The sequence below is a fragment of the Felis catus genome, chromosome B2, assembly GCF_018350175.1.
Source record: "Felis catus isolate Fca126 chromosome B2, F.catus_Fca126_mat1.0, whole genome shotgun sequence".
NCBI lineage: Eukaryota > Metazoa > Chordata > Mammalia > Carnivora > Felidae > Felis > Felis catus.
The window spans coordinates 41,961,270-42,099,594 of record NC_058372.1 but is presented as its reverse complement, the minus strand read 5'-3'; the positions used below and the strand labels follow the sequence as shown (position 1 = coordinate 42,099,594).

Sequence of the window (138,325 nt, the reverse complement as noted above, 5' to 3'; positions counted from 1 at the left end):
AGACCAAACAGGCTGCCCTGCAGGATGGCACCGAATGCTGGGGGCACAAGGTGGGCATCAGCAGGGGAGGGGAGAGCAAGGTGGGACTTGCTTCCGCTGGAGGTGGCTGGGGCCCCGTAGGAACACAGGTCCCAGTGAGTCTTAACACCAAATGACCCTCTGTGCCCCTACTCCCAGCCCTGGTCCATGTCAGCTCTGGCCTCTTGAATCATTGACCACCCACGGCATCCATTTCCTCCAGCGGGAGGAATGGGCTCCTTCCTGGCTGACTGTGCTTCTGAAAGAAGGGCGGGGGGGGGGATCCAGGAAGATCTCTGCCTTAGGCCTGCTCCCAGCCCTGCTTACAGTTAATAAGCATGATCTTGATCATGGTGATGACGAAGAAGGACACGGCATCCAGATGCACCTTTACCAGGACAGCAGTGATCAAGAACACCAACAGGATGGCTATCAGGCTGCCCAGGATCCGAACAGACTGGGGGATCCTAGGCCGAGGCAGCAGAGGGACAAGAGGTGAGGCCGCGGGCTCAGCACGGGGAGAACAAGAGGCAGCAGGGGGTGGAGGGGGCTGGTCAGGCCAGGGGCCTGGACACTCACCTCTGATGCAGGAAAGAGTTAAGGCAGGTGAAAAACAGCAAGGGCAACATGGCACATAAGGTCATGACATTGTTGAAGAGGGCGCTGAGATAATTCCGCTCTGGGGAGGGTACAGTGGGGGTGGCTGAGGGCTGGAAGTCCTTGCTGTTTTCAGCAGTGACCAAGGACATATTCTGGGTCTCGTCCAGGCGGTTTGTGAAATACTGTGTGGGTTGCAGAGAGAAGCGGTGAGACTTCTCTCCCGGGGCCCCCAAGAACAGATCCATGCCCTACATGCCCAGTGGACATGTCCCCCTGGAGCCCAGGCCCCCCAGTCTCACCCTAGTGGCCGTCATGAAAAAATTCCACGGGAGCAGCGTCCCCAGACCCAGCATGAAGAAGATAAGCCAGACGGCTTTGTACCTGAGGACAGGAGAGGAAAGAGGGGCCTAGTGACCCACTACTCCACCCTCCTTCGCAGATCAAACTTAAGAGCTCCTCCCTCCCCAACGTTCGGTCTCTCCAACTGTCCCAGGGCACAGGCATCTGTGCCCATGTGCACAAGTCCACCTATGGGTTTATGTAGAAGGGGAAGTGTCCAAGGGTAGGGAAAAGGGCACAGATATGTCCACAGGGAGAGTAGGGTCAGGGACACAGGACTGAAAGGCATGGCCAACAGGACCTTGGTTCTCAGCCCCGAAGACTCGGGGGACCCTGCAGGCTTGGGAAACAGTGTGACCCACACATCCGGAGGTGGTTTTGGAAATCTTGCTGAAAGGCTGGGGGTAGGCGGGTGAGGGAGAAAGCAAACAGCAAGTGTCTCCCACCCCTACTGGGCAGGCTGGAAGTGATTATGCTGTCTGGGTAGGGACTGTGTGGTTCCCCAAAGAGGATTCTGAGGTCAAGAAACTCCCAGACCATTCTGGACCTAGTGGGACAGGAGGGCGGGGTGACTTGGGGTGGCTGGGAAGTGAGGGAGCTGTTTTTTCCCTGGCCCAGACAAAACCAGCTTTGTAGGTCACACCACATAGGGTAGGCCAGGAGGTATCAGGCCACTGGACGTCATCTGGGCCCCAAATAGTAAATAAGTGCCGCCCTAGCTTCGGCCAGGGCATTGCCCCAAGCCCTACACTTCAGGGCCCGTCTGGGATGGCCAGCCTTCCCCAGGGAGCCCCGAACCCTCCTACTGTGGTTTCCAGATGTGTCTGTCATATCTTCCCCACAGCTAACGCCCGCTTTCTTCACAGAGATGGCAGAGACAAAGTCCAAGGCAGGGAAGAAACAGGTCCAGTTAGAGTACAGGGCCCGGCCTCACACAGGAAAGGCCTGGGCGAGTGCCCCAAGTGGGGAGGTCTGAGCCACTGCAAATGCAGCCTCCCTCCGCCCCCACTCCCTTTTATCCTCCGGACCTTGAAGAACACAGCTAAAAGGCTCGACTCAGAGGTCCCGAATGAAGGGAGAAGCTCCCAGACGTGGTTGTGCAGAATACATGGTCAGAGCGGGGCTAGGGGAGGCTGCCAATACATGGAGATGGGAGAGGGGTTCACAGAACTGCTACCAATGGTGAGACTCTGATAGGACAGGCAGCCTGGAAATGGAGGAGACAGGGACGGAACCAACCTGGGGCCTGTACTTACTATGTCTCCTTAAATCCCCTCCCATTCAAATGAACCCTACCTCAATTTTACAGGTGGGAACAGTCCCAGAGAGATTAAGCTAAGTACCTGAGGTCCCACAGCCAGAAGTGGCCTACTTCTGTGGCCTCTGGCACACGAGGGAGACCGGATTGGCAGCGGAGAGGGGATGAGGTTGGGGGGCCTGGGCTGAAGGGAGTTTTGGACCACAGGCATGGCTTCATCGACTCTCTTGGGTCCTAGACTCCTTGGAGGGCTTAAACCGGGCTACAGCCTCTCCTCCCCGCCCCCCCCCCCCCCCCCCGCAAATACGTATGCATGATCACCGTTGTGGGTCTAACTGAAAGGAGCGTATAGGCTCCAGAGGCGGGGAAATGAGAGGAAGGTCAGTTCAAGGACCAGGGTGGGCCAGGGTCATCTGAGGCAGGGCCAGGCCTGAGGGAGAGGGCAGTTCTGCCAGATGTGCTCCGGAACTAGGGGTGCCGCCAATGATTTCCCCAGAGTGATGGGAGGAGGAGCTGGAAGCTGCTGGCCGGCTGGAGAGCAACAGTGGAAACACTGAGAGGCCAGGGAGGGGCTGCCGCCCACCCATCCTGGCCCTCCCCACAGGCCCCCCGGCTAAGACATGCATGGTCCCCACCCCTCGCGCAGGCCTGACTCATAGCTACTTTGCTGGAAGACCAGGCAGCAGTGGAAACCCCAAATTCCAAAGGACACCACACCCAGCCCCCTGGAGACCCATTTCCACTCCCCTGGATCCCCTGGCCCAGGTCCCCCAGTACCTGTCCTGAGGCTCGTGACCGGTTGTCATGGTGACGGCGTTCTCAGTTTTGTCCGGCCGATAGCTCCCTCCTCCTGGCGTCTGCTGGGGGCAGAAGCAGTGTGAGGCCACGTCTTGGCCCTGCTTCCCCATAGGCCTCTTTAGACTCTTGTGGGGTAGGCGGCAGGCAGGGTTCACAGAGCAGACAAGCCGGAGAGTCCACAAGGACCCCCTCCTGGCCCTGCCCCTGAGGACTGCTCAATCTGACCCCTCTGACCAGCCCCGTCGGGCCCCCTGCCTGCTCAGGCTCTACCTGGCTCCCGGCCTGGCCACCGCTATTTTTATCCAGCAGCTGAAGCAGTTTGTAAGCTGGGAAACGGGAGAGTGGCGGGCAGGAGAGGAGGAGGAGGAAGTATGAGGGAGAGGGAGGGAAAGGCTGGCAAAGAAGGCAAGGAAGAGGATGAGAGCAGTCAGGGACAACGACAACAGACAACACACGATCATGGAAGGAGCGACAGGAGGAGGGAAGCAGGAGTCAAAGCAGAGAGGGCGAGGGGAGGGAAGGGGAGGAGGGAGGGCACAAAACAAACAGATACGCAGCAGCAGCAGCAGCAGCAGCAGCAAGAGCCACAGGGAAGAGGACAGAAGCCAGGCCAGAGATGCCTCCCCCGCACCAGGCCCCTCTCTGCAGGTCTGACCTTCACACCCTCTGGGGGAGCCCCTGCGCTCACAGCAGGAGTGGGCTCTGGAGGGCCTGCGCCCTGCTGGAGGCACCCCAGACTCCAGCCTCTCTGCTGGCAGCCCTTGAACCTTCCTTTCCAGTCACTGCCCAGGGGCTTCCTAGTTCCTGGCCAGTTTTCTAGGAAAATACTTCACCATGCATGTGGGGACACAGCCCTTCCCACAACCACCCTGGCCCCTCCCCGATGCCCAGTCCTGTCCCCAGGGTTACCCCATCCCCCCTCGGTTCCTCTTTGACTCACTCCCAGGTCCCTATCCTCTTCCCCTTTCAGAGAGCAAACTTGAAAGGAAGACTGGGGGAGCAGGGACACAGGCCCGACTGACCACATTGTCCCAAAGCTCCTAGCCCACCCCCTCACGATCCCCCTCCCGCTTCCCGCTCGTGCAGGGCAGGCGCCCTGGCACCAGATCAGACAGCTTTCCCTTTGGATGGCAAGGAAAGCCAGGCAGGCGTGTGCTGGCACGTCCCCCACGTGCAGGCCCAGCTCTGGAGCCAGGTCTGCTGTTTGGGGTGAGGACCCGGGCCTGGGCTAGGGCGAGCACTCACCGGATGCCCAGACTTGCCAGCAGAAGGGTCAGAGCAGAGGGGGCCTGGGCAGTCCCTGGGAAGTGGTCCTAGCTCAGGCTCTGGCGGCAGGCCTTGTCCATGGGCGCCCCCTGGGTAAGGGTCCAGAATGAAGAAAGTGGCACAGGGCATATGGGGAGAGAACCCCCCAGGCCTTGCCATGGGAGTTCTGGTACCCTGGGCCCCATTCTGAGAAGCCTCTCACACACACACAAAACCAGGAGATAAAAACTGCTCCCGTAGCTAGCTTGGGAGATAAGAAACCCAGCAGTCTAAGTAGGGGAGCTGGGGGTGAGGGGGCGGGGGGGGGGGGAGAAATCCCAGGTACAGCCAGTTCCCAGCCTGAGACAGACAGATACCGACAAATAGTTACTTCCAGGGACCCTGAAATCTTCAACCAGCTTTTCTATCCCTCCTGTTACTGCTCTCAACCCCTCCGTGGGTGAACTCCAGACTCTCCCGAGGCCTTCCTTAGCGCCCCAGCGCACCCCTGTGTTGTAGAACGGGGACAGGAGGAGCAGACCCACACACCTCCCCGATGGGAGGCAGAGGTCTTCTTTTATTCATTTTCTCAACAAATATTTCCTGAGGACCTCTGCATGCTCTCCAGGCACTGTTCTAGGCACTGGGGACAGAGCGGTGAACAACACTGTTCATGTTTCCAAGAGGGATGGGGGCAAGAGGGCTCCACCCTGGAGGGTGGGGAGAGAAGGCTCAGGACTCAGATTTTCTATTAGGTAACAAGGAGGGGAACCCCCAGCTTCACACCTCAGCACACCCCATGCTCCACCTCCCCACCCCCACAGGTAAGATTCCTGGCCGTAAAGAACTGGGAGGTGGGGTGGAGAGAATAGAGTATCTCCCCTTTCTTAGTAAAATCTGCCTTAGGCTCAGAGAAGTATTCGTTTCTGTCCTCTCCCCCCCAGCTGTGCTCCCATCCTGCCCACATCGTAACAGTCAGCTGGCCAGCCCAGGTGTTTTGTTCCTGCCTGCCTTTGCCCAGCAGCAACCAGGGATTTGACACCAGCTCGGCATCTGGTGTCCCTCCAGCCACGCCCTGGCCTGCCGGGATGGAGTTCTGAAAGCAGTCAGGGAACTGAGCACGTCCCCTCCTTTTATACCTATCTCCGCCCCCCTCCAGACCCCCAGTGCCTCTCACGCACCCCAGCTTCCAGACACATCTTTGCAGTAGCATCATATTCTCTACTCCCATGGAGTTGCATATGGGGCCAGCCACTACCTGCCCTCACAACCACCCCTAAGCTAGCACTAATCTCTCTCCATTGAACAGATGGGGGAGGCTGAGGCTCAGAGCGGTTGAGTCACTCGCCTAAGGTCACAGAGCTAGTGAACAGGTGAGCTGGAATTCAAAGTCAATGTGCAGCTCATCCTAGCCTCCTTCTGGGGCCGGGAGGTAGGTATAAAGGCTGCTTCTCAGCTAGCCCTTTAAATTGGGACATGCGGGGGTGGGGGGGTAGGTGCGGGCAGCATCTCCAGCCTGACAGGAGCCTCAGGTGTAAGGCAACCCCCCTCCAATTACACACACATCCTGGCACCGAGAGCTCAACAGGCAGAAGGACAAGTGGGAGGTTACCGCGAGGAGTGGGCAAAGGGGCCGCCCCAAGAAGGCTGAAGGGCAGGGCTGGGACCAGCCCTCACCCAGGCTGCTCTCCCCACCGCGGACCGAAACCCGCGGTGTGTGTCCCTGTCCTTTCTAAGATAAGGAAGGGTCCTCTCAGGGAGTAAATAAGGACGTGCCCAGGAAGGGGAGGCCAGGAACATGAATTCGGCCAATAAAAGGCAGAGGTTAAAGAGACAGCTCCTTCACCTCCAAGGCACGCGTCCTGCCCTCATCCCCATTCCCACCCCCACCCCTCCCAACACAGTTACCGGCGCGGCTCCTCTCCTGTACCAACTAGACTGATCGAGATTACCCATCTACTCGCCCGCCCCTTGCGGAGGTCAGTTCGGCGACAGCCGGTTTCAGGCCCAGGAACCAGGCCGCCCACGCTCCGCTCGGGTCGCGATCTCCTCAGAGTCCCCACGCGCCCTGGCCCTTGCGCGCCACGTGCAGCGCGGCTCCGCACGCTCCACGCCGGGGAAGCGGGGCCCCCACCCGGCGTCCCCTCCGCGCGCCGCGCTGCTGCCAGGCCCAGCCTCCCTCCCCGCGTGGCGGCGGGAAGAGACGCCTCCCGCCCCGGCGGTGCCCGGCTCCCCCCTATCCCGGGCCCCCGGCCCGAGAAGCACCTGCTAGCTAGGAAGGAGTCCTACCGCGCCGAGATCCGCGCGCCCTCTCAGTAGCTTCCCGCGCCCGCGGCAGCACATTGAAACCCGCCCTCCGCTGGGCCCGCCCCGGCCCACGTCCGCAGCCGCAGCCCGCCTCCCCTCCGCCCTCGCCGCCGCGGCCCCGCCCCAGCTCCCCCACCCCAGCAGCTCGGGACGTGAGCCTCGCCCCCCCCCCCCCCCCCCCTTCTCGCCCAGCTACGCCCAGCCGGGGCTGCATGGCCCATACCTCGAGCTATTTCTGAAGATGGGACCTGTGGGCCCGGCTACACCAAACCCTGCCCCGTTATGAAGCACCCGGGGCCGGAGAATACAGCCCCACGCTGGGTACCCCTAGTCTCCTCCGCGCTGCCGCTCCAGAAACTCCTACAGAACCCGCGTCCGGACGCTCCTTGCAGCACACCTTCGGCTCAGACCCGTCCGGACGCCTTCACGTCCATACTCCAGCCCAGATGTTCCGGTATAACTCCCCGAACCCCTCCCACGCCACTTTCTCCTACACTGCACTTTTTTCCTTTTCTGCGCGGGCCTCTTCCCTTCTCAGTGCCACTTTCTTCCTTTCCTTTGCTCCCCCAACCCCCCATGCCGGAGGGATCCCTCTGCATAATCAGTATGATCAGTGACCTGAGTGGTGGGTTTTCCCACCTCTAACACACAGACCCGAACACCCACACACAAACGCTATACCACCCTCAACTGTGATAAGGCGGGGGATGTGTGTCTCTGTGGGGGTTGCGGGGAAGGGGTAGTGGCATAGGTCTGTAGGCCCCCTCGAGGTTCACTTTTTCTAAATCCAGAACTTTGGAAACGCTGAGGAACAGTTGGAGATGGTAAGAGAAAAAGCCCAGAATAGCCTTACATCCTGCGTGACTCCTATGGCCCCGATACTGAGAGGCAGAGGCCAAGCCTTGCGGAGCCCCACATCCTCCACTGGCTGAGGAAGGGGGTGGGCATGCTGGGTGGTCGGTCCTTCTTGTACCTCCAAGGGAGGCGGAACGATTCTCTCCCATTTTGCTGGTCAGTAAATTTGGGGGAAGGAGAATACGGCCCCTATAGCTGCCCTCAGTGCTGGAGGACAATCTGAAGGCTCGAGAGGTGTGAAGACAGAAAATCCAGTCCAGCATACCCCACCCTCCTCAACTACCCAAGAGACTCATCCCCTGAAGAAGCTTTGGACACTAATTAGCAATTAGCATACTACCATCATTAGGTAGAGTCACCTTCTTGCCAGGGAACAGACTGGGCTCTGAGAGGAGGGGTAGCTTTTCTACTTAGGAGCAGTGACCTGTCCCCAAGCTACTCCAGAAGGAATGTTCTCAGCCCCCTGGCTCTGTGCCTCACAGAGACATAACACACCATCATCCCCCAGCCTTAACCAAACAGAGGGCAGGAAGATGGGTAGGGTGGTATTTTTTTAGGCACTGCCCCACGGCTTGAGGGCAGCTTCATGTCTGGGTCTACCCACCCCCATTCCCATCCTGTGTTTGTCCAGTCTCTCGCTCTTCCTCTCCCAGCCCTCCTCTCCCCTCTTCCTTGGCCCCTGTCTCTCTCCCACCTTCATTTCCCATCTTTGGGCCTGTGGGGGTGGCAGGCCTTAGTGGTCAGACAGATCCTCCAGGCATGGCCAGGCTGGTAGCCAGTGGCTGGAGTTGTGTGCAGAGGGGGCTGGAAGTGGAAAGAAACTGGAGGGAAGTGGTGAGGGTCCTAGGCCAGACAGTGGAAGGCTGTTTCCTCTCCCCACCCCCGCTGAGGCCTGGCCTGCTCACTAGATGGCAACAGCCAGGGCTGTTATTGCTGGAGAGAAGCCCATCTGGCAATCACCCTGCCTGGGCCCCCAGCCAGCATCCACGCCCCTTCGGAGCTACTTCCCTGGCCAGAGATGGTTGCTGGGTGCCAGGGCCCTCTGCTGGACATCCTCAGGGCCCCAACTCACACCGGTCAGTACTGGGAGTTTTTCTGGTCAGGCCCAGCCAGTCCTGTCGCCTTCTGCCCAGGCTTAGGGCTTTCTGCCTCCCTCAGGTCACTGGCACAGAAGTAGGGTAGGAAGGGCTGAGTCAGCTGCACCCTCACCCCCACCCTATACTCCACTCTAGTTGAGACTGTCCGTAGCTCCAGACTCCATCCTCCCATTCCAGGCCCCAAGCCTGCCCCACCATCTCACACACAGCCCTCTTTTCCCCAGCCCTGTGTCCATCTGTGTTTGCTGGAAGTGTGTTTGCTTGGCTTGGCTATTTGTCACCAGCACCTGTCTCATGACTGTGCGTTCTCAGTTGTTGTTTGTGACTCTCTGTCCCTGCCCTTGTGGCAGGGTTGGGACTAGAGAGAGGCCAATGAGGCATTTGACTGCAAATTTTAAGGGACTTGACTCCAAAAAAAATTCAGGAATCAAGATAAATAATATTTTACTGTAGTCTTTAAAAAAATCAAAGTTAATGCAAAAAAATCTATGATGAATCAAACATCAACATTTAAAGTACAGGAGCTCCTGGGTGGCTCAGTGGGTTAAGCGTCTACCTTCAGCTCAGGTCATGATCTCCTGGTTGGTAGGTTTGAGCCCTACCACTGGCTCTCTGCTGTCCGCGGGGAGCCCTCTTCAGATCTTCTGTCCCCCTCTCTCTCTGCCCCTACCCCCCACAAAAAATAAATAAAAAACAAACAAACATTTAAGATACAGAATCCAGCCCTCTCACTTCCCTCGCCTTCCTAGTGGGTGTGTGTACTCCAGGATGGGAACGAGGGTCAGGGTTTAAGATTTGAGGTTCACTAGGTCTGGGCTTGGTCGTCTCACACTAATTTCTCGGGCCTCTCCCCCTACCCTTTGCTCTGGGCAGGTCTCTGACCTTGGGGGCATCTGTATACGGTTAGGGCGGCAGGGGTGGGGAGGAAGAGTCGTGGGGGGGGGGGAGGGTGGCCTTCCAAGTCTGATTAAAGGCTCCCCTGTACCGGAAACCGCAGATTCCGACACGGTTGATATCCCCCAACTAGGGCCGCACCAGCACCTGTCCCTGCCCTGGCGGCGCGGCGCGTGGGAACCGCGCAGACCCCGCCCCACTGCGCTGGAGGCCCGCCTCCGCTCCCCGCAGTCCTGCCGGTTGGGAGCCGGAGGGGGTGGGGGAGGACGGAAATCCCCCGGCCCGGGTCCCCCTCGTGGCCTCCTTACTTCGGGGCTGGGGCCGTGGCCGTAGCTCGCGGCCCGCGCCGGGTCACACCGGCCTCTTGCCGGGCGGGAGACGGGCTGCAACGGGCTACCCCGGCGGCTTACCGCCCCGCACTCCGCGGCCTGCTCCGTCCCTCCTCGCGCCGCGCCACTCCGCCACTCCGGGGCGAACGAGGCCGGCCGTAGGGAAGGCCGGGAGCAGGCGAGAGAAAAGGTGCCCGTGACCCCAGAGGGGAACGAGGTTAGGGGACCACGGGCTGAAGTCCCCTTCCCCCGGGTCGCCTTCCCGAGAGGGGCGAGCACGTGCTCTGATTTTGAGGCCGCCAAGAGGAAGCAGATGGTGCCGAGAGGGGTGGGGAGGCGGGGGTCTGGCGGAAGGTCCCGCGGGGCTGGAGTGGGGGCGCACAGCTCTGGCGTCACTTCTTCCCAGGGGCCGAACTTCAGACTGGTGTGGGGACCGTATGGGGATCCTGAGAGGGGCCCGCATCCCTCACTATCTCCACCCCCCCCCCCCAACCTAGAGCCTAAGACTCGCGGAGGGAGGGAGGTGGGAGGGAGGACTGTTGCTTGGGAACAATAAGCAAATTACCCGGAGGCTGAAAGCAAATGAATCGGGCACCTCTGATCTGACCCCTTAGGGGCTGCTCTTTGGGGAGGAGGAAATAATGAGGTGAACGCCCATGGTCACCTCCACCCCCAACGGCCCAGATCTCTTAAAAGGCACAGTGCCCCTCAGGGGAAGCATTTTTGTTCTGCTCCCCTGGGTGGCTGCCGGCAGGGCCCCTTAGCAAACAAATCTCCCTCTTGCCACGCCGCTAGGTGAGCAGTCTCGGACCTGGCCCGAGGAAGTTTTCCTTCTTACCTTGAGCTGGCCGGCCAGACCTCTAAATCGGACCCAGGACTGCTGGGTCACGGGGTGACATACTGAAGTTACGCAAGAGAAACGATCTCCAGGAGATGAGGACTGCAGGACAACGGAATAGGAAGCAAAAGGGAGCCGGGAGTGGTTTTCCCCCTCCCACCCCCTGGCCACGTTAGACTGTTTTTCAGTGTAGGAGCATGGGTGACACAATTTTCAATGGTATCCCACGAATTCAAATGAGCAGATATTTATTGAGCAACTGCTGCGTGCTGGGCTTTGGGGCAAGACTGACCAAATCAAGGTTCTATTATTTGAAGGAAAATCCTGAGTCTGAAGGACAGACTGTCTGGGTTAAAATCTCCCCTCTCAGATAAGTTGTCAGTTATCCGAGGACTGTCCCTCACTGGAACTCAGGTTCCCATTTGCCCGGGATGGGGGTGGGGGAGCAGAGTCACTCCCCTCATCCCCCTCCCTTCCCTTCCCAGCCCAGATGCGATTAGGAAAGGTGTCTTGGAAGGAGGAGTGCAGGGTCGTGTAAGATCAGTTTTCTGCTAGATGCTGGGTATCCTTCCAGTCATTCCTGTTGGGAGTGGGGAGGCATTCCTGGTCAGACCCCTCTTTGTGCTCGGCCCCCCACCGCGTCTTCTGCACAGTGGGTAGGCTGTGCTCAGTGGTGGTGCCAGGACTGTCTTGCTCCAAAAGAATGGCTTTTGATGACACAGCCAATATCAGGGATCGCAGCCTCATTTTGGGGGAGCTAGCCTCTCCCTCCTCTCCTGGCCAGCCACTCTGGAGACCTCCTCAGCGTCGGGCGGGCGGCTCTGGCTGAGGATGAACAACAGACAGCCCAGCAAAGCTTCTCGAACATCCTGCGAGCCCAGGCGGCGGGCCAGTCGGCGGGCCAGTCGGCGCAGGAGGGGCAGGAGGTGCCGGCGGGCCAGGCGGGTGGCAGGCAGCAGCAAGCGGGACATCAGGGTTCGAAGCAGCAGTGGGAGCAGTGGAGCGGGCATGGCTGGGTCAGCGACTGCGAAAGCAATCCAGACTCTAAGCTTGCCCCTTTCCTGCTCCCTCCTCACCTGGCGAAAACTGGGGTGGGCAGGTGTCCCCCCACTCCAGTGTATACCCTCATGCTCCCCCCACTTCAATTCCTGGGCCGTTTTTGCTTCCCAGAAGCCCTTTCTCTTGGCAAGGTAGCTGGGGCAGGAAGGTTCTTACCACAGTGCAGATGGAGACATTGAACCGAGGCAAGAGCAAAACTGAGGCTAGGACCCGCAATTTGCCCTTCCCAGTCTCCAGGGGCTCCTCTAGTTCCCTAGACACACACACACACACACACACACACACACACACACACACACCCCAGTCAGTTCCACCCCTCCTCAGGCACATCCTCAGTCTCAACCCAGCAGTTCTTCCCTAGGCAATTGTAAATTTTCCTCCGAGGCCCCTTGATCCACCCAGACCTGACACTTCCTACCTTCCCAATCCCCCCCAACCCCACCGGGCAGCAGCTCTCACCAGTCAGAACTGTTGCTCAGAATCAGTCTCTGGCTGAATTTGCCTGCAGGGGCACAGCCTCCCTGGACCCTACAGGGCGGCCCCACCCAGTTCAGCCCCACCCTAGGACCGCTTGCCTGGGTGGGGGGATTAACGAAGAGACAGCTGTGTTCTGGCACCTGGTATGTTGAGGGCAGGGGGCAGCTGGCTCGGAAGAAGTAGAAGGAGCACATGCAGGAATTTTTCCTGCTGGGTGTAGACTTCAGAGTTGGAACCCAGACTGTGCTTTCTAAGGGTGTGACTGTCGGCGCATTGATTTTTCTGGTCTCTAGTCCCCTCCACTGTTGTCTCAGTAACTGGGAGTACCTGGAATGGGACGATGTAAGAGACCCATTTGCCCAAACCTCAGAAGTGGGAAGGCTGCAGCCCAGACACGCCAGGCATGCTATAGCAGGGAGTGACCGAAACAGGGAGAACAGGACGGCAGGACGTGGGCAAGCACGGGGGGCAGAGGAGTGAGGTCACAGTCCATCTGACAGTTGGACACAGCTCAGTGGCACTCCCACCCACTTTAGGACCCTCTTCACTCACTTTTGCCCAAGATGAAATGAAGTTTCATGAGCTAGCGAAATACAGAGACAACCTGGGTTTGTTTTGTTTTTGAATACCACATCCTCCTACTTCATAAAATGGGTACACGTTTTGCCTTTCTGGACCCAGAAGAGATAATGGCCATGAAAGCATTTTGTAAACTTCACAGCTTTGGGAACAGTTATCGTCATTCCATCACCAGCCTCCATTAGCATCATCACCATCTCTAAAACCACCGAAGGCCTTGAAGAAAGAAAACCTCAGTGTCAGAAAGGCCCTCCCACTTCTGCCTGGAGGAAGCAGAGAGAGGAGCTCGAGTTCAGATTTATGGTTCAGTCTTCCTCTCCTTCCAGTTGCTGCCTGAGGAGATGTGCTGGTCATGTGTCATCCTTGGGCCATGGGCCGACACATGTGCCAATCCTGTGAGCTCATGACCTCACTCACTTCTTACTGCCATTATCTGGAGGCTGCTTTTAGACAAACAGGCTTGAGCAATGGAATGCAGAAAAGGGCCACAGTGAGGGGCACCTGGGTGGCTCAGTCGGTCAAGCATCCGACTCCTGGTCAAGTCACGGTCTCATGGTTGGTGAGTTCGAGCCCCACGTGGGGCTCCACACTGAGCGTGCAGAGCCTGCTTGAGATTCTCTCCTTCTCTCTCTGCACCCCTCCCTGCCCCAAATAAATAAATAAACTTAAAACAAAAGGGCCACAGCGACCACTTGGCTGAATACAGACAGGTCTATCAGGCCACCCACCCTGAAATATCCATAGGCCCTAACTGACCCATAACAACTAGGCACAGGTACCAAAACAGGGAAAACTCCCTGTCACCATACCTCCTCACTTTCCCTCCCACTGCCTTGTTGTAGATAGCCCCTCCTCTGCTGTCCAGCCAGATGCTCCCTTGCGGTGTGTTCACTAAACTTCTCTCCCCTTCGTTCTGCCTCAGGTGAGTTATTTCACTGCCTGCACCACCGGCTCCCACCCAATCATCACTCCACATTTGGGGGCCTCCGTCTGATCAAGAGACACCCCATTTAGGCACCACACACTCTGCAGGAGAGCTATTATAACCATTGTACAGATGAAGAAACCGAGGTTCAGAGTGGTTCACTTAGCCAGAGTCCTACCACAGATAAATGGCCTGATCTCCCCCCAAACCTGCCCCTCCTTCAGGCTTGCCCATCCCTGTAAGTGACAAATGCAACTTTCTAGTTCCTCTGGCCGAAATCTTGGACGTTATCTTGACTTCTCTCTTCCCGTCACAGTTCACTACCCATATTAGTAAATTCTGGCACCTCTACTTTCAAAATATCCAGAATCTCACCACCTCTCACTGATGTCACCACGACTACCCTTATCTGAGCATTCGTCATTTCTCACCTGAATTACTGCAGTCGCCTCCTAACTGGCGGTTCCTGTGTCTCTTTTCCACACAGTGACCAGGAAGATTTTTATGAAATATGGCTCAGGGGTGCGTGGGTGGCCCAGCTGGTTAAGCATCCAACTCTTGATCTCAGCTTAGGTCTTGATCTCAGGGTCATGGGTTCAAGCCCTGCATGGGCTTTGCGCTGTTTTTTTTTTTTTTTTTTTTTAATTTTTTTTTTCAACGTTTATTTATTTATTTGGGACAGAGAGAGACAGAGCATGAACGGGGGAGGGGCAGAGAGAGAGGGAGACACAGAATCGGAAACAGGCTCCAGGCTCCGAGCCATCAGCCCAGAGCCTGACGCGGGGCTCGAACTCCCGGACCGCGAGATCGTGACCTGGCTGAAGTTGGACGCTTAACCAACTGCGCCACCCAGGCGCCCCATGCGCTGTTTTAAGTACATTTGTGCTTGAAACAAAACAAAAAACCCCCATAAATCAGATCCTGTCTTCTTTCTGCACAAACGGTCCAGTGGCTCCCATCTCAGAGTTAAAGCCAAAGGCTTTAATTGCAACCTACAAAGCCTTGGGTGGTCTGACCTCACCTAACTTCCTGACTCAACTTCTATCCTTGTTTCTCTCATTCTGCTCCAGCCACACTGGCCTCCTTGCTGCTCCTTAACTGTGCCAGATATGGTTCTGCCTCAGGCCCTTTGCACCCACTCTTCTCCTTCCCACAAGGCTCTTTCTCCAGGTATCCACATGGGGCTCTAGCTCACTTCTTTCAAGTTTTTGCCCATATGGCACCTATCCATCCTGTTTAAAATTACACCCCTTTCATCCCATCTCCTCTGTCCCCTCTCTATCCAAATCTGTTTTACTTGTCTCCACAGCAAATCATTTTCTGACCTGCTATATATTTTATTTTACTTCCTTATCTTACTGATTATCTGCTGCCCCCCACCCCCACCCCAGAGAACGTAGGGACTTACATCTGTTTTGTCTGCTGGTGGTCCCCAGTGCTTGGCAGTAAACTTTCAATGTAAAGAATGAATCAGTGAAGGTTCTGTGATGGGTCCCAAACTCAGACCTGCTTGTCCAGAGCCTGTGCTGCTGAGCCCCAGAGCTCCTGTGATCTGCATACACTCTTAGGATGTGAGACCCTGTTTGCCATGGAAGCTGGAGAGAGCCTTTCAGAGAGGCGAACCAATCACATGAACCCAAGGGAAAGGAGTCAGACCTGATGGTTCCCTCTGGGAACCTTCGAAGTATGAAATTTGGGGGAACCATGAGTCCCAACCAAGCACTGACCCGCATAAGCAGAAATTGATGACCTCAAGTAAGTCACACTTCCCCTCCAACCTCAGTTGCTACAGCTGTGAGATCCTTGGACCTTGGACCTGGAGTCAGATGCCTGTCCCATCCCTGTCCCATCCCTCATCCTTGTCCTCGTCCCTTCCCCTATCTCCCCACTCCCTTCTCCGCACGCCCCCCACCCCCCAGCATAGTGAGGGACTCTTGGACCTAGACCAGTGAGGCAAGTAAAGGAAACAGGATGTTGTCTCTGGTAACAATGGGGAACCTCAGAGGTGGCGGGGGGGGGGGGGGGGGGGGGGGGGGGGGGCGGTGAAAAGGGAGGTGGGGGAGGGGCAGCAGCTGCCAGGACCTGGGTCTAGTCTTAGTTTACTCTCTACTCCCTAACCCCGTGGGATTAACTCCCCTGTCCACCTCCTTCCCACCTTCACCTGGATTAATCCTTCCCTATGCCCATCACCTGCCCCAGACATTTTCTCCAAGGCAGAAAAGGAGGGGCGCTGCTAAGGATTTCCTCAGCCTTTCCTGGAAAGATAACCATCCTCTCTGGCAACGGAGCTAGCACAGAGCAATTCCTCCCAGTTCCTGATTTAGCCTTGTGTAACGGATCCTGCCTGCACCACCCTCACCTCTGCCCCCCACCCTCTGCTGTTGGGAAGAGGCCAGAAACTTTGAGGAAACTGGCCAAACCTCCTGTTCCTTAAAGTCAATTAAAAAAACAAAACAGGATCTGAGGGCCAACTTGTGAAGTTTGTGACCCCTGGAGTCCTCCTCCCTGGTCTTCTTCCCAGAGCCTCAGGGGTCTCTAGAATGCTTTTGGGTAATTGGGGCCATTCGTGTCAACCACAAGCACTGAAGTGCCAGTGACCGTGTGCCAGGCCTGTGTCAGTTGCCGCCGAGGACACGGGACAGATCCACGGAGAGTCAGCAGATAGTGTGAGACAAGCAACTGGGTAGACCGGGTGGGGGGGGGGGCGGTGAGAGTTGCAATATAGTTAGTTTTTTTTATAAGTAATCTCTATACCCAACATGGGGCTTGAACTCACAACCCCGAGATCAAGAGTCTCACGCTTCACCGACTGAGCCAGCCAGGCACCCCATATAGCTAATGGGTTCTTGGGAGACCAGGGACCGCGGGGCCTTCCGTTCTTCCCACCCCTTTCCGCTTGTCCCCATGCAGGGGTCCACAGCACTCCACTACATGACCTCCTCTGCCACGGCCTGCACAGAGAGGTGAAGAATGGATTTACATGCTGGCTCTGGGACTCTCTGTCAGGGCCTCCGGGGACGCCTGAGCAGACTGTGCACTGCACAAGTGGGGATGGGGATAACACCGTCTGGAGCTGTGCTGTGTGGTGGCCCCCTTCTCTAACACGGGAATTGTCACCACTCCTGCCTCTGACAGGATGGAGACATGGGAGAACATGGTCCAGAACTGGCTCTAGAAAGTGTCCGGTAAACAAGAGTTTCCTTCCTTTCATCATTTGGGTTTTACCTCCCAGTACACCCTATGTCTGAGGCCAGGGCAGCTGGCTGCCTCTCGAAGGTCTGCTAGGGGACCCCCTGATGTTCACGACCAGCCACTGAGAGTGGGTGCTGGGCCTCAGTTAAAGCTTGAAAAATCGATGGAGTTTTCAAGTCTCCTTCGGGCCCCGGCCCCTGGCTCTGTCATCTGTCACTGTCCTGTTGCCCCTCTGGGGGATCAGCACTGGCCTGGAGCCTCCCCATTCGTGGGAAGTTGAAGGCAGTGCCCACCCCCAAACAGGTGTTCTGAAGAGAAGCCAGGGGCGCCTCATCAAGGGCAGGGGTGCTGAGGGTGCAGGTGCTGAAGAGCAGGTGTGGAGGCCAGTCAGGGGTGGGGAGTGTCGGGGTTGGTGGGGGGGAAGGGCAGAGCACCAGCCTGGCACTGGGAGTTCAGCCCTGTTACCTAGCACAGCTCCTCTTGGCTTGTGACAATAGTCACTCAACTGTCTGAGTGGGGCCGTTGTGAGCATCTGAGGCCTGGGAGAAAGTTTCGGGTACTTGCAGCACCACTGAGGTAAGAGATTATGCACTTGGGAGGGGACAGTCCCACGACCCATGACCCATGACCACCGTCCGTTCTTCTGCCCACCAATTCCAGGCCAGGATAGGCTCATGACCAGGCAGCCAGGTAGGAGGACACATACTAGACATGCTTCTCAGGCATGGAGAAATGGGTCAGGGAGTTGAGCGTTGCCGGAAAGAGTAGAGCTGACAGGTGGGACCCTACCCTATCCGCAAGAACAGTTGCTGTGGCCAGGGGGAAGGCGGCCCAGAGAGGAGCCTGTACAGAATGCGGCCCATTGTCCCCGCTGAAACAACTGTCACTCTCCCCAGACTCAGCTGACAGGACCTAAGGTGGGGGGTGTGAGCTGCACCCCTCTGGTAACGCCTCACAGGGAAGTCAGCTGTTGGCACAGGACAGCTGCTCCCTGGGCAGCAGGAAGGAGGGGTGGGCACCAAGAGGCAGGAGTAGGAGGTAGGGAAGGACATGCCTGGCATATTTGATGGGTGGAGGGACAGCAGCAAAACCCACAAACCCCAGGCATAAGTCTAACAAAGACTGAGTGAGACCCTAACGGTGAAAGCAAACACCATTTTTACAGAGGGACCAAAAAAAGAAGCCCTGAACATCCGGATTAACGTGCCCGGTAACAATGGTCAGGAGAGTATCAGGTTACACAAATGTTAGTTCTCCCCCAAATTAATCTGGAAATTCAGTGTGATCCCAATTAAGATCCCAACAGTGTTGGTTGCTTCCCTTTCTGGAATTGAGTAAGCCGATCAAAAAATGTATATGGAAGGGGCGCCTGGGGGGCTCAGTCTCTGAAGCATCTGACTTCAGCTCAGGTCATGATCTCACAGTTTATGGGCTTGAGCCCCACGTCGGGCTTTGCGCTGACAGCTCGGAGCCTGGAGCCTGCTTCGGATTCTGTGTCTCCCCCTCTCGCTGCTCCTCCCCCCGCTTGCACTCTGTCTCAGTCTCTCAAAAATGAATAAAAGTTAAAAAAAAAAATTTCTTAAATGCATGTGGAAGAAAAAAGGACCAAGGAGAAAAAGAAGAAAGGATACCAATCTGGCCCTACAGATACTACTCTGGCCAATCTAATAATATGGGAATTAAAACGGTGTGGCAAAACGCAAACAAAGACACAGTGGCTACGGAACAGAATAGAGAATTTAGAAACAGACCCCAGAGTACATGGGGCAGAGGGGGAGTTTCTGCTCAGAGGAGAAGGGACAGGGTTGGAGCCCAGGGTCGGAAATGGGGCTGGGACAGTTGGCCCTCCATGAGGGAAAGAGAAGTGTTGACCTGTCGGTGTACCAACTACAGAAATATATCCCAGTAGCATCAGAGATCTGAATGTGGAAAGTACAACTATATAATATAGGAGCTGATCTTTAGGAATTTGGGATAGTAGACGCTTATTTGTGTCATAGATTTTTATAAACTTTTTGCGTTGTCTTCACAATTATACAAAAGTAGAGATAATAGTATGACGAACTCCCACGTATCAGTTACCCAGCTTCAAGAATAATTCAAAAACTTTCAATTAACACAAGGCACTCACAACAAAATGACAAGACCGTCCCTCCCAGACTGGGAGAAGACATTTGCAACCCACATACCTGGAAACGATTTGGTATCCATCATAAACAAAATACTTCTATAATCAATAAGAAAACAGCACCAACAACAAGGAAACAGCAGTAACAACAAGGAAAATGAACAAAGGTCATGAGCAGGTCATTTCCTGGAAAGGAGACACAAGTGACCCATACGCATGAAAAGTTACTTATCTACACCAGCATAGGGGGAACTGCAAACGGTATCTGAAAGGGTTACCATTCTGGATCTCTGAGAAGTAGATGAAGAGAGAGCTAATAGGCACATTTTATTTTATTTATTTTTTATTAAAAAAAATTTTTAAATGTTTATTTTTGAGAAAGAGAGAGAGAGACAGAGTCGGGGAGGGCAGAGGGAGAGGGAGACACAGAATCCGAAGCAGAATCCAGGCTCCGAGCTGTCATCACAGAGCCCGACGAGGGGCTCGGACCCACGAACTGCGAGATCGTGACCCGAACTGAAGTCGGACGCTCAACCGACTGAGCCACCCAGGCGCCCTGGCACCATCATTTTAGAAGGCACTTTGGCAATATCTGGTGAAACTGGAAACGCACATTTCCCTGGAATGCAGCAGTCCTACTTCCAGGTGGAACTCTAGAGAAACGTCCACAAATGGGCACAGGGAGATGTGTGCAAGGATATCTGTTGATGCTTTTTGCAACAACAACAACAACAAAACACACAGAAACAACCAATGTCCACCAATAGGAGAACAGAAAAGTCAACTTTGGAGCACCTGGCTGGCTGGCCCAGTCAGTGGAACATGGGACCCTTGATCTTGGGGTTATGAGTTCGTGCCCCACATCGGGTGTAGAGATTACCTGAAATCTTTTAGGGGCTAGTTTGTGAGACTGAGCCCCATGTCTGGCTCTGCACACGTGGCGTGGAGCCTATTTGGGATTCTCTCTCTCCCTTTCTCTCTGCCCCTACGCCCCTCTCTCTCTCTCTCTAAAAAAAAAAAATAATAAAAAAAATCTCTTTTTTAATATTTATTTTATTTTGGGGGAGGGGAGGGGCAGAGAGAGAGGGAGACACAGAATCCAAAGCAGGCTCCAGGCTCTGAGTTGTCAACACAGAGCCTGACGTGGGGCTCGAACCCATGAACCTTGAGATCGTGACCTGAGCTGAAGTCCGACGTTTAACCAACTGAGCCACCCAGGTGCCCGAAATCTTTGTCTTTTTTTTAAAAAGAAAAGAAAAATCACCTTCATCATAAAATGGAATACCATACAACAGATACAATGAGTGCACTAACTCTCATGTATCAACAGGGATAAGTGTCAAAACATGATGTTGAATAAGATAAAGCCAAGTGGAAAAATGTTATGAGCCAAATTATATAATTTATGTAAATATTTTATTTTATTTTAAATGTTTATGTATTTTGAGAGAGAGAAATAGAGCAGGGGAGGGGGCAGAGAGAGAGGGACACACACACACAATCCCAAGCAGGCTCCACGATGTCAGTGCGGAACCTGATGTGGGGCTCGATCCCATGAACCGTGAGATCATGACCTGAGCTGAAGTTGGACACTTAACTGACTGAGCCACCCAGGTGCCCTGAAGTTTGGAAGGATTTGATTCCAACCCTCGTGGAGGACTTTGAGGGGTTCGAGACTTCGGAGAGGAGGAAGTAGCTGTGGATGTGGTGGAAAGAACAAGAGAACTAGAATCAGAAGTGGAGCCTGAAGACGGGACGGAATTGCTACAAGCTCATGTCAGAACATGAACAAATGAGGAGCTGCTTCTGATGGATGAGCACAGAAAGTGTTTTTTTTTTTTAAGTTTATTTATATTTGAGAGAGAGAGAGAGAGAGAGAGTGCGTGGGGGAGGAGCAGAGAGAGAGGGAGAGAGAGAATCCAAAGCAGGCTCCACATTGTCAGCACAGAGCCCGACGTGGGGCTTGAACTCAGGAACCATGAGATCATGACCTGAGCCAAAGCCAGACATTTAACCAACTCAGCCCCCCGGGCGCCCCTGAAGAAAGTGGTTTCTTGAGACAGAAGCTGCTCCTGGTGGAGAGGCTGTGAAGACTGATGAACTGACAACAGAAGTTTTAGAATTTTATGTAAATATAATTGATAAAGCCACGGCAGGAGGTGAGAGGACCGACTCCAGTTTTGAAAGAAGTTCTACCGCGGGGAAAATGCTATCACACAGCAGCACATGCTGCAATCATTCGTGAAAGGAAGAGTCAATGGATGTGGCAAACTTGACCGTTGTCTTATTTTAAGAAACTGCCACAGCCACCATAACCCTCAAGCCTCCAGCACCCTGATCAGTCAGCAGCCGTCAGCAAGGAAGCAGGACCCTCCACCGGCAGAAAGATTGATTTGCTGAAAGCTCGGATGAAGGTTAGCATTTCTTTTCAGCAATAAATTAGTTTTTTAAAATTTTTTAAACATTTATTCATTTTTGAGAGACAGAGACAGAGCATGAGTGGGGAAGGGGCAGAGGGAGGGAGACACAGAATCCGAAGCAGGCTCCGGGCTCCGAGCTGTCAGCACAGAGCCTGACGTGGGGCTTGAACTCATGGACCGCTAGATCGTGACCTGAGCCGAAGTCAGATGCTCAACCGACTGAGCCACCCAGGCGCCCCAGCAATAAATTAGTTTTTAATTAAGATATGCACATTGTAGGGTGCCTGGGTGGCTATGTCGGTTAAGCGTCCGGCTCTTGGTTTTGGCTCAGGTCCCGATCTCACTGTTTGTGTGTTTGAGCCCCACATCGGGCTCTGCGATGACAGTGCAGAGCCTGCTTGGGATTCTCTCTCTCTCTCTCTCTCTCTCTCAATAAATAAATAAATAAACTTCATTTTTTAAATTAAAAAGATTGTCTTTTTAGACATAATGCTATTGCACGCTTATGAGACTACAGTATAGTGCAAACCTAACTTTTATATGCACTGGGAAACCAAAAAATTCATTTCACTCGCTTTATTGCAATACTTGCTTTGTTGTAGTGTTTGGAACTGAACCCACACTATCTCTAAGGTATGCCTGAGTTGGTCTCTCCAACCTCTTAGGCTTTTTCTCTGGATTTCCCTAACTCTCTTCACCTTTCTCTCCCTCTTTTTTTAAGTTTATTTATTTATTTTGAGAGAGACAGATAGAGTGTGAGCAGGGGAGAGGCAGAAAGAGAGGGAGAGAGGGAGAATCCCAAGCAGGGTCTGTCGGCAGAGGCCGACATGGGGTTCGAACCCATGAACCTGTGAGATCATGACCTGAGATGAAATCAAGAGTCGGAAGTTTAACCAAAGGAACCACCCAGGCCCCCAGCATTTTTTTCCCTCTCTTTCTCTCCCTGCCTCCCCACAAGTTTCTGGACCCCAAGAAGTAAAGGCAGTGTGGGCTGGCAGCAGGGAGCATGGTGCTGGGAGTGCCTCTTGCTTCTGGCTTTTCTCTGGGGGTGTCCTTCTTTCTACACTCAGTCTCTCCTTGGGTGTCCAGAAATGGCCCCTTTCTGCCCTCCCTTCCTTCTCTGGCTCCCTTAGGCAGGAATTGGTGCTTTGTGCCAGGGATGAGGCTGGCATCAGGGACGCAGCAATAGGACAGGCACAGGAGACAGGTCAGGGGAACCCAACAACGTGGAGGTGACCTTGCCACGCCCCCCCATGGCATTCCAGGGGAGCAAAGCCTGTGCCCTGAACCACAGACCCAGAGGGCCACCAGACCTCTCTTTATCTCCTCCTGTCCTCTGTGAATCCAAGAGGAGAGCCCCACTCACTTCCTTCCTCTCCCTTGCACCCACCTCTCTCAGTGAGGGAATTCTGAAAATATGAGGGAAGGCACTGGAAACCTAGCCTAAAGGTTCTTGGAAGACCTGGAAGGCTGGGTTTGGGGAATGCACATCTCCAATACCACTGAAGGTAAATCCATGTGAGTTATGGCAAAATAGATGTAGTGAAACTCTGTGTCATTCGACCGAAGGGTTGATTCTGTTTGAATCTGATAACACAAATGTCAAAGAACAGAAAATATGGGCCTGGTTCTTTTGTAAAGAGCTACATTTTAAACATGTTTCCATCCTTGAGATAGATAAATAGGTATCTACACAAAAATCCACCTACAGAATTCCCATTAGAGTTAGAATCATTCCAGGAGAGGATGGTTGGGTGATTGGGTCAGTTTTATTCGAAGAGGGCAGCTTTCAGACCGAGTGATACTAATATATATTATTTAACAGGGACACAATATGGGGTGGTGGTTAAGCAAATAGGCTCCGCTCAGGGTTCAAATCCCAGCCCTTCTGCCTCCATTGTGGAATCTTGGCCAAATAAGTCATTAACGGCTCCGGGCCTCAGTTTACCTTTCTGTGAAATGGAGCCAATTTAGAATGAAAAGGCTTTTACTACTGGTTAGATATTAGAACAGCGCCTGGTATAGAGAACATGCTCAGTGAATGGAGCACTCTTGTTTTTTTAATAATGTACCCACATCTCATATTCATTGGTCCTTATAATTTTCCCTGGAGTGTTCTCTTCCCTAGACAGATGAAAAAAACTGAGGTTCAGAGAGGACCTCGGTGACAGTCGGAAGAGGGTGCGGGGAAGACAGTCGAGGTAGAGAAGTTTGCACCTCAGACCCAGGAGGGTTCCAATTCCCCGCACGGCCAGGTTAGCCCCACAAGAGGCGTCCCTGGTGGAGAGCTTTGGACGTTGGAAATAGGGAGTGAGCACGTTAGCTAGGACACCCATTCATTTCCCTCCTCAACAAACATAGTTAGTGTTCCTGCGAAGGCGCTTGAAATACCTTGAAATAAGTCAGTGAAAGACAGCCCTGCCACCGGCTGTCAGTAAGGCACTCAGAGGAGTAAACAGGAAATTACAATAAGGAGAGACGATTGTGCTGCCAGGGAAAAGTGCCTGGCGCCTGAGGAGTCCAGGGCGCCTGGCCAGCATGGCCTGGGGAGCAGGCGTGGAAGTTCTCTTAGAAGGCCTCCCACAAGACTGGCCGAGCTTGAAGCCAGCTGAGGTCTAGGCGAGGGCGGGGAGGGTGGGGGGGGCGGTTCAGAGACGAAACAGGAAGAGAAGGCAGAGGCCGAAGGTGCGCTGGGGGCAGAGGGCGACCCTGCTGCAGGGAGGAGGAACAGAATCCAGATGAGGAAGAGCCTGAGCCAAGATGGAGGTCAAACAGCGGGGTGAATTCAGGAAATGTCCGGTGCGCGCGAGGCGGGGGCTGGAAACAGTGCTTGGGCGAGTCTGGGTGGTTCTGACTAGCTGGTGCCACTAAGGGAAAGAGAGACAGCAGACTCACTCTGGGGGACGGGTTGAGGAAGCCAAGTTTCCAACAAGGTGAAGGTGCTTCTGCAAGACCCACAGGACCTGGAGGCTCACGTCTCTGGCAGGAGCGTGTGCAGCGGTTAACCTCGGGCAGCGTGGGAGAAATGTGGCGCATTGGGCGAGAGAATGAGGCTGCAGAGGCGACGGGCAGGAGGGGCACCTCCGGCGGACCTGCCTGTGGAGCCAGAATAAACGCAAGGAGAAATGCGAGGGGTGTGAAAGTGCAGCGGTAGACTCCCAAAAGGGAGATTTAACAAATTGCAAAAAAAAAAAAAAAAAAAAAAAAAAGAAATTTATTTTGTAAATAAATGCACCCACAGATACAAACACACAAAGGCATTGAGAAACAGGAAGTGGTTATCCTGGGAAGTAGGCTGAAAGGTGAATTTTGGTTTTCTTCTGTGTGCTTTTCTCTGTTTTCCATGTTCTAATGAGAATATGTAATCCTGGGGGGCATCTGGGTGGCTCAGTCGGTTAAGCATCCACCTTCCGCTCAGGTACCGATCTCTTGGTTGGAGCCCCAACCCTGGCTTCGCACTGATAGCTCAGAGCTTGCTTGGGATTCTCTCTCTCTCTCTCTCTCAATGTCTCTCCTGCACACGCATGCTCTTTCTCCAAAAATAAACAAACATTAAAAAAAAAAAAATATGTAATCCCAGAAGTCAAAGGACACAATAAATGTTATTTACAATAAGAAGAGTCTTTATGGGGCGCCTGGGTGGCACAGTCGGCTAAGCGTCCGACTTCAGCCAGGTCACGATCTCGCGGTCCGTGAGTTCGAGCCCCGCGTAGGGCTCTGGGCTGATGGCTCGGAGCCTGGAGCCTGTTTCCAATTCTGTGTCTCCCTCTCTCTCTGCCCCTCCCCCGTTCATGCTCTGTCTCTCTCTGTCCCAAAAATAAATAAACGTTGAAAAAAAAAAAAAAAAAAGAAGAGTCTTTATAGAGCCAGATGTCACCAAGAGGTCAAATGTCACCAGGACGAATGAGGAACTAGAGGGGTTTGGGGACGTGTGGCAGGCATTAAAACCCAGTGGAGGGGTGCCTGGGTGGCTCAGTCAGTTAAGCGTCCGAATTCAGCTCAGGTTATGATCTTGTGGTTCACAAATTCAAGCTCTGGGTCGGGCTCTGTACTGACAGCTCAGAGCCTGGAGTTGCTTTAGATTCTGTGTCTCTGGCTCTCTCTGCCCCTCTGCCTCTCACGCTCTGTCTCTCTGTCTGTCTCTCTCTCTCTCAAAGGTAAATAAATAAACATTAGGGGAAAAAAAAACAGTGGAAAGACAAATGACAAACAAAGGGAAATATTCGCAGCCCCTACGGCAGAACAAAGACAAATCTTCCTAAAATATAAATAGCTCCTAGACTTGTATAAGGAAAAACACAAAAGCCTAGTATAAAAATGGACAAAGAATATACAGAGGCAGCTCACAGAAAATGAAATGCTAGCAAAACGGGAGTCTTAGCTCAGTTTCAACTTGCAATAAGAAAAATGCAAATTATGAGGACGCTGAGAAACAATTTTGTTTCTACCAGATTAGAGATATGTAAAAGTTTTACCACATACCGTGTTGATGTGGGGAGATACGCACTCTCTTATATTGCTGGTGGCAGTATAAATTCCCCCGATATGGAGGGAGCTTAATATATATAATGAATTACTGATGTATATGCTTTTTGTAAATTTTGCTTTTAAGATTTATTCATTTTTCAGGGACAGACAAAGCATGAATGGGGAAGGGGTAGAGAGAGAGGGAGACACAGAATCCAAAGCAGGCTCCAGGGTCTGAGCCATCAGCACAGAGCCCGAAGCGGGGCTCGAAATCACGGACCTCCAGATCATGACCTGAGCCGAAGTCGGATGCTTAACCAACTGAGCCACCCAGGCGCCCCTGATGTATATACTTTTTAACTTAATATCCCACTTGTAGAAATGTATCTTCTAGAAATATCTGCATTATATGAAACGCCATGTGTGGTGTCATTCATTGTAGCATTGGTTATAATAGTTGAAGATTGGGAACAACTGTCAGGAAAGAACAGATAAGTCAACATCAAGACTTCACTACATAGTGAGATCCTACACCACTATAAAAAAATCATACAGAAGCTCTCTGTGCACCAATAGAAAAATATCTCCAAGGTATCTATTTTAATTACTTTAAAAAATAAACTATTTTTTAAAGTTTATTTTATTATTTATCTCTGAGGGGGAGGGGCAGAGAGAGAGGGAGACAGAGGATCTGGGCTCTGCGTTGACAGCAGCGAGCTTGATGTGGGGCTTGATTCACGAACAGTGAGATCATGACTTGAGCCGAAGTCGGACACTTAACTGACTGAGCCACTCAGGCGCCCCACCTATTTATTTGAGAATAGTTTTACATTTACAGAGAAATTGTGAAGATAGTACAGACTATTTCTGTATCCCCCACACCCAATTCCCCCTATAATTAGCATCTGACCTTAGGATAGTACGTTCGGTACAGTTAAGGAACTGATATTGATACATTACTATTAACTGAAACCCATACTTTATTCAGATTTCCCTAGCTTTTACCCAGTGTCCCTTTTCTGTGCCAGAGTCCCATCCAGGAGACCACATGACACTTAGTTGTCTTTTTCTCCTTAGGTTCCTCCTGGCTCTGTGTCTCAGACTTTCCTTGTTTTGGTGACCTTGACAGTTTTGAGGAATCCCGGGCAGGTGTTTTGCAAAATGTCCCTCAGGTGAGATTTGTCTGTTTTTCTCATGATTAGACTGGAGTTTTGGGGTTGGGGGGAAAGAAACCAAAAAAGTAAAAAGCCATTCCTGTTGACGCTGACCTTGATCAGCTGCCTGAAGTTGTGTTTGTCAGGTTTCTCTACCATGAAGTTACTCCCACTTTTCATACTGCCCTCCTTGGAAGGAAGTCACTAGGTGCTGCCCACACTTAAGGGGTGGGCAATCACGCTCCACCTTTGACGTACTCTCATCGTTGTGTTCTTTGTTTTTGCTATTATTTTGAGCATTTCCTTACTTTCTGGCACAAGACGCGTTGGGCTCATCTTATACCTTTCCCGCACCAGCCCTAGAATCCGACATTTCTCCCACAAGCCCCAGTTCTGTTTATTGGTGAATGGTATTAGAAACCAAGTACTGGGCACTTGGTGTGCTCATTGCTACTGGAGTGTTGTTGCTTTGGGCCCTCTCAGCCTGCAGAGGGAGGAAATGCGTGTGTGTATACTGATCCCAGTATACACACACATCTATAAATATATTGTATGTAATCATCTGTATCTATGTTAAGCTAAACACGAATTCATATTGATATCTCCAAGTCTGATCTATGACCACATGGATCATCTAGCCTCTTTTCCTGGCTTATCTGTAATATTCCCAGGACAATAATTTTTTTTTTTTTAAGAAAAAAAGGAGGGTGCAGGGGCACCTGGGTGACTCAGTCAGTTGAGCGTCCGACTTCGGCTCAGGTCATGATCTCAAGGTCTGTGAGTTTGGGCTCCGCGTCGGGCTCAAGGGCCTGGAGCCTGCTTCGGATTCTGGGTCTCCCTCTTTCTCTGCCCCTCCCCCACTCATGCTCTGTCTCTCTGTCAAAAATAAATAAACATTAAAAAAAATTTTAAGAAAAAAAGGAGGGTGCAGACTGATGAGTATACCAGGCTACCTTTTGTGCAAAGAGGGTAGAAAAATAAAATATGTTTGGGGGCACCTGGGTGGCTCAGTCAGTTAAACATCCGACTCTTGGTTTCGGCTCAGGTCATGATCTCAACAGTTTGTGAGTTCGAGCCCTACATCTGGCTCCATGCTGACAGCTCAGAGTCTGGAGCCTGCTTCGGATCCTATGTCTCCCTCTCTGTCCCACCCCTGCTCATGTTCTGTCTCTCTTCGTCTTTCAAAATTGAATACATGTTTAAAAAAAAATTTTTTTTAATGGTTAAGATGGGCAAGTTTATATTCTGTTGAAACCGTCATTTAAAAAAGGTACAAAAAAGTTACTGTGTTCATTTTGCTTTACTGTTTTCCACCCAGCATATTTTCAGAATCTTATAGCCGTGGCTGTGTGGTGTCCAGTCTACTGCTCCTGTTATGTGGTAGTCTATAGCTTTTCTAGCACATTCTATTTTTTAAATTGAGAAATAATTGACATATGACATTATATTAGTTTATATACATTATAAACATTATATTGGTTTACATACAAATATGATTCCATTTTTTTCTTGTGTTGAGAACTTTTTTTTTTAAATTTTTTTTTCAACGTTTATTTATTTTTGGGACAGAGAGAGACAGAGCATGAACGGGGGAGGGGCAGAGAGAGAGGGAGACACAGAATCGGAAACAGGCTCCAAGCTCTGAGCCATCAGCCCAGAGCCTGATGCGGGGCTTGAACTCATGGACCACGAGATCGTGACCTGGCTGAAGTCGGACGCTTAACCGACTGCGCCACCCAGGCGCCCCATGTGTTGAGAACTTTTAAGAACTCTTTGGGCAGGGCACCTGGATGGTTCAGCAAATGCAACATCTGACTTTTGATCTTAGTGTTGTGACTTCGCCCCACGTTGGGTGTAGAGATTACTTAAAAATGAAATCTTAAAAAAAAAAAAAAGAACTATTCTCCTAACAACTTTCAAACATACAACCGTATTATTAACTATAGTCACAAAGCTGTACATTACATCCCCATGACATATTTATTTTATAACTGGAAATTTATACCTTTTGACCCTCTTCACCCATTTTGCACACACCCCCATCCCCACCAATCTGTTCTTTATATGTATGAGTTAGATTTTTTTGCTTTTGGCTTTGTTTTTGTTTTTTGTTTTTTTTTTAAGATTCTACACATAAGTGAGATCATACATATTTGTCTGTCTTTGTCTGACTTATTTTATTCAGTATAATGCCCTCAAAGCCCATCCATGTTGTTGCAAACGGCAAGATTTCTGGCCCACTTTAGACCCCGCTTTCTCAGAAACCAGAAGTCAAAGCTATGGTGCTATTCTGAGGGACTGGAGAAGTCGGGCTGAGGGGGTTCCTCTGATGTGGCCTCATCCTTGCAGAAAAACTGGAAGCCGTGGAGGGGGGCCTGAAGGAAATGGGGACAGCAGCTGCAGAGAATGGCAGTTAGTCATCAAGATGTGAAATCTAGATTGCCACATGGCCTCGATCAAGGTCACCCAGCCTGAGCTGTGCAGGTTGCAGGCAGCACGGGCCAGGGCCCTTCCCCAGCCAAACCCTACCACCCCGTTCCATGCACAGAGGAAGCTAGCCACACTGAAGGCCAGGGGAGAAGACCAGAAAGTGTAGTTACAGATCCTTGAGAGACAGCAAGGACAAAGTGGGAATGACCTTCCAGGGCATTAGGCTGAGAGAGCAGGCAAATGAAGTTGAGCTGGGATCAAGTCCAAAGGGACTGGAGAAACAGGGGGTGGGATGGAGATTTGGCAGGGGGCAGGCCAGACAGGCCTGGCTGTAGCTGGGGGGGCACTTCTGTTTCAGAGTCTGGATGTGGGAGAATGTGACACGCATGCACGCTTGCGTATGTGTTAGATGCGTGTGTTCATTAGATGCATTTATCACATGTATGCTAATTCATTTCACTTCTCGAATGCTAGGCAGCCGCCATGTGGTGCAACTCTGGGCGTGCACCACACCATCTAGGTGAATGACACTCCCTCTGATTGGTCGGCACACAAACTGCAGGTGGGACTCCTTCATCTAAAAGTGATGATGATGATGAGTTTACCACCCGGGGAGCGCTCACTGCTCACCAAGCACTGAGCACACTTTGATCTCTGTTGTCCACCCGACACCCCCTGAGAGGTAGCCAGGGGCACCCCTGTTAAAAAGAAAACCACGGGCCCCTCATGGAGTCACTTATGTTAAGGCCCCACATCAGCAAACCAAGACTAATACCTGACTTAACTGCAGTTTCAACCCCTCCCAGGAATGTGACCTTTAATCAGTCAACCTGGAATTTCTTGGGCAGCGCTAGGAAATGTACAGATAGACTGCTTCCGTTCCCTTTGCCTGAAACAATACACTGCTAATAATTTCCCTTTCCCGCTTCCTCTCCGCCTTTGCAAACCTTTCTTTTTCTACAGCTGGACGGAGCTTTTTTCTTTTTGCTGGGTGGGACGCTGCCTGATTCATGAATTATTCAATAAAGCCAGTTCGATCTTTCCAACCACTCAGTTGAATTTTGGTTGTTTAACAGATTTGGCGGCCGCGGCAGACCCCAAAGAAGACTGTGGATAGGCGCGGTAGCTGCGAACCCCTTTTTGAGTTCACTGTCTTTCTCACCGTTTCCCAGGGCTGTGGGTAAGTCCCTCTCAGTTGGGAACCGGGCTTTCTTTGCGATGAGTTCCTGATCTAACTGGCTTCCCGGTCCAGGGCTTAGTGGGTCAGTTTGAGTTGGCAAGCTGAGGCTGTAGCCCTTGGTTCAGTCTTCAGTTCCCCAGTGGTTTGGAACTGCTCGCCCCAGATGGAGACTGAGGTCTGCCTGTGGAGTCCACACTGGAATTGCTGGCAGTGTGCAGAGTCTTCTATGGGCTGGTCCGCAGTGACTTCTAAACCCTCGTTCTTGGTTCTGTCCTCAGATTCCACGCGGGGAGCTGCTGGTGGCAGCTGTGTTTCTCCATTTGTATGGAATCAGTCTGCAGTCCCCATTCTTGGAGGTCGGGTTGTCCTTTCCCCGCCCCCTAGTTCTTTGGGTACTGCTGCGGCCACGGTCGGTTTCCTTGGTTTCTGTGGCTTTCTGTTAGTGTACCCACAAGGTAAGGTGTAATTGCTGATGGGGATCTTGGAAGCCAAAAAGCCACAAAACTTGGTGGGCATGGGTCAAGCATCTAAGAGTTGTTAGAGGGTGAAGAGTGCCACCTGACCCAAAGACGCCCGTGTTAGGATAAGTTGGCCACAGAATGGGTTAGATTGACACTAAGTCATCTACCAACCTCAAGAAAATTTTCGCGCGGGGCATCTGGGTGGCTCCGTCTGTTAAGTGTCCGACTTTGGCTCAGGTCACAATCTCACGGTTCGTGAGTTTGAGTCCCGCTCAGGCTCTCTGCTGTCAGCACAGAGCCTGCTTCAGATCCTCTCCCGCCCCCCCTCCCCCCACAACCCCTCCACCCCCCTCTATCTCTCTCTCAAAAATAAATAAACATTTAGGGCGCCTGAGTGACTCAGTCAGTTAAGCATCCAGCTCTTGGTTTTGTCTCTAGTCATGATCTCATGGTTTGTGGGTTCGAGTCCCGCAGTGGGCTCCGTGCTGATGCGCGGCGGCGGCTGGAGATTCTCTCTCTCTCCTCTGTCTCTGCCCCTCCCCGACTCTCTATCTCAAAATAAATAATAAATAAACAAGTAAATAAACATTTAAAAAAAGAGACAATTTCTGTGCAATGAGGTGAAACACTGAAACACCACACAAACCCAATTCCATGTGCATCTTTCTTAGGTATTAATCTGGCTTCGAGAAACCCAGAAGCTTAATGAAAAAAGCAAACAAACAATAAAAATAAGTAAATAAATAATAAAGATGGGATCCTTAATTTTTACAGAGTCAAGTGTACCACCTTCCAGCGCACCTGTTTATTTTATGTCTAAGAACTTCGGTTCTGGAAGCTATAGATATTTACACAAATGGCAAAATCTTACTAAGCTTGATTTGCGTTCTGAGGAACGTGGCTTCATAACCCTCAGGTGGCGATCCCCAAAATAAGGCCAAAGTGAGTTGTACTTCATTTACAGCTAGATCTGGCTGGACAGAAATGTAGGTTAAACTCCTTTACCAGCCCTCAGGGGAATTACAGTGGCCATTAGGAAGAATGTTCCAATCAGATAAGATCATTTAAGAAGTACCCGTAAAAACAAAGGCTTCAAAATTGCAAAACCAGCTTTATTGAAACTTTCGGCGCAAAAAAGCTGATAAAAAATTACGAAGACACAGAAGTAATACAAACGACTGTAAGACTGTCCTAATTCTTACTGCCTCCCCCTCCCTCTATCCTTTACTCAAAGATTCCTTCTAGTTATCCTCTGTCTGAATTGCCTTTACACTACATGACTGGAGACAAAAGTCCACCGGTTTAATCACTTTACAGACACCACCATATCTGTTCTCAAAGGAGCCCCCCCTACTCCCCCTTGAGCCTCTCCCAGAGCTGATGCGACTCTGTGGAAATCTTCTGGTAAGCTGTTACATTGCTCCCTGAGACAGCCAAAGGAAAACTAAAATTAAAAGCCAAACAAAGCCTTGCCAAATTCTAGTAAATATCAGAGCTATACTCTCTCCACTTTAAGCCCCACTCAGAACCTTAGGATGGGATCCTGGAAAAACTGATGGGAGCTGGCTAGAAGGCTGTTTCCTGTCAGTGAAATGTACCCATGAAGAAAGAAACTAACAAACATTTCACCATAGGTGGGTGGATATGTCAGTCCTCCACATTCAGGCTACAGCCCAGTTTTTCAGAAGAGGGATTAAAGGCAACTGTCCTTATCTTACAAATCTTTACAAAACTAGACTTGCAGCTCTAAAGGCAATTCAAAGTTCACCTATTTCTTTACTAATTCCCAAACCTCCCCTATCTCAAGCGGCTTGTAAATGATTGACTTCACAAAGCCAAAGTCCTTCTTGGAGGAATTTGCATTCTCTTCCTGGGACTTTGAGATAAAAATATTAAAAGTACAAACCTCAGGGAAGCCATTCTTTCCCCCTCTTTAAAAAAAATTTTTAATAATGTCTTGGGGTGCCTAGGTGGCTCAGTCGGTTAAGCATCCAACTTCAGCTTAGGTCATGTATCTCGTAGTTTGTGGGTTCAAGCCCCACGTCGGGTTCTGTGCTGACAGCTCAGAGCCTGGAGCCTGCTTCCAATTCTGTGTCTCCTCTCTGTGTCCCTCCCCTGCTCATGTTCTGTCTCTCTCTGTCTCTCAATAATAAATAAACATTAAAATTTTTTTTTAGAAATTAATAATGTCTTAATTCTAGAAGTCTGTATGGCTTAATTCCCTTCACTTATTTTGCCCAAAGTAATTCTTACCAGAAGTAGAATGAAAGGGAGAAAGGCAATTAGAAGTTTTTTAGTTTAATTAAAAAAACTTTTTTATTTGAGAGACAGCCATCTGGAGAGAGAGAGAGAGAGAGAGAGAGAGAGAGAGAGAGAGAGAGAGAATCTTAAGCAGGTTCCATAGTCAGCTTGGAGCCTGATGAGGGGCTTGATCCCACAACCATAAGATCACGACCTGAGCCAAAATCAAGAGTCAGAAGCTCAACTGACTGAGCCACCCAGGCACCACAGGCCATTTGAAATGTACATGAATGGGGGCGCTTGGGTGGTTTAGTCAGTTAAATGTCTGACTTTGGCTCAGGTCATGCTCTCGCAGTTTGTGAGTTCAAGCCCCGCATTGGGCTCTCTGCTGTCAGCACAGAGCCGGCTTCAGATCCTCTGTCTCCCTCTTTCTCTGCCCCTCCCCCTTGTTGCTCTGTCTCTCTCTGTCTCTCAAAAATAAATGTTAAAAAAAAAAAGAAACTTAGACGAATGAAAAGTCATGTGTTTTCTTCCACAAATATTAGTAGAAAAATCTTTAGCAATCTGAGCAAGTCACCTGAAGTTATTTCATCTGCCAGAAAAAGTTTGGATCTAACTGTTCTTTTGTAAACTAGTGGGTTTTGTATTTTCATGCCTGTCTCGTGGCTAAAAATTTTAAAACAATAATTGTAAAGTCTCTGTTTATATGTTTATTGTAGATAGGTGACATTTTCTACTTCTGTATGGAATTGCTAGAATTAATTTGCGAAGGCTTCTATTTAACTGGCTTAAAAATAAACACTTATAAATGAAATATTTCTAAATTTCAGAAGTATAATAAAAGCTAATCCAAGTGCTTTTCAGGTTCACATGCTCTGGGAAGATATTTTAGTATTAAAGCTAGTTTAAGGCTGTTAGTTTAATTAAAATAAACATGTCTTTGAAGTTATTAGCATTAAATATAATACTTTTATCCTACCCTGGTTTGCTAATCGAGTAAGGTCACGTTATCTCTGTTACAAAATTTGTCAACAAGAAAAATACCTTGGGACAATAGTTGATTTTATCTAATGTCTCATGAAGTTTTTGTGGGTAATCTAAACATAATTGTTAAGAAAAAATAAATTGAGTAGATATAAATAAGATAAAAACATCTTAGGTAAACTTTTAAAATAATTTCCTCATGGGGCGCCTGGCTGGCTCTGTCGGAAGAGCATGTGACTCTTGATCTCAGGGTTGTGAGTTCGAGCCCCACATTGGGAGAAGAGATTACTTAAAAAAAAAAAAAAATTTCCTGAAATCTTTTAAACATCTTTTTTGTTTTGTTTTCAAAGTAGGCTCCACACCCAGCTTGGGGCTTGACTCTGAGAACAAGATTTGGATAGCCTACCGACTGAGCCAGGCAGACACCCCTTCCTCAAGTCTTTTTGGTAACCTGAAATCTTAAAGTTTTGCTAAGTGATGAGTTAAGTTAAATTCAAAGAATATCTAGATCATTTCCAAATAAGATAAAATGCTGAAACATTAATTACTGAACACAGGCTTCTTTTTTTTTTTTTTTTTTGCTTCCTTTTATAGACAAGCTAAAAATAATTGCCTCTATTAATAAACATGGTTTATGCCATGGTGAGAAATTTTCTATAAAAAAGCATATTCTGAGGCTCCCAGGTGGCTCGGTCGGTTAAGTGTTCAACTTCGGCTGAAGTCATGATCTTGCGGTCTGTGAGTTCGAGCCCTGCATCGGGCTCTGGGCTGACAGCTGGGAGCCTGGAGCCTGCTTCAGATTCTGTGTCTCCCTCTCTCTCTGCCCCTCCCCTGTTCATTCCCTGTCTCTCTCTCAAAAATAAAGATTAAAAAAAAATTTTTTTTAAAGCATGTTCTTAGAAATCACATTAAGTATTTATAAGTCTGACAATTCGCAGTATGCTAATATAAAAGACAGTTCACAATTATTTACTTCTTAGCTAAGGTTCCTAAGGGTTAAGAATTCAAATTAATACGTGTGATTACAGCTACCAGAAGTAATGCAAGAACAGGATGTGTGCTTTCAGTAAAAGAAGTTAATGGAAATGCATTTTTGTAGACAGAAATATAGTAATTTTGTTCTAAAATAGGGGTACTTAAAGAGGAAAATAGAGGACAAAATCTGAATGTCAAACAGAAAGAGTTGTGGAAGATTTGTGGAAAAGGAAATTTTCAAAAGGAATTTTAATATGTGATCAAGTTGGCTCAGATTAAAATGAACTTACTTAAAAATGAGATTTAGGGGTGCCTGGGTGGCTCAGGTGGTTAAGCACCTGACTTCAGCTCAGGTCATGATCTCACGGTTCATGAGTTCAAGCCCCGAATCAGGCTTTCTGCTGTCAGCGCAGAGCGCATTCTGGATCCTCTGTCTCCCTCTCTCTGACCCTCCCCCTGCTCTCTCTCTCTCTCTCTGAAAAATAAATAAACATTTAAAAAAATGAGCTTTAGTATCAAAAGTAAACAGCTGCAAAATTAGAAGTTAGCTTTTCTTGCTGTCAAAAGGACAAAGTTTTCTCCGGGCATCTGGTCAGCTCAGTGGGAAGAGCATGTGACTCTTGATCTTGGGGTCATGGGTTTAAGCCCCACATTGGATGTAGAGATTACTTAAATATATATATATATATATATATATATATATATATATATTTATATTTATATTTATATGTGTGTGTATATATATATAAACTTAAAATATATATATATATATAAACTTAAAAAAAGAATATTTTTTCTAGATTATTGACCTGTTCTTAAGAAGACATTATAAACAAAGGTTTTTCTTCACCTTTAATGTAATCTGCCTAGAAACGCAAAGATTGTATGCTTGCCTTTATTGAGTCTCTGATTACTTAGGAAAAAAAAAAATCTTGAATCTTTTTAGTGCTAAAAGAGTTGAAATTTTTAATAACTATTTTAACTTTCTGTATTTGCTTGCAAAATCTTTACTTCTTGCTTTGGTTAAATGGATAACTAAGTATTGTGAAAGTGACCTATGATTTTATTTGCCCAAGTGTTTTGAAACCTTTTTGATTGATTGATTTTGAGAGAGAAAGTGGGTGAGCATGAGAGGAGGAGGGACAGAGGGAGGGAGAGAATCTTAAGCAGGCTCTACGCTCAGGACCGCGAGATCATGACCTGAGCCGCAATCAAGAGTCGGATGCCTAACTGACTGAGCCACCCAGGTGCCCCAACCTTTTTGATATTTTTGATGAGCTTCCCCCAAATCAAATCCTAAATAGTCTTTTTGACCTTGAACTACCTTTGAGTTATTCCAGATGTTTCCCGGAACATCTCAAAGGATTTGTTCTCTCTCCTTATAAAAAGGGAGATATCAAACTTAATTGGGCTTATCTGATATATTAAATCACACGGGGAGCATTGTCAAATAAGAAATAATACTGATGTGGGAAACAAAAGCAAAAGGAAACGCAGATAAAATTCAGTTTCCTTGTAACCAGCTGCCCAATGACAAATACTTGAGGCAGGCAGAGAATAACATTCTTCCAGGAACTCCCAACTATCTTATTGTTAATGCTTTGCCAGAGGGAAAAACAACCTTAGCTTGACAATAGCTAGGCCTCCAGGATCTTGTGGGTCTTCTTAGCACATGAAAGTCCTTTTGGAAACTTCCCCTTGCTTTTACCTCCCCCAGCTCCCAACTATCGAATTAGTCACTCCTCACAATCCCAGTGCAACTCTTTCTGCCCAGAGGTCCTGTCCCTGTGCTTTAAGAAAGCCACCCTTTTGCACCAAAGACTTCTCAAGAATTCTTTCTTGGGGCGCCTGGGTGGCTCAGTAGGTTAAGTGTCCAACTTTGGCGCAGGTCACGATCTCATGGTTCACAAGCTCGAGCCCCGTACCGTTTTGGATCCTCTGTCCCTCTCTGTCCCTGCTCCTCTCCCCGCTTCTCCAAAGTAAATAAACATTTGGGCACCTGGGTGGCTCAGAGGTTAAGTGTCCAACTCTAGATCTCGGCTCAGGTCATGATCTCATGTGTCATGAGTTCAAGCCCCACATCAGGCTCTACAAGGACAGTGCAGACCCTGCTTGGGATTCTCTCTCCCCTCTCTCTCTGCCCCTACTGGGCTCATACTCTCTCAATCTCTCTCTCTCTCTCTCTCTCAATAAATAAATAAACGTTTAAAACAAACAAACAAACAAACAAACAAACAAACATTAATGAAAAGAATTCTTTCTTGGCCATTGGCTTCGAACCCCAACATGTCAAACTGCATTGCTACTAAGCCTTCTTTATATTATGCCTGTATATGTTATGCCCAGAATTCGCGATCCCCAAAGACCACCAGGGAGCTGGGTCCGATGCAAAAGCAAAGAGCCTTTATTTGAGCTAGCTAGAGCTCAATCCCCTACCTGCACCGACACAGCGGTGAGATGCCGGAGAGAACCAGCAAGTTTCAAAAGCACAAAGGTTTTATAGGAGTCTAGGGGCAGTTGGTGAGGTAATGGTTGCGGCCTTAGCTGATTGGCTGGGGAAGGGTCATGGCCTCAGCCTATTGGCTGGGGAAGGGTCGTGGCCTCAGCCAATTGGCTGGGGAAGGGTCCGAGTCCCATTAGGCAGGTTGCTGGGCGGGTTTTGCACGGGTGAGCGGGAGATTACTCAAGGGGAGGAGGCTTGGTCTGAGGTTTCTGCGATTTTCCCGGAAAGGGGGCCATGTCGGGGACATAGTCACTGAAGGTGGAGGACACAGAACAAGATGGAGTCGGCCGGCGTAGGTCTGCTCTTTCATATACATGTTCTGGAAAACTTGTAAAATTCCTGGCACTCTGATGTGTCCTAATATAATGTCGGCACTTGTAATTCTAATTACTGTCTTAAAATGTATGTCGCAAGAATACCCAAGTTTCTTTGTCAATTCCATTACAATGAACTCTCATCAGATCTTTTTACCCAGGTCATGTTTAAGTCCTTTATCATTTACAAGCAGTTATTGTTTTACTCAGATACTTTTATAGAACCTTCCTGTAAGCGAGTTTCATCTTCAGAGAAATTCATGGAAAGGAGTCTGCCAAGTACCATTGAACTCACGCATTGTGAGATCACGACCTGAGCCGAAATCAAGAGTCACATGCTCAACCGTCTGAGCCACACCGGAGCCCGTAGAATACAGACTTCTGGTAACATTCAGATCATACAACTGGACTGGTGAGAACAAAGCCTGCTCTTGAATCTCCTTGGAAGGGACTATAGCAGGCCCTCCTCACTAGTCAGATGGCAGTCAAACCACAGGGGCTTAAACCTTGGATGTGCACCCTGGAGCTGGAGAAGGCTCCCCCTGGCATCTGGTCCTGTGCAAGTGCTGGAGACATCCAAGAGGCCAGGTCGTGAGACCTCACACTTTAACTGATATGAAACCCTTTCTTTTTTCTTTTTTTCACAATGGCACTGGCCTGGAAAGATGACCCCCCTCATCGGTGTGAAGGGGGATAACCTTTGCCTTTCAGCCTGCTGGATTCGTCATCCCAAACTCCTGTCCACATTCACAGCGCCACCTTAGTGGAAGTGGTTTGTGACCGGATGGGGTTTGTCCCTTGTCTTTGGTGGTCATCACTCTCCTTGGGTCTACAAATGTCTAGAGAGCTGGTGCAAGGTATGATTTGAAGTGGGGTTCGGGAACTAACGGTCAAGAAAGAATTCTTGAGATGGTTTTGATGCAAAAAAAAAAAAAAATGTGGTTTTTATTAAAGCCCAGAGACAGGATCTGTGGGCAGAAAGAGCTGCACCAGAATTGTGAGGAGTGACTCACAATACATTTTAAGTGGGGTTAAGTGGGGTTAAGTGGGGAGGGGCGGAAGAAACAAAGGAAGTTTCCAGAAGGATTTTCTTTTTTCTTTTCTTTTCTTTTTTTAAATTAAATCTGCTCTTGCTTTATTTTATATATTTAGAGTATAACACAATGCCTGGTATATACTGTTGCATTTTTTTTTTCAATATATGAAGTTTATTGTCAAATTGGTTTCCATACAACACCCAGGGCTCATCCCAACAGGTGTCCTCCTCAATACCCATCACCCACCCTTCCCTCCCTCCCACCCCCCATCAACCCGCAGTTTGTTCTCAGTTTTTAAGAGTCTCTTATGCTTTGGCTCTCTTCCACTCTAACCTCTTTTTTTTTTTTTTCCCTTCCCCTCCCCCATGGTCTTCTGTTAAGTTTCTCAGGATCCACATAAGAGTGAAACCATATGGTATCTGTCTTTCTCTGTATGGCTTATTTCACTTAGCATCACACTCTCCAGTTCCATCCACGTTGCTACAAAGGGCCATATTTCATTCTTTCTCATTGCCACGTAGTACTCCATTGTGTATATAAACCACAACTTCTTTATCCATTCATCAGTTGATGGACATTTAGGCTCTTTCCATAATTTGGCTATTGTTGAGAGTGCTGCTATAAACATTGGGGTACAAGTGCCCCTATGCATCAGCACTCCTGTATCCCTTGGGTAAATTCCTAGCAGTGCTACTGCTGGGTCATAGGGTAGATCTATTTTTAATTTTTTGAGGAACCTCCACATCCAGAAGGATTTTCTTATGTTAAAGAAGCCTCACAGGATCCTGGAGGCCTAGCTATTGTCGGCTAAGTCCGTTTTTCCCTCTAGCAAGGCATTAGCGTTAAGACAGTGGTGGGGGCGCCTGGTTGGCTCAGTGGGTGGAGAGGTGACATTCCACTCGCCATCTCGGGGTTGTGAGTTCAGACACCACATTGGATGTAGAGATTACTTCAAAATAAAATCTTTTTAAAAAATATAACAAGACATTCCTGGAGGAATGTCACACTCTGCCGGCCTCAAGTATTTGTCAATGGGCTGCAGGATATAAGGAAATTGAATTTTATCTTCATTTCCTTTGGTCTTTGTTCTCCCTGTCAGTGCACAGCCGGGCAATGCTTCTTAGGTTATCTCACTGTGTCCCCAACTTGTCACAAGTGAAATCAGACATCTCACTGGTTGACTCCCCTGGATTTACATCATTGAGTTAGTTAGAAAAGGCACCCTACCAGGGGTGCCTGGGTGGCTCAGTCAGTTGAGCGTCCAACTCTTTTTTTTTTTAATGTTTTTATTTATGTATTTATGTATTTTTTTTCTTTTTTTTTAATTTTATTTTTTTCAAGTTTATTTATTTATCTTGAGAGCGAGACCATGGGAGAGGGGCAGAGAGAGGGAGAGAGAGAGAACCCCAAGCAGGCTCCGCACTGTCAGTGCAGAGCCTGATGCAGGGCTCAAACTCACGAACTGCGAGATCATGACCTGAATCAAAGTTGGACGCTCAACCGACTGAGCCACCCAGGTGCCCCTGTTTTTATTTATTTTTTGAGACAGAGATAGAGAAGAGCATGTGCAGGGGAAGGGCAGAGAGAGAGGGAGACACAGAATCTGAAGCAGGCTCCAGGTTTCGAGCTGTCAGCCCAGAGCCCGACGCAGGGCTCGAACTCGTGAACCGTGAGATCATGACCTGGGCCGAAGTCAGACACCCAACTGACTGAGTCATGTAGGCATCCTGTGCATCTGACTCTTGATTTCAGCTCAGATCATGATCCCTGGATCGTGGGATGGAGCCCTGCGTCAGGTTCTGTGCTGAGTGCTGAGCGTAGACCCTGCTTGAGATCGTCTCTCTCTCTCTCTCTCTCTTCCTCTGCCCCTTTCCCCCACTCACTTTCTCTCTAAAATAAAAAATTTAAAAGAAAGAAAGAAAGAAGGAAAGAAAGAGAAGGGAAGAAAGAAAGAAAGAAAGAAGGAGAGAGAAGGAAAGAAAGAAAGAAAAGAGAGAAAGAAAGAAAGAAAGAAAGAAAAAGAAAGAAAGAAAAGGAAGAAAGAAAAGACCTATCAGGAGGGATTCACAACTCAGGGTTTGCTTCGTTTAGCAGAGCCATACTTACCTGGTTAGGAGGAAATATAGATAAGAATATGATCAGAAACCTCTCCTTAACTCTTAAAGATATTGTAGAATCTGTCAGTAAGACAATAGCTGGCCAACAAAGATCCTTAAACTCTGCAGTAAAGCTGTCCTCGATAACAGGATAGCCCCTGATTATCTTTTAGCTGAGCAAGGAGGTGTTTGTGCTGTGACCAATGCCATCCGCTGTACCTGGATTAACACTTCTGGGGAGGCTGAAACTCAGTTGCACGAGCTCGCTGCCCTAGCCACAGGGCTTAAAACAGTGACTCCTTCAGCAGAGTCTTACTTTGACTTATTCGGTTTTGACTGGTTTGGGTCTTGGAGACCATGGCTCTGAAGTGCGCGGCAGACATTGGGGATTATCCTGTTTGTGCTCATCACGATAATCTCCGTGGTGCCTTGTACTCTCTCAAAAGCTTTAAATGCATGTTCACAGCTGTACTTCACCAAGTGCACGATCTCCCGAAGACTGGACCGTCAGAAAAAGAGCAAAGAGGATGAACTGACTTAAAAATGGTGAACCTTGGGGCTCCTGGCAGGCGTGATATCCATGCCATGGAACATGCAACTGTTGATGTCAGGGTTGTGAGTTTGAACCCCATGTTGGGTATCAAGATGACTTTATTTTTAAAAATTGTTTTCAATGTTTATTTTTGAGAGACAGAGAGAGAGCGCGAGTAGGGAAGGGGCAGAGAAAGAGGGAGACACAGCATCCGAAGCAGGCTCCAGGCTCTGAGCTGTCAGCACAGAGCCCGACGTGGGGCACGAACCCCCCAACCGTGAGATCATGACCTGGGCTGAAGTCGGATGTCCAACCGACTGAGCCACCCAGGTGCCCCTGGAGATGACTTTAAAAAAAAACCCCGTGAACCTGAAGTTGTAACTTGTGACTACCTTAGTCACGGAATGTCTTAAATTTCAATCACGTCTCTCAGTTAAGCTTAGAATTGAATCAAAAGGGAGAAATGTCTAAAAAGAGGGGCACTGGGGTGGCTCAGTAGGTCGAGGATCTGACTCTTGATTTCAGCTTGGGTTATGATCCCAGGGTCGTGGGATCGAGCCCCAAGCTGGGCTCCACGCTCAGCAAGGAACCTGCTTAAGATTCTGTCAGTCAATCCCCCTCTCTCTCTCTCTCTCTCTCTCTCTCCCTCTGCCCTTCTCCTCTGCTTGTGCACTCTTTCCCTTTCATAAAAAAAAAAAAGAAAGAAAGAAAAGAAAAAAAAAAGAAATTGCTAAAAAGAAAAGAAAATCCCCAGGCCCCACATGGATCATGGAGTCACTTATGTCAAGGCCCCATATCAGGAAACCAAGACTTCATACCTAACCTAACTGTAGTTTTAACCCTCCCAGGGATGTGACCCTCAACCAGTCAACCTGGGATTATCTGCAGCACAAGAACATTTACGGATAGACTCCTTCTGTTCCCCCTTAGGGAGGTGACCTTACCTAAAACAATACACTCGTTGCTAATAATTTCCTTCCGCTACCCCACCCCCTGCCCTTACAAACCTGTTTCTACAGCTGGACAGAGCTTTTTTCTGTTCGCTAAGTGGGATGCTGCCCGATTCATGAATTGTTCAGTCAAGCCAATTTGATCTTTTCAGTTACTCAGATAAATTTTCGTTATTTCACATCCCTAACCCACAGGTGAGAAAAAGGGGACTTCCAGAGAAGTAAAATAACTTGCCCCGAAGCCACCCAGACAGAAGTTGGCGGCATCTCGCGCCAGGGCAAGGAACAACAGGTGGGGTCAGCGTCTTGCCGGGCTTCCCAGAACCCAGTGGGACTGCCCAGGGCCTCTCAAAAGCTCAAAGGACCTGCTCGTTTTGGGGCTTCCCCGAACGATCCCTGCCCTGCCCCCCAGGAACCTTAGAGAGCAGCTCTGTGGAAAAAAGGAGGCAGAAAGTGGTGTGGAGGAACTACTGGTCTTTAAGAGGCTCTTCAAGAGAGTGTGACTTTCTCTTAGACAAGACTTGCAGGGGGCAGGAGGAGGAAGAGGGAGGTGGCTAGCGGAAATGATTCCTGGGAAGAGCGGGGGGGGGGGGGGGGGGGGGGGCGGCAGAGGAGGGAGAGGGCGGCTTACTTAGTTTAGTCTTTGAGGCCACAAAGGAGACAGGCGGCAGGGGGGATTGGAAATCCAGCCCCCCACTAAGCATAAGAGGGGTGGGTGGGTGTCGTGCAAATGGAAGGAAGCCACCGCGGACCACTGCTGTAGGAGGGAACTTGAAATCAGCCACCAGCCGGGAAGACAGGACGAAAGGGCACACAGACACAAGAAGGATCTAGACGCATGTAAGGTGGACAGGTCCCTAAGCTAAAGGGATTTGGAGGCTGCCTCTGTCCAAGAGGTTAAAGAGCTCACATGCACAGGCCCGGGTGTCCAGCCCAGAGAGACCAGAGGGGAAGCCAGGGAAAGATCTGGAAGGATGGGCGATGTGCAGCTGAGGGGCTGCTGCAGATGGTCTGGACTTCTCGCTGCAGCAAGAGGCTGGAGACTGGGGGAGAGGGCACCTGGGGCAGAGACTCCAAGGTCAAGAACAGGTCAAGGGTCCCTTGATCCTTCCTGTGAGGGCAGTGGCTCGGCAGTAACAAGTGTCTAACGACACAAATGATTTGAATCAGAGCACGTTTCACGCAGGAAGGAGCTCATCTGTTGCCACAATCTTCACCCCTCCCTGCCTCGCACCCAGGAGGGTCACTTCACTTCCGTGACCGGCTGGCTCACGTGGGTGCCAGATTTTTGGCCTTTGAGACACCTGCAATGCCACCTTCGGAGACCCCAGGTTGGGGGAGCGGACGAGAGAGGAGGCTGGCGTCCCAAGGGCCCCTAACTTTGCCCAATGCCCTCTCCTCAGATGCTGCTCCTTGGTTCCACGTCTGTACGGGTCCTCGGGGAGGGACTGTTGTGCCTTTAGCGTCTCTGGTACTGCCCATAAATGTCAACAGCGCCCTCTAGTTTTTGTAACAGTCACACATGCCTCCCTGGAAGTAGGGGTGAGATCCCTCTAACTGAGAGCTCCTGGAGCCCCTCTTTGGTGCTGGGGAAGTGACTCCCACCCCTGCCAGAATTTTCTCGGCATAGAAGCACGGAGACACAGAAGCCAGTGGCAATGGCTGTTTATTATAACAATGCCCCCAAGTGAGGGAGAGAAGGGAGGGCCCAAGCCTGGAGAGGTAGGCAGCGGGTACGTGTGAGCAGGAAAGTGTGGAGAGCCTCCACAGCCACTGGGGAAGTGGCACTTAATCTTCAGTAGAATATACTCAGAGAGGGAGAGAGACTGGGGGAAATCCAGCCACCAGCAGCTGGCTGGGGAAAAAGAGAAACACTTTGGGCTGGGGGGTGGGGGGGGGGTGGGCAATGGACGGCCTGGTGCTGGAGTAAGGGGCCCAGGTGCCACTACCTGGAGCCCATTCCATTGGCAGGGAATGCAGAGCCGAGAGCAGTACGGAGTGCCCTGCCCCTGAGCCCGGGGCCCCGCAGTGGTGGTGGTGGGAGCCGGGCTCTTGGGGCTCCCCTATCCCCACATGGTTGTCTGCAGCCACTGTGGGGAGGAGAGAAGCAGATCCAAGGACGGCAGGCAGGGTGGGGCAGGATGGCTGGGGGAGCAGAGGGCAGGGGGAGCCGTGAGTACCTGGTTCAGATTCAAGCGAATATAGCCAGTGTTCTTGGGGTCCATGGATAGAAAGTATGCTGTTTGGGAGAGGAGGCAAGGGAAGGGGTTTGAGAGCCGAGTCTGGGGTCTGCAAGACCCAATCCCAAAGAAGCAGGAGGTCAGATAGGGCATCAGAAGCTGTCCCTTGCTGCCTCCAGGCTAACCCTCAGCCCAGGAAGGAATTAATGATAACAACTCCAAGCCTCGCCATGAGCCACACACAGAGGGTCGCCATGCATGAAACTCATATGTTCTGTGGCTCCGTCCTATGAGGGCAATACTGTTACTGCCCACATTTTATAGATGAGGACAGAGGACGGAGGCACAGAGAGATAAAGCGACTTGCCCGAGGCACACAGCCAACAAGTGGTGGGGCTGGGATTTGAACCCAGATCATCTGTGCCCTAAAGAGGGGGATGGTTTGGGAGCAGGGCTCCTCATGTGGGCGTGTGGGAGGCGGCCAGTGGTCCCCGACCCACGGTGGGGAGCGGGCAGATGACTGACTCACTGAACATGGCCTTGAGCCTCAGGAAGCAGCTGATGAAGCTGTCAAAATCCACGATCATGTTATCGTTTGCATACCTGGCCACCAGCACCTGCATCACCTTGTTATTCAGCTTGATGCCTGGGAGAGAGAGGAGTGCGGAGGGGGAGTCCAGCCCCCTGGCCACCGCGTCCTCCCTCGCTGCCCCCAGACCCTCTCCCCTGACCCCCTGCTAACCTGCTTTCTCAATTGCCAAGCGCATCTCATAGGAGTTCAAGCTGCCTGAGTTGTCCTCGTCACACTCTCGGAAGATGTCCTGAAGGGATTGGCAGAGGGGGTGTGCATAGCACGGTGGTGGAAATAATGAAATACTTCAGTATAGTTAACCCACAAGGACTACCCAAGACCCCAGCGCTGCCTACTCTGGCCCCCGCCCTGAGCGCCCAATATTCCTGTCATCTAGTGACTGTAGGGGGCCTCTGGCAAGGGGAGGGGGCTAAGACCGGAGTCAGGGGTCTGAAAGACCCACTCCCAACTGGGCCCTCTGCACCAGTCCTTTAAACTGGTGATGCCTGGACTATACTGGTTGTTAATCTGACTAGCTAATGCACCAACACTCCAACAGATCCTGTCCTCTGTGTGTGTGTGTGTGTGTGTGTGTGTGTAGTCAGGGGCTCCAGGTTCTAGCATCGTCCTTACTAATCCCCATCACTCTTGAGGACCTCCCTTTCTCCCCGCCATAAACTGCCCCTTCAGTGTTCTTTACCGTCCACTTCTTGATTTTTTTCCACAGGATCTGGAACTCCAGAAGCCCCAGCTTGCCAGAGCCATCTTTCTGGGGAGGGGGTGGTAGTCAAGGATGCCAGAAGAGGGAGTGAAGAGGGCATCTTGGGGCCAGGGAAGCAGAGGGGCTCGCTGAGTGGGAGACATGAGACCCGGGGATCTTGTGTGGTCGCTATGGTAACAGCCAGAAACACTGGCATCTTTTGCTACCTCAGAACCTAATCCCCAGCAGGAAGGAGGGCATGACTGGCCAGAGCGATGGTCACCGGGGGGGCCAGGCATGGGGGTAGGGGTGAGGGGTGGGAGAGCACTGGTCAAGAAGATACATCCATGAGGTTGACCATACAGCGGCACACATCCAGGCCGAAGCCCTGGGTCCTGAAGTTTCTGACTGTGAGGGAGGGAAGGGGCAGGAAGAGAGAAGGAGTTGAGTGGGGCATCGCAGGGGATGCCGGGAGCGGCCCAGGGGGGGTGCACGCTGCGGGAGAAGGGTTGTGAGTGGCAGGGTGGGGGGGGTGGGAGACTCACGTTTGGTGACCACCTTGTTGAGCAGCTTCTGTAGCTCATACACGCCTATCTCCTTGTCCTAGGAAGGGCGACCATAAACCCCAGCTCTGGCACGTTCCCCCCATCCACCTGCTTTGGGTGCCCAGCCCTCGGCCTCGTACCTCTCCTCCTGCCACTATCCCAAACAAATGTATGAAGTCCTGGTCTACGTCATTCTCACAGAACTTCTCCTGGAGGGAAAGGAGTGGGAAAGGGACCCAGTCAAGAAAGTTCCTTCACATTCCTCAGATGCTTCCTCTGGTCCCTGGACCCCACAGCCCCCCCTCACCTCCTGGAGTAGCTCAGCACAGTTGGCTTCATCCAGTTCCCTGCGCGCAAAAGTGAAGGAAGGTTCGTGGTTATGCGGGATCAGGGAGACAGGGAATTTAGTGGGGTGCTTGTGGGGAGATCATGTCGTGTATCTGAAGCAGCGTGGAACAGGTTCCATGGGATCTGGGTTCTGATTCTGGCTTGCTACTGAGACTCCCCTTCCGTGTGCCTCAGTTTCCCTGACTTAAACTAGCGACAGAGTTGGGGAGGACCAGATGACGGCCCCCTGAGCTTGACATCCTACAGCTCTTGGGCAGGTGGTCTTGGAGCGGTGAGGTAGGGCTCCTCACCAGGACTCGCTGTGCTTTTCTGTGAAGACCCGTAGCAGGAAGTCGGCATCTCTGTGTGGCTCAAAGGTGGAGGGAATGATGACATATTCTCCCGGAGGCAGCCGGAGATGACTGCTCACCTCCCGCGAGTTAGTGAAGATCTCCGAGAAGCCATGGTCCTGATACTTTATGAAGAAGTCCTTCTTCAAGCGAGTATCCTGGATGTTCTGAAACTATATGTGCCTTGGAGGTGGGTACAGGGCTGGCATGTGAGTATAGGCAGAGAGAGGGACCCCAAAAGTGAAGCTTACTTGGGCAAGTCTCCGGGGGAGGCATTGCCACAAACTGACCAGTCCTGGATACCACCCAGCTGGCAGGTAACCAAAGTATCCCCTGCCCGACTCCCTACTCCTTGATCTCCTGCCCTGACTCCCATCCGGGGCCCCAACGCAGTAGAATCCTAACCCAGTAGCCCTGAGAGCCCTTGGCTGAATTCTACCCCTTGCCCATCCACATGCAGCCAGAGGTGGGGCAGTGCCTGCCCAGAATCAAGCCCATGTCTTCTGTACCTCCTTTGGGACCTAGGAAGAGAAGAGAGAGGAAGGCCAAACGTCCCAGGATGGTGAAAGGGCTCAGGCCTGTAGAAGTCAGGCAGTGTGTGTGTGTGTGTGTGTGTGTGTGCACGTGTGCACATGTGTGTGTGTTGGGGGTGTTACAGCGGGACACTGGTGGGGGGGGGCATGGGTTCTGACAGCCAAAAGTCCTAACGTTAACATTAATAATCCCTCGGTTTTGGACAACAAAGCATAGTTTACACAAAGTTTTGCCAGGGGGAGGTTTTTACCCCTGCAGGTTAAGGATAGGAAACCGAATCCCAAGAGGTGAGGTAACGTGCCCAATTTCACACTGCTAAAAAGTGAAAGAGGATGAAAGTTGAGGAGAGCATTTTCCAGAACACGAGCGTTTTCCATGGAACACTTGTATCCTGCAGTAGTTAACAGGTGATTATTGAAACTGGCCATTGAACACAAATATGTTTGTAAAAAAGTGAGTTAAACCAAGATAAGTAGGTTGTAAGGGATCCTGGGTAGCTCAGTCAGTTGAATGCCCGGCTCCTGATTTCGGCTGAGGTCACGATCTCACGGTTCGTGAGTTCGAGCCCCACATTGGGCTCTGCGCTGGCAGCACGGGGCTTGCTTGGGATTCTCTATCTCCTGTCTCTCTCTCTCTCTCTCTCTCTGTCCCTCCCCTGCTGTCTCTCTGTCTCAAAAATAAATAAAATAAACAAAAAAGATTAAGTGGGTTGTTGCCCCGTAGGGATGACAAAAACCCATAGCTGATGCCCTGTAGAGTCCCAGGTGGGAGGTAGAGTATATACCTTTCCTGAAGGACCACAGCTAACCTTGGAAATATATATATTTTTTAAATGTCTTGAGTGTTTCTTTATTCTTTAGAGAGAGAGAGAGAGAGAGAGTGAACGGGGAAGGGGCAGAGAGAGAAGGAGACACAGAATCTGAAGCAGGCTCCAGGCTCCGAGCCATCAGCACAGAGCCCGATGCAGGGCTCAAACTCATGAACTACAAGATCATGACCTGAGCTCAATTCAGACGCTTAACCGACCGAGCCACCAGGCACCCCTAACCTTGGAAATATCTTCAGGCATGTCTGGTGTCTGTTAACCTGGTGGGCTCCCAGCCTAGGAGGAGGGCAAGGCTTGTGTCTCTCTCTTTTTTTTTTTTTTAAGATGAAGTATCTTATAATTTTTAAAATGTTTTTATTTATTTTTGAGACAGAGAGAGACAGAGCATAAGCAGGAGAGGGACACACAGAATCCAAAGGAGGCTCCAGGCTCTGAGCTGTCAGCACAGAGCCCAATGCGGGGCTCGAACTCGTGAACTGTGAGATCGTGACCTGAGCCCAAGTCGGACGCCCAACCGACTGAGCCGCCCAGGCGACCCTTGAGTCTCTTTTTGTTCACTATTGGACCAGTGGAGATTGGACTGGTGGCTGGCATACAGTAGGTGCTCCATAACTATTCGAACAAGTTGTCATTTATAGGATTTCGCAAAGCACAATTTCAGAAATGTGGTCAGGGATATCTCTTGGCTGCTGGAGTCAACGCTCTGGGTGGTGTGTCTGGGCGGGTGTGTGTGTGTGTGGGGGGGGACACCTGGGGACAATGTGAAGTCTCAGAACATCTGGGAATCAGGACATAATCTGCTTCTGAGCCTTGGGTGTGTGAGCTTGGGCAAGTAACCTCACCTCCCTGGCGCTCTGTCTCCTTCCTCTTCTTGGAAGGCGTTACTATTCATTAAGGCCTCTGGCAGGGTCTTGAAGGGGGTGAGGCCAGGAGAGGGAGCAAGAGTGGCTGGGGGAGGTGTTGGAGCACCCACCGCGTAGATGACAAATCCAATGGTCTGCAGCTGGGCTCCGAGGGGCCGTGCCCGTCGCCAGTTCTTCTGCATCAGGGCCACCAGGCAGGTGCAGACAACTTCGTCGTCCTCTGGGTCGTCGTCCCCCTCCGGGAGAGAGATCCTGAACTGGGGGTTGGTCCAGAATGTGTCTGTGGACGAAGCAGGTCAGCATGGCTCTGCCCTTCCCGGGGTGGACCGGCTTCCCGGCCACACGCCTGCCTCCTCGGCGGGGCCTCGTGGGATCTGCCGGTCCCCTGACCCCTTCGCGGACCCCGAATCCCCTCACCCACCGGGGTGGTTCCTGCAGCCCCCCGCAGTGCTGCCCCGCCGCCAGCTGCCCTCGCAGAAGGTGGTGTGCCAACAGCCCCCGTCGTCCCAGGAGAGCGTGTCAGGCGTCAGGTTGCAGATCTCCAGGAGCGTGAAGTTGTCCAGGAAGTCTTGGTAGGACATCCTGTGGTGGAGGGCGCGACGGCTAGAGCCTGTGGCACCGTCACACCCGGAGGCTCCCCCTCAGAGCCTCCCCATCAAAGGCAAGGGTGGGAGGGCGGCAGAGGAGATGAAGGGACGGGCGTGGGGGCAGAAGGAAGCCCACCCAAGCTGCACTGACCAGAACTCCCCATCCTCCCTCTTCTGAAGCAGCTGTTTCTGGGTTTCTGGGGCCACTTTGTCCCACTCGCTGGCACTGGATCAGAGACAGGAGGTGGAAGGAGAAAGGCAGGGCTCAGAAGGTATTTTGTTCCTCCCCAAGGCATTCCCTCCCCGCTGAACTCCGGCCGCTGGGGGTCCTGAGTTAGAGGGAAAGACACTAGTGGGGAGGGGCTGGTCCTGGGACGCCAGCGGGTCCATCTGTGACACTGCCTGGCTCGTGGGCCGGCCGTGCGCTCTGCCCCTCACCTGACGGTGCTGCTCAGGGACACCTACTTGTCACTCCAGGCTCCATTCCACTCGATCCGGCCCCAGGGATTCCGGACCCGAATCAGGGTTTCCGTCCTGCCTCTGTAGAAGACCTGGCGGAAAGGGTGTGGTGGCAGGGGTGTGGCTGAAGGTCCCGGGGCAGGAGGGACTGTCCTCCTTGTTCTGTGTCTCCAGGTAGGGTGCCCTTGGCAGACTCACATCATGGAGGCCGGTCACGGAGTAGGCGTGCCCTTTCACTAGCATCCTCTGGGTCATGGCCTCCAACTCACTGTCGCTGGTGACCTACAGAACAGAGAGGAAAGAAAGGAATTCAGGATCCGGTCAGATGCACCAGGGCACCCGAAGAGATGTGAGCACTCTTGGGGTCCAGGGTTTTTTTTTAAGTTTATTTATTTTGAGAGAGAGAGAGAGAGAGAGAGAGAGAGAGAGGCAGAGGGAAGGAGAGAGAGAATCCCAAGCAGACTCCATGCTGTCAGTGCAAAGCCGGATTCAAAACTCCATCCCATGAACCGTGAGATCACGACCTGAGCCAAAATCCAGAGACAGACGCTTAACCGACTGAGCCACCTAGGTGCCCCCTGGATGGCGCAGTGGGTTAAGCGTCCAACTTCGGCTCAGGTCATGATCTCGCGGTTCCCGAGTGCGAGCCCCGCGTCGGGCTCTGTGCTGACAGCTCGGAGCCTGGAGCCTGCTTCCGATTCTGTGTCTCCCTCTCTCTGCCCCTCCCTTGCTTGCACTCTGTTTCTGTCTCTGTCTCTCAAATATAAATAAACATTTAAAAAATCTGTCATTTCAAGCCTGTCATGTGAATGGATTCGTACAGTATGGAACTATCTCGGTTTTCCTCATGCAGCATAATTCCCTTGGGATTCACCCAAGTAGTTGCATGTATTGGTAGTTCATTTCCTCTTACCGCCGAGTTATATCCCATGGCCTCTGGGCACCGCAGTTTAACTATTCACTCCGTGAAGGACGTCTAGACTGTTCCCAGTTCCTGGCTACTATGAACAAAGCCGCTATGAACATTTGTGTGCCGGCTTTCATGTGCTTGTAAGTCTTCGTTTCTCGGGGTTACATGCCCAGAGTGCAAAGGCAGGGTCGTACGGTTCCACCCCGGGCTCATTTATTTCTTTGAATAAATGTTTGCTGGGTGTCTGTTGCATATGCCAGGCAGCATCCTAAGTCCCAGGATCCGGCAGTCAATGAGACAGGTGACTGCCACCACGGAATACGAAACTGTCGGGAGAAGATAGGCTGGGAACAACTATATTGATAAGTAAGACCATTTCAGATCACAATACATTGTGGGGGGAGAATAAAAACAAAGTAGAAAGCAAAGGGAGGTAGGAGCAGCTGGTTTAGAGTGGGAGGTAGGGAAGAGAGGCCTGAGGAAGGGGCATTTGAACTGAAATGTGAATGAGAAGGGGCTAGTCGCACAGCTACCTGGGGGAAAGAACCATCTGGGTGAAAGCAACCGCAGGTACAAAGGCCCTGAGGCAGGACCCAGTATGGCTTACTTCGATGCAGCAGCCCATGAGGGAGGATCGCTCTATGGCCTTCCTAAGAATCCTCAGCAGGTTCCGAGGGGGCTTCTGGAGTTGGAGGCTATAGGTCACGCCCCCTGTGAAGTCTTCAAAGCCCTCTACTGTGTTGCCCCCCGACAGAGCTTCATAGGACCCATTCAGCCTGTGGGCACAGAGAGGGCACTTTTATGCTCTGGGTTAGAGATGCCAGCTTGGACACGAGAGGGTGTGGTGAGGGCAGGAAGGGATGCCCTGACCTCCATCTGCCTTTTCCCCTGAGTCAGCTGCCCCCATAGCTGCCCGATGTCGGGCAGGCTTGGAGGCAAGCCCAGGCTTGGGGCACTCACTTGGCATATGCCTTCTCCAGCAGGGCACTCCAGAACTCAGCGCGCTCAGCCGAGTGCACGAACACCAGCTTGCCATTCTTTGTGGGCAGCCGGTCATCCACCACCACGTCCATCCATTGTCCAAACTGCCAAATCTGTGGGCAGCAAGGTGGACCTCAGTGGGGCTTAAGACACGTGTGTGCCCCCGGCCATCCTACAAGCACATGCGTGTGGACAGGCACACACCCTCACACCCACCCCACCCCCGCTGCCGTATATGAGAACTGTGTTACACGAGCACCTCCTGGTGGCCAGGATCAGTGACACGCCAGTGTCAGAGAGCCCACTCCCCAGAAGGGCTGAAAAGTGAGTGAAAAGCTATGAAAAGCCTGAAGGTCACCCCAAGCCTCATCTCCAGTTTCTGCCTTGGGCCCCAGAGGGACCCCACCCACATTTTGACCTTGGCTGGGCTTTAGGATTTTAAATTTGGAATTAAAAAAATTCTTGTGATTCTCAGAAATAGTTTGCGACACGGGCAATGTGTCCACATGTCGCTAAGTTTAAAGAGCAGATTACCAAAACTATGTGACAGCGACTCCCAGTGTCATACACACGCACACACATTCACACACACGCGTGTTTCTACCAACAGGAAGAGACAGAGAGGGAGAGGGAGAGAAGCAGGAGGAGGGCCACCACCAACAGATCATTATTATTATTTTCTTTGAGGGCTTTAAAAAATTAGCTTACGTGATTTCTTTAGTGACCAGATATTTCTCGGATAATTAGACAAAAACCCACCCTAATAAATGTCATTTTTCAAAAAGAAAAAAATGTAACTTCAAAGCAAATATAATTCTTCTTCTTCCTCCCTACCCGCTTTGTCCCTGTCTCTGCCACACACACACACACACACACACACACACACACACACACCACAAAACAACTCTGGCTTTCAAATCATCCTTCACCTGAAAATGGAAAATGCCTGCATAGTTTTTCTTGAAGCTCTGCCCCTTGGGTACCACACGGTACAGCAGTTTGGGGCAGGTGGTGAGGGAACCAATGGCAGCCAGCAGCCAGCAGTCCCCTGGAAAGACAGGAAGGGGGTTGCCTCTCCTGTACTCCCAGGAACTGACTCCGTGGCCCCCTCCCTTAGCCCTGTCACTAAGAAGTGTTCAGGAAGGAATCTAGTAGGGAGGAACAGGGCTGAAAGAACAGGCTCTGGGGGGAGGTGAGCCTCTTTACCTTCTGTATTACAGAAGAGATTCACAAATTAGAGCTGGATGCTTTTGTTTTCAGATTTGGGGAGGAGGTATTTGGTTTTCGTCTTGCTTCTCATTCTGGGATCTACTTTCTTTGGGAAAGAGCCAGTTTTCTACCCCCTTCCCCCCCTGCCCCCGAACAAATCCAGTCACCTTTCCCCATGCCCTGCACCCTTCTACGCCATGATTACATTAGTGTAGCAATCAAGACATCTCTCCCTGATATCAGTCACGTAACACCAGACACCCCAGGGTCTTAGTCTGTAGCCCAGCTAGGTCCCCGGGGCTAGGCATTGATGGGGCACAGGGGCAGTAACTCTGGTTTGAGGTCACCCATCGAGTTCTCTCTCCTGGGTATCTCAGATGTCCTGGGGTGGCCGTGGGGCAGGGTGGTAGCCTGAGTGAGTGTCCTGGGCCAGGCTGAGGCTGAGGGGCTCTAGGAAAGCTACTGCGATGACCAATGGCTTCCTAGTTGCCTGGGGTACCCTTAGTGGGAGGCAGAGGGTGGGAAAAGGAGGGGTAAGGACACTCCAATCCTCCATTGCCAAAAGGACACCTAAATAGGGAGAAGCCAGGTCACTTCCTGTGGCCCAGTAAGCCACGGTGACAGACACGGGGTCTGAGGTCTCCTTGGTTTCTGCCCTGCCTACAACTTGCCCTTTTCTCTGCCACAAATATGACAGAACTCAGCCCCAGAGGAAGCCCATGCTGGTCTGATCCCTGAAAATGCGATGAAGGGTTTGGAGGAATCCTTCCTCAAGGAGGAAGATATCCCTTGGGGTTGTCATGGGAGCCCATGGGAGAGGGGGCTGAAGAGCCTAGTGCTCCTTTACTTAATACGTCAGACTAAGGAAGTTCTGGAACCAGCACTGGCTTACAAATATGTCCACAAGCTCTTTGACAATCCTCTCAGGAGGTGGAGTCTAATTCCCTTCCCTTGAGTGTGGGCCACATTTTGTGCTTGCTTCTAACAAATGGAATGTGGTGGAGGTGACCGCGTGTGTTCTCCTGAGACTAGGCAGGAAAAGGCATGATGGCTTCCTCTTTGTTCTCTCCCTTATATCATTCTGTCTGGGGAAATCCGTTACCATGTTGTGTGGACCCTCAAGCGGCCCTATGGAGAAGCCTACGTGGAAGGGAACTGAGGCCTCCTGGCCCGTGAGTGCGCCATCTTGGAAGTGGATCCTTCAGCTCGCGTGAAACCTTCAGGTGAGCACAGCTCTGCCTGACATCTTGACTGCAGCCTCAGGAGAGACTCTGAGCCAGACCCACTGACCTATGCTTCTTCCAAATCACTAACCCACAAACACGGAGATGATAGATATTTGTCGTTGCCCGGGGCAGTTTATTGTGTAGCAATGGGTGACTAGTATACCACCCAGCTTACTCCCAGACCCAGCTAGCAGCAGGAGGGGCTGGGATCAGACCCGGGGGGCGGGTAACAGGAAGAACATACTTGACAGTCTCATCCTCTCCACAGAAACAGAGGGGCAGGGAAGCAGGAGAGGTTGTCTGAATCTAGGAGTCCCAGCTTCCCATCCTCAAAAGACACTCTGGCACTCCCCCCACCTCAGCCTTCTTCCCTGATTCACCCCCTCCCCCCGACCGGCTTTTTTGCTCCTCACTCACCAAGTACACCCTGGCAGATGTCTGTTGGACTGATCCCATTCATAATGAAATGAGGGTTGCTTGTGATTTCCTGCAGTAAAGGAATAAAGGTCTTAGAGGGTCCAGGACGTGCCCCGCCCCCCTCCCCGGAACCTCCATCTCGCCATTCCCGGGTCATGATGCCCACCTCCAAGTTCTAGGGGAAAACAGGGTGCAGGAGGGCACCAGACCAGTTTGACGTAGTTGTCGGATGTGATAGCAAAGGTCAGTGAGTGACTTTCCCAGGGGTTATCTGAGAAGTTTTGCTTAAGCATGTCCAGAACTGTCTCCAGCCCTGACGGAGGTGGAGACTAGTTCCAGGGCCAGGATTGGGGAGGTTGGGAGATTGGAAATTTCAAAGCGACTGGGACATTGTTACAAACGGCCCTCCACCCCGAAGATGAGTCATGCCTTCCCTCCCAGTACCCACACTGGGCCTCTGCCAGGAGATGTTCTGCACGCTTTTGGAGTTGGGACCCAGATCCTTGAAGCCCAGGGACCTGGGTTCGGCAGGGAAAAAGGAGTCCTCGAACAGCTCCCCCTTCCTCAGACAGGTTGCTTGCAGGTCCTCAAAGCTCTGGTTATGGAAGTTCTGGGCGTTGTGGTGTTGGCCCATGCCCTTGGCTTTGAGTCGGCAGTGGGTGATGTGAGCCGCCATTCCCTGATTGGTGAAAACCGCCTCCGCTTAATAATGAAAAGACAAACAACCCAATTAAAAAATGGACAAGGGATCTGGACAGATTTCTTTTTGAAGATATGACCAACACTCTTATGAAAAATTGCTCAACACCACTGGTCGCCAATGACAAATGCAAATCAAGGCCACAGTGATACACCCCTTCGCACCAGCTAGGATGACTATAATAAAGAAGACTGATAATAACAAGGGTCGGCAAAGATGTGGAGAAGTTGGAACCTTCATACTTTGCTGGTGGAAATTTGAAAGGGTGCTGCCACTTTGGAAAATGGCCTGGCTCTCCCTCTAACAGTTAAACATAGAGTTATTACCGTATGGCCCAGCAGTTCCACCTCTAGGCATATACCTGAGAGAAAGGAAGATATATGTCCGTACAAAAACTTGGACACAAATGTTCATTGCATTATTCACAATAGCCAACAAGTGGGAGGAGACCCCAAATGTCCAGCAGCTGATCAATGGGCACAAAAAATGAGAAACAGACATCCAACGGAATATCATTCGTACAAGGATATCGTTCAAAAAGAAATGAAGTTCTCATCCATGCTACGACATGGATGTAGGTGAAAGAAGGCAGTCACAAAGGGCCACCTATTGTATGATTGATTTATATAAAATGCCCCAAAGAGGCCAATCTACATAGAGATAGAGAGTAGTAGAAGGATGTGGTCTGAGTCAAACAGAGCCCCGTTGGTGCCAGGGCAGGGGAGGAGTGCATAGTGAGGAAAAGAAGGGGCAGCTACAGGGAAGGGCAGGAGGGTTCTGGGGTGTCTAGAGGTGAGACCCAGATTGAGCACACAGAGGGCTGAGTTGCACAGAGGCAAGAGCAGGGGGTCTTGGCTATTCGTCCTCCCTTGTTGACAGACAAGGAGAAGAGTTACAATTGCAGAGCTAAGAGTGCCGAGTGCCTGCTCTGTGCCAGGCACACCAGCCCCGAGAAAGATCCATGCAATACCCTTAATTACTGGAAGAGGAAGCAGGGACCTGGAGGTCAAGGAATTTGCCCAAGGTCACGGGGGGAGGGCTGGGCATGGGTCTAAGTCTGACTGCAGACCCCAAACGAGGCCCGTGACCTTTTTCTTTTTTTTTTTTTAATAAAAAAATTTTTTTTAACATTTATATATTTTTGAGAGAGAGAGAGAGAGAGAGAGAGAGAGAGAGAGAGACAGAGCCCAAGTAGGAGAGGGGCAGAGAGAGACAGAGGCACAGAATCCAAAGCAGGCGCCAAGCTCTGAGCTGAGCTTGAATCCATGAGCTGTGAGATCATGACCTGAATCAAAGTCAGATGCTTAACCGACTCAGCCACCCAGGCGCCCTGACCCATGACCGTGACCTTTTCCTGATGCTACCTCCTAGACGGAGGCGCCTCTCCTCAGAGGGAAGTCCTGTGGAATTAGCACGATCTTCCCATCTTCACCAACTAAGGGGATCACGGGCCACTTGTGGCTAAATTTATCTGAGGCCTCTTTACTCTTCACGCTACCCCAACCGAGCCAACCCATTCCCCTGTCCCACATCAGCGTCTCCTTGGGACTTCTCTAGGTCCGGTAACACTCCTATTGTCTCCCCCTGGAGCCTGACAAACCCAAACCAGGCTGCCACCTAGAGGCCCAGAGCCTTCCTGTACAGGCAGCCCCTGTTTCTCAGCTGTACCAGATGGTTCTTGCCTCTGTGCCTCCGCCCGGGGTCATTCCTGATCCCACGCACACACCTGGTCCACTGGGGACAGTCCTGCTCAGTCTTCCAGTCCCTGCTCAATGCCATCTCCTTGGGGAAGCCCTCCCCTAACGTGCCCAGGCAGAGTGTGGGGCCGCCGTCACGTCTAACGTTTTCCTTTGTTGTGACACCCGTCACTGCCTGCCTGCTGAGTTGACTTGTCTGTGAGCTCTCAAGGGTGGACATGGGGGCTCCTCTGTCTACTATTAGGTTCCATCTGTCTCTTGGGGCGCCTGCATGGCTCAGGCAGGTAAGCATCTGACTCTTGACATCGTCTCAGGTGATGATCTCGCGGTTCATGGGTTCGAGCCCCATACTGGGCTCTATGCTGGAGCCTACTTGGGATTCTTTCTCTCCCTCTCTCTCTGCCCGCCCCCCCATGCACTCACTCTCTCTCCTCTCTCAAACTAAGTGAATAAACTTAAAAAATAAAATACAATGAACTCCATCTGTCTCATAGAGCACCTGGCCCCAGCAGGGGCTCAGAAATGCTTTCAGTGGATGAATGAATGAATGAATGAATGCCTTGCATTGCACTGTAGTGATTTTTCATCTATGTTTGCAAATCTATGTTTTCTCTCTCCTGCCCTGACCCCCAGCTCCCTGTCCCTCTTTGGTCCCTGACATACTATACACTTTATTTATTATTTGTCTCCCTCACTAGAATGAAAGCTTCGGAGAGCAGAGGTTTTTGTCGTTTGTTTGCTGCTGCATTGGGCACATAGTAGGTGCTCGATAGATGTTTTGAATGATGTTCCCCAGTGCTCCTAGAAGGGAGGAGCATCTTAGTTTCTCCCTGTGAAGGGATAGATGGTCATGTGGCTCGTCCCTGGGACCCTCCACTCCATTAGGGAGAATCCCCCCAAAGAGCTGACCCCAGAGCAGGTGCCTGGTAAATGGAGGGACCTGCAGACTCCCACCCACCACTGCCACGGGCCATGCCTGGGCTGGGGACAAAAAAGAGCTCACCCCAGCCTAGGGAAGACAGAGCGTTGGTGCAGGCGATGAGCAAAGTCCCTGACCACAGCATAAAGGCTTCTCTGGGGTCCCCCTCTGGGTTCCCTGGGGCCTGGAATTTCCTGGCCCCCACTGAGAAAAGTCCATTGGCTGTAAGGATTAGAATGAGTTTGCTGAGGGGCGCCTGGGTGGTGCAGTCGGTTAAGCGTCCGACTTCAGCCAGGTCACGATCTCGCAGTCCGTGAGTTCGAGCCCCGCGTCAGGCTCTGGGCTGATGGCTCGGAGCCTGGAGCCTGTTTCCGATTCTGTGTCCCCCTCTCTCTCTGCCCCTCCCCCGTTCATGCTCTGTCTCTCTCTGTCCTAAAAATAAATAAACGTTGAAAAGAAAAATTAAAAAAGAATGAGTTTGCTGAATAGAGACTTGGGACCCTGTCTTTTGCTTCTTCCACAGAGCCTATGATTTGTGACGAGAAGATACTAGGATTCTCCCCCAGGTGTAAAAGTAACTAGCACCAGGGCGCCTGGGTGGCTCAGTTGGCTGAGCGTCCGACTCTTGATATCGGCTTGGGTCTTGATCTCGGGGTCGTGAGTTCAAGCCCCGCACTGGGCCCCAGAGCCTACTTAAAAACAAAAAAAGTAACTAGCACTTACAGAGCAGTTATAAAAATAATAGTTAACAGTGTTTGGGGACTCAGTGCGTACCTGGCATGGTTCTAAATGCTTTACCTGCATTACTTCAGGGAATCCTCACAACGCTGTTGGCTGGGTTTATTATTATTACGTCTCCCTGCTACAGGGGGGAGAACCAAGGCCCAGAGAGGTTGAACTTCCTCAAGGCTGGATACCTGGTGGGCAGCAGAGCCAGTGAGGGTCACACCTAGGCAGGCTGGTCCATGCTCCTACCCATCACTCGAGGCTTAGGCTTCCTCCACTTTCCCACAGCCTCTAGGCGGTCTTTGTGAAGTCACCTCCCTTTAGGCAGCTGATTCCTCTTTTGCAGCCCTGGGCTGCCCCATACCAGAGTGGATAGCTGTGTGACCTCGGGCACGCTGCTTTATGTCTCTGAGCCTTGGTTTTCTCATCTCTCTAAAGAGGCCGTCACATCCTACCTTGCAGGGTGTTTCAGGATTAAATGATGCAACAGACACGAAAAAGGCTGGCGTTCACGAGGCGCTCAGAAATTGTGGGTTGCCTTCTCGCTGACCCGGCTGGGTAGCTAGTATTTATGGAGTTCCTCCTGGGATCATATAGCACCCCTCCTCCCTCCCAGGACTCAGTGATCATAAGGATGCAGGAACACTTGTACTCTACATGTTGGGATCTTCTGTGAGCCTGTCTGTCTCTGCTGCTCCATTTGCGCTCCTTGAAGCAAACTGTAGCTCGTCTCAGCCACATCTTTGGAGCATGTATTCTGTGCCGGGCACCGAGGAGTCAGAAGCGAACCCACCCCTGCATGGAGCTCTGAGAGGACCCTCCTCCGACTATCCTCCTTCAAGTTCAGCTTCATGGGCCACAGAGGCAGGGAGAAGGTGCCAGGGAGAGAGGCCACCAGGTCGGGTGGGATAATTGGGAGGTTCTCGGGGAGAGTGCCCCCTTTTCCCTCCTCTGAGCTCACTCCACTCCCCTAAGGTAGGGTGAATAAAGGGGTGTGTTGGGGACGCAGGGGAAGAAGTGGCTAATTTCTTTGCTCAAAGAGCAGGGGAAAGACTTAGAGGGAGGCCTGTGGTGGGGGGACCAATCTTGGGGGATGAAGAAGGGGTCCAGATGAAGAGGGTCCAAAGAGGCAGGCGGCAGAACATCCCTGAGGGGGACCCTCAAGGGGACACGCCCCTTCCCCGGGGGAGGCCCTGGTCCGCAGAGGTACAGGAATGGTACGAGCCCATCAGCGCCTACCTGGGGAGTACAGCATGCTGGTGGCTAGCGTGATGCTTGACAGTTGAAGGTTCTAGGTGGGGAGGGGGAGGGGGAGGGGGAGGGGGAGGGGAACCCCACCCCCACCCAGAACGCTTCCAATTGCAGTGGGAGTCCCAGGGCAGTGGCATCCCTGGCCACTTACCCAGTGTCGTCAGCAGGGCAGGAACGACTAGGCCCATCTGACCTACATCTAACTTAGAGCCTGCCTGGAGGCCTTGGGGCAGTGGTCCTCAACCTGCGAGATAGTGCCCCAGGGACCACTTAGCAATGTCTAGAGTCATTTTTGGCTGTCATAACTGGGGACCAGGTGGGTGCTACAGGCATCCGGAGGGGAGAGGCCGGCGATGCTGCTAAGCGTCCCGTAGTGCTCAGGGTGAGAGACCGGGGGTGAGTGAATGGCCCGAGGTCATTCAGACAGTGAGGTGAACCGCTCTGTGCCCTTCCACTACGAGGTCGCCTTAGGTCGACTGACTTGGCTGCCCCCCGGCAGTGAATGCACTGGGCTCCCCTGCGGGTCTAGAAGGACCACAGGAGGTGCTGGTGTCCAAGAACACTGGAGAACCCCAGGGGGCAGGCCAAGGCTGTGATCATGCCCTCCGATCATCACCCAGCCTGAGAAGTCGCTCCCCACCATTCTGTCGCCGGCTTCACTTCCTGTGTACCAAGTCTCCCGGGTCTGAGCGTGTTACTCAGCTGGCTGGCGGGGAGACTTACACAGACACACACTCCACCACAGTCGTCACCAAAAACGTCTCCAGAGCGGGTGACAGACTCGAGCCCTGACGGGTGGGCTAGGGGCGTGGGCAAGCTGAGACACAGACAGACAGATAAGCCTGGTAGTGGGAAAGACAGACAGATGGCCAGAGCAACGCAGTAAAACAAGGCATGAAGGGATAGGAAGCTCTCTGGCCCAGGGGTGTCTAGACTTCTCAGGGCACTTTGGAAGAGTGAAGACTGGGTTTGGTCTTCTCCTAGGGCTAGCCCTACGCCTCCCGGAGTCAGGCAGACGGTGAGGGCTGGGGAAGCCAGGATCTAGGGTGCCCTGTATAGCAGAAGCCAGCTACCCTCCTAGGCTGGGTGAGGTGCAGCGCTTGGCCCTTCTGCCGGCTGGGATTGGCTGCCTTCCACCCTGCAGAACAGCCTAGCTCTGCCCAGCACCTCTCTCCCCAGTGCTGTCTCCCTCAGGCCCTGAGGTCAGGTCCCCAGGCCTGCCTACGGAGTCCTGCTCCTGTAGCCTTCTCACGGTCTGGTCTTTCTGGATCAAGAGGCCAGGTTTTCTGGGATGGGGAGGGGTTCTCTCTGTTCCCTGAGGTTTATTTTTCTAATGGCCTCTGGGGCTTCCCTCATACAAGCCTTTCTCACAGATAGCTGTGACAGTGGGGTGTCTGGTCCCTCTCGGCTCCTTGACTCCAACCTTTCAGTGGAGACAGGAAGAAGGGGGCCTGTGGGTCTGGCCATCAGTGGACCGTCTGGGGGAGAGGCTCATCTGCTCCTAGGGAGCCTCCAGTCCGATGGGAGAGTCACCCACTAGGGGACATGGCCTCTTCCCTGGTGGGGGGCAGGGAGGCCCTGGTCTGTAGAGGTACAGGAATGGTTCAAGCCCATCAACGCCTACCTGGGGAGTACGGCATGCTGGTGGCTATCATGGTGCTTGACAGTTGAAGGTTCTGGGTGGGGAGGGGGAGGGGAACCCCCACCCCCACCTAGAACTCTCCAAGTGCAGTGGGGGCCCCGGGGCAGTGGCACGTTTTAATAGCTACCTTCCTCTTCTGTCCTCCTTCCCACTGTCCCTCATAGCTGGCATGGTCAGTAACCTAGCCGCTTTCGACCTGCCTGGGCCCTACCCGCCGCCCAGAGGGTCATCTTCCTGTGGAGACAGGAGTCCCAGCACCCCTACCCCGGTGGCACCTCCACCACGCTGGCTGTCCTCACTGTACTGTCCAATCAGGACAAGTCTGAGTCCCTCTCCTCCAGCCCAAGCCTTCCAGGAAGGGGTTGGCCCTGACACCCCAACTTGACCTTTGTATCCTGAAAACCTCTTCATTTCCGAAAGGCAACTTCCCACCGACATGGCACTCTCCCTGTGTCTTTGGGTCTTCACAAGGCATTCTGTGTCTCCTTCTCATACAGACACTGGTTGCAGTGGATTAGGGACCTACCCTATTCTAGCGTGACTTCATCTTAACTGTTTACTTCTGCAATGACCATATTTCCAAATAAGATCACATGCTGAGGTACTGACTGGGGGGGGTTAGGATTTGAACACGTCTTTGGGGGGACGCAATTCAACCCATAACACTCTCCTTGGCATGGTTAGGCCACTGGCCTGGCTGTCATGTCTATCCAGGGGAAAGAGTGAGCTCTTTGACATGAGAAACCTTCCCTATAGTATAGTCTTTCCAAGAGTGTATGACCGTTGAGGACAGGGACTGTCCAGTCGTCCCTGTGTCCCCCCGCCCTGCATGGTGGAGTGCTGACTACAGAGCAAGTGCTCAGGCCGCTGAATGGAATCATAGAGTCCTGTTCCAAGCCGACCTCGGACAAGTCTTCCCCACCCCCCTTTCTGGATCTCTCAACTTCCTCATCTATAAGAACATTAATTACAGTTAATTAAGTTCTTATTATGTGCCAAATGCTGGGCTAAGAACTTTCCGCTTGTTTAATCCTTAAAACAGCTCAAGGACGTTATCATTATCCTCACATTACAGATGAGGAAAGTGAGGGCCAGAGGTGACATAATAAGAAATACACACTTGGTCTCTGCCCCTGGTTCCTGGGACAGGACTCCTGAATCCCCTGGAGTTTTGTGAGTGACAACAGCGTCTTTTGTTCTAATGAGGTCACTCCTGGAGATCTCCTGGATAGCCTCAGGATGGGGGCTGATGGCCAGAAAAACCAAGCCATGATTAGAAACCTGGAACTTTCAGCCCTACTCCTCATTCTCCAGGGAGGGGAGAGGGGCTGGAGATTGACTTAATCATCAATCAGGCCCAATCTGGAGGAAGCCTCCAGAAACATTCCTAAATATGGGGTTTAGAGAGCTTCTGGGTTGGTGACCACATTTACGTGCTGGGAGGGTGGGGCACCCCAACTCCACAGGGACAGAAGCTCTTATGCTTGGGACCTTTCTGATCTCACCTTAGGTACCTCCTCAACCAGCCACTCACTGGTGTCCTATAATATATCCTTTTACAAGAAACTGATAAATGTGTCTCCCTGAGTTCTGCTGAGCTGTCGTAGTAAATGATAAGATTTTTTAAAAAGCTTCTTTATTTGGGGGGGGGGGGGGCGGGGCAGGGAGAGAGAATCCCAAGCAGGCTCCGCCCTGTCAGCCTGGAGCCCTGTGTGGGGTTTGAGCTCACATACGGTGAGATCATGACTTGAAGTCGGACACTTAGCCAACTGAGCCACCCAGGAGCCCCCGTCATAGCAAATGATAAAACCTGAGGAAGGGCTATAAATCCTGATGTATAGGCAGTCGGGCGGAAGCACAGGTGACAACCTGGGCACCTGATGCTAGCTCCAGGTAGACGGCGTCATAACTGAACGGAATTGTGGGACACCCAGCTGGTGCCTGGATAGTTGGGGAGTCGGTTGATGTGGGCAGAGCCCCCTTCCTTCTTTTGGTGTCAGAGCATTTCGTGTGTGAGGACAACAGGAGCTCTCCTGTTCAAGAGGCACGATACAACTCGCCCAGCGTCACTCAGCCGGTAAGTGGCTGAGCTGGGACTTGAACCTAAATCCTCAGCTCTTGCCCATTATCTTCTGCCGGCCCCAGCTGGAAAGGGAGGGAGGAGAGGCGGACTCTGGGGCTCCCTGTGGCCTCCTTCCGTGACTCCACCGTCGCACCTCGAGGATCCTTTGCGGCACCCAGGGCGAAGCCGGACCCTCAACCCCGGTTCAGGAAATGTTTGTCAAATGAGCATGTTGTGATTTCCCTCTCTGACCTGGGTTCTGCCTGTGAGGAGGCACCAGAGGCAGGGGCTGGGTGGTTGCGGGCATCTTCCTGTATTACAGTCTCCCACCTCGGGGCCGTGCTCGCCCCAGGACCTGTGTTCAGTTTGCTGTTTCGGCATCATCTGGAGTTTCACAACTGGCAACACTTGAACCTGGCTTTGGGCTTCGTGAGGTGGGGTTAGGGGAGAAGACCCTGTAAGGTGGGGTTAGGGGAGACCCCGCCTCGAGGGAAGCCAGGCAGGTGAGGAATTTGGGGGTCTAGGCTGAGGTCTGTCCCAGGCCACACTGAGCAGCTAACGGGGTTTTCCAGGCAAAGTGGTGCTGTGCCTGCCCACCTGTACAGAGAACACGCTTCGGGGGAGCCGAGGGGCCTTCGTGAACCAAGGTGCTTGGTTCAAAACCTCTCTTGGCTACTTAAAGCACCCCCCTAGGGCCCCCTCTCAATCAACACCAGTGGTCCTTCCCCCGTGACCCAAAACACACCTGGTTTCTTCCTTCCTCTGTTTTGTTCCAAAGAACAGATCAGAACCTGTGGGACCTTCACAGGACCCCAGGCGTCCAGCCCCAGAATGCTTCCCTGCTTGCCTACAGCCTCTGCCAGTGAGTCCTTACCTGGACCCCGACCCCTCCCCGTCTGTTCACTGCCCCTTAACCCAGTTCCCCAGCCTTCCTTCGCCTTCTGGACTTTTCTGTCTGACCTGATGAAGGGCCGCCCCACTGCCCACCGCCATCCCCAGCCTCCCAACACATGCTGGGAGTGTTTCTGGTTTAATCCAATGACCCTGGGGAAGGGCATCTGGTACCACGCTGGCCATTTTGGCCTTAAGAGTTGTGGGTTCTTGTCATTCCTCCTCTTTGGGTGTCAACCTTCTTGGCTGAACAGTAAAAAGTTTGAATAGGCAAGATAGTCCTGATCTGGGGCTCTCATACCACCCTAAGATTTTTTTCACCCTTGTCCTAGCACCCCTGCACCCAAAGTCACGTTAGCAGGAGCAAGGGACATGAGCGCCGTGTGCCCCAGGCCCCTCAACTCTGAATTTGGGATAGGGCTTCTCGACTCAGTCAACTCAGAGAAGCTGGTCAGAAGGGTGCCGGACCTAGTGAGTGCTCAGATCTGTCTCTGGCCTGCCCGCCGGGCCGTGGGCTTCTACAATCAGCCTTGCTGCTCTGTCGCCAGCACCCAGCTCAGGGTCTGGAGCACAGGAGTACTCGAGGGGGTTTCATGGAGGGATCAGGGGCTGCTGTCTGAGGCCTCAGAGGCCTGCTGCGCGTGCTCCCTGCTTGAAATTCACAGCCAGTTTCAGCCCACCTACCAGCCGGCGCTCTGCTCCCCAGCCCTGGGACTCTGGGGACCCTACCTGGAGGTCCACACTTCACAAGACTGTGCATTTGCCGTACATGTGAGGGCTGAGGCCTGGGCCGAGCTGCTCACGGCGGTCCCCCCAGGGAACACTGGCCTTCCAAGCAGGGGACATCTGTCTGTAGCCTGGGAGTGGGTGGGCCCCACACCGTGTGCCTCCTGCCCCCTGCCAGTGCCTGGGCAATCTTTCACGGGCTTTTTGCTTTGTTTGCTATCCCTGCTGTTGGTCGTTTCTGGTCGACTATCCGTAAGCCTTTGTGGTATTTGCTTTTTCTCTTCCTCTGCCTGGTCCCCTGGGGTCTTTCCTCTTCTCTCCTCTGGGAGTTCCTTGACTCACTTTCTTTTCGGGGTCCTGCTGATGGGTGGTGGGTAACGGATGGGTTGGATGTTCAGGGCCATTGGGGTCACTTGGTCATACTCCTTGGTTTTATCGACAAGCAAATAGGTTCAGAGAGGAGAGGCGGCTTTCCGAGGGTCGCGCAGCACGTTAGTGACAGAACCAGGACTGGAGTTCTCGGTTCTCCAGGAGCCAGGAGACCCGTTGCACACGCAATGTACGTTGCATGCGACCATGTGGCTGGGTGGGCCTCTCGGGGGTGGGCTAGAGTGGCCATAGGAAATTTCTTACAAAAAGTGGATTACTGGGGCGCCTGGGTGGCTCAGTTGGTCAAGCAGTGACTTCGGCTCAGGTCACGATCTCATGGTTTGTGAGCTTGAGCCCCATGCTGGGCTCTGTGCTGACAACACAGAGCCTGGAGCCTGCTTCGAGTTCTGTGTCTCCTGCTCTCTCTGCCCCTCCCCTGCTCACGCCCTGTCTCCCTCTCTTTCAAAAATAAACATTAAAAGGGGCGCCTGGGTGGCTCGGTCGGTTAAGCGTCCGACTTCGGCTCAGGTCATGGTCTTGCGGTGTGTGAGTTCGAGGCCCACGTCGGGCTCTGTGCTGTCAGCTCAGAGCCTGGAGCCTGCTTCAGATTGTGTCTCCTCTCTCTGCCCCTCCCTCACTTGGGCTCTGTCTGTCTCTGTCTCTCAAAAATAAATAAATGTAAAAAGAAAAATAAACATTAAAAAAAAAAAGTGAATTACAGTTGGGTCTGGGGATGTGGGAGATTTGACTGGGCAGGAGACTTGTCGGGCAGGGCCTCAGGCACTCCTGAGGGGGAAGGGAGAGACGGGCTGGGGGCCTGGCTCAGAGATTCTCAGAAGGGCTTTCCAAGATTCCTCTCAGGCCGGTAACCTTGGACAAACCCCGCAGCCTCCCTGAGCCTCCACAAGAAGAGGGAAAATGACACCTGTGTTGCAAGTGCTATTAATGATCACAGAATTAATTCTAGTTGACGTTTATTGGGTGTTTCCTATGGGCTAGGCGCTGGGCCAAGTGGGCATCTGGCCTATATTGCCTCACGTAATCCTCCTCGCAGTGAACCCATGCCTGACCCCTGGAGTGAGCTCTCTGGGGAGTAAATGCTTTAAAACAGGTAACATAGTCACTCGGCAGGATTCCAGGCACATCACTGCTCGGTATGTTATGGCAACAATGACAACAAATGATAATGGCATTATTTGCGGGACTACTGTGTCCCCATTTTCTGGCCTCTCTCACCCTCCAGAGCCACCTGCTGAGCCCCTTTCTAGAAGCAGCCCTCTGGGGATCTTCCTCCTCCAGGAAGTCTTCAAGAAGACAGTGGGGAACCTGTGGTTTTGCATGGCCTTTCTCCCTGAATCTCCATCCCATCTGTGTGGCTCCTGGGGATTGTGTGGGTTTGTGTCCCTGTCCCTCAGACTGAGTGGTCCTACAGCTTCCTCCGAGCAGGGGGTGAAGACAGAGCTGAGAGCTAGTAGATGCCAGAGCAGGGTGGCGGTGTGAACTCAGCAGGCTCCGCCTGCCTGAGACTCCCCTGCAGTCTCCTAGGCCCATCCTCTCCTCTCCCTGGGGAAACTGAGGTCCCGCACAGGAAGTCTCTTGCCCGGGGTCCAAACATCTTCCAGATACAGGAGGGTAGTTGGTCCCTAGCCCACATGTCCGGGGCGGCAGCACAAATCAGACACGTGCCTCAGAGCTTTTCTTTTTGTTTTTATTTTAAAGGAAAAAAAAAAAAAACAGTGCAAAAACCCATTTTCCAGTGTCAGCCATACCCACCCCCCACCCCTAGGTCACCTCCCTGGCTGGGGGCCTGACTCTTCCTCCCACTCAGCAGCCCCTCCCCTCTCATGCAACCCACAGGGGCTGGAGGCTCCATTTCCCTGGAGTGCCAGGTCCCAGGGGGCCTTGGGGGGAGGAAAGAACTGGGGGGGGGGTGGCCCCTGATATGCCTGCCCCCCCCCCCCAGGTCTCCAGCCATGGCACCAGGTACCCCTCTTGGCTCTCAATAACCCTTCCTGACCATACTACTAGCCTGGGGGGCACTGATCTGGGGGAACCCTGTCCGCACCCCTCTTTGCCCCGGGTCCGGCTCGGGGCTCTCCTCACTGAGGTTGGGGGGGTTCCCTCCCTCCCTCCATGGTGGGGGGAGAGTGGTGGAATCCCCAGGTTTAAATACCTTAATGAAAGCAGGGGATGGGGGGAGGAAGGGGCTTTAGATCTAATAAATTATTAGCGTTTTTAGTGTCCGTGGGGGGGGGGGGGTCGGGTGGGGGCAGGGCGTGGCCTCCAGGGCCCCTCCCTCCCCTTACTGGTGAATCTCATTCTCTATGAGGCTGTCCTCATAAGACGGGAAGTCTGTGTCCGTGAGGCCATCAGGTGGCATCAGCAGCTCCTCATCTTGGGACGAGGACAATGGGGGCTCATCCCCTGAGCTTCCAGGACCCCCGTCCCCTTCCCCGTCCACCTCTGAGTCCTGCAGCACCTGAGCGATGTATTTCTGAAGGGGGAGAGGAGTAGAGGGTGAGGGTGGACAGCTGCTCCTGGTGGCGAGGGGTTGACTGGGGGAATCTCAGGGTCTCCAGGAAGCGGGACAGTGATCTTCCCCCCCAGGGAGAGGTGGGCAGACCCCTCAGTGAAGCCAGATCTTTCCCTGCCTCTGGGGTCTGGAATGGGCTTCACTTTCTGAAGGACCAATGGAACCCCCAACTTTGGATTGAGCCTCAGTCAGAGGCTCCTCCCCACCTTTGGCCATGAATCGGGGCACTCACCGCAGATTTGGGGACAGCGGCAGCAGTGGGGGGCCGTCCATTGCTTCTGGAGTCCACAGTATCTGTCTCCGTGTGCTCAATCTTGAGGGGTCCAGAATGAGTCAGGGAGTGGGGAGATGTCCTTGGCTCTCGGCCACAATCATGACCCTGCACCCTCTTGGCACCCCTGCCCTCAGCTCCCACCCATCCCCTTGAGCTTCTGCCCTTAGCCATCCCCTGCCCCCCGGGCCCCACACCTTGTAGTTGTGGGCACTGAGGTATTTGAAGTGTCCGAAGCAGACGTGGCAGAGACAGATGACGATGGTGATGACCAGGACCACGAATGTGAACATGGACGTGGGGGCTAGGAACCCTGGTGGGGGGGGGGGGGTAGAGGATGGGGCTGCTACCTTTCCTCTGGGCAGCCCCCCACCTTTGCTACCTTCTGAATGCAACCCCACATTCCCATGTGCTGTGGCTTCTCCCAGGTTCCTTGCCTGTGGCCCTTGGCCATCATGGACCCTCCCGTGGCTTGCTCTGCCTTGACTCTGAATGGGGGTCCCCCTCCCCCAGCTCCCTGAGGCATGTGGGGGGGTGGCCCTCACCCGTGCGCATGGTGGAGAAGAAGAGCAGCCAGAAGAGGCAGAGGATGGGTGCGGCCACCACCTGATTCACGGCCCCTGAGTGGATCTTCTTGTCCAGCTTGGCCGGCAGGTAGGCGTAGTAGAGATTGTACCTGTCTACCAGGTGCTTCAGCAGCATGTACATGAGCCCTGGGGGAAGCCACACGGGCCCTGACCTCGGAACCAACGCCACCGGACCTCGGTGTGTCCGTCACAGGTTGTCCCAGTCCTACCGAGATCGCTGAAGGGCTGGCCTCCCTCCTCCTGCCCCAGCCCCAAGCCCATCGCAGGATCACAGACTGTCCGCTTCCTCGGCTTCCCTGCTTTGTTCTGCTGCCCCTCGCTAAAAACCCTACTATTAGAAGTCCATTCATTTGGGTCAATGAGCTTCCTCTTGAAACCCTTCTCGGTTTTTTTCTACCCTGTCCCTAAACAGATGGGTATAAATTAGATGGTAAGTTCTGTTTTCCTGGAGGCTGAGGGAATGGGAGCTTTCAAATGAGGACAAGGGGGTTATTTTGGAGCCTTCAATAACCAGGGAGGGTGGTTAAGGGGTTAGGATGTTACCGGGGAAAGGAGAGGTCACTAGTAGGGCAACAGGTGAAGAGAAACTTTGCTAAATTTCAGAAGGAAGAGGGACTTGTCCAAGGCGCACAGTTCAGCTACAGTGGGTCTCTGTGAGTGGCAAGAGTCCAACCCCACCCTGGAATCCAAAGGTCTTTCCTGGGCTTATGGGACTGTGTCCACGTGTACCCGCGGATGCTGTGTAGGAGTGACAGTGTGTGTGTGTGTGTGTGCACATGTGAATACCTCTGTGGGTATGTGATGTGTGTCCGAGCATGTCAGTTGAGTGAAGGCACTTGGTGTGGATGAGTATGGTCATGTTGGGTGGCTTTGCCCAGGGGCTCAGCACACCAGCTGGAGCCAACCTGAGCTGAGATGGTTTTCCCCCTCCTCCCCCCAGGCCCGGCCCCAGACTGAGGCAGGGACCGGGCGGGAGGCCCGAGGGGCCGGCCTCCCAGCCGGGGCCCTGTCCACTCAGGGCGGCCTGCCTTACTGGAGTGAAGCGGGTGAGGTCCTGGGTCCCCCCGAGCAGGGCCCAGGTCCCGGCGCGGCGGTGCCTACCGAAGGGCACGATGATGGGGCAGGTGATACTGTAGGTCATGACCACCGTGAAGACGCACATCATCCAGGCGTAGGCTGCGCCAAACTGGAACTCGTAGGCCTGATGCTGGGGGGGAGATGGGCAGGAGGGTGGCTCAGGGAAGGGAGGGACAGACTAGAAGGGCACAGGGCAGGTGGGAGGGGGCAGGGGGCCAGGAACGAAGCTGTGGGGAAAAGGAACCCAATATCCAGGGTGGGGCAGGGCAAAGCAGATGGAAAGAGGGGCTGTGGCTGAGTCAGGGTGGGTACAGTGACAGGGCATGGGGGGGGGGGGCTTTGAGAAATCAGGGGCTGGCAGGTTGGTAGGTCTGGGAATGGGATGCCCAGAGACCTCGTGTGGGGTGAGGGCACAGGGATCCTAGGTCTAGGGACCCGGACCTCCCCCAACTCCCATGGGAACACTAGACTGTCAGAACTGGCAGGTGCCTTCGGGGTTCTCTATGTTGATCCATCGTCGCACATATGGGTAAACTGAGGCTCCAGAAAGGCAAGGGAAAGCCCAAGGCCTCGGAACTGGGTCCTGCAACTTCGGGCACCCCTGTGTCCCCACACCCTAGCTGAACTGTCACTGTTTCTGGTTGGGCCCACCAGGGGGCGCTGTGCGGGCCACTGCGGCCCCAGGCGGCCATACCCGCTTCACGTTGCGCCTTTCCGCGGCAGAGCGCGCCAGGCAGAGCCGGATCATGTACATGAGCAGGCCTGGGATGCGCAGCAGGTCCATGGCGTTGCCGATAAAGGCTGAGGCAATGACGTAGTTCACGAAGAAGGCGCCGTTGTCGGGCAGGAACACGCACCTGCAGGCACCAAGTGCTCCAGCACTGCACCCTTGGGAGACCCGGCGGCGGCCTGCCCACTGCCAGCCTGAGAGCACACCACACCTTCGCCCCCAACGCGCCTTCCTCCATGTGGACACCCCAGGTCAGCTCTCAAGCACCTGTGCCCCCGCTTCCCCCCAGAGTGTGAACCCCAGGGGCAGATGCCAGAGTATCAACAGACACCTCCAACACCCTCAGTGCGAGTGGATGCAACCTGGGAGTGTGAGCTCAGCAGTGCGCCTAGAACTTGTGCGCTATAAAGACCCATGGAGAGTGCTCCATAGCCCTGAGGCCACCGGAGTTCAGGGTATGACTGTCCGAGGTCTCCAGACAACCCCCATGAGATCCTAAAAGACCCCCAAGGGCGTGAGCCCTAGGAATACCCAGAAATTACCCCTTAGCTCTTAAATTAAGCCATGGTTATTACCCCCAGAGCGTGAGCCTCAGCCACCTCCAGAACACAAGCTCCAGAGACCCTTCGTCAAAGATCTTCAGTGGGGGAGCCCAAGAACTTTTATCAGTGCCTGTGACACCCCAAGTGTGAGCCCAAGATGATCACAGATGGCCTAGAGCAAGACCCCTGGAGCTTGTGTCCACATATACAGCCATGGCACATGGACCCTCACCCCCACCCCCACCCCCACCCCCAAACAGCTTCATAGGGCTTTCCAGAAAAGGTGTTCCATAAAGAATTTCGCAGTCACACCTCTGGATAAGAGCCTGAAACTTCAGAGGTGTTCCCAGAACCTGTGCCCCATAAACATCCCAAAGTATGAGCCCCAGAGTTCCCTGTAAATACTCCAGAGTTGGGAGCCCAAGAGCCTTCCATAAATACTCAGAAGTGTGGGCTCCAGAGCCCTTCAGGGATACACCCAAATCACTCCCAAAGTATGGCCAAGATCCTACTACAAGACACCTTTCCAAACCTCCTGAGTGAAACTCGCCTCCCACAGTCAGTCCTAGAATACAAGCTCTAGAGACGGTCAGAGAAATGCCCCAGTGTGGGTCCTAAAGCCCCAAATACGCTTTGAAGGTGACCTCTAGAGGGGTTCCCGGAGAATGAGCCCCAACACAGACCCCAGGGATATCTCCCACGTCTACACCTGAGACACTGTGTGCAAGCTTTAGGATGACCCTGCCACACCCTGTAAGCCCCCTCCTCTTCCCTGCAGCGGGGGGTGGGAAGCTTCGAGGCACCCTCCCATGGGGAAAGGTAGTGTGTCCCAGGCATACCCACCCCCGCCCTCCGGTCTCTTTCCCTGGGGGCCCAGGTCACTCACTCAAACCGAATAGCTGCCTCAGCCAAGAATTTCTTGTCAAAGAGCCAGCGGAAGAAGAGGTCCAGGCTGGAGAGGAGGAGTGGAGAGGTGTGGTGGGAGGCTGGAATGGCCCAGAACACCAGGGGAGGAGTCTAGTCCGTGAGCCTCTGGGGATGCCCCCCCAGACCTGGGTCCCCCCGCTCTGTGAGGGAGGTAGGAGCCTGAACCGTTCCCCTGGCCCACCCTGCAACACCCCCACGCCATCTCCCATCCCATCGTCTGCGACCTACCTGCTCAGTCCCAGTGAGGGCAGGAGCAGCACCATGAAGATGAGGAAGGTGTAGCATTTGTGCATGGTGGTCCTGTTCTCCCCGGAGCTGGGGCAGGGGGCACGGGGGCAGAGGTCAGGAGAACCAGCCCCCCACGCCTGCTCCCCTAGCCAGGATGGTATCACAGGAGGCCCCACTGGGATGGGGGCCGCCCAGGGTGAGGATGCCGGCCGGCATCCCTTCCCCAGCAGCTCTGGGGCCGCCTGGGGCGGGGCGGCTGAAGGGGAAAGGGCTGCCTGGGGGGCGGCGGGGTGGGGGTGGGGGGACGGGTGCACACCTAGGAGGGCCAGAGTGCAGTGAGGGTGAAGGGTCTCACCGTGTCCAGTGAGCTTCGAAGAAGGCCGAGTAGTAGACAATGGTGGGGAGCAGGGCCGAGAAGCACCACAGCAGCAGGGTGGGGAAGAACTGAGTGATGATGGGGTTCTGCAGTGGGGCACGGGGCTGCGTTTCAGGCAGGGGCAGCGGCCCCGGTCCGGCTTGCTTTGCTTATCGGCCCCCTCCCCCACTGAGCCCCAGGCCCCGCAGCTCTCAGGGCCCCATGACAGACGTCCAGAACCTGTGGGGGCCAGGATCTTATGAATAGCATCAGTAGTTAGCACTTGCTGAGTACCTACTAAGTACCCAGCATTGATCACATGCTTTACGTGTATTGATCCTCACAATATTACCCCATTTTACAGATGAGGAAACTAAGGCAAAAAGAGATTCAGTAGGTTACCCGGCTAGTGAGGAGTGAAGGGGGGTGGAATCTGAACCCAGAAAAACCGGGTCTTATGTCTTTTGCTCTTATCAGTCAGTAATTTTTTAAACTATCTTCCTTTGGACTTTGAGACTCCCAAGGAGGTATGCCGTGTGCGTGGCAGGCGAGGTGAGGGGAGAGCTGGTGGAAGTGACCGTCACTCTATTGCCATCTGAGCAGCCTTGCTTTTCCACACTGGGCTTCACGTAAGAGTCTTTTTGATAAAGGCACCAGAATCTGAGTTTGGAAGCCAGTGATGTAGTCTGAACCCCCATTCGTTTGTCGGAGAGACTGGGGGATGAGAAGGGACTGGCCCTGGGCTCTCTCTCTTCCCCGGTGTCTCTCTAGATGTGTGCAGACCCAAGGGTGGTCTCTGCTAGGAGAAGGTGGCAGGGAGCCCCAGGGAAGTTCACAGAGGGCTTTACAGCCCGTGGTCGTGTGGGAGTGCTTGGTGCGGCTGGGCTAGAAAAGCAGGAGAGGAGCCAGACTGGGCAGGAGGGTGTTCTGGATTCCCCCCGAAGAGGGATTCGAGGCCCGGCATCTGTGTCTCCTGACACAGCATAGAGGGGTGGGGCGGGGCAGGGCCTCACATTGAGGTACTCCACGGGCTTGGTGACGTTGAACTTGTCCATGGTGGTGATGATGATGGCCGGGGTGGTGAGGAAGAAGAGGAGGATGAAGAGGACGACATTGATGACCAGGCAGCGCAGCCACCAGATGAAGCCTCGGATGGACAGGTGCTCCCTGGGAAGGCAGGGGAGAGGGTCATCCTGGGGACCGCATGCTGATGGTTCCCGGTGACACCTCCCCTCTACCCACTGGAGCCAGCAGGCCCCACGGAACGTGCCCCTGCCACCCCAGCGCTCACCAGTAGATGTTCTGGGGGTCGGGGGCGTACGACACGGTCCAGTTGGAGATGTGCAGGGACTCGCTGCAGGACGAGGAGCGCGGCTCCCCGCGGCAGGTGCAGCCCTGGCACTTACACACGTTGAAGTCCTTCAGGATGCTGGGGGACGGGCACCGGTTACCAGGGCGCCAGCCGCTGGGGACCCCACTGCCGACAGCTGGCCGTGAGCGTGGGGACCCGGGAGCCCCGGCTGGTCGGTGGGGGGCAAGGACTGGGCTGGGCAGGCAGGGCAGGGGCTCACATGGCGGTGATGGTCTCATTGTGGAAGGTGACAAAGGCCATGCCAAGAGGCTTCTCGTTCACCTTCTCCTTCTCCCGCTTGTAGTCCTCTTTCAGCTTCTGCTCCAGCTTCGTGTAGTACTCGATGGCCTCCACCTGCCGCGGGGGGGGCGGGGGGGGGGGGCAGGTGAGGCGAAGGTTCTGGTCAGAGAGCCGGGCTGGTCCCCACCATGCTCAGCGGCGCTGCCCCAGGGCTTACTATGGGCCAGGTACTGCTTTAGGCTATGTGTTAACTCGTAATCCTCATAAGCCTGAGGTAGATACAATTAGCCCCATCCTACAGATGAGGAAACTGAGGCACAGAGCAGTCAGAAAACTCGCCTAAAGCCACAGAGCTAGTAAATACACCACAGCACTGTCCTCTTGGCTGACCTCTTCTGACTTGGGCCCTGAAAACTTGGTCACTGGAGGGATGGGTACAAACCCAGTAGTGGAACTGGAGCTTCAAGGACTGTAGGAACAGGTGGGGACCTACTGAGGGAGGGTTACGCCCTGCTCCCCATCCTGGCACCCTACCTCCAGCCCCCGGGCCGCATGGCCTTGCCTCCTCAGGGAGTCTGTTTACCATTGGTGTTTTTTATTTATTTTTGTGGGGGGGGGGGGGACAAAGGATCTGAAGCAGGCTCTGCATTGATAGCAGTGAGCCTGATGTGGGGCTTGAACTCAAGAACCGAACCGTGAGACCATAACCTGAGCCTAAGTCAGACCCTTAACTGACTGAGCCACCCAGGCGTCCCTTACCTTTGGCTGTTTATGTTTAAGACCCATTTGTGTGTGTGTGTGTGTGTGTGTGTGTGTGTGTGTGTGTGTGTGTGTGTGTTCGTTCCCGGGGTCGTGGGACATGCACCTGGAATGTGCCCATCTCTACTGTGATCTGTCTTCCCAAGATCTGTCCAACCCCTCCCCGTATCCAGCAGGAGCTTTGGGGGCCTGATACACCTCATACCTGCTCACAGCCTCGCACCACGCAGCAGCAGAGGTGGCCACAGGGCTTGGGGTTGATCATGGTGGGGACATTCTCCTTGCTCTGGAGGTTTGTGAAGTAGAGCTTTCCCCGCTCGGCCTTCTTCCTGTGGGATCCAGGGGTCCAGTCACCCACCACCCAGCTGGGGCCAGGAATGGCTGGGAGGGTGAGTAGGGAGCCCAGCTGAGGGGCCACCTAAGTCCACTCCCTGAGGACAGGGGCGATCTTACTCTTGGATCTGCTTAGAATGTATGGTTCAGGTATGGCCCCATTCCAGGGTCTTCCCGCCCATCCCTTGAGGGCCAGAAATTCTCCCTATAGTCTCGCCTAAAGTTTCTTACTGTAGCTGGAGAAGGGGATGTCCTTGGACGGGGTGGGGATGGTGGGCTCCTTTCTTCTTGCAACAACCCTAACCTCCAGGCTTTGCTCTTTCCAGAGCTGGATTGACAGGCAACCCAGGGGTTGAATTAAAATCAAATGCCCTGGGAAACACCTGGATGGGGAGCCAGGTTCCCCTGTGGCAGCTGAGATGCCCTCTATAATGGGCAGGGGCCCCCACGTGTCATCCCCCCCATTACCTCTCTGCATCGAGGAACATGAGGCGAGCCACATTGTAACACGGGCGGGCTTCAAGAACCGTGCAGTTGGGATAGGCCTCCCTGAAATACAGTCCGCCATCATCTTCTGCGGCGACCCTGCCCACCTGCCCCCGACTTGCAGCCGCGACCGTGAAGACATACACCCCCAATTCAAGCTCCCTCTTTCTGGTCTACAAAAATGGGAGCTCCGTAAGAATGAAACTTGGAAATTCCTCCCTGTGTTTAACTGAGCAGCAGCGGGGAGCCTTGAGGCACGGGGACCCTGAGCACACCCCGATGATGACCGTGGATGTGAGCGCACCCCCGCATGGCGCTAGGGGAGGCCACGGCCGTGGTCTGACTCTTGTTCAGAGCTCTGACCTCTCAGTTGAGAGAAACGGTTTCTACTCAGGTTGTTCTCTCAACCCTGTTTCCAGAATACTTGGTTACAGTCCAACACTTAGCCTTGCCTTACGGTCCGACTGATCCCAACCAACCCACGGCCCGGTCTGCAGACCCAAGACTGACCTTTTAACCCTGACCCGAGATTGACCCTCACCTTGCCCTGAAACCGAGCAGAGAGAGACTGTATGTGACTCTCGGTGCTGGCACCTGGCAGGACTCGACGGGTGCCTGCGGCTCCTTCTCACTTCTCATCGCACACTGCTCCCTGCTCCCCAATCTAGACTGAGCCCCGTCTTTAAAAAATTTTTTTAAATGAAGAACCACCAAGCGTTAACAGATGCACAATATCTAGTTCCCAAAAGCACGAGAATTTGCAAACTTAAATCTGGGATGCGGTCCTTGAAATGCACTACAGACTTTTCCCCCCACACGGTGTTACTCTAACCATTTCAGGGCTCCTCTTTGGAAGGGCCTGGAACCCTGTGGCAGGCTGAGCCCTCATTCTCACCCGACTAATCTCTAACCCCTTAATCCCTGCCATGCAGGCTCTCTGATATTACACACGGGATATTCCCTAATTCTGCTGGGTCAGTCCTCTAATTCAGACAGACCCCAGACCTGGATCACAAGCCCTACTCATCACCATGTGCTCGGGCCTGGGCCAGCAGCTTAGACATACTAGGTACTCAATAAACATGCGCTGAACGAATGGATCCATGAGATGGCTGTTCCCTGATGCTCACCTCCTTGACCCCCCAAACTCCAATTAGGACCACAGTCTCCCCCCTACCCTGCTTAGAGGCTGACCACTAAATTTTAATCACAGTCTGCTTCCTAAACAAAATCGTAGATTGACTCCTGAAACAGCCTGAACCACGAGCTCCCCACGGACACCCATCAGGCCTGGTTCTCCTTTGTCTCCCTGGCAGGAAGCACACAGTAGGTGTACGATGAGTGTGTGCTGAATGGATGTTTGGTTAGCGGGGTTCACTTCCTCACTGTGTGCAGGGCCCTGTCAGCATGCGCCCCGCCGCTCCCCCCACCCCCCCCCCCCCTGGAAACAGCAGCCCTTCCTGACTCCCTCACTCTGTTCCTCTCCCTGCTTTGGCTTTCCCCCTGGCACCCACCCCTACTCGACACAATGTCTGTTACTAGTTCATTTGTTTATTACCTGTCTCGCCCACCAGAATGCCAGCGGACAAGGGCAGGGGCTTTCTTTCTTCGTTTACTGCTGTAACCCTAGGTCCCCCTCCAGGGCGGGTGGCCGGCAGGTGCTCAAGAAGGATTTGTCATTAAAGGACTAACCAGTACAAGCTGACAAGTGATCCCAACAGGACAGTGATATTAAGATGCCACCTAATTCTGAGCACACACTGTCCTTAATCCTGACTCGGACTGCCCCCTAATGCCGATCACAGCTGGGAATCCAGACAGGATCCCAAGTCGCTCTCGTACTGACCGAGGATGATCTAATTTTGACCGCTGTTCTCGAACTTCTGTGTGGGCAGGGCCTGTTTCTAATTTATTTATGCTTGGAGTACAGAAAGTGATAATAAATGCATGTTGAATGAATGATTATCCGTCCGCTGATGCTGATCACAAACCACTCATTTGCCTGCAACAAAGGGGTCTGCAGTCTAACCTCGGCCAGATGCTGACTCCCAGTCCTGTTCTGATCCAGAACAACAACTGGCTTCTGATCCAGGCCAACTGGCTGTGGATACAGACCTCACTAAGTCCCGATCCTGAGCAGAGACTGAGCCCTGATCCAAACTGCCAATGTCCCTTATCAGGACCCCACTGGCCAACTCCTAATTCTGGCCACAGACTGGCCTCAGACCAATCTCTGATCAGACCCTGGACCAGCTCCTGACGCTGACCTCCACCATGTGAACCTCCTGAGAGCTCAATGATCTTTCATTCGTTTCTATGGTCCCGAGGCTTGATATCATGAGAAAGTCTGTTGAGCACACAGATGAATGTATGACAGGATCCTTAATCCCGGATGCGGACCATTCCGGCTGCCTGGAGCTCTTAGAGGTGTATATTCCCCTTCCCCTCTGAGACACAACTCCAGAGCTGAAAAGAGCCTGAGAACACATGCAGCTCAGGCCCCCCGGCCTCCCTGAGGATCCACCGAAAGCCAAGAGCTCCCTGCCAGTCTGCACACAAACCCCAGAATGTCACGTACGGTTTTGAAGCCACACACCTTGAAGGGCCCTCGGATCCCAGGCCAACAACCCATGACCCAGTTCAAGCTGAGAGGGGAGGTGGAGTGGGGGGGGGGGGGTGGTGAGAGAGAGGAGGGAGGGGATGTGACATACACTTCCTTCTCTCACTTTACAAGTATTTCTTATATTTCCCCTGCTGTTGGGGGCGGGGGTGGCTATCACCCAGCCCTGGTGCTAGAATGCCCTGGGGTCACGTAATCCTTCAGTGGTCTAGTCTCCACCCCGCTGCAGCCCAGACCTCAGCTGGAGGGTGTGAGAAGTCTGAGGGGCTGAAAGACGGAAGAAGGGCCCACAGGACCTGGGGTTGGGGGTAGGAGTGGCCACTCACTCAAAATGCTTCTTGATCTTTTCTGACTCTGCATATTTGGAGATTCCATTGATGAAGAGAGTCCGCTTCACCTGGGGTGAGAGGGGAGTGCATGTACCTTCCAGAGGAGGCTCGAGAATGCCAGGCGGGCGTGGGGAATGGTGAGCAGAGAGGAGCAGCTGGGTGGGAGGAGGCCTTAGGGATAAACCAGGTTCCAGGGAAAGCAGGGGAGTGCATCTAATTGAAATCAGGCAGGAGCTTAATGGAAGAGCCATTTGGTCTCTCACTCCTGAGGGGTCATCCAGGGCGAGGGAGGGGGTACTGCTCTCTGACCCTCAGGCCACAAGGCCCGGGCACCCCGTGGCTGCTGTGGGGTGGGCATTCAGTACTGGGCTGGTAGATGGATGCGGAGAGGGAGGGAGCATCCCAAGCATGGCATCACCACTGCTGTTTCCCCAGGGCCAGGCACAGCACGGGTGATTTCCACGCCTCCTATCACCTACCCACCCCACCCCCCCACCCCCCATCTTAGGAAGGTTCTGCTGTTGTCTCATTTTATAGATCAGGAAGTGAGGCTTGGGGAGGTAACTTAACTTGCAGCATAGGGGCTCTTGAGTTGCTGAGCCCGGAATGAAACCCAGGCGGCCTCACCCTGGCACTGACACCCCTTAGGGCTGAGGGGAAAGAGGCCCAGAGGGAAGGGAAGAGGCTGGGGGCGGGGCAGGCCGGCTGGGCTCTACTCACTAGGTCGTCCTCCTTGTAGCGCATCTTAGAGGTGTGTCTACGCATGCTGTAGACGGTGAGCAGCAGGTACAGGAAGGCGAAGGAGGTGTGCAGCCATAGCAGGTTGTTCCTGGGTGGGGCAGAGGGGTACATGGAGCCACTGGGGCCAGGAACCCACTCAGGCGGCCCCCAGCCTCCCGGTGTGAATTCAGCCCTGGTTCAAGGCCCTTCTACTGCCGGTGGTCTTCTGGCACTGGCCCCCTCACAGGGCAGGCCCCATACTTCACACCGTCCGGGTCCCAAGATTATTCCACTGCAGTTGAAATGTCCCCAAGAGGTCATCTCTCCCTGCCCTGTGCACTAGCTACACTGTCCCCTAACTACCCCCTGCCATCTTTCCCTGGCCTGAGGTCACACAGCAGCTTCTTTATCTGGTCATCTCTGGGGACTCCCAGCAGACATCCACCGACTCTGTCTCCAATCCAAGTCCCCAGGGCCCCACATCCACCTCTCCCCACAGTGCTCCCCCTCGCACCCCTCCTCATTACAGCTGGACTCTGACCTCACTGACTGGCTTCCCAATCTTACCCTGATTTCAGGTTGGCAATGGTGGTTCTCCCGAAGCTGTAGGCATTGTTCTCTGGGGGTGGGAGGGGGCAGGAAGAGGGAGAGGATGATGCTGGGGTCAGGACGCGTGCCCTCCTGCCCCCTCTCCTCCCTTCCCCACCCCACCCATCCCAGCCTTCACTGACCCAGCAGGTCCCCTGAGAAGTTGACAGGCAGCACGATGCCCACAGAGAGGACGCCCACGACGACCAGCAGCCCGATGATGTGCCGCTGGAAGGACAGGTAGTGCACAGCATCGCCCCCACATTTGTCCCGGATCTCATCATCCCTGCAGGCCCGGGGCAGCAGAGGAATCAGGTGAGGGCCGGGTGGCAGAGGGGCCACAGCTTGCCTGCCCTGCCCGCCCCCAAGTCCACCCTAGCCCCTGCCAGTCTGGCAGCAGTATGGGGGTGGGCTGGGGTCTTTGGGCCCCCTATTATTGGGAGGGGGGATGAGAAAGGGAGAGGGAAGGGGAGGGAGGAAAGGAAGGATGCAGGGAGGGAAAGGAGAAGAGGAGGGGAACAGAGGGGAAAGGGGAAGATTGCAGAGAGGCAGAAAGGGTAAGAAAGGGCCGGGAGTAGAGGGGGTGAGGAAAGGGAGGGTGGGTTGATGGAAGAGGTTGGAGCAGGAGGGAAGACGGAGGCTGGGGACAGAGCAGCGCCTTATGGGTGCTGGAGAAACACATTATGTGGTGCACCTGGGGAGGGGCCCTGGGGGCCGGGGCGTGGGCAGTGGTGGTGCTGACCTGTCTGGGCCTCCTGCCTCTCTCAGCGCTCACTGCCTGCCTGCCGCACTCTGGCTCGATCTCCTGACTTCTGCCTGCTGGACACTGGCTCCTGCCTGTTGCTGGCTGGCTGCTCCCAGCCTGCCTGCTGCCCCCCGCCCCGCTGGCTACACGGAGGCTCTGAGGTGGAGGGGCTCTGGCCTCTGCCCTCACAGGGTGGCAGGGGTGTGGAGAGCTGAGGGCAGAGCGGGCCCACCAGGCAGGGGGGCATGCAGGAGACCGCGGGGTAGAGTGAGGCCAGCTCAGGGGACAGCAGAGGCCAGGACCCCAGGGCTTGGCCTCCTGGAGGAGGGAGGAGGGTGCTGGGCTGGCTAGGAGCACTAAGGCCCTCAAAGCTGCTGGCTTCTGGATTTTGTAGGGAGGTAACAGGTTCTGAAGTTTTTCTTTGTTTCCCTCTTTCCTTAGAGCCTGAAGACTGTTCACTTACTTTATCCTGAAGATGGCTGTCAGCCAGGAACAGAAACCCTGGAGTGGGGGGGACAGAGGGCTATCAGCTGGAGCCCCCCACCACCCCACCACCCCCAGCCTCCCTTCCCCCTCAAATCCCACCTGCCCCATTCTCATAATCACCTCCAGGCTGGGCTCACCTTGGAACAACTTCCACAACCCCCCAAAGAAAGCAGCTCATCCCAGAGGGGGAGAGGGAAGGTGCCAGCCCTCAAAGGAGAAAGGGACTAAGGCCAAACTGAGTTATCTGTGGATGCTCATGTCCAGAGCTACATATCCCCGCCAAGAGTCAACGGGGCAGCGCAACCAAAGGAAGGCCTGCAGCTGTGTGGGTCAGCGTAGGGAGGAGTGGGATTCAGGGTTCTAGGAGAGACAGTGGGGACTCCAGACCCAGACAAGAAGAGTTTGCAACATGGCTCTGCCTACAGCAGGGGAGCAGGCCAGGCTTCCCGAGTTCCTGCCACCTTTCTCCCAATACAGCCCAGAGGGACCAACCCCCGGGTCCCTGTGAGCTTCAATCTCCCACCCTCAAGCCCCCAGGCCTACCTGCAGCAGAGACCCCACTGAGAGCAGGGTCGGGATACAGGGGGGAGGGCTGGGCAGAGAGAACCCTCCCTCACCTTCCTACCAGTGGAAGGTCCAGGCTTAACACAGGATCGGGGACAGAGGTGCTTCCAGTTAAGATGCAGGACTGTGCTGCCTGCTGCCAACATCACCTGAGTCTGGGGACCATGTGGACACCTCTGGCGGGCAAGGGTGATAGCTTTGCTTTGCCACTTACCGGTGTGAGTCCAGCTCAGGAAGCTGACAGGCTTCTTCTACTATGGCTGCTACAGGAGCTGTTGCCCCCAGGCCACCCAGCCCAAGCCGGACTGCCCAGGGCCAGCCTAGGGCCTAAAGATTAGAGTTCTGACTAGGACCCACACCCTGGCAGAACGACAGGGGCCAGGCAGGTAATGTTGGAGTACTGGGTCTGGCGTGCATGAGGGTCCGGGGACTGCTGTGAATCACCTTATCTGTAAGGACCTCTGCCACTCAGCCCCAACCCACAACTGGCCCCATCTAGACAAGGGCCACCAGCCTGCAATCTCTGAGCAACGCAATGAATTCCTGCTTTTGCTCCAGAGGGCAGAAAGGCCCGTTATTACTTCTAAAACCCTAAGGAAGAAGGGGTCCTTGGGATTAACAGGTGGAGACGGGCGCGGGGCTCTACGTGGTGCAAAGTGTGGGATTCACAATGTTAGGTCTGTGCTGATTTGGAGGCTGGCGTGGAGTACAGAGCGAGTCTGGGTGGCCATCCTGTGGCTCTTAGACGAGCACTGCCCTTGCTGAGGAGAAGGCCACATTCCAGGTCCTTGACTCTGTATCACTGGAGGCTAGAGGCTGCTAAGCCCCCTGCCCGGGAGAAGGAGCGGGTGGCTAACAAGTCTGGGGGAGGGCACTCACATTGTCTCTTTGGTCAAAGTCGACGGAGCTGGAGACAGACGTGAGACGCTCATACCGGTCATGACTGTCCCCGTGCATAGCTGAGGCCACACTGGGGGTGGGGAGGTGAGAGATCAGAGAGCCTGGTGAGTCTGAGCTCCTGGGGAGCGGGACTGAAGTGGGGGGCTCCCCCTCCAGAGCTCCAGGGGCTAGACAAAGCACAGAAAGCGCAGAGGCTGAAGCGGGGACGAACGCCTGCCTTCTCCCTGCCTCCCTTAATTGCACCTCCTTCCTTCAGGGCACCTGGACGGCACACCAGTGCAGGGCAGTGAGTGAAGGGAGAAGGGTGTCTTCATCTTACTCCCTGGAGGCTGGAGCGAGAGTGTGAGAAGGCCCTGCATTTCTGGGGCTGACCAGCAGGGGACAGGATGGGGGGGTGACAGAGCCAGTACTATGCACAGGGCAATGGGGAGCTGAAGGTAAGGATGGAACTAGGAGAGCCCCAGAAGGGCTGGAGGGATCAGGGGCTGGGGGATGCCTCCCAGGTGGGACCCTACCCTCCCTCTTCCCTGACCCCAGCAGCTGCTGCAACTCCAACGCCAGTCCTATAGACAGAGACAATGATGTGACACAAAAGCCCAGACTCGGGGCTCCGTGGGAGGCCCCCCTCCCAGGCCTCCAGAAGGGGTGAGCAGGGAACCCTGAAATATGAAGAACTAGTTGTTAGGGGATGGCAAGCCCCTGGGGACACCCAATCTTGTCTCTGGGACCAACAGGTGAGCGTCCTCTAAGTTTCCAGGAGGACAGCCCCTCCAGCCTGGCCACCGGCCACCATGGAGAGAGCCAGGCACATGGGGAGGGGCTTTTCCCAGGCAGAAAGCCAGAGGGAGAGATGGGGGAGCGAGGCAGAGACAAGTTGGGAGTCCCCTGCTCTGCAAAGCACACCGCCTGCGTTAGTCCGAAACATGAGCCTGCAGAGGAGAAAACTGCAAAGAGAAACCAGTAACGAGGCAGGAAGAGAAAAGAAGCATGAGAGAAGAAAAGAGAAAGCTGGTTTAGTGGGGATGAGGGGGCAGGTGCCCCACATACTATTCCTGTTCCACTCGCTCCCTCTCCTGCCGCCGCCGAAGCCTGGGGACAGAGAACAGACAGGGTTAACAGGGGAGGGGGGGGGAGGGTCCCAGGGGACTGACAAAGGACACAGATCCAACTGTAGGCCTTCATGTCCCCCATGGCTGTTCTGGGACTGGTCCCTCTTCATCCCCCTGACAAAGGGGGACGAGAGAGGGCTGGCTCTTTCCTATCCCCGAGGAGTGATGGGTGTGTGTTGAGTGAGTGACAGTGAGTGTGCATGTGTATGTGTGCAGGGGTGAGGGAGAGTCCCCAAGCCTTACCTGTCTGCATCTGTCACCAAGGCCAGCCGCCCATAGTCCCAAGCCACCTTCCGGAGAATAGAGAACAAAAACAGCAGTGCCTGTGGGCAGAGGGAATGGTTGGCAGGTAGAGAGACCGTCCACCCACGGGACTAGCCTGGAGGGCAGGGGCAGAGGGGCTGGGATCTGGCCTTAGAAAGGGCTGACCCTGGCTTGGGTGAATGGTCAGAGGCTAGGCTTGGGCTGCGTGATACGGATCCCTCCCATAGTTAAGCCTGGGGAGTCAGGGTCAGGTGGAAGAGTGGTTAGAGCTGCAGGTGTTAGCTAGCTAGGTACAGGGTGTGGATGCCAGGCATGGGGGGTGGGGGGGGCATGTGTGGGCACTCACAAGGAAGCACATGAAGTCAAGAGCCAGCACGGTGGGGACACCCCCAAAGGGCAGGCCCTGCAGGACGGTGCTGCGGATTCGGGCACTGTAGCAGTAGTCCTTGGGGTTGCTGTTGTTGAGGGCCGTGGTGCCCAGGGTGGCCAGAAGGAAGGGCAGCATGGCTGCTACTGCCGCATGGTCCTCCTGAGCAGAGAGCACCATGGTCAGCTGGGCTCATCCCCTGTCCCCCTCATGGCTCCCAGCATGAGCACGGGGAGAGGGAGTGAGGGCAGATCACCAGCTGCCTGGGTGGGGGGGAAAGCACTGGCTTCCAGAGATAAGGGCCTGGGGAGGGGAGGGTTGAGTCACATGGATTTACCTTCATTGGCTCTGAGGCCGAGACCCCACCCAGGGTCTGGGGAACTTGGCCCAGATCTGCACTGGGGAGACTGGTTTTTCTAAGTTGGAAGTTGTGAGTCTCTGCTGCCTACCTCCCACCACCTCCATACACACACACAAACACTCTCCAAACACACACACACACACACACACACACACACACACACACACTTTCATGCTTGCTTTCTCTTTCTCCCTCTCTCTCCCTCTCTCTCTGTCTCAGGCAGAGACATGAGGGAAGACGGGGAGAGGTCTTAGGTCTGAGGGTTCAAGGCTAAAAGGTGGGGTGAGGAGGCCAGGGGAAGATGAGTCAGGAACCAGCTACCTCATCCTGATCTTCTCTTTCTACCTCTATTAGAAAAATGGCATGATTTCATCTGCTTAGAGATTTCGGCACTGTTAATCACTTTCTCGATATAACTGGCTTCAAAACAAAGGAAAAAAAGGGGGGTGCCTGGGTGGCTCAGTCGGTTGAGCGTCCAGCTTTGGCTCAGGTCATGCATGATCTTACAGTCTGAGTTCGAGCCCGTGTCGGGCTCTGTGCTGACAGCTGGGAGCCTGGAGCCTGCTTCGGATTCTGTATCTCCCTCTCTCTCTGCCCCTCCCCTGCTCATGTTCTCTCTCTGTCCCCAAAATAAATAAAAACATTAAAAAAAAAAACAACAAAGAAAAAAAAGATGTTCAGCTTCAGAGCTGGCTCTCTGTCCTCAGAGTAGGGACCTGAGGATGGGGTCAGAGTGGGAAGTCAGTTAAAAAGTTAGGACTTCTGGGTTTGTGTTATCTGCCTGGTCCCAGTCACTCCTGCTTACCCTCATTCCTTTTTCCCTGCCTTGGAAGCAGCTCCTCCCCTCCAGCTTCCTCACCTCTCCAACGATCTCAGCACAGGGGTCACCTGAGTGGTGTGAGAACTACAACTCCCAGAGTGCCCTGTTCCTGCCTCCGGAGTAGGGCAGGCTGGGAATGCTGTGCCCTCCAGCGAGCTTTTCCATTGGCAAAGGAAGAGAGAGTGGGCAGGGGCCTCTTAGCCTGCCCAAGTCCCCGGCAGCCAGGGTACTGCCCTCCAGCCCGGTTCCCCGCCACTGCCCACTGCCGGGCTGCCCGGCCCTCTTTGGGCTGGGTGGGTGGGGCGGGGAGGAGGAGGAGGGAAGGGGTAGCCAGTCCGGATACCTGGGTTCTGGGAGTGTCTGGGGACGGAACCTAGCAGGGCTCTGGGGAGGCTCCTACGGTGGAGAAGTGTGGCCGAGGCACGCTGCTCCACCCCGTCCTACTGGGGGCCCCTGGGGGCCCCTTCTGCTGACAACACTGAAACTCTGCCTGGGGTGGGGGTGGGGGTCCCCAGGGAAGAGAGGAAACCAGACAAAGAGAGAGAACAACAAACCGAGAATCAGTGACTGTAACTCTGGCAGCAGGCATCCCCTAGCCCCTTGGGGGGACTCAGAGGGTTTCTCCTGCCCACTGATCCCTGGTTTTCCCCTTCCTGACACTTCAATTGCAGGGGAAGAGGCACCAGCTCTCAAGTGGAGGGGGAAGCTGTGGTTGTTTATATGTTTCACTTGGTCCCAGGGAGTCTCTGAAAAGCCTGTATTAAGAAGGCTAAAGTGGTAACTGCCCAGTGTTTATGCCTCCCTCTTCCCTTCCAGCCCAAGTCGCCTTAAAAAAACCCCAAAACCCCATGAATTTAGTAATTACAACAGGCGTCACTTATCTAGTACCCACTGCTTCAAGAATAATACATACACAATTTCGTTTAATCCTCGACAATCCTGAGTTGGATCTTGTTGCCATTTTAAGATGAGGGCACAGGGGCTCAGAGAGGTTAAATAACTTTCCCGAAGTCACACTGCTCATAAAATGATGGAGTTCAAACCTAGGTCAACTTCAGGGCACCATGCTTTTCTGATGTGCCTAGAACAGGACTCCGCACAACACAGAAGTTTCATAAATGCTCATTCTCCAGCTAGAGAATACCAGAGCATTGTGGGAATGTGTATGTTTAGGTGTGCAGACATGTGTTGATGTGTCTGTGTGTGTGTTGGGGGGAGGTAGGAGACTGGTGTTAAGTTGGGGGGGGTGTGCCTAGAAGCTTGGATATATAAACGTGAGGTGTGTAGAACCCTGCGGTACCAGGGTTAAAGTGGAGGTTAAAGGTAGGTATAGGTATTTTGGATCTTGGGTCTGTGATGGTTGGCGGCCCTCTGAATTAGTGGCCCCCGCCCCCCGCTCCAGTATACTCCAGCAATCAAGACAGCCCATTCCTAGTTTTTGCCTGTCTCTCTCCCCAACTCCAAGGCTCCATCAGACCAGAATGCAATGGGTACAAACCCCTGGAGTACCACGCACCTCCCCCCCCCCCCCGAGTCCTGTCCACACTGAAAGAAGGTGGAACGTTCTGCGAGCTTCTGCAGTAAGGGGACCCCATAGGGTGGGTGAAGGTCCAGGTAGATGCTTAGTAACTGAAATTATGGTGTCTACCTGCTGCTTCCCTCTTTACAGTCACAAAGCACTCCCCCCCTCCCCAACAACTGGATTGATCTTACCCCTGACCCCCAAGGAAGGCAAGGTACTTGCTGGATCAGATCACTATCCCCTTTTTACAGGGGAGGAAGCAGGGGCCCAGGGAGAGAGAAGGAGAAGGACTCACATGAGGTCACAGGGCAGGTAAAGGGTGGAGCCAGGGCCAGTGGCTCTTCAGGCTCACTGGGTTCTTTGGTGCTCCTAATTGTGGGGGGCAGGGTTGCGGGGGGGGCTGAACTTCACCTAGGGCAGCTGCTCAAAGCTTTTAGGGAGAGCAGCTGGGAGGGTGGAAGAAACTGAGGCGGAATATTTGGGGGGAGGACTAAGTGAGGGGGCAGTTCATCCCCTGGGCCAGGTGTATCCTGGAATTTCTCTAGTCTGACACTGAGACTTTAGCTGGCAGTATGTAGAAAGTGGAGGAGGATTTTATTTATTTAAATTAAAAAAAATATTTATTTATTTTTGAGAGAGAGACAGAGTGTGAGCAGGGGAGAAGCAGAGAGAGAGGGAGACACAGATCCGAGGCAGGCTCCAGGCCCTGAGCTGGCTGCACAGAGCCCAAGGCGGGGCTCGAACTCATGAACCGTGAGATCTTGACCTGAGCCGAAGTCGGACGCTCAACCGACTGAGCCACCCAGGCGCCCTAAAAATGGCGGAGGATTTTAGTTCTAGCTATCTAAAGGTTGTTATGTTACCATTAAAAAGCGTGTGCATGGTGAGGGTGAGGGAGTTAGAAGGTAAAAGTTTTTTCTTCCAGAGTTACTTGGGAAGATTTCATTTAGGGCTTGGGATCAGGAAGGCTGTGTATTCTGAAGGGAGAGGATGATGATGTAGGCCAGCTCTGCTACTATGTAACCTGGGCCTCAGTCTTCCAAACTGTAGCAAAGAGGTATTAATATCCTTGCTCCACCCCTCCAAGCTTCACAGGGATGGGCAAAAAAAGTATCTGCAGGGGCGCCTGGGTGGCTCAGTCGGTTGTGCATCCGACTTCGGCTCAGGTCATGATCTCACGGTCCGTGAGTTCGAGCCCCGCGTCAGGCTCTGTACTGACAGCTCAGAGCCTGGAGCCTGTTTCAGATTCTGTGTCTCCCTCTCTCTCTGACCCTCCCCTATTCAGGCTGTCTCTCCCTGTCTCAAAAATAAATAAATGTTAAAAAAAAAATTTTTTTTTTAAAAAGTATCTGCAAAAGAGGATAAATAGTAGCAGGTAAAGGGACGTCAGAAGGCTCAGTCCCTTATGCTTCCGACTTCAGTTCAGGTCATGATCTCACCGTTCCGGAGTTGGAGCCGGAGTCGGGCTCTGTGCTGACAGCTCAGAGCCTGGAGCCTGCTTCGGATTCTGTGTTTCCCTCTCTCTCTGCCCCTCCCCCACTCGTGCTCTGTCTCTCTCTCTCTCTCTCAAAAATAAATAAACATTAAAAAATTTAAAAAAAAAGTAGTAGGAAAAGAATGCATTTATCAAATATTGATTTCCCTCTTCTTCTGTGCCAGGCACTGTTCTAAGTGCTTTACACATGTTAGCTCATTTACTAGCCATCACAACCCTGAGAAGACACTGAGGTACAGAGAGGGTGCAGAACTTGCCCGATGTCACACAGTCAGTCTGTCACAGATCCAGATATGGACCCAGGCAGTCCGGCTTAAGTGTGTGGTCTTGACTGCCGCATGCTGCTGCCCTGGTCGGAGGAGAAGATTCCATCAGGGACCTGGTTGGGGGTGGGGGCTGCCAGCTCCAGCTCTGGAAAAATGCCACACCCTATTTCTACCTGTTTGCCCTCCTTCTTGCCTGTGGCTGCCAGACCCTCCCACTCACACCGTGGGATTGTGATTTCAGGCTCTATCTAGGATGAGACAGATCTGGCTACTGACCTGGGCAAATTACTTCACCACCCTGGGCCTCAGTTCCCTCATCAGTAAATGGGAATCATAATTCAGTTGTGTGGTTGTTTTGAGAACTAAACAAGATGACTTATGTAAAGCTCTTAATACAGTTCAAGGCACATGACGGATTCTAAAAATATTAGGTACTGTTATTAATAAAGTGTTGGCATAAAAGGGGTTGGTTTAGTGAAGGAAAACTGGTAAAAATCAAAATAAAGGAAAACAGACTTTAACGTGACAGAGCCCCTCAGTCAGGATGGGCTTCTTGTTTAGGCTAAAGGGTTTATATGGCCTTCAGGACTCTGCTGCTGAGTGGCAGGGAGTGTTCCCAGACTCTTCAAACATATCCAATCCATCTGTAGCAGACCAGAAAGGTGGGAGCCCAGGAGGGTGATGTTATGCCAAGATGGGTCAGAAGTTTAGAGAAGAGAACCCGTTATTGATCAACAATGAGGCAGGGTGCCAGGCTCTTTCCCTGTGTTATCTAGTTGATCCTCATGATAAATCTCGTAAGGAGGTGGTAGTAAATGCACTTTTTAATTAAAACTAAGGTTCAGACAGGTTAAGTAACTTGTCAAGGTCACACAGCTAAAGAATGGCAGATCTGGAATTTGAACTGAGCTCTCCAAGACTCTGTTATAATCGGAGGGAACTTGTAGGATGTCCAAAAGGGGGTTAGCTTCCCTAACTACCTTTAGCTACTCACCACCTGCCTTCTGCCTTGCCACATCCCCACCCACCACCCAACCACAGGCCAAGACTGAGTTGGATGAGCCAACAGCAGGCCCCAGCTTGTGCCACCTGGAGCAAGCCAGGGCCTGGACCCTCTGGTGCCCTGGAGGACAGTCACGCTGCCAGCACAACCAGGGCTGGAAGCCTGGTAGACACTCCCACTCCTCTCCTCTCACGGCCTGGGAAGCAAGACTGGGGGTCCCTACTCAAGAGGGGTTGAGCACAGCCTCATTTTTCCTGGGCAGACCCAGGGAAAGGGTAGAGAGTGGTATTGGGTACAGAAGCCCAGACCCTCCTGCCCCGCAGGGAAGTGGAGTGCTGAGCGGCCAGAGCTCCCCCCAGGGGACCCAGGCAGGTGGCAGCACAGAGCCCCAAGGGCAGCTGGCCCCTCTGACCTCTCCTCTCCACTTCCCAAGCGACCTTCTCTTCTGAGGAGCAAGGCGCCAAATCTTTGGGACTGTCCTCGCTAGACGGTCAAGAAGGCCAGGAGGGACAGACAAAGCGCGCCCCCTCCCCCCAACAGGGCCTTTGCCCCACTCCTTGTTCCGCCTCTGAAGCCTTTCCCCACCGCACCCTCCAACGCAGGCCCGGGCGGCTCATGAATGAACTGCACTGTGCGGGGCGCAAGGAGAGGACACGCTCCCGGGGCCAGTCGCCTCTTCAGCCCGAGACCAGTCCCCAGACGGGCTGGGGGCAGCGGCCGGCCTCCAGCCAGCACCCGCGAACCCTGCCCTTGTCCGAGCCCGAACCCCTGCCCCGGGCAGGCTTGGGGGGGTGGGTGGTTCTCGGCCCCGGGAACAGGAGAAAAGATAAAAGAGACCGAGGACATTGGACTTGGCGACCCTGGAATCCAAAACTCGGGGGCGGGGGCGGCAGGTTCCCCACAGCGGCGGCGAGCTGATGGGGGCGCAGCTGGAACCCTGGAGGGGCATGCGGGGGGGACGCGCACCTGGACCCGGCAGGTGGGAGAAGAGTGGCGCTTGGGGGCCGGGGGCGGGGGTCCCACCCCTCGGGATCTCCCTAGGGGTGGGGACAGACGGCGGTGCACATCTGGACCCGCGGCAGGGGTCAGAGGACTCGCATTTGGCTCAGGATGGTACGAGGTTGGGGGCAGCGCGCGGCACCACTGGGTCCCGCGGGCCCGGGCACCTCTGGGTCCCGCAGGAGGTTGAAGGGAGGGGACACGTAGCTGAGTCTGGGGTTTTCTTTGGGTGGTGGTAGGAGCCTCAAAGAAAAGAGAAGGGGTTGGGGAAGGGTCGCGTACTTACCCCCAGGCGCAGACTCGGCTCCGGCTTGGAGCCCCGGGTTGGGGCGGGGCGGGGCTGGGGGAGGGGGAGGGGGAGTCGCTGGGCGGCTCGAGCTCCGGGCTCCTGCGGCGGCCGCGGCAGTGTCTGGGGGAGGGGGAGCGGGAGGAGGGAGGGGGATGAGGAGGGGGCGGGGCCGCACAGGCCCCACCCCCCACGCCAGAACACGCAAGGCGCGCGCGCACGCTCAGATCGGCGCTCGCCTGGCTGGGTCGGGCGCGCAGGCGCGGTGGAGAGGCCGCGTGGGGGAGGAAGGCGGCGCTGGGCCAGAGAGGCCCGCCGCGGGATATTCCGGGGCGGCGAGAGCGGTACGACCCTGTGACGGGGGGAATGGGCGTCACGCTCCTCCTTCCCCGCTTCCTTTCTCCCCTGCACTAGGGAAGGCGCACTCCCCGGGGTGGACGGGGAAAAGCCGGAGTGGGAGGTTAGTGGGCCCCCTTGGGGGCAGAGGGCCAGTGGGAGGGGTCAGAGTGGGGAGGGGAGGCCTCTGACCCCGGTCCCCGAGGGCGGCGGGGGCTCCCGGGGTCTCTGCACCCCGCGACCCCCGCTTGCGCTCACCTGCCCTTCCCAGGGATGTGGGGCTGGCTTGGTGAGGGGCGGGCTGCGGTCCAGCCTTGGCGAGTTGGCCTCCGGCCCGTTACCCAGCCCCGGCTCCTTGAGTTTGTCTGCTTCTCTTGTCTTCCCTTCCCTTTTCCAGCTTGGGTCTTGGGATGACTTTGTGACTCGTTTGCCAGGCGCTTCTGTGGTGTGGAGAGTGAGTCCACTGCCTTCACTGTCATGCCGATGAGTGGCTCCCCCCTGTTCCAGGGGGTTCCCTGGTTTCTCATGTCACCAGAGGCTGCATCAGCCAGGGATTAAGACTGGAAAGATGAAGAGAGGGGGAGAGAGGGGGGAACAGACAGGCCGTGTGTATCCTCTTTTATAGCACCTACACAAATAGATCACAGAGGCACGCAGAGCACCAACTTTTTCATTGAGTTTTGGGTTTCTGGAAGGCTCTGTCTTCCCTTCAGGCTTGAAGAGGGAGGTTTGGGAACAAAAAGGAAGTTTTGCGTTCCATACTGGGCAGTAAATGAACTTTGCCATCCTGGGAGATTGAATGGACTGAATTTATAAACGGGGTAACAAAAGGGCATATGATGGAGTCATGTTGGGTTACCTGGGAAAAGCTGGGAGATTGGGAGATACTTAAACCGGGGCTGCTGGACAGAGGAAGGGGCCCTGCTTACCTGGTTGTGTCCGGTTCTTGTGATTGGTCATTGTCTCTGCTGTCTGCTGGCTTTTTAAAGGGATCATTAAAAGCTTGTGGAATGCAACAGTAAGGTTTGATTTATTGCATTTCAAACTGAACTCCCATTCAAACTGAGTTCCATTGGTTAGTTGAAATCCAGTTTAGTGGATCACAGCCATCATTAAAAAAAAAAAAGGTAGAAGCCATCAGAGCGCATTTTACTTAGTAAGACCAAGTATTGTTTCTTGACAGTTGCTTCAGGTACACATACATTCATACGTATGTGAATGTGTCAAGTGTTAATACCATGTGTTTCTTTGTGTGTCACAGAAAACTTCGAAATGGATTGGTCTCCCTTATCTTCCTGTTGGCTGCCTTTCCTTCCTCAGCCTGAGTGTTCAGTCATTTGAAAATGTACACAAGGACTCAGCCCACTGGGAACGTACAGTAAAGAGCAGAGTGTGTCTCTTTAGAGAGGTACTGCCCAAGAAGAAGGACAATTTACTCTTCACTCGTGGAGATACACGCAGTTGAAGAACAAGCATTTTGTTGGAGTAGGAAGTACGTTGGTTTACTTAGGAAGGATAGAAAGGAGGATGAACCTGTCTTTGGTACACTCTCTGGTGGTCTTTGTAAGTTTGGATTCCGGGAGTTGTTTTGAGAGGGAGCAAGGAGTTCAGATGGAAAGGGGTCTGCTCTGGTTTTTGTTTTTCCGTGGATGGAATTGTTCATTTAACGCTTAGAGCTTCTTGGGTGTATGTTTCCTAAGGACATTTTTGCATATGATGTTGATTTTATGGTTGTAAAGCTGGTGTGATCCATTGCCAAATAGCACTTGTCATGGAAGTGGATCTCTGATGATCACTACAAGGTGTTTCTTATGTATTACTATTTTTTGTAAGTTTAGTTCTTTATTTTGAGGGAGAGAGAGTGTGTGTGCATGAGTGGGGAAAGGGGCAGAGAGACAGGGAGAGAGAATCCCAAGCAGGCCTGGGGCTGTCAGCGCAAAGCCTGATGCCGGTCTCAATACCATGAACTGTGAGATCACGACCTGAGCCAAAACCAAGAATTGGATGCTTAACCAACTGAACCACCCAGACACCCCTATGTATTACTATTTCTTAATCTGAACATGTGGGGGATTCCCGGTCTATTTCTGCCTGTGCCTAATTAAGGTTTTTAAACCACATATTACTGGAGAGAAGAAGGAACTTTTCAAAAAGCCTGAAATGATAATTGAATCAAATGTGCTGTGGAATCCATGAAGAAATGGTGGCCAAAACATTTTATTATTGCTCCTGAATGTCAGGGATAAAAACCTTGCATGGAGTCCATTTTCGGGTGGTACTCTGTTGGGTGCTAGACATGAATATTTAGGCTCTCCTCGACATTTAGAATCTTAGATGATGTAAAAGTCCTTTAAAACCTATTTTGTCCCAATTTTGTGTTGTGGAAAATGGATTTTCCTTTTGTTTTTGTTACTTGGATAGTTATTATGGCTGTGTGGCGGGGGGCCTTGGGGCCCCCAAAGGTCTCTTTTTGAAGGTCTCAAAAATCAGGTTACAAGTTAGCCTTCCTTTTAGAGGTTATGAGTTAGCCCTCATTTTAGAGGCTGATGGTTTTCTTTGGGTTGTACCTCACCGTTGTGCGATTTTACATGTGTATTAGCAATGACAACCAGGTTGGAAGAGAGAACTGATTCGAATTCCAGAAATGTTGCTCTGGGTGAGGTAATATGCTTTCTTTCTTTCTTTTTTTTTTTTTTTAAATTATTTTTTTTAATGTTTATTTATTTTTGAGAGAGACAGAGACAGCATGTGAGTGGGTTGAAGCAGAGAGAGAGGGAGGTACAGAATCTGAAACAGGCTCCAGGCTCGGAACTGTCAGCACAGAGCCTGACGTGGGGCTCAAACTCACGAGCTGTGAGATCATGACCTGAGCCGAAGTTGGACGCTCAACCGACTGAGCCACCCTGGCGCCCTGGTAATATGCTTTCTTATTAACACATCAGTTAGCTCATTATTTATTCCTGAAACACAACTCAGAGTGGGAAAGTCCCCCTGTCAAAAACTTTCTAAAAATCATTTATGTCTTTAGAAAAGGGAAGGAGCACTTTTCCACGTTTACTTTTAGCTGAAAAACACTTTTAGGAGTGAGTGACCCATAGTGGGGGGCACCTGGATGGCTCAGTTGGTTAAGGGTCTAACTCTTGATTTTGGGTCAGGTTATGATCTCTGTTTGTGAGATCAAGCCTCATGTCTGGCTGTGCACTAACAGTGAGAAGCCTGCTTGGGATTTTCTCTCTCACTCTTTCTGCTCCTCCCCTACTTGTGTTGTCTCTCTTTCTCTCTCTCTCAAAATAAACAAACGTTAAAAAATTTAGGGGCACCTGGGTGGCTCAGTCGATTGAGTGTCCAGATCTTGGTTTCAGCTAAGCTCATGATCTCGTGGTTCGTGGGTTCTTGCCCCATATCAGGCTCTGCACTGGCAGCGTGGAACCTGCTTGGGATTCTTTCTCTCCCTTTCTCTGCCCCTCCTCTGCTTGTGCTCCTTCTCTCTCTCTCAAAATAAATAAACATTAAAATTAATCAATTAATTAATTAAAAGACATACCCATAGTGCTGCCTTGAGAATCAGGGAGCAAGGCTCTTCTCCCTGGTCAGCATCTGGGAAACAAAAAGCTTACAGTGCAGACCTGGTCCTTACTGGTTAATCCAGAGAGGGATTCCCCGCTTAAGATGACCCTCTTCATGAGGCCCGCTAAAGCATTTTCATTTCCATGCCTCTTCGCTCTTCACTATGACCCCTGCTTGACAGAGAGTTGCTGAGGCCTGGAGAGGTTGATTCCAGGGGAGGGTGAGGGTGGAAGGGATATGCTTTCCGTCAGCAGCATCCTCTCTTTGAGTCCAGGGGCTCCCCTAGGCTTTTCTTTTTCTCTACTGCCCGCCTGCCCAACTGACAGTTCCATAAACCTGGCTCCTTGCCACTGGCCCAGTAGAGGTACTAATGGGAAGGAAGTATGTAACTGATTAAGTAGGACTTAACTTTGCCTTATACAGTTTTTCTGAGTTTTGACCAAACCAAGATTGTTACAAACTTACTTCCGGAACTATAGGTGTTTGCACACCTGTGAGGTCAGGAAGGAGGGGGAGCAAGTCTAGAGTAGATAAAATCCACATATTGAAAAACCAACTTGAATAATTGAGAATTGTCATATACATTAAAGAACCACTATTTTATTTTTTTCAGTGTTTATTTTGAGAGAGAGTGTGCTCCCGCACACACAAGAGGGAGGGGCAGAGAGAGAGCCTGTGCTGTCAGTGCAGAGCCTGACGCAAGACAAGGGGGCTCCATTCGGTGAATTGACCTGAACCAAAATCAAGAGTCAGAAGCTGAATGGACTGAGCCACTACGGAGCCATCCAGATGCCCCAAGAACCACTATTTAAATACTTTTGTAACAGGGTGGAGCATAAGGTAAATAAATAAACAAGCCTAGGTCAAGGACCCTGGAAACATTTTATCTTTGTGAATCACATTGAGAAATGGGGTCCTCACTGGTAGCCTTTGTAGAAACAGCCCACTGTGCCTTGGAGGGATGCTTTGTTTATTGATAGTGATGCTGGGAAAACTGACACTTTGGCCGGTGAATGAGATCAGCTCAGCTTCGGTCCTAATCTGGGCTGGGTGTAGGGTAGATATTTATTGAAAAGACAGCTTTATTTTATTTTATTTTATTTTATTTTATTTTATTTTATTTTATTTTATTTTATTTTATTTATTTTTTAGAGAGCACAAGTAGGGAGGGGGCAGAGGGAGAGAGAGAGAGAATCTTAGGCAGGCTCCTAGCGCAGCGTGGAGCCCAACACAGGGCTCAATCTCACAACTGTGAGATCATGACCTGAGCCAAAATCAAGAGTCAGACCATTAACTGACTTAGCCACACAGGTGCCTATGAAGAGACAGTTTTTTAATTTCCGAGTTTTAAAAGATTTGACAGAGGAGAAAGAGCGCTTGCCCTCTGTGTGGCATGCTTGTTTCTGTGAAGTTTATTAATGGTTAAAGCAGCATCTTAGCTGCGTAGGGTACAGTGGAAACAGCTTTCTGACCTTGGACAGTCGACAAGTTGCTTAGCATTTTGGACTTCATTTCTTCATTTGCAAAATGGTACTTTACTGAGCCCCCAGAACTATTCAAAACCCTTAACAGAGTCAACCCCTTACAGACTGTTGCCCTTTATCATTTGTCTATATGTTTCTGTTCGGTGCTCAAGAAGGGAATCATCCGGGGGCTCCTGGCTGGCTCAGTCGGTAGAGCACGCAACTCTTGATCTTGGGGTTGTAAATTTGAGCCCCCCACGTTGGGTGTAGAGATTACTTAAAAATACAATCTCAAAAGAAAAAGTAACCACCCAACAAAATGATCTATGAAAGTACTTTGAGAATTGTAGCATGTTATACTTGTGTGAGGTTAAAAAAAAAAAACCCACAAAATTTCCTAAAAGAGAATAATTGGGCAACAAAACAGTAATGAGTTTTAAAGCAACAAGTAGGAGTACTTATTGGTACAGAAAGATTGGGGTGAGATCTGCAGGAGATGGGAGGGACTCCTGCATGATAGGTCAGGGAGTCCTTTTTTTGATTCCTGGAAGCCGACAAGCTTCTGCTTTTTCCTGCTTTAATTAAGAAGGACATTTCTATCCTTACGGTAGGTGTATTTCCTTTTTGTGGCTGGGCCTTGCATTTGTATAGTGTTTCTTTTCATTTACTGACATGTCCTTTGAACATGCCTATGTGATTGTGCTGAACTTTTAATTTTTGTCTCTTTTCTTAAGAGTCCGTTCCTCTTTAGACGGCTGTATATGGTACCTAACATGCCAGGCACTTAAAGATGGAAATTGTTCAGGTGGAAACAATGAATAAATAAATATATATGTATATTTAACATGTATCTGTGACACTAAGTATACCATTTTGCTACTCCTTGCTCGAGGAATGGTACATTCCTGCTTTCCACAAAGCACCAGAGGTATAGGCTCTTTCTGTCTGCTTTTCCAGCTTAGTCTCTATGTGTTAAAATTAGCTAAACATGTTCATTGTGTCTTGGAAGCTTCCCCAAGTCTCTAGGAGCCAGAGTGAAGGGCACAAGAAAGACCCCCCCCCCCCCCCCAGCATGGGGCCTCTCTGGGACTGGAGCAGGAATGAATTGCAATTGTAGATTAATTGTATTCATTTAACAGATACTTAGTGAACTCCATTTGGATACATTGTGCTGAGCCCTCTGAGTGTGCAGGTCCCTGCCCTCACTGAGTGTCTTTCTGATGGGACCTATAGGGCCATGCTAAGTAAAATACTCACCTGCTTGGCCCTCCCTGGCCTCCAAAACCGAAGGGAGATCTTAAAGCTAAACCAGGATGGAAAGTGAGCACAATTCTTGGATTTTATTAAGTAATCTCTTTCATTCCTCCCCTCCTTCCTCCTCTTGCTCCCCCATCCCCCTCTCCCTGGAGAGGTTGTGATTCATACTCTAAACCTGGAGGGCAGTACTTGGTGCTGACCAGGAAGTGGCATGAAAAGCCATCTCTGGCACTGGAGTCTTCCGAATAGCTGGCCTCTGAGTGAGAGTGTTGTAGAGGAGGAAATATCATTGGGGTTAGTTTCCCGTGCACACAAGACTCAGAGTGACATTGCTTGTGAAACAAAGCATTATATATAGACCGCTCTGAAGTGAATCAGGGCTGTGTCTGCATGATGGGTTTATGCTAGGAAATAACATCAGGGTCAGTTGGAGTTGCTTTGAAGTAAATTGCTGCTTCCATTATTACTCTTGCCTGATCCGAACCAGTTATCTAGTGGTGGGATGAGGGACCTTTCCACAGTGGGCACTGTAGGCACTGGGCCCAGGAGATGATTCCAGGGGCTGGTATACATGGCACGGGCTAATCCTCCCATGACTAGCACCATGGTTCTCCCAAAGCATGTTTGCATGTGATGTCCTGGTTCCTGATACACAGATAACAGCTCTACAGGGTCTGGATTTCCTTCTGTGTGGAGCCGTGGGTGCGGGGAGTCTCTCTTTCTGTTGGCTACCTCATTTTAAAATTTTTAAAAAATTTGCCCTCGGGGGAGGGGCAGAGAGAGGGGAAGACACAGAATCCGAAGCAGGCTCCAGGTTTTGAACTGTTAGCACAGAGCTGGATTCAGGGCTCGAACTCAGGGACTGCGAGATCATGACCTGAGCCAAAGTCAGACGTTTAACTGACTGAGTCACCCAGGTACCCTGGCCACCTCATTTATTTTATTCAACAGGTATTCATTGCACTCCTATTCTATCAAGACCTGCTGGGGTGGGTGGGAGTAGAGGGGACCACAGATTTTTTTTTTTTTTTTTTTTGAGAAATAAGGGACACGTGTACAGTAAGTGAATATATTTGGTTCGTGTGTGCTTTCAAGTTCATGGGAATGCTTACTGCTGTCCATTTGATGTCTTAAGTCCTTTGGGTGTGGAAGTCACTATCAGATCCACTGAAGGGCTAGTGAAAAGTCTTTGAATTGGACCTTTTCTTGTGAAAATGGAAGTACCTGCTGGAGATGTCAATGTATTACTTCTGTGTCTGAGTGCAGTACATATAATCCTCGTGATCTGAGTCTATATGACCCCTGAATTCCTGTAGTGAGTTCAGATGCCACGTTATCAAGATCTCTGCAGAGTCTCTGAGTTTTGGAGAGTAGCAAGGACTGGAATGTTAAGGGTTATCAGCCTTATCTCAAAAAAGTATCTAAATTTATGCGGTGACTGAGTTTGGATAGTGAACGTTGGCGCTGTGAGAGTTCCTCTGGCACAGGATCCCCAGATGTCCTCAGTGTGCAGGAGGGGTAGCAAGTGATGCTGTGGTTTTACACAAGGCTGCCTGGGGGAGATGCGATTGGCACTAGGGCAGATTTAGCTGGGCAGAGCTGGGCATAGGTTGTGGGGGCGGCTTGTGAGCAAGGCACGGAGAGGAGGTCTGGCTTTGGGTTTGTGCCCAGACTGCCCTGTGGATTTTAGAGAGGTGCCTCGAGTCGTGGGTTTGTTGTACCCAAGTCGGGAAAGTTCTGGGAAGCCCCCGGCACTTCGGCAGCCCTGGGACTAACGTAAGTGTCACTGAGGAAGAGGTGCGGTGTGAAGAGGCAGGGTGTTGCAGTTCTCGGGAGAGGGAATGTGGGTGGGTGGTGCTGGGCTAATCTTGAGGGTTCTGTGGAGGAGCTGAGGAGCCTCTTTCCTCCCTGGGAGTGAGAACAAGGGCCCGCCAGCGTCAGATGGGAAAGCTTGGCTGAGATCGGAGGTAGCCGCCGCCTGGACCAGACGGACTGCTTTTCAGAGCCTTTTTTTTTTTTTAGGCCAATTTTTAGTTACTGCTCAGAGTGTGGAACTCTTCTTGCCACCTACACTACACATTGTCCTCAAAAACTTAAATTGGATTAAAGTGAATAATTTTCACCTGGTGCTTATATAGTTCGGTTGATTCAGCAAGCATTGGGTTGGGGATGAGTAAAATGTGTATGTGATACCAGAGATGGAATGGGGATGATTTAACAGTTGGAAAAATACTAATAGTAAAATTAAAGTTAAACCACGTTAACTGTTGAGTAAGAGCACGGGTTCAGATTTCAATTTTGTCACTCCTGGCCGTGTGACCTTGGGCAAATTATCTAACCTCGCAGGGCCTCATTCCTTCATGTGTGAAATGAGGCTGATACTAATACCTATTTTATAGTTTTGTGAGGCTTAAAGAAGATGATAATGTAAAGCACTTAGTCTAGTGCCTGATGCTTTATAACTATTAGGTAAATTTTCATAAAGAAAGAAAACCGAGAAAGACCAGATGACCCTTAAAACTGCTTCTTGCCCTAAGCTCCCTTTTGAGAAGTGAGCTTTGCATGGTAGAGTGAAGCTGTACAGTGTGTGGGAAGACCCTCGGGCTGAAGCTGGGCCCGGGTCTGGTTCTGGTTCTGGTTCTGCCCATGGCCAGCTGTGGGGCTTCAGAGAGAGACACACACACACACACACACACACACACACACACACACACACACAGAATCCGAAGCAAGCTCCAGACTCTGAGCTGTCAGCACAGAGCCCGACACGGGGCTCAAACCCATGAACCGTGAGATCATGACCTGAGCCGAAGTTGGATGCTTAACCAACTGAGCCACCCAGGCACCCTGTCCTTTGTTGTTTTCATCTTTTTTTTTTTTTTTTTAATGTTTGTTTATTTTTGAGAGAGTACAAGTGGGGAAGGGGAAAAGAGAGAGGGAGATAGAGAATCCCAAGCAGGCCCCGTGCCATCAGTAAAGAGCCTGATGCGCGGCTCAAACCCACAAACTGTGAGGTCGTGACTTGAGCTGGAGTCAAGAATCGGGACACTTAACCAGCTGAGCCACCCAGGCTCCCCCATGCTCTGTCCTTTGCATGGCTTATCTCATGACCAGCTGTCTGTAGGTGTTCCAGATGGGGAAATTGAAGCTCATAGTTCCTTGTCCAGGGTCACCTAGCTATAAAGGTAAAGCTGGCCTCTTCTGATTGTCTTTGATTCGGTATGTCAGACGTTAGTAGTTCTAGAATTTAGCTGCCTTTCTTTGCATTTAATTTTCTGGTCATAACTACATTTTGGCCAATGCTTCCTGGGTTGTCTTAAGGAAAACACTGGAGAATAAGCTTGTAATTTGAGGCTAAATTGTAGTTAATAAGCATTTCTGGAGTGTCTAGATGTTTCTGTGGAAGTAAATAGTGGCTCCCGCTCCCACCCTTGTTAAATAAAATCTTATCTGAGGTGCTTTGAAGTTACAGGAGGGAAGGCTGTGTGTAAATACTCCAGTGGTAGAGGCCTTTCTCAGCAGAAAGTTCTCGATGAGGCCTTCGGTAGCCAAATATTTGGATAGAAGAACAGGCATGTTTTGCAGCTAGAATTGCTGGCTGGCTATAGGATTTTCTTAAACGTACCCCTAACTGATGCCCAGGTCTTGCAGGCAGCTGGGGCTGCCATATTTGTTGGGGCTAGGGAGCTGTGGGGTTGGGGTTCTGCAAGTTGGAGAGGTCGGTTTGAGGTTGGTGTTTGTTCTTCTGTCTCCACCTTGTTGTCCCAAACACGGCTTTCAGCTGTAGAGTGGGGTAGGTAATTTTTCTGTGTTATATTGTTGTTTGGGAGACTGACCCAGATAGAGGCTTTGGTCGGTGACGTGGCGAGGGCATCCTTTGGCTCTACTTGACTAGCCTTGAGCTATCCAGGTGTTCTGGCTTTTATATCTGGGGAAAGGTGATATGGTGACAAGACAAGCTGGCAGTTGGTCAGGTAGTCTGCTTTCAGGGAGTAAAAGTTCTGGTTTCAGGAGACACAGGAGTGTCAGAGGCACTGGTGTGTAGGCTCTCCTCTGTGGAGGACTTGGGAAGGGGTCACTGGCTGGTTGTGTACCAGAGGATTCCTGCTTTCTTCCTGCCGATGGAAGTCTGTAACCAGGAAGGCATCCTCTGTGCTATTGTATTATAGCAAGAACTGCTGTGGGCCGTGCCAGCTCTCTGACCCCAGTGAGAATATGAATCAGCAAAACTGGAGCTAGAGTTCCACCTAATCATCCGTGTATCTTTTAACCACTAAGATTTATATTTAGTGACTAATGATCTTATGCTAGAAGTACCACCTCCCACACGAGTCCCCAGCAGGTTGGCTCTGAGTAAGGACACTGACTTAGAAATAACCCCTTTCCCCCTCTTTTCCTGCAGGATTTGGCATGGCTTTCTTTGCTGGGCTCTGGTGCCCCTTCACCCGTGCAGGCAGAGCCCTCAGCCAGCGCAGTTTCAGGTAACTTTCCCATTCGGTTCTTAAAGCTGTGTCTTTGAGTAAACCTCCCATCAGGGCTGGGCATCACATGACTCGAAAGGGAGTGGGAACCCAGAGAGGTAGGCTTGGCATCTGGGAAAGCTTAAGGGGCCAGAGCGGCTGGGGTTTGGTCAGGTCAGGTAAGAGGATTGGTAAGGAGGTGACTTTGCTGTTGGAGGTAGGGTAGGGAGTGGCCTACGGTATATGTAACTTCGGTCCTTGCTGGACTCTGACATTTCTTGACCTTGTCATTCCCCCAGTGCATGAAAACCTTTTCTTTTAAAAATGGAATCTCTTTTTATTTTTATTTTTTTAATTTTTATTTTTAACGTTTATTTATTTTTGAGACAGAGAGAGACAGAGCATGAACAGGGGAGGGGCAGAGAGAGAGGGAGACACAGAATCTGAAACAGGCTCCAGGCTCTGAGCGGTCAGCACAGAGCCCGACGCGGGGCTCGAACTCACGGACCGTGAGATCATGACCTGAGCCGAAGTCGGACGCTTAACCGACCAAGCCACCCAGGCGCCCCTGGAATCTCTTTTTAAAAAGTTACATGCTTACTACCAAAACTCAGGCATGGTGGAAGTATGACAGCCTCCCCTCCTTATAGATGCTAAGCCAGGACGCAGAGCACCGGGTGTGTTCCTGTTGGCAAACGTGCCTTCTGGCCCCATTCGTGCACTCACTCCCTGGCGTTTACTGAGCACTGTGCCTAGGGTTGGTCATAGATGAATAAGAATTGCTTCCTGTCCTGAAAGAGTCTTCACAGTTGGCCACAGGAGCAAACTTGGAAACAAATAACTCTGAGGAAATGTGACCAGTATAATAATAAAGGTTTGTACGGTGCTTTGGATGGCTTGAGACAGGAGCTGCTAATGGACGAGGAGGGGGAAGGGAGAGTGGAGGCAGCCTTCCCACAAGGGAAGTGGGAGCAGGCCCGTCCAGGCCTCCAGGGCGGGCTAAGAGGCATGGTGTGCCCGGAGGGCACAGGTCACTCTGGTCAATGGGAAGAGGTTGTGGACCTCAGCAGGTAAGGGGGGGCCAGACTGTCGACAGTGTAGACAATGGTGGACCACTGTACAGTTTTAAGTGGTGGTGGGGGTGGGGGGGTTGGCCTCAGTTTAATGTTCTGATGAGAGCCCTTGGTCTGCAATGTGAGGCACACAGAACCACTTGGGACACTAATGTAACAGTCTTGGCGCAAGAGAGAAAGCTGTGGAACTGACAGAGTGTTGGTGGGGTTGGAGGGAAGGGACAGAGGGGCTTTGCAGGTAGTGGCAATAGGACTTGGCAGCCAGGGTGTTGATGGAGAGAGAGGTTTATGGCTTGGGGGCTGGAGAAGCCATTTTCTAGAAAGAAAATATGGCAGCAGGGGGAGGTTTGCAAGGGGAGACGATGAGGTGATTGTGGGACCTACTGAGCCTGCAGTATCAGTAGGACACGTCGCGGGGAGCTTGGAGTGAATGCAGGGCTAGAGTACAGGCGAGAAGTGGGGCCGGAGATGAAATTTACTAGTTGGAAGCAGAGGCAACCAATGAGATTACCTGGAGCAGGCATGTGGAATTCGAGGGGAGAGCCTAGGATTACCCGGGACAATGCCAGCACTTCAGGAAAATAGAAATCCACCTGTTATCAGACTGCTTAATAATAGTTTGTCTGCCTTTAATAGGTATTCTTTAAAACAAATTCCAGGGGCGCCTGGGTGGCGCAGTCGGTTAAGCGTCCGACTTCAGCCAGGTCACGATCTCGCGGTCCGTGAGTTCGAGCCCCACGTCGGGCTCTGGGCTGATGGCTCGGAGCCTGGAGCCTGTTTCCGATTCTGTGTCTCCCTCTCTCTCTGCCCCTCCCCCGTTCATGCTCTGTCTCTCTCTGTCCCAAAAATAAATAAACGTTAAAAAAAAAAAATTAAAAAAAAAAAAAAAAAAAAAAAAAAAAAAAAAAAAACAAATTCCAGTCTAGTGGGGCAAATGCATCGAGACAAAAGATTGTTACCTTGACTTATTTCTGGTTTCTCCTATATTATGTCAGGGGACCCCCTTAGCAAACCTACTCATGTTGTCTAGTTCCCAGCAACACACAGATGGGAAGTTTGGGAATCGGTGTATTGTGGGGGAGCAGGTTTTGCAGGCTAGGTAATGGGTGAGGCCTGGCCCGTAAAATATTCCCTTAATCCTCAGAGTTCTTTTGAATACTAAAGGCTTTCAGTTAGGTGGCCATGAAGATCGTTGTAACAGAGAATCGGGTTCTCCTTAAAACCCCTCCAAGGTGAGATGTTGACCTGGCAGCAGAAGCTTTTGACCGTGAGGAAACTGTCTTGGTCACAGAGAAGTCTTCACGAGAACCCGACTTTCCGACTTTCCGTCAGGGCCCTGGGTTTTGCTCTGTTCAGCATGTTGTTGCTAACGTTTGATCTCTCCCAGGCCTTGCCCTCTGAGGCCTCTGCACCCTGGCCAGGAAAGATACAGACTTCAGACATTTTTTCTCTTTCCCTAGCACCACTGGGAGCCTCGATGCAATTCAGAAGATGACGCGCGTACGTGTGGTGGACAACAGTGCCCTGGGGAACACCCCATACCATCGCCCTCCTCGTTGCATCCACGTCTATAACAAGAGTGGGGTGGGCAAGGTGGGTGACCAGATACTGCTGGCCATCAAGGGACAGAAGAAAAAGGCACTCATTGTGGGGCATCGCATGCCTGGTCCCCGGATGACCCCCAGGTTTGACTCTAACAATGTGGTCCTCATTGAGGACAATGGGAACCCTGTGGGGACCCGAATTAAGACACCCATCCCCACCAGCCTGCGCCAGAGGGAAGGTGAATTTTCCAAAGTGCTGGCCATTGCTCAGAACTTTGTGTGAGCAGTGGCCAGGCCACTGGCTGCACTGGGACTCATGGGAGGGGACTCGGGGCCTCATGCCAGGGAACAGTGTCCTGTGAAAAAATAAACCTTTTCCTGTGTGTTCCTTCCCGAGCTTTCTGGGATGTAGTCATGAGGTAAATGGCACCAAAGCAGTTAAAAGGTGGCCAACCCTTGTCTGGCCACACAAGATGGCGGTCTTTGCAGGAAGTAGCCTATGAGCCCATCCAGGATTGTCAAGCTCTGGAGAATGGATGTACAAATGCCAATTCATACGTGTGCACTTGGACTTTGTCACTTTCTAACCAGGCAAGATTTTATTTTGTTTTATTTTTTTGCCAGCCAGCAATTTTTTTGTGTGTCAGAGGGTTTGAGATGTTAAATAGTTACGGAGATTACAGGGTTAGCATGAAAAAGAGCAGAGGGACTTGTTTAATCTAGTGGAATATTGCCTTCAGGCTTCGATGGAACCCAGACGGTAATCCTCTCTCTGCTGTGGAGTACCCTCTGCTAGGGAGCAGAAGCACTCCTCTGTGTTCAGTAGAAAGCTTCTGCCCTTGACTGCCGGGGGAATGGAGCCCTTACGTTTTGCAGATGACCTAATCTTGGGCCTATGTAGGTGGGTCCCATTTGTTTGTTGATCTTCTCAGGGAGATTTGGGGGGGCTCCCTTAGTTCCCTTAATGAAATCTCATCAACTCGTTTGTAAGTCCATTCACTCAAGTTATCCTGAGAACATGCTTGTAGTATATTCCAGTGGCCTCTGAGAGGCAGAGTAGCCCAATGATCAAGAACACAGGCTCCAGGGCGCTGGCGTGGCTCAGTCGATTAAACGTCCGACTCTTGATTTCAGGTCATGATTTCACGGTTTGTGAGATTGAGCCCAGTGTTGGGCTCTGTGCTGAGAGTGCAAAGCCTGCTTGGGATTCTCTCTCTCCCTCTCTCTGCCCCTCCCTGTGCTTGTGGGCACAGGTGCGCTCGCTCTATCTCAATATAAACATTTAAAATATAAATATAAATAAAACGAAGAACACAGGCTCTGTAGCCAGACTGCCTGGGTTTGAATCCTGACTCCGCCACTTACCACCTAATGACTTTGGGCAAGTTGTTTAACTTCTCTGGTCCTCAGTTTCTTCACCTGTAAAATGGGGATATAACAATGGCACCTACTTGGTAGGATTGATGTGAGAGTTCAGTGAGGGAGTACCTCTGAGTCCCTGGCAATAATGAGCATTCAGTAGGTATTAGCTGTTTTTTGTTGTCATTTCTATGCATGTGCCAGCACTGAGAAACAGCAGTGAGCGCAAGTAGGGATGGTCCTTGCCCTCGTGGAGCCTATGGTGTCCCTTGGGAAATCAACACAGATCACATAATTCAACTGCAAATTCTCAGGTGTGAAAGTGCCTCTGATAGAGGGGTTAGACTTTTCTGAAGGATTGGAGGCAGCTTCTCTGAGAAAGGGTTGCATCAGGTGCTTTCTGAGAAATGAATAGAAGTGATAGAAGTCAGGATAGTGATGGGGGTGGGGAGGAATGTGGACAGGAAAGGGGAAGAGGGAAACCTATCTAGGCAGGAATTACGGGTATAGATCTATAAATAATTATTGAGTTATGCACATCATGTGCTTTATTATACCTTAGCAAAAATCAATGAGTAGGCATTAGTTAGGCTAGAGAGGAGGGAAGAATGTTCCGGGCAGGGGGAAGAGCATGTGCAAAAGCCCTGTGGCAGGAGTGGATGGTATAAGTACCAGGGACTTGAAAAAGCCAGTGTGGCCAGAGCAGGGAGAGTGAGACGGAGTGTGGTGTTGGCTGAGAGTAGGAGAAGAGCAGGGCCAGGCTGTGCGAGGCCTCATAGGCCCCAGGCAGCTTTCCTTGCCTTTCCAGCTTACGTTGAGGGTACTGTTGTGGGGTATTTAGCATGTGGGGTAGGGGTGGTGGGAGAGGAGATGTGCTTAGATTTGCTCTGTGGACAGGGGCTGAGGGAAGCCAAAATGGGTAGCATAGGCTCTGCAGCAGGCCCTGTGAAAATGATGATGTGTTGGGTGAGGAGGGTAGTAAAGGAGGGAAGGAGAAGCCTTTAGGAAGTACAGTTGACTAGGCTTGGTGGTGCATTAAGATGGTGGGGATGGCCAAGAATGGGTCATGGGTTTCTGGCTTCCATGCCTGGATGGTGTGAGGGGGCAGTACCCTAGGAGAGGTCTGGGTAGCAGGGAGGGAGCAATTAGGGGCATCTGGAAGGGGATGCCTTTGAGACATCCAAGAGATATCAGGTAGGTAGCTGGATATAAATGATCTCTTAAATTGGAATGGCACTTAGTATCTGTTTTGAAAGTATGTGTATGTCTGTCCTTGGATTCCTCACAGTCCTTAGGTTTGGCAGGCATTGGTCCATGGTTTAGATGAGGACACTGAGTTTCAGAGGTAACTTGATTTCACAGGGTCTTAAAACTCCTAGGTAGTAAAGCTGGTCTGGAGGTCAGATCCTGGGACTTGTAACTGCGGAGTCTTCCCACAGCATTATGGGGTCTTAATTTTGTGGTTGATGAGTCCTCCCCACCTTGAATGGATTCTCTAGCTGTGAGCCTAGAGGATAATTTGCGTTTCCTGAAGTCAGTGGGTACACCTTGGAGCCTGTTGCCTGCTATGTCTTAACTGCAGTGAGGTGAGGGCTCGTAGTTTTCCGTCTACTTGGTTGAGGCGTGCACCGCTCCCCAGGGCCCCTCCGACAAAGCTTGATTCAGGGTCCCCCTGGGTACTTGAGGAGCTAACGTCCTTTTCCATCTGGCCCTGTGGAAGGACTGATAGAGTCTGTGGCTGACATGCTCTGCTGCAGTGGCTGACCGTGGCCAAGGAGGAGGGATCACACGCAGCCTGGGTCCTGCTTTGTCAGTGTTGAGTGTCTCCTACTGTAGCAGCTGGTACTCAGCAAGCTCTTAATTTCTCTGCTTTCTGGGCTGCTGCTTCCCAAAGGCTTTGGGGGAAAGAGACCCCTGTCCTGAGGCAAAGGAAAAGCAGAACTGTTCTTCTCAGCCGGGTACCACCTGCTCGGGGGCTGGGCCTTTGCTCTTTCCTGAGCTGCCCTTTCTCTTCACAGGTCACTTGCCTCCTGGGGTCAGACTCACTCCTTCCTGTGCCCTTAGTCAGCAGCCAGCTTGTGGTGTGGATCCTTTCACGAGTTTGCAGGGTCCTGCCGCTCTGCCGCATTCCCTCTGCCGCTGGGGCCTACCCAAGTCATTCAAATAACTGTCCTCGCTGTCCCTTCCTCTGCTCTTCACTCTTCCCCAAGGTGTTCTGTGCTGACCACTGGAAGGCTGTGGTTTCCACAAAGCCGAGTGGCCGGACCCTGCTCTCCGCCTGTGACGCAGGCCTTCCCAGCGCACGGCCCAGAATAGCCTCAGCTTTGCTGCTTTTCCAGCTGCCCTATCACTTTGCAAACTGGGATCTAATTTGCTGTCCACCCTCCCCGCCCCAGTCTCTCAGCCAGTACCACTTTCTTCACTCATGAAATATTTATAATCGCAGATTATGTTTCCCTATGAGTATAAGCTTGCTTTTGTTTTTTTCCCTTCCACGCCCTTAAGAAGCTGCCCCTGACAGGTCAAAGAGCCTCATGTCTCTTGGTTCATAGGCTTCATCACTCTGCCTCCTGCAGTGTTTGGCTCTACCTGTGGTTTTACTCCCTCTGCTACAGCGCCACCAAAGAAATGTGATGGAAGGGCTGTAGGTTGGGAGACCTGCACTCCACTTGGGCCTATGCTACTTCCTAGTTTTGTGACTTTGGGCAAGCCACAGCCTCGGAGTTGCACAGGGGCCTGGTGCTCAGGGGACCCAGCCAGTGGGGTGCCTCTGGAGTAGTCCAGACATGCTTCTGGCTGCAGCCCTTGCCCCAGCCACTTTGAAGGGTATGTCTTTGGCTGCAGGTAGGGACCTGGTCAAAGAATGTGCAGAGATCATCCTGTCGCCACCAACATTCCTGGCAAACAGAAGCCAGGCACCTCTGGCAGGGTGGCCTCTTCCTGGGTGAAGGGCAGTTCCCTCTTGAGACTTAAGCCCAGCCTTGCTTTAGCGAGGGCGGGCTGTGAGAGAGAGAGAGAGAGAGAGAGAGAAAGAGAAAGAGAAAGAGAGAGAGAGAGAGAGACCATTGTGAGGCAGGACTCATGGGAGGAGAGGAACCCCTCCCTCAGCAGGGGAGCAAACCCCAGGGGCTGCCTCCTCTGGAGCCCACAGGCTCTGGCCTCTCCTGGGCACAGCCTCCTTAGCTTTCCTGCTCCCTCCCCTCATTGCCTTTCTTGGCCTCTTCCTCATGTTCTCTCTGGTTCTTTCTCAGCTGCTGAGAATTCTTGTTTTTGATGAAAATTGCATGATACTGGAATCAAATGATTAACTGAAATTCAAATCTGTCCTGGCAGCTGCATTTCTTCCTTCCTCTGATTTTGTAATTCAATCTTTAACAAAAAGTTTCAGGATTTTGTTTTATTCTTTCCCACCTGGAGGATGGATAGAGATCACAGTTCAGTACCCCTTGGCACTTTGGACATTTGCTGAATTGTTTTCCCAAATATTAGTCATTTTCCAAATTGTTGGGAGTTCCCAGGTTCACAGTGGTCATGAGTTTGCTTCTCAGTTTTCAGCATCAAGCTAGTGTCTTTATGATTTTTTTTTTTTTTTTTGCCTTTATGATTTTTTAACACCAGTGGTTTCCAGCCAGATTCAGGAACAGTAATGCCTCTTGTCATTTGCTTGATATTATGACAGACTATCTCAAGACATACTATAAGCTGGTTTTGTTTTTGTTTTTATTTTTTTTAATGGAAGTGAACTTAAACATTTTGGGAATTTCACAAGAGCTCTTGAATAATCGGGATACCCTTGGATAGTTTGAAACCTTCCTTTGAAATTGCTTTTAGGCCAAATGTTTACCTGCCAAATAGAGGCAACTGTTGGTCAATCGGGACTGATGATCCAATGTGGGATCAGAGCCACCCTCCCAGGTCCCCACTCCCTGCTCTGGGCTCCCTGTTGATTTGTACCACTCCGGAAGGCAGGAGGGCACAGTGCCAGTGCAAGAAGAGAGAAAGAGGCCTCTCTCACATGCTGGCTTTTTCAAGGGATGCTGCTCCTGGCCTGTACTGGATGTCACGGGCTGGAGGTGGCTGTGCCACCCCATGCCCACAGACTAAGCCAGTGCCCTTCCTGGTTGGCACACAGGGCCAGAGGGTGGAGCTTCCCTTAGTCCGTGGACCTCGTTGTCCCTGTCCTTAACCAACTACCTGAACGTACTGATTTGCTGCCAGCTCTGGTTAAAGGTTTGCTGGTGAAGGAGAATGAAACCCTTGCTTGAAATGAAGTTTTACGGTTGTCTGTGGATTTTGTTTCTCCAGGTTTGTCCCCAAAATATGCGAAACATTGAGAATTAGTTACACAGTTTTCCATGTATTTGGAAGAGACTTTGCCGCAGATCTGTCCCATAGGCTCCCCTTTGTACTTAATTAAGTTGATTTTTGGTAGGTGACTTTTTGCAGAGAGAGTCCATATATACACTTTTTTTTTCTCCCTTTTCCATATAAAAGTTAATTTTAGTCTTTACTTTTTACTCCTTTTATTTGTAAGATCATGTATTTGTTTTTATTTTATCTTCTTTTTAAATTAATTTTTAATTTACACCCAAGTTAGTTAGCATATAGTACGATAATGATTTCAGGAGTAGATTCCAGTGATTCATCCCCCATGTATAACACCCAATGTTCATCCCAACAAGTGTCTTCCATAATGCCCCTTACCCATTTAGCCCATCCCCGCCACCCACAACCCCTCCTACAACCCTCAGTTTCTTCTGTATATTTAAGAGTCTCTTATGTTTTGTCCCCCTCCTTCCTGTTTTTATATTATTTTTGTTTCCCTTCCCTTATGTTCATCTGTTTTGTATCTTAAATTCCACATACAAGTGAAGTCATATGATATCTGTCTTTCTCTGACTGACTTATTTCGCTTAGCATAATACCCTCTAGTTCCATTCACGTAGTTGCAAATGGCAAGATTTCATTCTTTTTGATTGCCAAGTAACAATCCTTTGTAAATACATACCACATCTTCTTTATCCATTCATCCATCGATGGACATTTGGGCTCTTTCCATATTTTGGCTATTGTTGATAGCGCTGCTATAAACGTTGGGGTGCATGTGCCCCTTCGAAACAGCACACCTGTGTCCCTTGGATAAATACCTAGTAGTGCAATTGCTGGGTCGTAGGGTAGTTCTATTTTTAATTTTTTGAGGAACCTCCATATTGTTTTCCAGAGTGGCTGCACCAGTTTGCATTCCTACCAGCAGTGCAAAAGAGATCCTCTTTCTCCGCATCCTCGCCAACATCTGTTGTTTCCTGAGTTGTTAATTTTAGCCATTCTGACTGGAGCGAGGTGGCATCTCATTGTGTTTTTAGTTTGTATTTCCCTGATGATGAGTGATGTTGAGCATTTTTTCGAAAAATGTGTCGGTTGACCATCTGGATGTCTTCTTTGGAAAAGTGTCTATTCATGTCTTTTGCCCATTTCTTCACTGGATTATTTGTTTTTTGGGTGTTGAATTTGATAAGTTTTTTTTTTTTTTATAGATTTTGTATACTAACCCTTTATCTGATATGTCATTTGCAAGTATCTTCTCCCCTTCTGTCGGTTGCCTTTAAATTTTGCTGATTGTTTCCTTTGCAGTACAGAAGCTTCTTATCTTGATGACGTCCCAATAGTTCAGTTTTGCTTTTGTTTCCCTGGCCTCCGGAGACGTGTTGAGTAAAGAAGGTGCTGCAGCCGAGGTCAAAGAGGTTTTTCCCTGCTTTCTCCTCTAGGATTTTGATGGCTTCCTGTCTTACATTTAGGTCTTTCATCCATCTTGTGTTTATTTTTGTGTATGGTGTAAGAAAGTGGTCCAGGTTCATTCTTCTGCATGTCACTCTCCAGTTTTCCCAACACCATTTGCTGAAGAGACTGCCTTTATTCTATTGGATATTCGTTCCTGCTTAGTCAAAGATTAGTTGGCCATACGTTTGTGGGTCCATTTCTGGGTTCCCTACTCTGTTCCATTGATCTGAGTGTCTGTTTTTGTGCCAGTACCATACTGTTTTGATGATTACAGCTTTGTAATACAGCTTGAAGTCCGGGATTGTGATGCCTCCAGCTTTGGTTTTCTTTTTCAAGATCTCTTTGGCTATTCAGGGTCTTTTCTGGTTCCATACAAATTTTAGGATTGTTTGTTTTAGCTCTGTGAAGAATCCTGGTGTTATTTTGATAGGGATTGCATTAAGTTTGTAGATTGCTTTGGGTAGTATCGATACTTTAAGAATATTTGTTCTTCCAATCCATAAGCCTGGAATATTTTTCCTTTTTTTCATGTCTTCTTCAGTTTTCTTCATAAGCTTTCTATTATTTTCAGTGTATAGATGTTTCACCTCTTTGGTTAGATTTATTTCTAGGTATATTATGGTTATTGGTGCAATTGTAAATGGGATTGATTCCTTGATTTCTCTTTCTGTTGCTTCATTGTTGGTGTATAGAAATGCAACCAATTTCTGTGCATTGATTTTATATCCTGAGACTTTGCTGAATTCGTGGATCAGTTCTATCAGTTTTTTGGTGGAATCTTTTGGGTTTTCCACATAGAGTATCATGTCTGTGAAGAGTGAAAGTTTGACTTCCTCCTTGCCAATTTGGATGCCTTTTATTCCTTTGTGTTGTCTGATTGCTGAGGCTAGGACTTCCAATACTATGTTGAACAACAGTGGTGAGAGTGGACATCCCTGTTGTGTTCCTGACCTTAGGGGGAAAGCTCTCAGTTTTTCCCCATTGAGGATGATATTAGCAGTTTGTTTTTCGTATATGGCTTTTATGATCTCGAGGTATGATCCTTCTGTCCCTACCTTCTCCAGGGTTTTTATCAAGAAAGGATGTTGTATTTTGTCAAATGCTTTCTCTGCATCTATTGAGAGGATCATGTGCTTCTTGTCCTTTCTTTTATTGATGTGATGTATCACATGGATTGTTTTGCAGATATTGAACCAGTCCTGTACCCCAGGTATAAATCCTACTTGCTCGTGGTGAATAATTTTTTTAATGTATTGTTGGATCCAGTTGGCTGGTATCTTGTTCAGAATTTTTGCATCCATGTTCATCAGAGAAATTGGTCTGTAGTTCTCCTTTTTAGTGGGGTCTTTGTCTGGTTGTGGAGTCAAGGTAATGCTGGCTTCATAGAATGAGTTTGGGAGTTTTCCTCCCATTTCTATTTTTTGGAAGGTCATGTATTTATGTTTTTAAAAAGCCAGAAGCTGAAGTACTTAGGAACTAAGTGTGTTGATATCTGCAGAAAATTATCAATTGGTGAATCTAAAAGGAGTATATGGGGATTATACTATTCTTTCAATTTATTTTAGGTTTGACATTTTCAAAATAATGATAGGGATAAAAGAAAAAGGAATTATTGCCTTTTTAAAAAAAATTCTAATGATAAAATCAAACCTGTGTTTGAAATGTGCTCCCATTAGTCAGTGCCCAGACTGTGGGTCCTCTGAGCCTGTGGCTCTGAGCTGGCTGGGGACCAGACGGTTCAGATGGCAGGAGCTGAAGCTGTTCAGTCTGCTCGCTGCTGCCCACGCTCCTGCTTCTGGCTGCGCCTTTCTCACTGTCCCTCCCCTGGCCCCACGGCCTGGGCTTGGTTTGTATTCTTTCCTTCCTCCAGTTCAGGAATGTGGCTGTAGTGTTTGTAACTCTGTTCTAACATCTGGCACACAGTAGACATGCAGTAAGTGTTGAATTCATAAATCACATCTGTTCAAGTTTGTGGTGAGCGTTTAAAAAGAAAGGAGAGGGGCACCTGGGGGGGCTCAGTCGGTTGGGCGGCCGACTTCGGCTCAGGTCACAATCTCGCGGTCCGTGAGTTCGAGCCCCGCATCAGGCTCTGTGCTGACAGCTCAGAGCCTGGAGCCTGCTTTGGAATCTGTGTACCCCCCTCGCTCTGCCCCTACCACACTCGTGCTCTGTCTTGCTCTGTCTGTCAAAAATAAGTAAATGTTAAAAAAAAAATTTTTTTTTAAAGAAGAAAGGAGAACTTTGGGCACCTGGGTGGCTCAGTTGGTCGAGTGTCTGACTTCAGCTCATGTCATGATCTCACAGTTTGTGAGTTTGAGCCCTGCATCAGGCTCACTGCTGTCAGCGCAGAGCCCACTTTGGATCCTCTGTCCCCCCTGCCCTTTGTCCCTCCTCTGCTCATGCCTCTCTCTCTCTCTCTCTCTCAAAAATAGATAAACATTAAAAAAAAAAAAAAAAAAGGAAAGGAGAATTTTGTGCTTCCTAAGTACTGTTCGTCTAGCATGTACTTTGAGTTTTCCTTTCTGTGACACCCGGCTGGGAGCATAGGGTCCCTCTCTCACAGGCCATGTCAGCTCTAACCCACTGCGGCTTGAGTTTATTTCAAAACAAAACTGGTGTGGTTTGAATCTTTCACTATGACTTGCGGGACTGAGGGTCTCCCCACATTTCACACACAAAAGAAGCAGTTTCAGCATGAGAACTAGGATTTTCTGGTTCTCAGTCCAGTTCTTTTCGCTGCACCTCACAGTATCACTGAGCACTGTCACCACTGAGCTTAGAAATATGGTGAACTTTCTGAAAACCATTTTTGGAAGGGGCCACACACCCACCCAGCCTGTTGGGGCAGAAAGCAGTATTGGTGTGAGGAGCTGGGAGACTCCTAGGCGTGTTGGGTGACCGGGATGGGTGGGGTGGGGGTGCCGTGGGGCTGGTTGGGGAGGAGGCAGGGCGCTCTCACTGCCGTGGGCTGAAGCCTTTCCCCTGGACCCTGCGTCCGCCCCCGGGGTCCCAGCGCTTCAGAACCCACCTCTCTGCCTTTTCTTCCTTCCCCTGAGTAGCAGGGCACTTCCTCCCAGGGGTCCGCTTGGTTTGTGGACACCGCCACTGGCAAACCCCTGCCTCTGGGGAGCTCTCCCCTTGGTGGTCTTCCCTCGCACCCACTGCAACAGCGTCTCCCAGCCTTGCGCTCTGTGACTGCGGCCTCGGTGACAACTCTGGGTGCTAGGTCTTTATTTCATAGATAGAAAACTGACTGAGTACGCAGTGGAGTTGGGCCCAGTGTTCCTTTTATGATCTGTGGGGCCTCCGCTGTGCTTCGTACCCCTCAGCATGGCACTTTTCAGACCACTTTGTAATTGGGCAGGCCCAATTACTCAGGAGTGTCCGTCCTGTTCTCTGCTGTCTCCCGGGTGCTCAGTAGGTACACAAGAGTATTGACAGCTCAAAGGTTAAAATCTGGATTCTCAATTTAGGAGTCTGTGTTTAGATGGTTAGTGTAGGAATGGGCAAAAATTGAGACATTTACGGAGTATTTCCAAGGACTAGTGCTGGACAGTGTCGCACGTCTCCGTGCAGATCCTTACCCATGGACTTCATCCACACAGTGGATGCCCAGGGTTTCCAGCTCATAGGATGTCTGCCCATGCTGGTAACCCTGTGAAACCGGAGTTCACATTCATGTCCAAACCATCAATATGTGCTTTCTTCGAGAGAACCCATGATGAGTGGGGCTTCTGGCCATACCTCTGATACCTCTTTCCAGGACTAGCCAGGATGAAAAAGGAAACTCTTTACTGGAACTTGCTTTCTTTTTTTCCCAAACAATAAAATACCGTCCCCCCTCCTAAACTTGGTTTCATTCATACAAAAATTTTAGTAACCTTCAAATGTTTAGGCAACAATTAAGAGAGTCACAAGGTGGCTTGTGAGGCAGTTGTTTGTACAAGGGTTCAGAGGACAGCAGTCCCTTCAGGCTGGACAAATGTCTATGGGATGGATGGAAGGAGTGAGATGAACATACATAGCTCAACCTTTGCCTCAAGTTCATCAGATTTAAATGATGTCCTTGGAGGCAGTCAGCAGTCCTCAGTCTTAGGGGACAGAAAGAGAGAATGGAAAAGAAAGGAAGAGATGCATGTGACAGACTGACAATGTGCCACCAGAAGTTGGTTTCAGCATTAAGTGCCTAGGCTGTTAGTTGCTCCTTGTTGACAGAGCTTTTCCACCTTCTTCCATCTTGGTTCCTCCACCGTCCCCACCCAGGAAGATATTGAGTAAATGAGCTTCTTACTAAAGTTGAATTTTTTAAAAAGTTTACTTATTTTTAGAGAGATAGCAGGTGAGCAGGGGAGGGGCACAGAGAGAGAGGGAGAGAATCCCAAGCAGTCTCAACACTGGTAGCACAGAGCCAGGTGTGGGGCTCAAACTCACAAACCATGGGCTCATGACCTGAGTTGAAATCAAGAGTTGGATACTTAACTGACTGAGCCACCCATGCACCCCTAAATTGAATTTTAAAAAATCTTTTTTTTAATGTTCATTTATTTTTGAGACAGAGAGAGACAGAGCAAGAGCAGGGGAGGGGCAGAGAGAGAGGGAGACACAGAATCCGAAGCAGGCTCCAGGCTCCGAGCCATCAGCACAGAGCCCGACGTGGGGCTCGAACTCATCAACCGCAAGATCATGACCTGAGCTGAAGTCGGACACTCAACCGACTGAGCCACCCAGGCGCCCCAAGATTTTTTAAATCTTCACCCTGTTTAGGAGAAAAGAAAGCTGTGGAAAGGATAAGGCAGTGGTGCTCAACTGGGGACATTTGTCAACATCTGGAGGCATTGGTGGTTGTCACAACTGGGGGTGGCATCTAGTGGGTAGAGACCAGGGCCAGTGCTAGACACGCTATGATGTACAGGACAGACCCCACAACAAAGAGCCATCTGGCCTCAAGTATTGATAATGCCAAGGATAAGAAACCCTGGGGTAAGACTAGTCGTGCGTGAGGGGACAGAGGACATCTGGGAGTCACAGTGAACCACTGGTTCCTAAATAATGGTGTTGAATTAGAGGAGTGAAACCCTCTAACACTGAAATCCATGAAACTCTGTACTTGACCGCAGTGTATCTGCCATTGCCTTGGCTTGAGCCCTAAAGGTAGAGCAGCAGATAATGGGGGATTTAGAAGGGTTGCAGCTTCCTGAAGCGTTGAGAAATAGACCGACAGAGTCACCATCAGAGGACTGGGCCCTGGACTGGGTCTCAGCTGTGGGCTGGGGTTGAGGGCATGGCTGGAGGTTGGGCTCAGCTACCTGCTCATGGGTTAGGTCACTGAAGCTAGTTGCTTTTCTCAGAGCTTTGGCTTCTGTCCCTGCCCCTGCCCCCATTCTCCACAACTGTCCTAGTGGTGGCACCAGCAGCCTTGCTACCTCACAGATCTTACAACTTTGGAATCCCTTTGGGTTTGTCCCGTTTTCCTTATTTATTATTAATTTTCATAGAGTGCTGCCCGTTTTCCTAGAGCAGAGTGGCACTCCTCCAGCCCGGGGCCCCACACGGTCCCGACGTGCTGCTGTCTGCTGCCGAGTCACTGTGACAATGCAGCCGCCCGCCAGAGACGGCTCTCGGTGTAGACATCATACCTCTTTCAGCTTGGGGTCTGTAGCGCATGGTGGTAGGAACAGAGAAGAGTAACCCATGTATGAGGCTGATTTTGTGCCAGGCACTTTACACGTTGTGTTCCAAGTAGCCCTTGCGATGACACTGTGTGAGTGTTGTGCCTGATATGTGAGTGAGCAAATCCAGGCTGGTGGCAGGCTGGGATTTGAAGTCAGGCCCGTCTGACCTCACAGCTCCCGCTCCTTCTGCTGCACTGATCTGTGGTGGAAATCTTCCTTGGTAACGTGCCCTCCCTCAGCTGAGTTGTCTCCCGGAAGCATCATTTGGATGGCAGATACCCACAGTTGCTTCCAGTTTTCTCTGAGGTCAGTTCCAGCCAGCCAGCCAAGGGCAGTGCTTCCTGCTGGTGGAGGCCTGCTCCCTGCCTTATTTATCAGCACAGTGTCCTGTCCCTTGCAACTTGAGCTTCAACTCTGGCCAAGGAAGTGGGCCTCCCCTTGCGTTCTGTGCCCAGCTGACTGGGCTCCCTGGGGCTGGCACCTGGTCTTGGCTCACGGCTCAGCTCTCAGCACCCAGTTACCAGGTCGCTTCTCAGTGTTTGCTGAATGATTTATCAAAGCATAGGTCTTTCCCCAGCCCCACGAAAGGCTGCCTCTGCCTCTCTGAACCCATTCCCACCTGCAAAACCCAGGCCAAGGAAGTCCTGTATAGGCCGACTAAACAGCTCTGCCTGCCAGGTGCCATCAGCGTGGAGACCTGTACTGGGTCTGTTTCTCGAACCCCTCGTTCTTGGCTGGTACCTTTATGCCCAGGTGAGCCACACGAGCCCACAGCTGTGCCTTTGCACATGTTCAGCTTGGAATGTCCTTTCCTCCTGGAGCCGCTGTCAGTCATCTTATGGAGCCCTGCTCACACACCTCATCAGTTAGTTTGGATCAACTGGCATTTTTTGGGCCCCCGGCTGGACATCTTTTAATTTGCCCTTTGGGGCCCCTCATGCCCCCTTTCTGCCTAGTTATGTCCTGGAGGGTAACCTGTATGGACTCCCATGCCCTCTGACTTCCAGTTGGGTTTGGCCAGTGGGAAGCGCCAACAGGAGTGCACAGGATGGGTACGGAGCACTTGTCATCGTCCCCTGCCCCTGTAGGGCTGGCCGCACCCTCAGTCCCCTCTCACAGCAGCTCCGCCACTCTCCTTCCAAGAGCTGTGTCCCTGGGGCACCATGGAGCCCACTGTGCTGCCCGCACCTTTGTTTAACTCTCTTCAGATGATCTTGACTGGAGTGGGCCACCTGTGACCTGCTAGGACCCTGCCGGATACAAACATGGACCGTGGGAACCCAGATGGCAAACTATGGTCCCTGCCCTGGAGAAGCTCCTGGGAGGTGATGGGGTTGGTTCATTCTATGGGAAGTGTCAGGAAGCTTCTGCCTCAGCAGCCATTGGTCTGGGGGCCCCAGAAAGACTTCCTGAAGAGATTCCTGGAAGCCGGAAGATTGGTCAAGTGACATCTAAAGTGGAAGCTACTTTCATCCTAGCCAAAGCCAGATGTATGACACTGAGTGAGAGGGACCATGATCTGCCAATGGTTTGGGGACCCTGGAGGCCAGCAGTGAGTGTGGAGGCTGGCAGGGCCGCACCAGCCCCGGGACCCTGACCTCCTCACCTTCTGGCTTCAAATGCCCCCAGAGCTCCTCATCCCAGATTGCATTTGTCAAGTTGGGCCAGGCTATTGTGCGGAGGACCTCTCTAAGGGGTGGCATGAGGGCCAGGTAGGTGGCAGGGGAATCAGTAAGTTGAAGAGATGGTAAGAGCACCAGGGTAGGGCAAGGCAGGGATGAAGGATGGGAGTCAGGACGTATTTGGGGGAAATAGGTATTTAGCAGGTTGAGACAGTTTGGAATAGGGGAGTCATGTTGGGAGACAGGGCAGGGGTCTAGAACCTCAAGACAGCACAACTGGGCTGTGGGGATGGGTTATTGAGGGCTGAGGTTTGTATTCAGAGGAACTGTGTGGTGGGAAACAGGAGAGTGGGTGGGGAGAGGAGCCGCTGAGCATGGGGCAAATGCCAGCTGTGCCTGTGGAGGGGAGCGAGGCAAGCTCAGAGGGTGACTGGCAGTGGCCTGGGTCAAGGCAGGGAGAGGAAGCTGCCTGCAGCATCCCCGATGCGGCTGGGGCCACCTGGAGGCCAGGCCGGACTACCTGTGACTAGAGGCGTGGGGCTTGCTCAGTTGCCTTCCTCTGAGCCACTTTCCTGAAATAAAAGGGCATCCATGCATCCCGCACCTTGGGTCTTAAACCTACTGGGCCAGCCAACTGTTGAACTGCCCAAACGTGGAATGGGCAGGATCTGGTGAACATTTGGAAGTAGACAGAGGCCAGGGTGCCTTCTAGGTCTGCGGCCTGGGGGGCTGGTGGGTCCCTGAGAAAGGAGAGGAGAGGAGGAAGGAAGCTCTTTTCTGGTTGTTGAGCTGTAAGTGTGGGGGGGACATCGTCTAAACACAAGGTCAAGGAGAGAACAGATGAAAGGTTTCAGAGGCATCGGGAAACCCATTGCCCCCCGCCTCCCTACCCTCAGGGAGAGGAAGGGGAGAGACTGGAGAGTACTGGTATTTAAGAGGTGGGTGCAGGAGGAGGAAGCTGGGCAGGAGATCAACACGAAATGGGAAGGAGGAGGAGGAGGAGGAGGGCTGGGGAGTGGAGTCCTGGAGGTGAGGTGTGAGGAAGAAGTGGTCACCCCACTGGTCAGATGGGGGTCTACATCTGGGGTGAGGTCTACAGAGGGTCGGGTGAAGTGACCACATGGTTGTCACTGGTGGAGGGAGGTCAGAGGCAGTCTGCAGTGGGGCGAGGAGGGATGGGAGCAAGCAGACGGTCACGAGGAGGGAGGAGAATTTCTTCAAGAAGTTTGTTTGACAAGGGGAGAGGAGAGAGGACAGCATGAGGGATGCTTTAGGTTGGGAGAGACCCTGAGCAGTTTGTAGACAGGTGGATTCTCCTCCTTGCTGTGAGGGGGTCTTTGGTAAGAAGATGCTAGCATATGTGAAAATCAAAAACAAATGGAGACCAGCATTGAAAATTCCCTGAGCACCTGGGTGGCTCTCACAGATAGTGACATTGAGCCCTGTGTTAGGCTTAGGGCTGACAGCACAGAGACTGCTTGGGATTCTCTCTCTCTCTCTCTCTCTCTCTCAAAATAAATAAATAAACATTAAAAACAAACAAACAAAAACACTTAAAATTCCCTGAGCAGACAAAATCAGGTTAGTCATACAAGCAAAGCTTAATTCAGCTTATTTTGCACGACAAACTTGACCTGGGCCATTGCTTGCTTATGCCTCTGGAAATCACAAGCAAAACTGAAACTTTCCCAAGGTTGATATGAAGTAACCTCTAATTCCCAGTCATTTAAGAGGAGTCTAATATTATGACCAATCACTGTGCAGAATAAACAGTCACTGCTTTCTCACTGTAAACTGCTTTAAAACAGTACACCCCGGAGCCTCCCTCATACCGTGTTTTGGGAGTGCTGAGTGCTGGTTTGTAAACTGTCTTCTTGGTGTGTGTGCACAATAAACTTTTATTAATTACTGCTTGGAGGCGCCTGGGTTGCTTAGTCGGTTAAGCATCTGACTTTGGCTCAGGTCATGACCTTGTGGTCTGAAGCATCCGACTTTGGCTCAGGTCATGACCCTTTGGTCCGTGAGTTCAAGCCCCACCTTGAGCTCTGCTGACAGCTCAGAGCCTGGAGCCCACTTCAGATTCTGTAATTTTCTCTCTCTCTCTCTCTGCCCCTCCCCCACTCATGCTCGCTCTCTCTCTCTCTCTCTCTCTCTCTCTCTTTCTCTCTCTCTCTCTCAAAAATAAACATTAAAAAAAATTACTGCTTGGATGATTCACTGGTTTTACTTCTGTTATTTTGGAACTTTTGATACTTGGTAAGTACTAGGTCAATATTATCAGCATGAGAAGACCCCATAGCATGGACTGTGTTTCATTCTGAAGGCCTTCTAGTGATGCCCAGACCCAAGGAAAGTGACCCCTGGGAGGAAAGTATAACAAAATGCTGCCTGATGGAGAGCCTGGGCCTCGGGTGGAGATGGGCAGAGGCCCTGGGAGGGTTGGATTGGGGGAAGGTCCTCTGACTTAGACCAAAAGTGGATATGACGGGGCAGGTAGGCAGCTATCGGTGCCGTCCCACGCAGAGGGACTGCATTCATGGGCACCTAGTGATCACCAGAAGGTGCCTTTGTGGTAGGTGGGTGTCGCTGAGGGGTTAGGGCAATTGCAATCACATTTAGTGAACACTCCCTGCCTGCCAGCCCACTTCTGAGCATTTCATGTGCTGATGCTATCTCATCTTCCCAAAACCTCAGGAGGTCGGTTCTGTCAGTGTTCCTGGGTTGTGCCCTGTGCTGATGTGGGGACTGAAGCTCTGATTGGTGGAGCCGCTGTCTCAGGTCCTTGGGCCAGGAAGTGGAGCTGGAGTGCTGGGCCTCTGCAGTTGTTGCTGGAGGTGGAGGCATGGTGACTGGTGGAAGGAGGCCCCAACAGAGGGGGAAGCAGGGGAGCCCAAACAAGCGAAGGGACACCTGAACCCTGAGCCTGGTGGCAGGCTGGGCACTCAGGAAGGTCAGTTTTTGTATAGGTTTGGGCGGGCAGGACATTGAAGGGTTCACTCCTGAAAGCCTTGTAAGAGGGAGGCTGTCTGCTGAGAGTGGGGTAGGGGTGGGAAAGATGGGGACCAGCTGCCCACCTGGGGGAGAAAGCTGAGAATGGAGAAGGGGTTGCTAGTGCACTAGGGTGCTGGGCCCCGATGGTTTCCTGCCTGTGCAGAAGAGGGGTCTGCACTGAGCAAGGCTCAGTGACCATGTGGGGGAAAGGGAGGAGAGTGCCTTTCGGGGGACATCGTGGGTCAGGTTTGGCAAGGCCCGGCAGTGGAAATGCCCCCTCTCTCCCCGTGGGTTTGTGGCCCCAGGACAGAGTTGACTCCACCCTTTTCTACTCTGGGTCTTGAACATGCTGCTGCTTTTTTTTTTTTTTTTTAATTTTTTAATGTTTATTTATTTTTGAGAGATAAGAGTGTGAGCAGGGTAGGGGCAGAGAGAGAGACATACACAGAATTGGAAGCAGGCTCCAGGCTCCAAGCTGACAGCACAGAGCCCGATGTGGGGCTTGAACTCACAAGCCGTGAGATCATGACCTGAGCCGAAGTCAGAAACTCAACTGACTGAGCCACCCAGGCGCCCCTTGAACACGCTTCTGTTCCAAGGCGCCATGTATGAGGTTACACTAGTGGAATTATGAGTCTGACTCTAAGGGGTGGGACAAGGCCACCACCTGGAAATATTGCTTGAACCCAACTGTCTTGCTTTTGTCCCCTATGAATTCTTCGAGGACGGGAGCAGTGTTGGGCACACAGTAGGTGATTGCATATTTGTTCAATCAGCCTGGAAGCTCCTTAAGGGGGGAGGGCTGGGGAGCCTGCCTCTTAGGAAACCTTGGCCTTCACCTTTGGTCTCTGCCTCTCCAACACACATGGACATACACACACACACACACACACACACACACACACACACACTCCCATGAACACATCCATGTTCATGCGCATGTACTCACATGCATGCACACACACGTACACACACATGCATATACCACCTCAGTCAGAGTTCCCCCCAGCAGAACCTCTTCAGGCGCCGGGCTTGTCCTGTGGCTTTGCTGTGGTGTGACCCGCAGAGGCGGGGCAGGGACTCCGCTCACAGCATCCCAACTTGTCCGGAATGGATTTAGGCTCTGAGCCCAAGGGGATTGCAGACTTTGGGTGAGCTCGGTCCCTGCCCTTGAGAGGGTTCAGGTTGTCTAAAGATCTTGGCCAGAAGTAAGGAAGCCAAGGACAGGGACACAGAGCAGCGCCTAATGTATGTGCCGGACGCTTTGGCACCGGTGATCTTATTGTTTTCACAGCAGTCCTATGAGGCAGGCATTTCTTCACTTTGTAAAGTGGAAACTGAGGCTGGTGTTCATTAGTTGCCCACAGTGAGGGGTGGCACCAGAATTTGGGCTAGGTTGGGCTCCAGAGATTGTCTCAGCAGTAGATGGAATCCTTGTCAGCAAAACCACTGGGAGGGAAGCTGCTTTATGTTGTCCACCTTGTCCTTTTAAGCACATAACATGGTATTTCGTAAAGGCACAAAAGTTAACACAGGTCAGTGCTTCTTAGCTTTTATGAGGGCCTCTGAAAACCAGAAAACCTGTGAGGGTTATGGCCCCTCTCCCCAGAATAGTCCAAACATGCAGAGGCACATGTAGGTAAATTTATGTATGATTTCAGGGGTTCAAGGCCCCCCAAGGCCTTCAGTGGCTTCCAGGTTGAGAACTCCCATCAGCGGTGTTCATTAACAGTGTGACAGACAAGGCCTCCTGGTACCGTGTACAAGGAAGTCTGTACAAGGATGTTCATTTTGGCCCCATTTTAATTTTTAATTATTTTTAATTTTTTAAAATGTTTATTCAGTTTTGAGAGAGAAAGAGAGAGCGTGAGTGGGAGGGGGCAGAGAGAGAGAGAGAGAGAGACAGAATGTGAAGCAGGCTCCAGGCTCCAAGCTGTCAGCACAGAGCCCGACGCGGGGCTTGAACCCATGAACCGTGAGATCGTGACCTGAGCTGAAGTTGGACACTTAACCAATTGAGCCACCCAGGTGCCCCACGGCCCCGTTTTTAATAATGGAAACTGGGAACAATTTGAACAGCCAGCAGGAAGGGCCGGTTTGATAGGTAAAGCCGATCCAGGTACAACGGTTCCAAGAAAGAATGGTGTAGGTGTAAATAGACGTAGCTGTCCAAGACATATTGTTGGGTGGGGAGAAGCATGTTGAAGATTGATACACACACACACACACACACACACACACACACACACACACCATTTATGTAAAAATAAAATCACTTAACAATATTACTTACTTCTGCACATGTAGAAAAATGTGTGTGAATGCATAGAAAAGGACTGAGATCATATCCAGGACAGTTAGTAGTAGGGGGTACTATGGGGAGAGTGGGAAATCCTGTTCAAATATGACAAAGCTGTATCTATAGTGCTTTAATGTTTCTGAGGAGAATATACTTCTGTATTATTTGTATACTTAAAACTAATTTTAGGGACTCCTGGACGGCTCGGTTGAGTGTCTGACTTCAGCTCAGGTCATGATCTCACAGTTCATGAGTTCGAGCCCCACATCGGGCTCTGTGCTGACAGCTCAGAGCCTGGAGCCTGCTTCAGATTCTGTGTCTCCCTCTCTCTCTCTCTCTGTCTTTCCCCTGCTCGTGCTCTGTCTCTCTTTGTCTCTGTCTCTCAAAAATAAATAAACATTATAAATCAATCAATCAATCAATAAATAAACAAATCAATCAATCACTCATTTTAAAATGCAGCATACATATTGGGTATATGGAGGAAGCAAGGAGGAAGGGATTCTGAAGGAGGTGGTGTGGCGTCAGGTCATAAAACCTTATGTCAGACAATCTTGTATTCCAGTCCTGACTTTGACAATTATCTGCCTGTGACCTTGGGTAAGTCACCTCAACTCTCCGAGCCTCAACTTCCTCTTCTGTGAAACGGGGATGCTAATGTCTGCCTTCCAGGGCTCTTGTGAGAGTGAAGTAGCATAAAGTACTCCTAACACATAGCACATGATCGATGAATCACAGTCATTATTGTGATTTCAAATTTCAGCCCACAAAACATTCGAGCTCTTACTAGGTGACAGGTAACATGGTTTAGGAACCATATCTGGTTCAATCAGAGATGACTTCCTGAAGGAGGAGTTCAAGTGACTTGACCATGTGTAGGAAGGAGGGCAGCAGGGAGTCTGAAAGAGGGCTGTGTGCAGAGGTGAGGAGGGATCATGTCTGTGTGTCTGTTACTAGTAATGATATCCCTTATCTCCATGTTATAGACAGGGATACTTGGAGAGTCTAACGTTGCCCATAGACACAGCTGGAAAGCGAAGAACTGATCACACAGGAGGGATGGGCTGAGGAGGAGAAAGAACTTGGGAAGAAGCAGGAAACTGAGGGAGTTCTCTGGGAGGGGAAGAGGGAGAAAATGGGCCATGTTACCAGGAAGAGTCCTGAAGACAGAGATGTGGGGCCCTTGTGGGCCAGCGGGGCCTTGGTGAGCACTCAGTACAGGTGGGCAGAGCAGGCCCAGGGGAGACCGCGAGACCTGAGGTCTCTCAGTCACTGAGATACTCTGGCCAGCAATCCCCCAGCTCTCCTAAGGCCCAGGCAGATTCCTGATGGATGGATTCAGGGTCACCCACAGGGAGGGAGGGAGGCCAGGCCGGGCAGTGCAGGAGGTGGAGGCCTGGAGTCTCTTCCCGGTAAGCATCCATGAATTGGGTGAGTTGAGAGCTGGCTGGCAGGACTGAAATCATCAGGTCAACCCTGTGACCGGGCAGTTCCACTCCTTGAATCTTTAGGCAGGTCCACAGGGGACATGTGCAAGAGCTCTCACGGCAGGATTGTTGAGGGGCGTTGGAGGGAACCTGGGTGCCTGTCACCCTCTCAGCCAGAAACTGTGGAAGGTACCCACCGGGGCCTAGCAACATAGATAGGGCTTAAAAATATGGTACTGAGAAAACAAAGAAATATATGACATACTAAACAGGAAATTACAAAATACATGCACCTGTTTTGCAAGAACACATACAAATGGTTGGCTGTGGGTGGGGGCAAGGAGTGGGAATAAAAAACGAGATAAAGACAAAGGGCGTGGTGAAAATTCCGTCCCTGGGCAGGTGAGGAGGGAGGCCGGCTTGTAAAACCTACATTTCTGTGCACATCACGACATCTAGTGGGCAGAAGGGTTCCCAGCTCCCCGGTCCCAGAGCCCAAGCCGCCATCCCGGTGTCTGGACAGCCCCGGCAGGGGTTGCCTGGTTGGGCCCCTCAGCAGAGGGGCAGGGATGGGCTGGCTGGGGTTTGCTGTGGGCAAACCAGGGGTGGGGGGCTTGCACTGGTTCAGGGGCAGAGGAAGCTTCAGACCAGTTGAGCTCCTCATCACCAGCTGTAGCAGGCGGGCAGGTGTTGCCTGAGGGGGTGAGGCAGAGGGTGAGGACCGGATGCTAAATCCCTGAGTCCTGGCAGGAATCGTCTGGCAGGATCATCATGAAAGCAAAGAGGGAAAGAGATGGGCCTGGGGGCTGTGGGCATGGACAGGAAGCCTGGGGTTGATGGGATCACCGGCAGCAGGGCCTGGGGCCACTGGCTAGGAATGGACCATGGACCCAGGCCAGGGGTGGGTGGAGTGAAGCAGGGTGGGGTCCTGGGGTGAGGTCCTGCAAAAATACCTCCTTATCTGCTGCCTGAACTCCTCTGCTCTCCCAAGTACCCACCAGACAGGTTGTGGAGGTCATGTATAATCAGGATAAGTATGTCCCCGGCTGGAAGTGGTGGCAGGGGGGTACCAGCAGTGCCGGTGGTCTTGATCTCTGGGATTTGAGGGGGTCCTACCCTGCTCCACCTCCCTCTGCAGTTCACAACTCATTACTCTCCCGCTCCTCCTCCCCCTCCCTCCTCTCCTCCTCTTTCTTCTCTTCTCCCTCAGATTCTGTCCCCTCATTTATGTTAGCTGTCCCTTCCCCCCCATCCCCAGCCTCTCCTGCTTCCTGCACCAGCGTTATCTTCTTAAAGCACAGAACAGCTTAGCCTGTTCAAGAACCTTCCTTGGCTTCTCGTTGCTTGTGAGTCAATTCAGACATCCTTGATAGGCACTCAAGTCCCTTATAATCTGGCCCAACCTGCCTTATCACACTTGTCTTCCAACTCGGCAGTTTTCTTTCTTTCTTTCTTTCTTTCTTTCTTTCTTTCTTTCTTTCTTTCTTTCTTTCTTTCTTTCTTTCTTTCTTTCCTTCTTCCTTCCTTCCTTCCTTCCTTCCTTCCTTCCTTCCTTCCTTCCTTCCTTCCTTCTTTCTTTCTTTCTTTCTTTCTTTCTTTCTTTCTTTCTTTCTTTCTTTCTTTCTATGTTTGTTTAGAAAGAGCATGAACAGGAGAGGGGCAGAGAGAGGGAGAGAGAGGGAATCCCAATCCCGTGCTGTCAGTGCAGAGCCTGACGTGGGGCTCAAACCCACAAACCGTGAGATCACAACCTGAGCTGAAATCAAGAGTCAGATGCTTAACCGACTGAGCCGCCCAGGCGCCTCTTCTCCATTGCTTCTCATCCCCCAAACCGACCACGTGCTTCCGGTCTCCCCTCGACTTAAGCTGCTTTGAACTCTCCCTCCCCACTTCTCTGCCTGGTAAAGTCCTCCTCATCCTTAAAGGCCCAATTCAGATGTTAGCACCACCACAAAGACTTCCCTGGCGAACTGGCCACCTCCAGACCCCTGTCATTAAATCAGCTGTCATTAATCACTGTCTGGTTTCCAGTGCCTGTTGAGAAAATAAAGACCTGTGGGTTTTGACAACAGACTGTGTGGAGGAATCTTCTCTCTCTCTCCCTCTCTCTCTCCTTTTAGTGTTATTTATTTTGAGAGCGAGAGAACGAGCGCGAGCAGGGGAGGGCCAGAGAAAGAGGGAGAGAGAGAATCCTGAGCAGGCTTCCTGCTGTCAGCGCAGAGCCTGACTCGGGGCTCTATCCCACGAACCATAAGGTCATGACCTGAGCCAAAAATCAAGAGTCTGTCACTTAACTGACTGAGCCGCCCAGGCGCCCTGGTAATTTTCTTCTCTGAACCTTAGTTTCCTTATCTGCTAAATGCAAATGAAGCTCTTATTACCCAACCCAGACTCCTCGCTGCAGTCAGCAAGGTCTTGCCTGACCTATCTCTGGCCCCTCTGCGGGTACACGCTCCAGCCACAGCAGCCTCCACACACTGTTCATTCTTGAACACGCTAGGTCCTTTCTTGCCTCCTGGCCCCCGCACCTGCTGTTCCCCACCTGGAATGCTCTTCCTTCTCCTCTACCTCATTTCCAATGTCCCCTCCTCAGAGAGGCCCTCTGCAACCACCCCCTGAATTGCTGGTTCCATTTTGCTTTGTCCCGCCTTCTGTTTATTTTCTTCTCAGTCTTACCTCGGTCTGGAAGTTTCCTACTTTTTGACTTGGTTGGCGGCTCGTGAGCTCTTGAGGATGAAGCTCTTGTCTCCAGGATTATGGAGATGACCAGGCTTGATAAGTGTTAGTCCTGGCCCCGGCTCTCCACCTGCTCACCAGGCATTCAGGTGTATGTCCCTGCTCCTGGCAGGGAGTATGTCTCTTTCATGCTGTACTCTTAGCACCGAGCACCGTGCCTGGCCCAGAGCGGGCCTTCAGGCCATGTTTGCTGTCTGTCTGTCCATCCTTGTTCTTCTCCCTTCTTTTCCCTTCACAGCTCCCCATGGGCTCCCCATGGGCTCCTTTCTTTCTTTCTTTCTTTTTTTTAATTTTTTTTTCAACGTTTATTTATTTTTGGGACAGAGAGAGACAGAGCATGAACGGGGGAGGGGCAGAGAGAGAGGGAGACACAGAATCGGAAACAGGCTCCAGGCTCCGAGCCATCAGCCCAGAGCCTGGCGCGGGGCTCGAACTCACAGACCGCGAGATCGTGACCTGGCTGAAGTCGGACGCTTAACCGACTGCGCCACCTAGGCGACCCCTCCTGATGGTTTCTAATGGTTTCTTCTGGAGTAGCAGTGCCTCCCACACAAGCCCTAGGTCTCTGCTATTTGTTTTCCTGCCAAGCCCAAAACAGGATTTTAAGTGAGCAGTTTGTGGTACATTCCTGGCTGTAGCATCAGAGGCCTTGACTATGCCCGAAGCATCAGCATCACACCCAGAATTGTCTGGTCTAGTCTGAGAAACTTGGAGAGGGCCAAGAGGTCCCAGTGATGCCCACAGCCCCCTCAGAACTTGGCTGTGAGCTGCTCAGGATGAGTGCGGTCCACACGGTCTAATGAAGCCTCATTTGGTTCACAAGAAAATTGGTCCGTGAACATGACTTGCCCATATATATATATATATATATATATATATATATATATATATATATATTTTTTTTTTTTTTAAGTTCATTTATTTATTTTTGAGAGAGAGAGCAAGCAGGGGAGGGGCAAAGAGAGGGAGAGAGAATCCCAAGCAGGCTCTGTGCTGTCAGGGCTCAAACTTAGGAACCGTGAGGTCATGACCTGAGCTGACATCAGGAGTCAGACATTTAATCAGCTGAGCTACCAGGCGCCCCATGGCTTGCCTCTTCTTAAGCCAAACTGGAGGTCTGGGTAAATGGGAGAGTGGCAGGGTGCCACGTGTCCCCCTTTGCTGCTGGAGGACAGGCCTCTGGTACTAGGATGCAGGAGGCAGCCTCGGGGTAAGCAGAGGTTGGCCAGTGAGGATGCTGTTGTGTGAAGGGGCGGGGGGGGGGTGCTGCAAAGAGCCACCCTGCCAGGGATGGTCCCCAGGGGCCCCACCCTCCTCCCACTCACTGAGCAAGTGAGACCCTATTCACCCTCTGCCAGAAGAGGGAAACTTGACGGGCAGGTCGGGCAGGACCGTGCTTCTTAGATTTGAGGATTTACCAACAAAATTCCAAAAAAAGTCATTTTGGGAACTGATGCAAGGGTTGCTGACATCTCATTTTGTTAAATAAGGACATAGGATAATTTAAAAAGTCACTTTTTTTTAAAACTTAAAAAAAATGTGGTAAGGTAACATAAAATTTACCGTTTGCGGGGCGCCTGGGTGGCACAGTCGGTTAAGCGTCCGACTTCAGCCAGGTCACGATCTCGCGGTCCGTGGGTTAGAGCCCCGCGTCGGGCTCTGGGCTGATGGCTCGGAGCCTGGAGCCTGTTTCCGATTCTGTGTCTCCCTCTCTCTGCCCCTCCCCCGTTCATGCTCTGTCTCTCTCTGTCCCAAAAATAAATAAACGTTGAAAAAAAAAAATTAAAAAAAAAAATTACCGTTTGCACCATTTAAAAGTACAATTCAGGGGGTACCTGGGTGTCTTGGTTGAGTCCAACTTTTTATTTTATTTTATTTTATTTTATTTTATTTTATTTTATTTCATTTTATTTTATTTATTTTATTTTATTGAAAGAGATGGTGGGGGAGGGCCGAGAGAAGGAAAAGACAGAATCCTAAGCAGGCTCCAGGCCATCAGCACAGAGCCGGATGGGGAGCTCAAACTGATAAACTGTGAGATCATGACCTGAGCCGAGATCAAGAGTCTGAGGCTTAACCGACTGCGCCACCCAGGCGCTTGACTGGTGTCTGACTCTTGATTTCAACTCAGGTCATGATCCCAGGGTGGTGGGACTGAGACCCGTGTTGAGTTCAGCTGTGCACTGAGCACAGAGCCTACTAAAGATTCTCTCTCTCTCTCCCTCTCCCTCTCTCTCTCTCTCTCTCTCTCTCTCTCTCTCTCACACACACACACACACACACACACACACACATTCCCTCTGAGCCTCACCTCACCCCTCTCATAAATAAATAAATAAATAAATAAATAAATAAATAAATAAGTAAACACTGAGGTGTGCTGAACTCAGTAGCACGTAGAATGTTCACAGGGTTCTGCAACATCCCTGCTATGTAGTTCCCACACCCATTAGATGGTCCCTCCCTATGCCTCCTCCCCCAGCCGCTGGCCACCACCCATTTACTCTGTCTCTACAAATTCACCTATTCTGGACATTTCATATGAATGGCCCCCTACAGCATGTGGCCTTTTGTGACTGGCTTCTTTTGCTCGGCACGATGTTTTCAAGGTTCATTCATGTTGTAGCATGCGTCAGTGCATCGTTCCTGTTTATGGCTGAATAATACTCTGCCGTATGGATAATACTGCGTTGTGTTTATTCATTTGTCAGCTGATGGACATTTCGGTAGTTTCCACCTTTTAGCTGTTGTGAATTGTGCTCCTATGACATCCTTATGAAAGCTCCATCTGAACACCTGTTCTTGATTCTTTTGGTCCATACAAGGAGTGGAATCATAGGGATCATATGACAATTCTATGTTTAACTTATTGAGGACCCCCCAAACTGTTTCCACAGGAGCTCCATCATTATATGTTCTCAGCATGTGAGGGCTCCAATTTCCTCACCTCCTTGCCAGCACTGGTTATTTTCCTTTTTATAGCCATCCTCGTGGGTGTGAAATGGTATCTCATTGTGGGTTTTGATTGCATTTTCCTAATGACTAATCGCATTAATCATCTTTGCCCTGAACTCTTTGGGGGAACTCTGGCAGGTCCCTTGCCTTCTGAGTGCCTCAGTTTCCTGATGTCTAAACCGGGATACTATCCAGGGCTGTATGAGAGTGAAGCGAGTGACCCATGAGAAGAACTTAGCACCCATGTCAGACGTGCAGGGGGGCTCTCAAGACCACATCAGGCGGCCCCAGCCCCACCCTTGCTCAGCTAGGGGAGAGGCGGCTGTTCAGGGGACCCTCCTGGCTCTGACAGGCTGGGACTCTGCAGGTAAGTTAGAGCTGTTGCCCTCTGCCCTGTGGTCTGTGCCTCTCTGCCTCTACCTCCCTGGACTAGCAGGGATCCGTGACCCTTCAGAGGCAGGGCTGGGACTGATTTCCAGCCAACCAAGAAGATGTTTCTGGAGCCTAGCAGATCCGCTGAGGCCCTTTTTCCATTTCTTTTTTCGTTTTCTTTTTAATACAAATGTATTTTATTTGAAGTAAACAAAAATGCTTATATAGGTCAACAGGTCACTTGGAAACAAACTTGCTTAACTATATTACTGAGCAAAAACAAGCACCCTTCTTTCTTGACATGTATTTGGATAGGTAGGAAGACACTACTTGGTTTTTTAAAAACTGACCTTCCCTTAAGGCCTGGTCATAGAAGTGTAAACAATGGAAATGAATCCACCATGACCAGCTGTCATACCGTATCTGTGTCCCCCGTGTATTCTGAGATCACACATACACCCGCCAATATACCTGGGAAGGGTTGCTGTATCACAGTTATGTTTATGTTCTTGGCAGGCAGGACTGAGGACAAGTAATTTGGAAGCAGTTTTCCATCCTGTTTAGAACAAATCTCTAGTATCCCTTCAAATAACAGGTTACAATAGAAAGATACTGCCTGGGATGTATCCTTCTCACTTTGGTTCATTTTTTGGTTTTGTTTGTGATTTACTTAGTTGTTTGAATCATCTGCTTATAGTACAATCCAGCCACAAAGTATTAAAGCACAAGATACCTATTCTTCCTTCAACATCTGCACTTTTTCACATTTTCGACTCTACTGCATTCCTAGTATGTCAGCAGTTCTTGAATAATAAAAAGAGAATAGTAAATGAGTAAAACTCTTCTAAAAATGCAGATGTCTATAACCATAATGGTGCTAGATTGGAAAGAGACAATGAGGGAAGAGAAAAAAAGCAAACACGTTCATGCGCAGGGAATGTGGTTCAAGTCTTTGGATTTAAAAGCAACTTCCCCAGAGAAGCTGGCTATGATGGCATTTCCAGAAAACTTCCTTTGCCCCCATAAAAGGACCTGAACAGCCCTACCCAAACTTTTGAACACTACAGTTATGGGATGCTATAAATGATGATCAAAGCAGTCAGAGGGAGAGGATGAATGTGTCTTCCCTTCAGCACGTTTGTAACATAGCATCGTTAGCGGTTGGTGGATCAGTAAAAACCACGGAAGTACCAGAAGTGCTTTGAAGGATAGGGACAGAAAAGTGCTGAGTGTATTACCTGTCTATATCAATGACAGGGCTTCACGGCTAGGAAAAATTTCTAAAAGGTAAAATGACTCCAGGATAGATCTCCTTCTCCATCATTAAATGTGGCAGAATTAAAAAAAAAAAAAAATTACAACTAAATGTCGTGAAAACAGAAAATTACAAGGCAGAGAACACAAAAGAATCAAGGTTAAACAGCATTCCATGAGGCTAGAAAACCTGCAAAATATCACTCTTGTTTATAAATCACTGATTTAGCATATGACTGCATGTCGAATCCTTTCTTTCCACATACTGAAGAATCCTACATTCAGCCTTTAAGCATTCTGCATTTCTTTGCCAGTCCTGTAGCTGAGTATCTTGTTCCAGTCGATTTCCATGCGGGTAACCGGAAGCTGCCGGTGCAAGGCCTTGAATGAGGTGTGTGACGTTGTTCGATAGTTTTCACTAATTGCTGTCTGATGTTCATTTTCCGCATGCTCTATGATTTTAATAAACTCCTTGGCAGTTTGGACTTCATTCGAAACAGTTACTGAATCTTGTACATCTTTATGACTAACCAACTGAACATTGCCACCTTCGTAACAGTGAACCTGAATCTTAAGTACTCCAACAACCTGGGCTGTAGGTCGTATGATGGTGAACTTCCACTCTGATCTCCAATGACCATTCCAGAAGGTTTTAGGCTAAAACTGGTGGCTTTCAACACATGCAGTAATGATCTGTTGCTCACCTATAGTTTTAGCGTAAACAGTACGGAAGCCATTGGAATAACGATCTTTCACATAGGCCCTTAAGGCACTGTCACAGGATTCTCTCCCAGACTTCCGACCTCCATCTACGTCCTCTGGCTGGGGGTCACTTGCTTCTTTCCGTCCATGATCCAACTTAAAGGAAATTTTGTTTTTTGGATCTAAAAATCTGCCATTGCCCAGGTCACCGTGTTCTGTACTTAAGACCTGATCTTCATATCCTTCTATCTTCACAGACGTGAACTGACCCATGTTATACTGGGCAAATGCATGTGCTGCCCCTTCCCTGAGGAGATTGTCATTATTAAGTAGTAGCCGGACATCCTTGAACACTGCATTAAATTCCCCTGGGGGTGCATGAGTGATGAATTTAGCAGCTATGTGTACCCTCTCCTCACCCACACCCAATCCTCAAAGTCGGCTGTCTTGGGCTACTCTCCCTTCTCCCATTTCCATGCACCCTCCCTGCCCCCTGTGTGCTTTCCCTTCTGCAGGCTCTCTTTCTACATAATGCACTCAGCTCCTGGAGCATAGTGGAAGTGCCTGGAAGTTTACACCCCGCCCCCCAAAGTAGCTCTTAGCCAACAAATGGAGTGCAGGTGAGAGAGGGCTCGGTTCCCTTGCGTGGCATGGGGAGAGCCCTGAGGTGTAACACGCACAGTAGAGTCCCCTGCAGGACAGGATGAAGCCAGCCTCTGCACCCTGGTGGGCCTCCCCTGCCTCCCCCAGTCTCTCTTCAGTGTCCCCTTGGCCCCTGATACCCCTGGGAGCACTGCTTTAGGAAATCACGAGCTGGGATTCCCCATTTCAGGACCTGCTTCTGGGGAACTTGACCTAAAGCCAGGAGCACCTACAGTATCCCAAGCTCTGTGCAAAATGCTGAGACAGACCGTGATTAAGATGTGGTTCCTTCCGCCAACGAGCTCACAGCTTGGTTGGGGCTGATCCTGACAGCAGTGGTAACGGTAAGAAGCCAATGTTGCACACCTACTATGTACCAGGCACCAGGCTGAACACTTGACATACCTTACCTCATGAAAACCCCTTAACCTAGGGCCCCTGGGTGGCTCAGTCTATTAATCGTCTGACTCTTGGTTTTGGCTCAGGTCACGGTCTCATGGTTTGTGAGTTCGAGCCCTGTGTCTGGCTCCACACTGGCAGCCCCGAGCCTGCTTGGTATTCTTTGTCTCCCCCTCTCTCTCTGCTCCTCCTCTGGTCTCTCTCTCTCACTCTCTAAATAAATAAATAAATAAATAAATAAATAAATAAATAAATAAGTAAGTAAATAAATAAATAAATATTAAAAAAAAAAAACCAACCCACAACAACCCCATAACCCTCTGTGAGGGGATGGTATTATCACCACCACTTTGCAGATGAGAAAACCGAGGCCCAGAAGTCACCTAATATGTGGTCTTGCACTTCAGTGTGGAAGTGACAGCACTCACCCAGAGCCCCGGCTTCTGCTCCGGAAGTCCGTACTCCTGACCCACCACTACACGGTGTGGCATTTTTTTTTGGCAGAGGGCCACGCTTCAGGAGGAGGGGGGAGGGGGTGGCCTCAGCTGCTCCCGTTCGGTAGAAGACAGAGATTCTCCAGGGCCCACGTGGTGACTGGTTGTGAGGGTGTTTCACAAAGAATTTGTTGCTGATCTTGGTTAACCTTTTTTTTTTTTTTTTTTTTTTGAGGTTTATTTATTTTGAGAGGGGGTTAGGGGCACAGGGAGAGAGAGGGGCAGAGAAAATCCCAAGCAAGCTCCTCACCCAGTGCAGAGCCTGACGCAGGGCTCGATCCCGTGACCACGAGATCATGACCTGAGCCGATGTCAAGAGTTGGGCATTCAACTGACTGAGCCACCCGAGTGCTCCCCTCTCGGTTAACTTTCTGTGAATGATACTAATTAAGAACAAAAATAAATAAATACAAGCCCACCTCTCTGACACAGTCACTCCCTGCCCACTCCCTGCTTTCCAGAGCAAGAGATGAGTGGAGGTCCTGCCCCGGGGCAGTGCGGTCTGCCCCAGGTGAAGAGCCCATCCCGTGGGTTGTGGTATAAACAGGGTTCTAGCTGTTGCCTTGCCCGGTCTCTACACCATCTGGGCTCCCAGGAGCTCGCAGGCTCTCATGGCGGAAGGAGCTGTGGCCATTGGCCTGTGCCCTTTTGTGATAGAGGCCCCCCCTCTTTACGTCAACGGCCACCAGACCCCTGGGGAATCAGAAGAACTGTCTCAGGAGAAGCCAGACTGTTGCCCTTGGAGAGTGTACTGGGGTGGCTGAGAGCACAGACTCAAGGCAGACCGCCTGGGATCAAACCCTAGCTCTGCCGCTTACAAGCTGAGTGACTTGAGGGAAATTACTTAATCGTTCAATGCCTCAGTTTTCCCATCTGTAAACTCTGCCTTGTGCACAGCAGGCACTATACAAGCGTTGACTGCTATTACTACTGTCACGAGAGGGGTGTCCAGGCCTGCCTAAGACCCCTGACTCACCCAGCAGCTCTTGGCAGAGCCCCTGAGTCTGGACTTGCTCTCCTGGACAGATGTCCCTGGACCCCTCTGTGTACCTGGAGAGGGTGCAGGATAAAGGCTTCTACCTCCCTCTTTCCCCAGCCTCCCCCCTCTGGCTTGTGTCTCACCCACGTGGAGTTTCTGGTGCTCCTCTGAGTCAGAGGTCCTGGCAGTGGGACTGGGAGCTTGAAGGGGACTGTCCCAGGGACCCCACCCTAACTCGGAACGAGGGCACTCTGTCTGTCGGCCTACAGGCCTCATAGTGAGGGACGGGGCAGCTGGCTCAGTGTTCTGCACCTGTGACTAAGCCAGCTTTGCCACTATCTGACTGTGTGACCCTGTCCAGCTCCTTCCCCTGGTCCTGGTGACAGTGTGAGCATTTATGAAACACTGCCTCCAATTCGCTCGTCCTCATCATACAAGCAGGGAGGCAGAGGCAGCAACAGCTGAGTAACCACAATACGGACAGGGAGACTTGGTCAGGGAGGGGCTGGGTCAACAGAGACGGCTCCCCACTGACAACAGCTGGACCCCCCGGGGCATTTCCTCAGGCAGGTGCTGTAAAGGTGAGGAACCTAGGCCACAAGCAGGTAGAGCCAGAACCAGAGCCAGCTCTGCTTAGGCGTGGCACCCGTGCCTGACCCTTGGGGCTCAGTGACAAAGGCCAGGTCTGGGGGCTCAGCTCCCGGTGACAGGACCATGCCTCTGTCCCACGC

The 138,325-nt window shown here is 51.6% G+C and overlaps 5 protein-coding genes and 1 pseudogene across 22 annotated transcripts in view; 1 reads left to right on the top strand and 5 right to left on the bottom strand.

Moving 5' to 3' along the window:
* SLC29A1 (solute carrier family 29 member 1 (Augustine blood group)) overlaps positions 1 to 6,807 on the bottom strand; it is a 10,196-nt gene extending 3,389 nt beyond the window's left edge. The window contains exons 1-8 of one of the 10 annotated variants that reach the window (XM_045057614.1): positions 6,524 to 6,565; positions 4,259 to 4,368; positions 2,993 to 3,072; positions 2,537 to 2,746; positions 918 to 999; positions 598 to 800; positions 346 to 485; positions 1 to 37 (exon numbers count right to left, since the gene is read on the bottom strand). The exon at positions 1 to 37 is cut by the window's left edge and continues 98 nt beyond it. In XM_045057614.1, the coding sequence (XP_044913549.1) occupies positions 1 to 37; positions 346 to 485; positions 598 to 800; positions 918 to 971 (434 nt within the window). In that variant the 5' untranslated portion in view covers positions 972 to 999; positions 2,537 to 2,746; positions 2,993 to 3,072; positions 4,259 to 4,368; positions 6,524 to 6,565. Of the gene's footprint in view, positions 38 to 345; positions 486 to 597; positions 801 to 917; positions 1,000 to 2,536; positions 2,747 to 2,992; positions 3,076 to 3,283; positions 3,509 to 3,668; positions 3,786 to 4,258; positions 4,369 to 6,210; positions 6,236 to 6,523; positions 6,658 to 6,788 lie in introns of those variants that run through there. The other 9 variants (XM_045057615.1, XM_045057612.1, XM_011282207.4 and 6 more) reach the window with 9 other exon arrangements.
* Positions 6,808 to 10,809: 4,002 nt separating this feature from the next.
* Positions 10,810 to 15,478, bottom strand: MYMX (myomixer, myoblast fusion factor). Of its 2 annotated transcripts, XM_019830655.2 has the most exons (3): positions 15,027 to 15,478; positions 12,255 to 12,441; positions 10,810 to 11,602 (listed from the first exon to the last, which is right to left on the bottom strand). In XM_019830655.2, the coding sequence occupies exon 3, from the start codon at positions 11,586 to 11,588 to the stop codon at positions 11,322 to 11,324; it is 267 nt and encodes an 88-aa protein (XP_019686214.2). In that variant the 5' UTR covers positions 11,589 to 11,602; positions 12,255 to 12,441; positions 15,027 to 15,478; the 3' UTR covers positions 10,810 to 11,321. The 2 variants fall into 2 exon arrangements, with proteins under 2 accessions (XP_019686214.2, XP_019686213.2); XM_019830654.2 differs by lacking the exons at positions 12,255 to 12,441; positions 15,027 to 15,478 and adding an exon at positions 12,097 to 12,207.
* A 28,853-nt stretch (positions 15,479 to 44,331) lies between these two features.
* CAPN11 (calpain 11) lies at positions 44,332 to 62,361 on the bottom strand. Of its 5 annotated transcripts, none has more exons than XM_019830649.3 (22): positions 62,285 to 62,361; positions 55,816 to 56,069; positions 55,368 to 55,437; positions 53,445 to 53,563; positions 52,495 to 52,628; positions 52,142 to 52,310; positions 50,823 to 50,906; positions 50,631 to 50,716; positions 50,317 to 50,391; positions 50,000 to 50,160; positions 49,689 to 49,858; positions 47,865 to 47,876; positions 47,317 to 47,528; positions 46,986 to 47,025; positions 46,819 to 46,887; positions 46,679 to 46,736; positions 46,477 to 46,541; positions 46,134 to 46,202; positions 45,605 to 45,683; positions 45,466 to 45,508; positions 44,863 to 44,921; positions 44,332 to 44,772 (listed from the first exon to the last, which is right to left on the bottom strand). In XM_019830649.3, exons 1-22 carry the CDS (start codon positions 62,313 to 62,315, stop codon positions 44,492 to 44,494), a joined length of 2,340 nt encoding a protein of 779 aa, XP_019686208.3. In that variant the 5' UTR covers positions 62,316 to 62,361; the 3' UTR covers positions 44,332 to 44,491. The 5 variants fall into 5 exon arrangements, with proteins under 5 accessions (XP_019686208.3, XP_044913544.1, XP_019686210.3 ...); XM_045057609.1 differs by having other exon boundaries at positions 55,816 to 56,066; positions 62,285 to 62,348; XM_019830651.3 differs by lacking the exon at positions 62,285 to 62,361 and adding an exon at positions 60,649 to 60,691.
* Positions 62,362 to 68,037: 5,676 nt separating this feature from the next.
* Positions 68,038 to 92,336, bottom strand: TMEM63B (transmembrane protein 63B). Of its 2 annotated transcripts, XM_019830647.3 has the most exons (24): positions 92,214 to 92,336; positions 85,441 to 85,623; positions 85,074 to 85,153; positions 84,769 to 84,810; positions 83,701 to 83,791; positions 82,235 to 82,272; positions 81,170 to 81,312; positions 81,006 to 81,057; positions 80,439 to 80,547; positions 79,716 to 79,786; positions 76,752 to 76,832; positions 76,156 to 76,279; positions 75,172 to 75,305; positions 74,892 to 75,029; positions 74,614 to 74,767; positions 73,601 to 73,707; positions 73,246 to 73,332; positions 72,977 to 73,042; positions 71,513 to 71,675; positions 70,843 to 70,948; positions 69,700 to 69,867; positions 69,352 to 69,467; positions 69,116 to 69,196; positions 68,038 to 68,844 (listed from the first exon to the last, which is right to left on the bottom strand). In XM_019830647.3, the coding sequence occupies exons 2-24, from the start codon at positions 85,597 to 85,599 to the stop codon at positions 68,653 to 68,655; spliced, it is 2,502 nt and encodes an 833-aa protein (XP_019686206.1). In that variant the 5' UTR covers positions 85,600 to 85,623; positions 92,214 to 92,336; the 3' UTR covers positions 68,038 to 68,652. The 2 variants fall into 2 exon arrangements, with proteins under 2 accessions (XP_019686206.1, XP_019686207.1); XM_019830648.3 differs by lacking the exon at positions 84,769 to 84,810.
* An 85-nt stretch (positions 92,337 to 92,421) lies between these two features.
* MRPL14 (mitochondrial ribosomal protein L14) lies at positions 92,422 to 106,306 on the top strand. Of its 3 annotated transcripts, none has more exons than XM_011282209.3 (3): positions 92,422 to 92,557; positions 103,239 to 103,317; positions 105,830 to 106,306. In XM_011282209.3, the coding sequence occupies exons 2-3, from the start codon at positions 103,247 to 103,249 to the stop codon at positions 106,194 to 106,196; spliced, it is 438 nt and encodes a 145-aa protein (XP_011280511.2). In that variant the 5' UTR covers positions 92,422 to 92,557; positions 103,239 to 103,246; the 3' UTR covers positions 106,197 to 106,306. The 3 variants fall into 3 exon arrangements, with proteins under 3 accessions (XP_011280511.2, XP_006931828.2, XP_044913543.1); XM_006931766.3 differs by having other exon boundaries at positions 92,519 to 92,673; XM_045057608.1 differs by lacking the exon at positions 92,422 to 92,557 and adding an exon at positions 96,812 to 96,956.
* Positions 106,307 to 133,420: 27,114 nt separating this feature from the next.
* Positions 133,421 to 135,810, bottom strand: LOC101097065 (annotated as a pseudogene).
* Between the last annotated feature and the right edge of the window lie 2,515 nt (positions 135,811 to 138,325).

What these genes read in the sequence shown, in the direction of transcription:
- MYMX (XM_019830655.2), bottom strand. Translation starts at nt 11,588, where the DNA reads ATGCCCGCTCCACTGCTCCCACTGCTGCTTCGAACCCTGATGTCCCGC.
- CAPN11 (XM_019830649.3), bottom strand. Translation starts at nt 62,315, where the DNA reads ATGATAGCCACCAGCATGCCGTACTCCCCAG. An exon ending in CAGCATGCCGTACTCCCCAG is followed by an intron (nt 56,070 to 62,284) that starts GTAGGCGTTGAT and finishes TTCATTATTAAG; the next exon opens with CGGAGGCGGTTTTCACCAAT. An exon ending in CAACAAGGTGGTCACCAAAC is followed by an intron (nt 46,542 to 46,678) that starts GTGAGTCTCCCA and finishes CCTCCCTCACAG; the next exon opens with TCAGAAACTTCAGGACCCAG.
- TMEM63B (XM_019830647.3), bottom strand. Translation starts at nt 85,599, where the DNA reads ATGCTGCCCTTCCTTCTGGCCACCCTGGGCACCACGGCCCTCAACAAC. An exon ending in TTGACTTCATGTGCTTCCTT is followed by an intron (nt 85,154 to 85,440) that starts GTGAGTGCCCAC and finishes CTCTGCCCACAG; the next exon opens with GCACTGCTGTTTTTGTTCTC. An exon ending in TTCGAAGCTCACTGGACACG is followed by an intron (nt 73,333 to 73,600) that starts GTGAGACCCTTC and finishes CCCCTGCCCCAG; the next exon opens with CTCCGGGGAGAACAGGACCA.
- MRPL14 (XM_011282209.3), top strand. Translation starts at nt 103,247, where the DNA reads ATGGCTTTCTTTGCTGGGCTCTGGTGCCCCTTCACCCGTGCAGGCAGA. An exon ending in CTCAGCCAGCGCAGTTTCAG is followed by an intron (nt 103,318 to 105,829) that starts GTAACTTTCCCA and finishes CTCTTTCCCTAG; the next exon opens with CACCACTGGGAGCCTCGATG.